Source organism: Ochotona princeps, chromosome 13 (genome assembly GCF_030435755.1).
Source record: "Ochotona princeps isolate mOchPri1 chromosome 13, mOchPri1.hap1, whole genome shotgun sequence".
NCBI lineage: Eukaryota > Metazoa > Chordata > Mammalia > Lagomorpha > Ochotonidae > Ochotona > Ochotona princeps.
Window position 1 is genome coordinate 32,066,367 of NC_080844.1, and position 108,635 is coordinate 32,175,001.

Genomic DNA, 108,635 nt, shown 5'->3' on the forward strand with positions numbered 1-108,635 from the left:
TAGGCCATGATCCACTGCTTTCCCTGACCATCAACAGGGAACTGGATCTGAAGTGGAGCAACTGGAACTCAAATTAGCACTTATATAGGATGTTGTGCCCCCCTGCAGGGGCTTAATCCACTATACTACCATTCTGGGCCCCCATATCAAATTCTTACATATTGTTATAAAGATGTAGTTTTGTTTCATTGTAGGATAAAATGATTCTAAATGACATCATAGGACTTTTTCTCATTCACATGGTAAGGAAATTAGTACCAAAAGGGAAGCCTCCCATGTACTTTTATGCATTTCTCTGTAAATGAATTAGCAAAATAGAGCTGTGGGGTTTATCAAGAGCTTCTAGCAACACAAGTTCCATACACACCCCTCCTCGATGAAATTGTAGATATGCCACGTAAATTTACATTACTGTAAAATGCCACGCTGTTACATGTAAATTTTACATGCTTTTAAAATACAAATGTCACCAAGGGGTCAGGGATTCACTTTTAGAATTATAAAAGGCTTGGGCCCAGCAGCACAGCCTAGCAGCTGAAGTCCTCACCTTGAAAGTGATGGGATCGCATATGGGCATTGGTTCTAATAACAGCAGCTCCACTTCCCATCCAGCTCCCTGCCTGTGGCCTGGGAAAGCAGTTGAAGATGGCCCAAAGCCTTGGAACCCTGCACCCGCAAGAGAGACCCAGAAGAAAAAGGTTCCTGGTTCCCGGCTTTGGATTGGCACAGCACCGGCTGCCATTGTGGTCACTTGGTGAGTGAAACATCGGATGGAAGATCTTCCTCTCTGTCTCTCCTCCTCTATACATATCAGACTTTGTAATAAAATAAATAAATCTTAAAAAAAAAAAAAAAGAATTATAAAAGGCTCTTGTGTTGGGTCCATGACTCCTGACCCCTGTGGATCCTAAGGAAAGAGTTCTGCCCTGTGGCCTGGTTCATGGTTCCCGGAGTCTGCTGTCTTCCTTTGTTATATCAGCAGCTCCCTCGCGATGAAAACATGAAAGGGGTTAAACTGCTGAGGCAATGAAAAGTCACAGCCACACACCAGACTCTGTGATGGGTTTATTTTCCATAATGCGTAGCCTAGGTGACAGCATCATTTCTCTACGACACAGACAAGAAGAGAGCAAAAGAGGTAACCATAAGCACTGGAGGTGGGTTCCAAGGACCAGAGAACAGTAGAGTCAACAAAACCTTCCCAGCCCCACAAACTGCTCCTCACTGGGGCAGACGTGGGCTGTTCACTCACTAAAGAACGGGGCTTGTCCACCTGGAGAGGATGAAAGGGAGGGTGGGGGGAGCCATCCCTCCTCAAACACAGAGTGATTTACCTCCACCACTGGCAGCGAGAAAGATAAACTCATTTCCCCAAACCCCTGTGCTTGGGTTTTTCCACCCGCAGCAGTTGGGTCACTTACACGTGACAATGGCACCATTTGCAGATGACAGGCGCCTGAGGCCTGGCCATCCGCAGCCAGTGGAGGGAACACAAACAGCAGTGGTAGAAAGGACACCACAGCCCATTCAGCAGCCTTTGCTCCTCCCATGACCACAGGGCAGGGGAGCCCTGGGCTGTCCCCAGCGCTTGCCGTGGCTCTGGAACACGCACAGTCTCTACCTTAGAGTTCAGCTGCTGCTATTTCTTCCTCCTTGAGTTTAAGGAAACCATTGAAGGCAGTGGGAAGGCGCCTTTGTGGCCAGACAGCAAGCTGGAGCCTGTGGCTGTGGCTCATGTTATTTTGGGGTTCCATGGTCTCTTGTATTCTAAACCTCAGCTTCAAATGCAGGAAAAAGAAGCCCCCACTGCCCAGGGAGGTAGCAGAAAACTGGGTCTCCAGATTCGAGTCTCAGCCTCAGCTCCTTCTAGCTCCAAAACCTTCAGTGGCTTCTTTGAGTCTTGTTTTTTCCATTTATGATTTGGAAACAACCATGCATACTTGCTGCATTACTTTATTCAATTCAGCAGGCCCTGGAGAATTTCCTATGCATCAGGCAGTATCCTAGCGCAGTGTTCATGGAGATGCATGGATAGGCATAGGTCCTGCCCTCACAGAGCTTAGGGCCCACTGTGAGGGATGGCTAACAGACTTAACACAATTAAGACCATGTTTGGGCCCGGGCGCGGCGGCATGGCCTAGCGGCTAAAGTCCTTGCCTTGAACGCACCGGGATCGCATATGGGCATTGGTTCTAATTCCAGCAGCTCCACTTCCCATCCAGCTCCCTGCTTGTGGCCTGGGAAAGCAGTCGAGGACAGCCCAAAGCCTTGGGACCCTGCACCTGCATGGGAGACCTGGAAGAGGTTCCAGGTTCCCGGCTTTGGATCAGCACAGCACCGGCCTTTGAGCTCACTTGGGGAGTGAAACATCGGATGGAAGCTCTTCCTCTCTGTCTCTCCTCCTCTTTGTGTACCTGACTTTGTAATAAAAATAAATAAATCTTTGAAAAAAAAAAAGATCATGTTTGGCTTTTACTGGGCATTTGGTCAATGACTCCCGAGTTGTTCAGAAAATGGATTATCAGGGCTGGTGCCAGGTTCAACAGGTAATCCTTCACCTTCAAATGCTGGCATCTCATATGGGTGCTGGTTCGTGTCCTGGCTGCTCCTCTTCCCATCCAGCTCCCTGCTTGTGGCCTGAAAAAGCAGTTGAAGACAACCCAAGTTCTCGGGCTCGTGCAGCTATGTGGGAAGTCCAGAAGAAGCTCCTGGCTCCTGGCTTTGGAGCTGCTCAGATCTGGCCATTGCAGCCACTTGGGGAGTGAATCAGTGAATGAAAGATCTTTCCCTCCCTGTCTTTCTTTCTGTTAATCTACCTTTCCAATAAAAGTAAATAGATCTGTTTTTTTTTTTTCAAAAAAGAATTAGATCATCAAAATTTAATAACATTTTGAGATGCATGAAAGCCTTTTCTGTTGATCCTGCTCCTCCCTCATGGCTCTTGCATATAATGCTGTGCCTGGGCTGTCTTTCACCCACCGTGAATATGGCCCCCTCTCCCACATCATATCTGAATCCACATGCTACCTCCTCAAAGAGGCAATGTCTTACCACCCATTAAGTCTTTCTCCCTTCTCTCATACTCTCTTCCTTTTGCTTACATTATTAATTTTTAAAGATTTTTTCATTTTACTTGGAAATTCAAAATAGCTGAGAGAAGGCGAGACAGAAAGGGAAAGATTTTTCATCCAGTGGTTCACTCCCTAGATGACTGTCAGAGCTGGGAGGTAGGTGCTTCTTCCATATTTCCCACACAGGTGCATGGTCCCAAGGATTTCGGCCATTCTCCACTGCTTTCCCAGGCCATATGCAGGGAGCTGGATGGGAAGTGGAACAGCAGGGACATGGGATGCCAGTGCTGACAGGTAGAGGATTAGTCTGTTACCCCAGCACACCAGCCCTTCCCCTTATCTTACTTTAAACCCAGCATCCGTTAGTGATAGCTGCCTCTTAGCCTTGGAACGGATTCCTGTGCTGAAGTCTACCACATAATCATAATCATACTTTTGAAAACATTTTACAAGAAGAGAGATAAGAGTGGCCAATAAACACATGAAAAAGATGCCCAACATTTCTAGTCACCAGGCAAATTTCAAAGATTGACATGATTACATATTGATAAGGATGTGGAACAACTGGAATTCTGACACAGCTGACGAGGCACAGCAGCGCTGGGAGATGCTGTCACAGTTTCTTACATGGTTCAAGTACACATTTATCATGCAGTCCTGCCACCTTGCTCCTAGGTGTCAGCCTCACAGCACTGAATGCACAGAGATCGTGTAAGGAAGGACTCATGCGGATGCTGACAGCAGGTGTTACTCAGTCGCTCCAAACCGGTGACCACCCAACTGTCTATCAGTTGAGAATGGGATAGACAAAATGTGACACATCCACTCCAGGGAATAGCACTCAGCAATAACCAAGAGTAAACGACAGATACAAGCTGAATGATTCTCAAGATCATCAGGCTCAAAAGGCCAAACTCTGTCTGACACTGGAAAAGCCGATGGGCGGTTTTCTGGGAGCAGGAAGTTGGTGCAGGGTTAGGGTGTTAGGGTGATGGAAACATGGTGGCAGGGGCACACAGCTGTAAGTGTGTATCGAGTTGCTAGCAGTCACCCAACAGTACATTTAAGGTAGGTAAACTTTATCCTGTGCAAATTATACCTCAGTAAAGCTATTATGAAAATTTTAAATACATAGGTCTCTATGTCTCAAAAATGACTCTATATTTGTCTTTTGGTGGGGGGAAGATCTGGGTGCTTTTCATTTTGATCATCTTTGCTTGTTGAAATTTCATAAAATTTCCACACCAATTTTGTGGCACGTTGGCCAGGAGCAGGAACCAACAATCATCGGGCTATTCAACAAGGAATCTAGTATTGATATAACATTGTGTGCTTGTCAGGAAGCCCATTTGGGTCACCTCCTGCTCATCTGTCTTTGCCCGGTGGCACCTCTGAGGGGTGAGGCGAGGGAACGGGGCAGAGCGGCACAGGCCTTCAGAGCCACGCTTTGTCCCCTCGGCCTGGGGTTTGGCTCTCTCCTCAAGAACTGCATGAATACACAGTGGATGAGTGATAGGGCGGCCTGCATCCTCCACTACCACTCCACCCTCCATTCCAATCCTAGACCACTATAGCATCCTCTAGTCAAGAGAAAATTCTCGGTACAAGGCTAGGCAGACTGTGGTTTGATGACCCAACCCCAGGCACCCGCCTCCTGCTCCTTGTGGGTCTGCTTGGAACCACATGTTCTTGGTGAAGTCAAGAGGCCATTCATCAGGGATGCCCATGGTGACAACGACTGCTCACGCCACACTTGCTGTCCCTCCAGGGTGTGAGTGTCCAGTGTCAACAGGCCTCTGGCTCTTTGCCTCATCATGCATTCATGCCCTCCCCAAACTTTCTGCCTGCGAAAGGACAGTCACCTTAGGAAACCTGACTGATCCCTAGGCGGTGGGCAGCACACCTCGACAAGTCCGCACGGCTTGCAAATGCCTTGGTGGCTCACAGGAATCCGGTGAGGATAAGAAAACTATAACTACAAAAATAGCTTCATAAGAACACCACCTTGTGTGTTCTAGAAACTCTAGAGAAGAAGTAAAGCCCAGTAGATGACCAGAGCAGTTTGGATGGACACAGTGGCACAAGGCAAATGCAGCTATTCTTGGAGTGGCTGTGTTGCCATTCAGAAATGCAAGGGTGGGAAAAGATCCCAGGGACCCTCCTGCTGGCTCTGATCCTCAGGGATTTCTCAGGCACTATTTCAGGCACTTTCAGCCCCTAACGTTTGAACACATTGTTTGCCGTAGTGACAAGGTGGGAATAACCCCAAGTGTCCGTAGTTGGGGGAGTGAATAAACATCTGTGGACCATAACACAGTGGAATAGTGTGCAACCTTAAAAAGGGAAAGGAATTCATACCCCACATGGCAATGTGGATGAACGTGAAGCCATTATATGAAGAGAAGACAACCAGTCCCCAAAGGATAAAAATGGGATGATTCCAGTGGCATGAGGCACTTGCAATTGTCAGATGCGGACAGAGAGTGGTACGTGCTTGGGACAGGGAGGATGGGGAATGTGGGCGTTCCTATCTAATCAGCACAGAGCTACAGCCTGAGAGAAGAAGACTGTGGGGATGGGCGGTGGGGATGCTTACACAGCCATGGGAAGGTATCTGATGTGGCTACACTGCACTTAGCATGGCTGGCTTTGAACAGTTTACATTGTATAAAGTTGCCACCTACACAAAGCAAAACCCAGGCCCTACGGCTTCAGGAAAACCTCAAGTTCTGCCTATTATCATTCAAATCAAGTTTCTGAGGCAGCAGGAGCACCCTCTGACTTAAAAATAAAGGAGGGAGGGGCTAAAAATGACAGCAAAATGAACCAAGGACCTAGTTTTATTTATTTATTTTTTTTGGGAAATAAAACCTATCAAAGCATGGCATTTTAAGAGGGGGAAAGAGGGGCTTTATGGAAAAGTTGGCATGGCTGATCCTCTTAGTTTCCCTTTGCCCCAATAGAGGCTCTGATTGTGTGCTTGGGGAGGCCCATGCTAAAAGAAAGACAAACCCACACAGGAGAGATCAAATGAGGTCCCTAGTGGATCCAATCCAGCCCCAGGCTGGACCTTTGGGTATGAGACAGTCCTTTCTCTGACCTGTACTTGGGGGTAAGGAGCTAAGAATTCTTCAAGGTAAACAGTCAGGAACTGTGGTTGCCTGTGTAGTGTAGCACACCGATATAGCACGAGCAAACCCCAATGAGGGGCACCTGGCACACCCTCCTGGAGACTCATCCATCACCTTCAGACACCCAGCCTGTGGCAGGACCCTGGCAGAGCTGGCAATGCACTTGGCACACATCCATCACAAATGGAGCACCTCAGGCCAGGAAGTACAGGAGTATACACAACAGACTCCATTTTCCCAGGCCAAAACTTGGGTCCCAGGAGTCAAGTCCAGCGAGTGTTCTGCTTTGCCCTCGAGCAAAAAGAACCTTCAGGAAGATTTCTAGCTCTCCTCCTGGCCATGCCCACTACCCTTGAAAGGCTGGGTGCAGTGTGAGTCCAACTATCACAAGGCCAATTCGTCCAAGTCCTGTCCCCTGTGACCTTGCAAAATGGCAACCACAGTGTCTCCATCCTCACTTATGTGAGGATAATCCAGTATCGTCTCCAGCCACGTGTCAACACATGTAACTCATTAGGAATTTCTTTCTGCCAAGACATCTAGGACTCAGCGTAAACAGGGTGATGTCATCATATGTTGTTTAAGAAAGCAAGCAGAGCCCTGATCCCTGGTGACACCTCTCTAGCAACATAGTGTTTCTTGTAGTGGGTGGGAGGAAAATGCTAGTTTCTTACCAAGGAGCCAGGCTATGCAAGGCCACCCACAGCAGTCTCATCTCCCAGGGAAAAGCCGCATTTTTCCCAGGTGATGCAGGTGTGCTGAGAGCTGGGAAAAAGCAAGAGGCTTTACAAGGGGCTCACCCCTTTGTGAAGTGTTTGAGTCATATTTTATGCTAGGAAGAGGCTTGGGATTCATCCTCAGGAGACCCTGGAGGCATCCCAGCTGCAACTTCAGTTGGTCAACTTCTCCTTCCCAGAAAGCAGGGAGCAGCCAGCTGTCTTGGGGAATCTGAGGATGGAAATTAGTCCTATACCATGTATAAGACACCTGTAAGGGGCCTTGCTAGGTGTCTGTCACATGATGGGTTCTGCCTGGGCCAGTGTGGGAGCCTTGGGAAAGCGTCCTCTTCTCCCTTTTCTGGGCTCAGACCGCCTATGCCTGAAGCAGCTCTCCAGCGCTCCTTCAGAGGTTGCCCAGTAGTGATGTTCTGGAAGACCCTGCCCGGCACACTCTCTGAAACAAATAAGATACACTAGAGCAGGCAAGGGGGCACAGGTCCTCGCAGGCTGGGGTTCAGCAGAGTGGCTTCACTAACAGGACATAAGGGACTAACAAGACTTGGATGTGAAGAGCTCAGGACAGACTGGCTTGGCTGGTGGTCCCTCTCCCTGAGGCCTCACTAGCATTTGCACATTTCACGGGGCTCCACCTTTGCGGGCCCTTTAGAAGTCAGCGGGAAATTATCAAAAATAAAATTTACACACACACACAACTCACGCACGCAAAAGTCAGCGGGGTTCAGAAATCATGCAAACACTGGCAGCAGGTGGACCAACTGGCTGGAGATGTCTCGCTGAGAAAGTGCTGCTTGCGTAGGGCTTCACAGAACACTGCCTGCTTCCCCTGCCCCTGATTTGTCACCATCTATGGGGTGAAACCCTCGCAAAGGTGGCCTCAGCAGCACCTCGCAGCCTCCTGATGTCCTATCCTAGCATCGCATCAGGCCACTCCGGGCAGGGTCTGTCCTCCCTGGCCACCTCAGATGTCCCAAGCCGGTATGGTGAGGGGCAGGTGGGAGCAGCCAGGTCCCTCCCCAGGCAAATCCTGGTGAGCCACTCGTCCATTGCGCAGCGGCAAGCGGCCAGGCCTCGGGGCCCCACTGCTGGCCCCCGACTCGGAGGGCAACCCCGAGTCGCTCGGCTGCACCTCCACGAAGACCCGCCTACGCAGGTGCCCGCAGGACCGCTCCGAGTAGGCCTCTTTATGGCCACCCCACTGCGGAGGGCAGAGGCGAGTGCGGAAGGCGGCTTGGAAGCCACGGCGGAAATTCTCGTTGAAATAGCCGTAGATGATGGGGTTGGCGCTACTGTTGAAGAAGGCCAGCCAGTGGGCGAAAGGGAAGGCGTAGACGGAGACCAGATGCAGCTGCGGCTCGGTGAGCTGCCCATAGTCGATGAGCAGCAGCAGCGCCCAGAGCGGCAGCCAGGACAGCGTGAAGAACAGCGCCACCATGACCAGCATGTGCACCACGCGCGCCTTGCGGCGTGCCGCCCGGCCACCCTCGGCCGCAGGTGCCTCCTGGCCGTCGCGCGCCGGGCCGGCTGCCTTACACAGTTTGCGGGCGATGCGCGCGTACATGACCACGATGAGCGCCAGTGGAGCCACGTAAATGTGCGAGAAGAGCACGGTGGTGTAGACCTTACGCATACCCTTCTCCGGCCAGGCCTCCCAGCACGAGTAGAGAGGGTAGGAGCGGTTGCGGGCGTCCACCATGAAGTGGTGCTCTTCGCGGGTCACGGTCAGCGTCACGGCCGACGGGCACATGATGAGCAGCGCCAGAGCCCAGATGACCCCGATGGTGACCAGCGCCTTCCGCAGGGTCAGCTTCTCGCGGAAAGGATATACGATGCAACGGAACCTGCAGCCAGCAAGAGACAAGAGAGAGGCCGGGGTCTGGGGGGGTTGAAGGGGCCCAGAAAGGAGCCCCTGGCTGTGGGGCTCCAGGGGTGCCCTGGATACTGTCAGTCGCTCCTCAGGCTGAGTTAAAGATCGGTTCAGATGTTTAGCTCAGCCCGCCTGCAAGCTAATGAGGAAGTCAGTTCCTCCTGCTGCGAAAATAGCCAAAGCAACAACAGGATTTACAGGAGCCAGGCAGTGCCTGCCTATGCGCTTTGTGGGGTGCACTATTAGCTGGCAGCCAGCAGAGCAGTCTGCCTGCACACCCAGGCAGAGAGCAGCATCAATGGATACACTTGTCAGCTGTTTACCCATTCACCAGGGAACCTTGGGAGGCCAGGCAGGGAACCCCCTGAAGACAAGTCGTTCCTGTGTCCTGGCCAGCATCCTTGCAACATTTCAGCCCAAGTCCCTGTGTCATCTTAGCCAGGACACTCATCCTGTTATGCCGTGTCTGCGCTGTTTCGATTCCTCATTAGGACATCTCCATGGTAATTATGATGACATGCTCAATTTGCAGAGTAGGAAACCTGGACTTGGATATGTTAAGCAATTGGGTCAAATTCACATATTAAGCAAGTAGCAAGGTCCACCGTCCTGTTGCGGTGTGCCATGTAAACCAGTAGCAGTACACCCTCGCAGTGTGTTAGAACCTTCTAAAGCACCCCCCCCCCTTTTCTTTCTTTTTAAGTACAATCATCTGCACCTGTTACTCCTGGCAAAAGACTCCAAACGAATGTGGGGAAAGGTTGCAGCATTAGGTTTTGTTGTACAGCTCCTGGGGTGCAGCCTATGTGCAGCGAGGGCTGACAGCTGCTACTGTGCGTGGCGGGGCTATGAACACACTTCTGTTCCGGGAGAGGCTCTAGAAAAATGGAAGCCATGCCTCTCATCCCATTTACACAAATGCGAGAATCAGTCACCAGGAAGGTAAATGACCCAAACATCTTCCTGTGCCTCCATTTCCTTGTCTATAAAACAAGACCTACACTTCAACCTACTGGCTGTGGTGAAGATTAAGTGGCAGTGTGCCCCGTGAGGCAGGAGACAGCGAGACCTCGACTGCCCACATTGTCTTCCCTCATGCACTGACACCAGGGAGTCAAACCCTGAGGACCCACCTGCTTCCTGGAGGGGTCCCTGGCCCAGAGGGAAGTCGGGACTAGCCTGTAGGATCGTCTCACTCTTCAGAGACCAAACATGGCTCCAGAGCTGGCTCCCCACCAAATGCCCCTTTTATGTATTGCTGAATTGCATCCCACCTACTCCATCTTGCCCCAGCTCAGGGATACCTTTCACATTTCCCACAGCCTGACTTAGGCCTGACTCATCCTGGGTGATTCTGACTTACTGGTTTCACAGCTTCACACATTTGAGAAATCTCCAGGGAGCAAAACAATTTTTTCAAACGTCTGGTACTGTCTGTCCATGCCACAGCAGTGAATGGTTTTTGGGAGAGAACCATGGGGTAGTCCAGGGAGGCCTTCTGGAGGAAGTGGCTCCTGAAGATGACTGCAGACACTGATGGGAGAGGCTCTGAACAGTGGTAACAGAACAAAGGCTGCTGAAGGCGGAGGCTCCCCTAGGCCCCTACCTTGTGGATGGAGGGACCCAGTTCCATCACCCCAGCTGCCTGCTTTGTTGAGCTACACAGAAATGGGTCTGATGGGGTCAGAGGTGGAGCGTGAAAAGAACCTGCATTCCAAATGAAATAGACACGAGACAGCTTAATAGTACCCTATAGCCATTTTAAGGTATATAGCAGCCGGTCCTGTATATAGACTAAAATTGAAATGTCAATGAGCTAATCATAGGATGTGGTTAAGAACTTGCATTTTTTTTTTAACATACTGGTTACTCAAAACCATGTCAATTCCATAATGTTGCAAATTGCTGTTGATGTTATATTGGGACTCTTAATTGACTGGGATGATATTCTACCAGCTTTAACTTCGGACCAGAAATAGTCCCCCCAAGAAACTGTTCAACCCATCTGGACAATAAATAGCTGGACTCTATGCTTGGTATATGTTTGCAAAGAAAGAATCTTGATTGAATTTAAACTGTAATACTGCAACAAGGTGGAGGAATCCACCGGGGGGGAAGGGTGTGGGGAGGGGTGGGGGGATTCCCAGAGCCTATGAAACTGTCACATAATGCAAAATAATTAATAAAAAACAAAACAAAACAAATAAACAAAAAAAGAACCTGCATCCCACAGAGTGGGGCTATGAAGTGCCTGCATGGGGGGAGGGCTGGGGCGAGGATATGGCTGCTGGGAATAGCTTGAAAGCTACACAGAAAGCTGACATCTGGGCTCTGTACCAGGAACTGGGCATTTGCTATACCTAAGTGGAGGCTCTCAGAAGACTGCCTAGCACCCTAGAGGGCACAGGCTGTGGTGTGGCTGTGACCCCGGCAGGTGCTCAGAGCAATACCCCGGCTGGGCAGTGATGGCATTGAGCCCTGCCCCTGACTGCTGGCCCGCCTCTCATTCTCCAGAGGGAAGCACACAACTACTGTAGATGCTGATAGGGAGGAGCATGGACGGCCCAGTACAAGAAGGAAGGTTTTAGGCTCCATCCCACCCCACAGGATTCCTGCCACTCAGGCCCCACAAACAGTTACAGGAATCACTGTAACTCTTCTCAGGCTTTGCTGAGAGAGGTAGGAGTGTCCTCAGCAGGTCTTCCTTTGCTCTAGAGGGCAGCTTGCCCAGTCGCACAGGGCTCAGGATCCCATCCCCGCTGCCACCCAGCAGCCCCAGCCTTCCTGCTGGCCCAGCACCAGCCCTAGAGGCCATTGCTCCTCCTCCCTAGTTCCTGGCTCAGCCCATCCTGGGATTCTGCAGCCAGGAAAACACTCACCTTTCCACAGCAATGGCCACCAGCGTGAACACAGAAGCTGACACGGACATGCCCTGCACCAAGCCGCTCATCTTGCACGTGGCATTGTCGAAGGGCCACCCTGCAACAACAGAGGTCCCCCACCCCCGCCACCTGGAGTCAGAGATGGGCACCTGCCAAAAACCAGACATCAGGCCATTTAGTCAAGCTGCCCTCAGGAGTTCCCATCTTTTCTTCTTAACCCCACGAGGCAGCATCTGGTAAGGAGAAATGGCCAGCCCACACCTACATGAACTACAGAAGAGATATTCTTTATATCGACTGGCAATTTCCCTCCGTACAGATCACCCTCACTTCCTGCTCCCACAGCCCTGTTGTGGGCTCCAGGTCCCAGGGTTCTCCACTCTGGCTGCTGCTGCCTGGAAAATACATTCCCAGAGAGCTCGAAAAAGCACCAAATGCCAGACCCCATGCCACACCAGTACAATCAGAAACCCAAGGTATGGACCCAGACATCACTATTTTTGAAACTGCCTTGGCAGATTTGTGAGAATTTGTGTACTAGCCCAAGCTGAAAATTGCTGGGACAAATTGCCAGTGACTCTGAGACTCGACAGTTGTAAGTCGCTCCAGCCAGGACTCAACACTGGGATCCCCATGCTTGCACTTTTTCAGGAGATGCGGGCAGCCCATGCCCTGGCCAGCTGACCCCCCAGGCATTCCTGAGGCTACTGTGTTGGTAGCCCTTCTAGGCAAGGGTCCCACCTTACTCCTGCCAGTCGTGCCACCCAAGACAGGGCTCCTGTTCCTTCCCCCAAGTTGATTTCAGCCTGAACATATATTGAGTATCAGGCACTGTCCATTTACTCTTCACCTATCATTATCAACCCTATCATTATCTCATTATCATCCCTTTTTACAGATGAGGGTGGGAGCGACTTGCGGAGACTCTTTTTCTCCCTAAATCAATACACAGGAGTGATGAAATTCAGGTCTAGATGTTGGGGGAGTTTCTTTTAGAAAAGGCCACACTGCCATGGACTGGTCCTATTTAAGGAAACTGTACAGTGTGTGCACCAACTCTGCTCCCAAAGATATTTCCTCTGTGGCTCAGCCCACAAGGATGTTCATTGTAATGGTATCTGTCATGATGGCAGCAGGAGGCAGGAATGTATGGATATATCAGCTCACAAAAGAAAACAAGCCTGGACGGCAGCCCTTGCCAATAGCTATGCTGCAAATCTCCTTATATGACAAAGTTTCAGTTGCCAGCACAGCTATCACCAGACACAGGCAGCTGGGGAGAAATGCGCACAATTGGCCTTCATAGGCTGGCATGAGCTGGCATGAGCTGGCCCTTGTGCACCGCTGGACAGAGAGCCCCTGGTGTCACTCTCTGGAAGTTGACACACAGTGGACAACACCAGTCAGCTGCTAGAAACAACAGCTAAAATGTACGCAGAGTAACATGGCTAGAAGCCTCAACAAAAAGAGAAATAAAATGTTTTTAATAAAAAAAATTCATTTACATGAACAATATAGCCGCAAAATAACCTGACATAGAAAGAGTATAAAGGATACCAACCCTACTGGATATTGGAATATGCTATCAGACCTCTATAAATGAGCACAGTATGCCGCTGGTGCAGGAAAAGACAAACAGACGAGGCAAATGAGAAGGGAAGTGCAACCATAGAAACACAGTACATCAGAAGGGCAGCACTTGGCATCGCAGGGCAATGATCCACTCCTGTGACCTTGATACTTGCTTTTATTTACTAGAAAGGCAAGGAGGGAGGGAGGGAGAGAGAGAGAGAGAGAGAGAGAGAGAGAGAGAGAGAGAGAGAGAATGAACCATTCTAACTGCTGGTTCACTCCCCGCATACCTGCAAAGCTGGGCATTGAAAGCTCAGGTTTTCCCTCTGCTTCCAAGCCTCCTTTCCAACTCCTCTGCTAAGCGGCCGGCCAGCCCCTGCCCTGCTAAGGCAGTCCTGTGGTAGGGAGCTCATTGGCTCCAGGGTAGGACTCTGACGTGCAGCAACAGCTCCACTGAGTGGTGTCTAAAGTCCTTATACAGAGGAAGCTTGCCTTCCTATTGGTTCCAGCTTCACTCACGGCAATGTGAGAGTGAACGGTAGAGCAATATAAAGAGGAGATTAGGAAGTTAGGCCTTGATACTAACAAGTGGTGTTAACCACGATAAGGCCCTTAACCACTCTGAGCATGCTTTCTCATCCATAAAATGGGATAATAACAAAACACAGCTCACTGATCGGCTATGAGGATTCATGGAGTCCACCCATCAACAGAATGTCTGGCACAAAGAAAATCACGGAGTCAGAGCATCTGTGATTGCTAGTCTAATCCTTCTGCAACAAGCCTGCTGTGAACAGTGGTGGAGTGCGTCTGCTCTCCAGGGCCCACACTCACCAGTAATGAGGTTGTCCACAAGGGTGGTGGGCATGCAGAAGATGCCCACCAACAGGTCGCTGACGGCCAAGTTGAGGATGAACATATTGGTGACAGTGCGCATGTGCCGGTTCCGAAGCACGGTGAAGCAGACCAGGGCATTACCCACCATGCACAGCAGGAAGATGAGCACATAGGCCACAATGAACATGGCTGCCACTGGTGAGGAGTGCTGGTAGTAAGAGGAGAAGGTGAGGTTTGCGGCCAGGCCAGCCTCGGCGGTGCTCCCATTTGGACTCAGGGCCGAGCTGCTGTTGGGAAGCTGGAAGTTCTTCCCTGAGACCAAAGGAACAAATGGTCAGGAACCCCAGGGGTTGAAGAGCTGACTGATTCTCTCCCCATGAGTGAGGTTTTTCCGTAAGCCAAATTCCAAGCACATCCCAGCACACCTGGTCACATGCCCAATGCCATCCACTGATCCAAAACTGTCAACCCCCACTACTCAAATCCACTCACGCCCTATCCTGTCCACGACTCATCCCTCATGCTGGTTGATTCTGACAAATTTATTTATAGGGAGGCTAGGGTTGTGTCAAAGCAAATTAAGCCACTACTTGCAATTCTAGCATCTAATACTGAAGTGCCAGTTCAAGTTCTGACTGCTCTGCTTCTCACCCAGCTCCCTGCTAATAAACCTGGAGAAGCAGCAGAAGACGATCAAAGTGCTTGGGCCCCTGTCACCCATGTGGAGACTCAGACGGAGCTGCAGGCTTTAGTTTTTACCTTGCTGTTGTAGCCCTTTGGACTGTGAGCCAATAGATACAAGACTTCTCTGTCTCTGTGCAAGTCTACCTTTCAAATACACATATTTGTTTTTACAAAGTATGTATCTATTATTTTTTTAGAGACACACAGGATTCCCATCTGCTGATTCATTCATCAGATGCCACTACATCTGGGGCTGGGCCAAGTTGAAGTCAGGAGTTGGAAATTCAATCCAAGCCTCTCACCTTGGCAAGGACCCAAGTACTCGAGCCATCACTGCTGCCTCCCAGGGTAGCAATTAATAGAATCAGGAAGAGATGTGAGACCAAAATCGAGAAAATCCAATGTGGGATACAGGGGTCCACTGGCAGTTTAACTAGTAGGTCACACTTCCAGCCCACATTGCCCAATGCTGGTCATTCTCCATTAACTCCTCTCCCATCCAGACTACCTTCATCTGGGCTTCTTGTGTGCCCAGGACTAATCTCTGGTTTTTACATCCCCCAGGTCTCCTGGCCCTGGCACATTTACCCACTAACAAACCATCCACAGCCAAGTCCCTTGCCCATCCTGGACTCAGTGGCTCCACCTGCTTGGCATTTAACAAAGTCCTTCCCTATTTATAAGCAGTTAGGACTTGGCCCTGTCTGAATTGGAGATCAGGGAGGCTCCACGTCTTGCTCCAGGTTCCACAGTGAGTGAGCAGCAGAGCTGGCCCTGCTCTGAGTGTCCCTGACTTGGGACCAGGTTTACGTGGGACTTCTCCAGCCATGTTTAAAAGGGCCTGGCTCTTCTGGGAAGTCGTTAGTGGTAGTGACTCACGGTATTGTCTCACAAACTCTGCCCCTGCCTTCCCCTGGGGAAGGTAAATGTGGCTTGTTGTGGGGATGGACTGTCTCCAGGGAGTCCTTCTCTGTCCGGTTCAGAATTCAGCCACAGCTGGCCTGTAGCCCCACTGGAGGCTCCTGATACCTGGGAGGAGGGTGGGAACAGGCCAATGAGCTGGCACAGCCTGAGTTGCGGGGACCAGCGGGTGCAGCCCAGGATGCTCAGTGAGGGCTGGGAGGGCTGCTGGTGGAAATGACAGAGTTGGAAATTTCCAGTGCACAGCGCAAGCAGAAGCTCAGAAACCTGCCCCCCCCCATGTGGTTTCTAATTGCATTTGAATTTCTTTAGTTTGGTATGGAAAATGTCAAATCTGTGCAAGAGAGAGAATATTATAGTGGAACTGAATAAAGAACATGAAGCATCAGGAACCACTACAAGGGTGAAGATAATCAAGAACTCCCAAGTTCAGATCATCTACCTCCCATACAGATCAGCTCAGGGTCAAGTGTATCATACGCCCTCAACTTTCTCCTGATTATTTTGGGGCCAACTCTAGAAGTCGCTTCTTTTCATCCATAAATATCTTCATGTGTATCTCTAAAAAAATAATTCTTTTTTTAAAAAAGATTGATTGTATTTTCAATACAAAGTCAGATATACATAGAGGAGGAGAGACAGAGAGGAAGATCTTCCGTCCGATGATTCACTCCCCAAGTGAGTGCAGCGGCCGGTGCTGCTCAATCCTAAGCCAGGTGCCAGGAACCTCCTCCAGGTATCTCACGTGGGTGCAGAGTCCCAAGGCTTTGGGTTGTCCTCGACTGCTTTCTCAGGCCACAAGCAGGGAGCTAGATGAGAAGTGGAGCTGCTGGGATTAGAACCGGCACCCATATGGGATCCTGGCGTGCTCAAGGCGAGACTTTAGCTGCTAGGCCACGCCACCGGGCCCTAAAGAAAAAATTCTTAAAACAAATGACCTCAGGCCTGGCATTATAGCCTAGTGGCTAAAGTCCTTGCCTTGTATCCGCCAGAATCTCATATGGGTGCCAGTTCATACCCCGCCTGCTCCACTTCCCATCCAGCTACCTGCTTGTGGCCTGGGAAAGCAGTAGAAAACTGCCCAAGGCCATGGACACTGCAGCCACGTGGGAGATCTGGAAGAAACTCCTGGCTCTTGACTTCAGATCAGCTCAGCTCCCGCCATTGTGGCCACTTGGGGAGTGAACCAGCATACGAAAGATGTGTCTCTCTACTTCTCCTTTTCTCTGTAAATCTGACTTCCCAATAAAAATAAAATAAATCTTTAAAAAAATTAGCCATGGATATTTTGTGCTTACTAAATGGAGTCCTGTTTAATAGAAAAAGTAACCTCAAAATTTAAAAATCATGACCATGTTATGCTAGAACCGAACAAGTGAAAAATCGCATCATATTTCAAAGATCCAGCCTCCAGCATTCAAAATTCCCTCAGCGTTTCATAATCGTTTAAACGGTTGATTTGTTTGAGTGAGGAGCCAACAGGATTTCTGTATCTACTTCCTATTATTATCTGACAAGATATCCTGAAACGCCACTGTGTGGCACTGCACGGAGCTTGGCAGTCTGTCCAGTCCCTCTGCAGGTGTCTCAGGATCTCTCATACACTTGCAGTCATTTAATTGCTCCCGTGGGGCTGGCAGGGCCAAGGAGACCCCCATCCCCTGGCTGGGGCGGTCAGGGCTGAGTACTGGCTGAGGGTTTCATTTCCCTCCACCGCCTCTCACCCTCCTGGACGCTGGCTTCAAGGACTTGTGCAGGATTTTCACACTTGCGCCCCCTTCCGGTGGTCAAAGTGAGTCACCTAGAGGGGCCTCCAAGTTCAACCCAGTGCAAAGAATCACCATCTCTCTGGATAGGAAGTCGCAGAGAGTGCAGAAGAGGCATAGTCAAGAACGCCTGTTACTCTAAATCCAGCCACCACCCCCACACCGCCTTGGCTGGGTGCAGCTCTGAAGTCTCCTTGTCCTCCCCTCGCCCCGTCCCAGCCTCCTGTCCCCGCAGAGTTTCTTGTAAAAAGACATTTGCTGATTTCTCCCTTGTGATGTCCATGTTACCCATTCAGTCTCTGTCCCCTGGACTTCCTGTAATTGGCAGCGAGATCACAAGGCCCCATCAGATTATGTCTGGCGGGCTCTTTGATCTCAGGTTTGTCAAGTTCCCTCCTTTAGTTTCAGCAATCACTAATGACCATGCCCTGCACTTCAAGAGCAGCTCACACTTGGACCACTGTCTCTGAAATGCTGCCTCCCCTCTGCGCCCCGATCTCTGTAGACATCTCTCTGGCCCAGCCTGGCGCCACTCTTGCCTGCCACACTCCGGCCACTTGACATGCTCTTGGAGCCTACACAGTCTTATATTTTCCAATGCCAGGGCCTTTGCTCTTCCCCTGAGTTAGCTTTTGACTCAGATCTTGTCCTGGAGAGGAGGGCTGCGATGACTTTAAAGCAGGGGCACCTTATGATCTCTTGCAGTGTCTTGCTGATGCTCTTCAGTCTGTCAGTATGTTCTTTGTTTGCAGGTTCATTCTCCTTCCCCTCCAGGCCTGAAAGCCTGTTCCCTGTCTTGTTAGCCATGTCCCTGCCTCCTTGGCACTGCCTGCCCACGGTAACTAGTTCAATAAACAAGGCATGGCTTTCAAAAGAATAACCGTTGCTAAGAAGCAGACAAGAAAGGGAAGGCGGGTGCTGCTTCCAGGTGATAAGATCCTGTTCAGAGCAGGCAGTGCTGTGCCTCCAGGTCTTCCACAAACCCCCTACTCCACCCTCAAGAAAGATGTTGTCCAGCATAGGGTGTCCTGAGACACTCCACATGCAGTTCACTCACCTGAGACCCCAAATCCATTCTGAATCAGCCAGGGACCCCCTGTGTGTGTGGACAAGTACATAAAATTGCTGGGGTCTTGCTAACTGCGCTTCAGCCTGGCCATTTTCCCACCTGCCCTTCCCCTGGCTTTCAAAGCCTGCCCCTTAGAAGAGTCTGGCAGTGACACTGCCCTTCTCTGACACCTCAGACGAGCCTACAAATCCAGCTGTACACTTAGCCCAATTGTCCAGCTCTGCTTGCCGAGCAAGAAAACCTCCTTTCTACCCCAGGCAAATCCTCTGGGGCAAGGGCAGGGTGTGGTGGAGGCACCCTGTCTGGGTAGCCGAGGCCTCACTGCCACCTGCACTTGTCCTTGCCGGATGTGCCAAGTGCCCTGAAGTTACAGCATGAGAACCCAGTTTTCATCTCCTGAGCCCAATTAAGCCTTTCTCTTACCAGCAGAGCTCTCTGGGGGTCTCAGGTGCAGGGATGTCTGTCTCTAGGGCACTCCGTTAATCTGCACTGACTAGTCTCCGGGCCCTGAGAGCTGGGGCTGCAGGAAGAGTGTGGCCCTGGCTGCAGCAGCAACACCACCTGGAACTCGTGAAGAGCTAAAATCCCGGGGCCCCACTGCTGGCTTGGGTGACCAGAAACCCTGAGGCCCCAAACCCAGCTATCTCTGCTTAAAAATAAATATATATTATTTTCCATTTTACTTCAAAGGAAGACAGTCTGCTGGTGCACTCCCCAAATGCACTCAATGACTGGATCAGGATGAAGCCAGAAGCCCAGGAATTCCATCCAAGTCTCCCATCTGGAGTGGAGGGAGAGGGGAAGGAACTGGTCTGCTGTTTCCCAGGAGAGTGCACACTGGCAGGAAGCCAGATCGGAAGCAGGGGTGCTCTAATACTGGATGTGGGTGTGCCAACTGGCATACTCTGCACTATGCCGAAAGCCTGCCTCTGCTTTCAAATCTAAAGCATCTGCCAGGTGATTCTGATGCCCACTCCAGTTTCCAGTTTGAGAACCATGGAAGACTTGGCCAGGGCGGCTGACAGTGGACACACACACATACACACCCTGGACACACACACACATACATAGACACACAGCCTCTCTCATGCCTCCTCACCTCTGTGTTCTCTTTAAAATAAAAAAGCCAAACCTTGCTTGCTTGTGACACTGGTGTGGGGAGTCCTATCATCTCTCTGTAAGCAAGAGTCCTCCTTGGCCTAATGGAGGCAGGCAGGTGGCACTGGGGACTCAGTGAGACAGTGGTAAGAGTATCCAGTGCCACAGAAGGTCAGCTTAGCTGCAGCAGCAATGAGAGCATGAACGTGCACAACAGACCCGAGTATAGAATTTCATGAGAGAGAGAGAGAGAGAGAGAGAGAGAGAGAAAGAGAGAGAGAGAGAGAGAGAGAGAGATGCCCTCAGGAATGAAGCTGTCTCAGAATTCAGTCTGGGAATGTCCTTTGCCTCTTTCGGAGCGCTTCCACCCATACCTTTATCGTCATCGCCACCTGCTGGCGTATCCTGGTAACATGTGGGGATTCCACCCAGTCACTCCTCCAGCAGCTCCCTGAGAACACACAGGGTGACCCCTGGCCCCGGGAATGGTCAGGCGCCAGCTCCACTGAAGGACACTGAACCAAGTGCTGCTGTTAGCACATCGCACGAAGCAGAACAAACGGCTAACAATCACCCAAGTTCTTTGGGAAAGTGCTAGTTTGTTTGAAATTTAAGAAATGTGTTTTTTTTTTTTTAAGATTTATTTATTTATTTTTATTACAAAGTCAGGTATACAGAGAGGAGGAGAGACAGAGAGGAAGGTCATCCGTCTGATGATTCACTCCTCAAGCGGTCGCCAATGGCTGGAGCTGCGCTGATCTGAAGCCAGGAGGAGCCCAGAGCCTGCTCCAGGTCTCCCACACTGGTTCAGGGTCCCAAGGCCTTTAGGCTGTCCACAATTGCCTTCTCAGGTCACAAAAAGCTGGATGGGAAGTGTGGCCACTGGGATCAGAACCAGTGCCCATATGGGATCCCGGCACGTGCAAGGTGAGGACCCTAGCCACTAGGCTACTGCGCTGAACCCAAGAAAAATTGTTTTAAAAGACCACGGAGACAACGTTTCATGAATTAGACTGCCCAAGATGGGAAGTGTTCAGGAAGGGCCAGCATGTGGGTGCACAGTCCAGGAGGAGCCAGGAGGGGTGCCCAGATGAGCTCTGCCTCCCCAGTATAGACCCTTCAGCCCTGTGCCCTGGTGAGGGACCCCTCTGGGTCAGCTGTGTCCCACTTCTGGGGGTCACCCTAAGCAACAGAAAATCTTAACAGTGGAGGGAGATGAAAGTGGCCATGGGTGGTCATGGTTATAAGTGCGCATGAGTGCATCCTAATCTATAGGCCTGTTCAAAGTAGATGTGTATTTCTGGGAACTGTAGTTGACTTTTTAAAAATTCGGTGTGTATCAACAGGGGGTACTGTTTCCTCGAGCAACTTTTAGTTTCTGTTTCTAACTTGGCATCTGGGATTCCAGATCAGAAGGAATCGGGCACATGCAATAAAATATTCAGTCCTGAATGGCCTCAAAACCACCTGGCTTTCCACCATACACACTGCCCCACCCTGTGGGTCAGGTGCAGGTATCAACATGGTTTAGAAAGCTTCCCTGGAAATCCACATGTGGATTTGAGATACAGAGTTGAGAAACCCTGTATGACAGAGTCACGGTGAGTGGGCTTAACATCTGGAAGGGCACCCAGCCCTGAGGTAGGCCTTGGACCTCACCCCACAGCTGGATTCCTAGTGCGTGCCCTCCACGTTCCAGAAGAAAGTGCTGGATCCTTTGCCACAGAGCTTCAGCCTGTGAAACACACACTTGTTGAGCAGCTGTGGGCACTGGGGGCTCTGGCTCCCTTACCCCTTCTCATAGCATGGGGATTCTTTTTAAAGATGTGTTTATTTATTTGAAAGGCAGAGTTTACAGAGAAAGATGTCAGAGGGGTGAGGGGATGGAGAGCTTTCATCTGCTGTTACATTGCCCAAAAGGCCACAACGGCTATAGGGCTGGCACAGTTTGAATCCAAGAGCCAGTAGCTTCCTTTGGGTCTCCCACGTGGGTATAGAGGCCCAGGCACTTGGGCCAACTTCTACTGCTTTCCCAGGCCATTTCCTAGGCAGGGAGCCAGAACAGAAGTGGAGCAGCTGGGACTTAAACCAGTACCCATATATAATACTGGTATTGCAGATGGCAACTTTATCCATTATGTCCCCAGTACCAACCCCTAGCATATGTATTTTCCCTGTGGGAAATCAGTCTTCCTCTTTGTATATATCTAATTTAATAATAAATTTTATTTTTGATGATGTTTATGTAGTTGAGAGGGATGCCTGCCCATATGGGTCACCAATTAGGGTCGGGAGGGTCCAGGGATAGGGGAAAGTGAATGAGACAACCGCCTCCTATCTCCTTTTTTCTTCCTGTATCTCGGGGAAGGGAGGATAGGAAGGGAGAGGGCAGCTTCCAGCATCCCAACTGCATCAGTGCCTGGAGATGGGGGATGGTTACCCTACGTCATCCCAAGGTCCCTGATGTGGAGCATGTTCTGAAGGCACTGTTAAGTGGTTTTGGTAGTTCTGAGATGCTGTTGATTTCATTCCTCTAAATTTGAGGAAATCCTTCCAAGGTCCACTGGCTGACGTAGTCCACCTTAGAGTATCCGCTTGCCCAGATACTCACTGTCAAAGCTTCGCCAGTAGAGCTGTCCGGTTTGTTCTGCTCTCTAGACGTCCTCTGCAGGCCTCAATGAACTGGTCCGTCATGTCCACCATGTACACCTGGGCATGCCACCCATCAGCCCTCCTCTTTTAAAAAAATTACTTAATTCTTTGAGAGGTAGTTGCAGAAGACAAGACAAAGAGGGATCTTCTAGCTGCTGGTACACTCCCCAAATAACTCCAATGCCTGGGCCTGGGCCAAGCCAAGGTCTCCCACATGGGCACAGGAATCCAAGCACTTGGGCCATCTTCCTGCTTTCTCAGGCATGTTATCAGAGAGCTGGGTCAGAAGCAGAGCAACTGGGATTCCAGCTGGGATGCTCTAATTATGGTATGCTGGTGTTGCAAACAGTGATGCCACAAAGCACCTTCCTCCAGCTCTCCTCCTTGAGTACAACTTTTGAGGACCTGTCCATCAGGAGTCTGAACCTACTCCTGGCCAAAGGACAGTCAATCATACCTCTTCTGCTGTGGCTGACTCTAGATCCTAGAAACCCAACCTTTCAGTAGATTCACTACTAAGTTAGCCAGGACCAGTTTCTGTTACTTGCAAGCCCAATGCCTTGGCTAACAGGAGAGGCTAAAATTAATCATCCTCTGGCCTCCTAGAGTCCAGCAGGGATAGTGAAACAGATAGGGGTGAGTAGAGATAGCAACTGTAGACCCCCCAAGCTTCCTGTCTGCCATTCCCCCTAACACACATACACATTGCTCTTAACAGACCATGTGAGCAGCCACGGAGACTGTGCTGACACAGAGGCAAACACTGACCTGGGACTTAGAAAGCATGGCCTTTGGAGTTGGCCTGATGGTGTCCACCCAGATATTCACTACACACAAGAGGCATTTTGGGAGTGGGCAACCTGATCTGAAACAGCAGCTTGGGTCAAAGACAGTTGCTTTTGTATTTTTTTTTAACAGTGAGATGCGTTTCAAATTTTAAATTTTATTTATTTAAAAAACCGAGACACAGAAATCTTTCATGTTTAAAGTAGTCAGAGCTGAGCCAGGTTGAAGCTGGGAGCTGGGAAGTCAACCTAGATCTCTCACATGGGTGGCAGGGACCCAATTAGTTGAGCCATTACTGTTGTTTACCAGAGGCACATCATCAAGAAGCTGGAATCAGACAGGGAGTTAGGACCTAACTCCAAGGAACTCTGATATGCAATGCAAGCAGCCCAAGCAGTCAAATGCCTGTCCTAAGAGGTAAATGAGTTTGTAGTGGCTCAAGGACTGAGATGGGGGACCCTATTCACTATGCTGCACTTGGTACTCATATGCTAACTGAGAGGTCTGAAAGCTACAAATTTTCCTTTAAGCATGGCTTTGGCTACATCACAGAGGTTGATCTGGGTTGTTTTCATCACTGCTGAAATACAATCTATAAAGTGTCAAACTCTCTGATAAGCAAAGGAGAATGATCTTCACGTCCCAGGAAACTCAAAGCCCAGACACAAATGGTCTTGCTTTTGGAGTATGGGACGTGGCAGGGACAGGTCTCCAGGTTTCAGAGTCTGAGTTTGGGCCTCTGCCTTGGCTGGTTCCCATCTTCTCTGGGTACCACTAGTTTCCTGAAAAGACCTCAGTGTCTCTTATCAACAACTGAGGTTCCTGCTGATGAAGCAGCTACAGTAAACAGTTGCATATCTTGCATTGACTCCTGCCCAGAAAAGCAGGGACTGAAGGCAGGGGCAGAACCAGATCCACCCTGGGAACAACCAGAAAGTAATCCAAGCTCACCCCTGACGCCCCAGGAAACCTTCCTTCAACCAGTGCTTCCCAAGAGGGCCTTACCATGGGAGTTTCCACATCCCTGCCCCAAGTGACTTAGGTCTTGTCTTTCCCCATGCTTGGCAGAATCTTCTCTGAGGGAAGATTCTGACCACCTTGTGCACGTAGATGAGGAAATGATTCATAACGGCTCAAAGCGTTGTGTGTCTTTTGGGGTATTTGCATTTCAAAGGCATTCAGATCTGACATCAGAAAATGCTAAGCTCTAAGGATGCAATTTCAGTGATCGACCAGAAAGCAGTCAAAGGCTTTTGAGAAGGCGACTTCATCTAATTCACTCCAAGTTGTACTTAAATAGGCCCTGGTAGGAATTAGCACTGTGGTGGGTTCTAGACTCTGTGTCTTGATTCGCTTAATCACAAAGCCAGGGCTGTGCAGCTGTTTATCAGTCCTCTCCTGGCTGGAAGATCCTGCGCTCTTCCCAGCAGCTCAGGTCCCCAGCAATGACTGGTGCAGGATGCATACTGCCGATGTCTCCTCACAAGATGACCTCAGGTCCCAGGAAGAGCAGACTTGGACCCATTTGGCTTCGGCCTCCTCGGCAGCATCTGAAACCTCTCTCATTGCTCACTCCCAGCAAGAGGGATGCTGTCTCCCTGCCCCTCTCCCAAGCTGGAGCGTAAGCTCCAGGCGACAAAGTGCTTTGTGGAAAAGGACAGGACACAGTGAATCTCACAGCTGCATTTCCAAGAGGCATGGACAACAACACCCACCTAGACTATCGTGTCCTGCACCAGAGGGAGCCCAGCTGGCCTGCTCCTTCCTTTCTCCAAACAGCCCACTTCTGCATGGCATCTCCCCCTCAGGTATGTTCACCCTCCGATCAGTACAGGCACGCTTCCTCCTAGCCCACAGGCCTCTCTGCCACAGAGCTCCCCGGAAAGGTAGGCAGCCCTAGAGAGACCCCCAAGAAACTAGATTTAGGATAAGGAGTGACCCTGATTTCCTGTTCTCCAGTAGGCTGGCTCTAGAGCTTAACACTGCCAGCGAGATGGAGCAGGGAAGGCAGACTGGGCTCACCCGCCCACCTGGCTCTAACACTTCGTGGGGGCTGGGCAGGTTGCAGTGACAATGGGAGTGGGGTTGGCCATGCTATTAGCCCAGCCTCCAAGAGAATGCTCTGTTCCGTCCCTCAGTCAGCACAGTTTACTCCGGCAGGATAATGTTAAGCAGAGAAGGAAGAGGACCCAGCCAGCGCTGAGTGTGGGGTTGGACTGACCGCAGGCTGGACTGTGTAGTTGCCACTTGCCCCCACAGGTCCTAGCTCAGATCCCTGCAGTTGCTCAGAATAAGACTGGAGGCTTCCATTCCAGGAGCTGTCCCTGGCCCTGCCTTCTTCCCACCTGAGCATTCCAGGGGCTCCAGCCATAGCGGCTCATGCCTATCTCATTATCAGTTTACACTGACCTCCTACTCAACCATACAAGCAGGGGCTAAGCATGGAACCCTCCTGACTGCAGTGCTGATTCAAATCCTGGCTGCTCTGCTTGAGTCTGCTTCCTCTCCTGCACATGGGAAAGTGGCAGAAGATGGCCTGAGTGCTTGGATTCCTGCCAGTCAAGTTCCTGGTTCAGGGCATCTGGGGAGTGACCCAAAGGATGGAAGATCTCTCTCTCTGCTTTTCAAGTACAGAATACACTCCTAGCAAACCACAGAGGCATCTCCTCTGTCTTAACTAGGCGCCATCGATTGGCAAGACCCTGACTCAGACCCTAACATCTCGCTTCTATTTACATTTTTATCTTCTTAGTTTCTGTCTGTCTCTTTCCCGGCCACAGAAACAACCTGGCATCACGAGGCAGCTGCCTTGCGGCGCTGTGGCGCCTACCCGCAGAGATGATAAGCTGACCGCTGGTTTTCCTTCTTAGAGACCCCCACACGCTATCTAGCCACTAATGAAACCCCCACTGGCAGTCCTCCATCCTCTTTACTCAGCGCTTCATCAGCTCGCCGGGGTTCACGAATGGGCGGTGCAGCCTTCTGCTGAACTGTTGTGATTCATTTTCCTGCCTCTCAGAAACCCAGGCTAAAGGAGGAGCACCTGTGGTCGCTGGGGCCCGATTTGTTCTTAGTGAACACCCATGTCACCTCCTAACGAGCATGACATGATTTTGTCTCTTGTTTAAAGTGTTGCTGCGTTTTGCTTTTACAAGGGGGAGGGGAAAAAATAAAAGATGTGCTTATTCTGAAAACAGTTGTGTGAGCTACAGAACAGAGTGGGCATCCATGAGGTGTGACAGCCAGAGTGGCTGCAGAGCTAACCTGCGTGGGTGCCCCTGTGTCCGTGAGCCGGGGCCCACGGCGCCTTGGCCTTCCAGTGCTCCATCAGGACTGAGCCCAAGGGACCCAGGCTCTGCTCTGTCCCGCTCCGAAGCCACAAGCACAAATGACCCCCATAGCAGGAGTAGGGGTGCAGGGCTCAGTCCCCAGTGCCCACCCGGCAATGGCGAGATTTCAGGCACTTTCTGCATGTTGTTTCAAGGGTCCCCCATACGAGAGAACCCCCAGTTGCTCACTAGCTCAACCAGCTCACTGATATACCCCTGTCTTGTACTTTCTCCCTTTCCCATGGTACGTGCCCACATCCCCTCACTTTTTGGTGTCGCCCTCCAACAGAACAGTCCACATCCAAGTGCTTGTCTTAGAGTTGCTTTCAGAAGCAGAAAAATAGGGGGCCAGAGCTGTGGCAAAGCAAGTTAAGTTGTTATCTGTGACAACAGCTTCCCATAAGGGTGCTGGCTCAAGTCCCAGTTGCTCCCACTTCCCATCTAGCTCCCTGCTGACTACCTTTGGGAAAGCAGCAGAGGATGGCCTAAGCGCTTGAGCCACCGGCACCCATGTGGGAGACCTTGAAGAATCTGTTGGCTCCTGGCTTCAGTCTGTCCAGCCCTGGCCATTGTGACTGTTAGGGGACAGAACCAGCAGATAAAGATCTCTTTTTCTATGTCTCTTCCTCTCTCTCTGTAACTTCCTTTCAAATAAACGAATTTGAAAAAAGAAGGAAGGAAAAGAAGGAAAGAAAGAAGGAAGAAAGTAAGGAAGGAGGAAATCTAAAGGGAGGTATGTTGGTGGCTCTCTTTGCACATATATATTTCCTGTGTCTATGTGTGCACACATGTGTAGTCAATAATAAGCTCATATAATTTTGAACAGAGGGGCCACTCTACACATATGTTCTCAAATCGGCCTTGTTTTTATTACTCTCACTGCTGCATAAGCGTATTTCCATGTCAATAAGCAGCCGAAGCCAGCCTTCAGTGTGTATATAGCGGGCTGTTGGCAGGTGCACCTCATCTTTAATTTAATTTACCAACACTAAGGTGGCTCCCGGCTGTGCCCAGTGATGAGGCGGCTCAGGCACACAGCCCGGCGAGTGTGCAGGGCGGCTCCCTTCGAGAGAAATCTCAGATGTGTGATTACTTTGTCTCCCAAGGGGTCGCTGTGCATTCGATAGCTCCTTCTGGAATTTTAGCAGAGGTCAATACTAATGTTAGCAGTTCAGAGCTTCTTATTCCTGTAAACCTCTTTCCTGCCTTTTTTTCTTAATGATCAGGGCATTTGCCCATCTCAGGTTTTCTGGCCCTTTTCTTTGTTCTGTGTCATTTCCTCCAGAGCAGTGATGACATCTTCAAATGTGTCCTTGTCTCTGAGACGTTCTGTGTCCCAGATGGCTGGCCGGCCTGGGTGAGCCGGCTGTAGGTGGCTCACAGTTTTCTCCTATTGCTCACCTATCTTGCCTTGTGGCTTCCTCCTCGTGCTCTTTGTGCCACCATGGGAAATAAAATTGCTTGGGCCCCTCACTGCCCGCCCTTGTGTCCTGACCACTGTGAGATGCCTCATGTGGTCCTGCCTTCCACTTTGAACGCCCATTGCTGTCTTGGCTGATTTTCCCTGCCTCTGTTCACCAGTGCCTCAGAGCTTTGCACCCTCTCCTTCCAGCTCCTGCCAATCTCCTGCATTCAGCCAAAGCGCGTGTTCCTCTCCGCATCTTTTGTGTGTGTGCTTTTCAAGCCCCAGGCGCAGAAGCACCTACCGAGCGCGGACTCCCAGGATTTTCTATAGAACTCCTTTCTTTTCTTTCTCGACACAAGTGCTTATAATTACTTATTGGAATTCCAAGGCTCTATTACCTCTTGGGCAGCCTCCCCTGACTAGCATACATTTGCACACACATCTTGTCTTATTTGAGCCCTGCAGCTGTTCTGGGAAGCAGGGAGGTAAGTGTTCGCCCACTTAACAGATGGGTACGCACCAGGTACAGAGAGGTTTGGGTAGCATCTCAATGACACCCAGCAAGATGAAGACCACCCACTGCAGCCTCTGGTTTTTCTGCCTAAATATGGTTTCCACTGCCCACATGGTCTGAGCAAGGGGTATGGACCCCCCAACATGGTGGTATGCTCTGGGGGCACTGCCACCAACTGTCCTGAGTGGATGAGGTTACAGGTCCCTCCTTTCCCCAGGGACAGACATTGCCCTGGCATGAAGGAGATCTCTGGAGAACCATTTCCTGCACTCACGCCCCTTTAAGCAGGGACTCCTCTGAGCTGATGTGCAGGCATAGGGTGCACACAGGGTTGGATATGAAGATGCTTCAGGTCCTGTTCACTCTCTCTCTTACACACACATCTTACCTCAACATCTGTGTATGTGTCTCTCCCTCATGTGCGCACACGCGCGCACACACACACACACACACGCAAATAATCCAGTGCGTCTGTCTCTGTGTCTCCTTCACTCTCCACATTAAGTCACTTCTAGGTCTCTCTCTCTCTCTCTCTCTCTCTCTCTCTCTCTCTCTCTCTCTCCTTCTCTCTTTCTCTCTCTCTCTCTCTCTCTCTCTCTCACACACACACACACACACACACACACACACACACACACAGAGGTCTGTCTTTCCCCTCTTAGCATACCTGCTGCTCACCCCCCAGTCTCACAGTGTCCAGTTCTGGGTGGCCATCAGCCATGCCTGTGTCTTTGCTCTCTTCACCTGACTCAGTGTCCCCACCCGGCGTCCACCTCAGTTACAGGATCACTCACCCTTCATGCTGCCCGATTCTGACCGCTCCAAGCCCGTGTGCAATGGACAGAGACAGCTGCCCTTGGCGTTGGCGTTAGCCCGTGCCAAGGGGCGTCTCCCCACACTCTGCTGCCCGGCGCTGCGCCCCTGTTCCTGAGCTCCGCTGCTCGGGTCCGGACTGGGTGGAGGCGGGCAGGAGGCGCGCGCTCGCTGGTCCCCAGTCTTGGGCGGGATCTCGCTGCCCTCGGGGCCAGTACTGCGGGCTGCGCACTGTACTGTCGCCCGCCGGACTCTGCCGCCCGCCAGTCGCCCTGCGCTTCCCCGGCCAGAGGGAAGGAGGGGGTTGGTGCGGAGCCGTCGCCATGGAACCCGACACACCTGTGCCCACCGAGTGAGGGCGCCCCGGGCCGCTTCCCTTGTGGCGCTCCTTCCGCTGGGGACCGAGTACCCCTCCAAAGTAGGGAAAACACCCGGTCGCCAGCGGAGTCCTAGATGCAATGGCTGCGTGCACCCTTCTCCTGGCGTCCCTGTCCCCCACTCCTCATCCTTGTCCGTGCTCAATCAGGCTTGGGGGACCCAAGCTTTACTGAGTAGGGGAGGAGAAAAAGCTGCGGATGTCCCAGGATGATCTAGGGAGTTGGGTGCAAGCCACCAGCACTGAGCTCCGAAGGCCCCCAGGCTCCAGGGTTGTGGCGCCCAGTGAATTGAGACCCCGGCAAATGTCTCCCCCACACTGTAGAGTCTCAGGTCAGCGTTTGTCAAGCACTGTTGGGCGCTTTAGGGTGACAGCTTTTCTCCCCGGCACATAGAAGATGCGGCAGTGGGGTCCTGAAGCCATGCTTTGTCCACCTGTGAGGCCTTCAGCAGACACTCCCATGCTTTTGTGTCCCTGGTCCAACTGTCCTAGGCCTTCTCTGACAGGGGCTGGGGGCTGGTGCCAGGATGCTCTTATCTTTTCGGCATCTCCTTGCTCCTGTCCCTAAACGAGCTGTCAGTTTCTGAGCTCATGGCTGAGGCTGACTTCTACCAAGGCAGGGGTCCCTGACCCTGATCCCCAGCCCAGGGCTGCCTCCTGAGAGCAGGGAGGAGGTTGGGGGCTAAGGAGGTGAGAGATGCCCTTGCAGGTCTGCCTTCCTGCAAGAGAATGACCCGGGTAGATCTGAGCTTGTGTCCTCTTGTGCCTCAGTCTCTTTATAAAGTGGGGATAATAACAGTACCACTTTCCATGGCTGCCAGGAAGAAGGGAGGAGTTCCTCCACACGACACTGCCCAGCATGCAACACTCGATCCCCAGCATCATTGCTAAAGTCCCTCTGATCACAAGTCAGACCTGGGATAGGGTGTGTGGAGTCCCCTGGACCAGAGTCGAGCTCAGGATCCTATGCTCAAAGTTCACTCAGCCCTGTCACATACGGCATGCTTGGCTTTGGGAGTTAGACCATCTTTGTGCCTCCATCTCCTTTCATCTACAACATGGGGACCACAGAGCCCAACCCATGGAATCCTGGTGAGACTCAGCAACTCTCACAGCACCCAGAACATAGTGGGTGCTCACTAAGCATGAGCTGTCATGTTTGGGGTGCTGGACTTTGCACTGTGCAGTCTTTCCCCTGTCACTGCCTCCTCCCTCCTTTATTTTTTCTCACATCCTCTCTTCTTTCTTGGACAACACAGTCACAGAGATCAAATCCTCATTTGACTAGTTCCTAATCCCAGGCTTCATTTTCTTCCTCTTCCTCCCTTCCCTTACCAACCTTGCCCCCAGCACACAGGATAGGCCTAGGCTGGCGCCCAAGTACACAGGACAGTGGACAGGACCATGCCATGGTTGGAATGGTCAGTGGGTAAATTCTGCTTCCACTGTTTAGTATCTGTGTGGCCCAGGGCCAATCATCCATGCCCCCCAGCCTCATTTTCCCCACCTGTAAAATAGACCATGTGATTGATTCTTCTCAAGGTTGCTGTGTGTATTAGAAGTGCCAGAGTACGGGCCTGATGCAATAGCCTAGTGGCTAAAGTCCTTGCCTTGAACGTGCCGGGATCCCATATGGGTACTGGTTCTAATCCCGGCAGCCCTGCTTCCCATCAAGTTGGACTCTGGTGAAGACTCTTGGCAGTGGGCATTAGGGCAGAGTACACATGATGGAGAGCAGTCACCTGACAGGCAGTGAGAAGACCAGGACTGACCAGGGATGCTCTTTTTGCAGCTGCTTGGACAGGAATCCTCGCAAGGGTGCTGGTCCACAGACCCTGCCCCCTCAAAATGTCCTCACACAGCCAGGCCCCTATGTATGCATATGGGAGAGAACTATCAGGCGTCCACCTTATCCATCCTCATTTAACCTTAACCATCTCCCGCAAGCCCTATCTACAAACACAGCCACATTGGAAGACAGCAATGAGGACTTAGCCCATTCTAGCGTTCAAGGCCATGGCCCCTTCTTCTTCACTCTAATGCATCCCACCTTCCCCGCTTTCCCATCCTTCCTGGTCACAGGCCCTGGGTAGGTGCTAATGGGACGCACAAGGTCCAGGCTGGTCCTAGGCACCTGTCCTAAGCAGGACTGGAGATCTCTTCTGATTCTAACAGGTCCAAGAGGGTCAGTGGGTCCCGGGAGAGCCCGTGAGAAGTCTGTAGGCTACCTCCCCTGGTGGGGAAACCAGCCATCTTCCATTGAAGACTGCCTGCCAGTGGAGCAAGGAAAACCACTGGTGGAGCTGCCATCTTGACAAGGTACAGTGCCTACAGGGAAAGGAAGGAGGGCCCAGCATGGCAGGTGTCTGGCTCTTGGCATCCAGGTCCTCAGCATTTGTTGGGAGCTGCAACCAAGGCAGTAGTGGGAGCCTGGGCACCACCACCCCCAACGAGCCTCAGAGGAACACTTCCTTCTAAAAGAGTTAGGAAGCTCTCCCCAGGGAGTCAAGTCAGCTATGCTGATTTGCATTAACAAATTACAAGCTGAGTTCTAAGGACTAATTCCATGGCCACACAGCAGGGGGGAGCACTGAGCTCTGCAACACCAACACCCAGCGGGAGATTCCTAAAAGAGCCAGTAGACCTGAGCACTAGCCTGGATTCTGGCACCAATTTCCTGTACACCCTTGGGCAGAATCATTCCACTTGCCCTCTGGAACATTCTGGAACTCAGCTTTCCGTCTCTAAGGTGAGAGGCAAAGAGAGCGAGAGGAAGAGAGAGAGGAAGAGATAGAGAGAGACAAAGAATCTTGGGTTTGCTGATTCGCTCCCCAGATGGCAACAGCAAGGCTGGCCTGGACTAGGCCAGCCTGAGCCAGGAGCCAGGCCTCCCACGTGGGTGACAGGGACCCAAGCACTTGGGCCAGCCTCTGCTGCTTTCTCATTGCTTTAGCTGGATCAGAAGTGGAACAATGGAGACTCTAAGTGGCACAACTGGGACTCAGTGGGGGCTCTGATACCAGATGCTGGAGTCACAAGTGGTGACTTGACATGCTGCACCACAGCACTGGCTCCTGGATCAATTTTCCTCACTCTGACTGTGCCCCTGTTGTCTGGGAAATCCAGGTATCAGGATGGGGGCAGTCTGAGTGCAGCTCTCCAGGCTGGGCCCTCAGCCAGGTAGGATGCAGCCTCAGTGCCTTCAGAGAAGTTGGTGATGCACTTGTACAGGTGCAGCTCTCTGGGATGACTGTGGGACTGCTCCTCTGCCGGTTGCGCTTTGCCTTCTTGGTCTCAGAATTCCAATTCTTCCAGATGGTGACTCTGGCTGAAAGGCTTGGGTTTGGATCCCGAGTGTCCGCTATCTAACCTTGACCTGAGGCTCCACCGTCTCCAATCCTGATCTTTCTCTATATGCTTGGAACAAAAATAGTAGCTGCTTCCTGGGTTGCTGTGGGGATAAATGAGACAATCAGTGAAGTGCGTAGCCTTGTCGCAGAACTCGTGGGCTGCTCCCCACCTCCTCCACGGCTTTCTTTGCTTCTTCTTCTTCTTCTTTTTTTTTTTTTTCTCCCTGTTTCCTCAAGTTTTGGGTGGCTCCATTCCTTGCTGGGACAGAATACGACTCAGCTGACCAATTTAGTCCCAGAAATGTTTGTGCTCATGCCCCACACTCCCAGGAATAGGTTTTAAGCATTCTTATCTCAAGCCCAGAAGAGACACAGATGCACAAAGCACTACTGTCCCGTTTAGCAGACTGGCTGGTGGCAGTACAGCAAGGTAATGCTCTTAGTTACTGTCCATTAAGGACCCAGGAACGGGACAGCCAAGTGCTAAGTGGTTCATCTGTGTCCTATTGGAAAGATAAGTCTCACGCTAATAGTTGCCTGCCTGGAAGGACGCCCACGCTCACCAGTCTCTGGTCCCAGTGCTGACTCTGAGCCTGCAAACCCTGGGAGGGAGTTAGATCGTACACGGTTAACGCAGTCCCCTGGTGGTGTGAGTGCTGGCCAGGGAGGACTGCACCTGCACATGGAGCAGCAAAAGGGTCTGGCCCAACTCCTAGTCTTATTTCCAGGAATCCCCTTGTCAGTGGAGATGAGCACACGGGGGCAGGACAAATGCTTAACCCAAAGCCATGAGCTCAGGGTGGAGAGATGGCAGGTGCAGCGATAGTCTAAAGGAGTTGGGGCAAGAGGGGCTGGCCTCTCAATTTAGGAAAATCCCCAGCCAAGACACTAACACTGATGATGGCCTAGACAGGCCAAAGCTTATCCACCATTTTGCTTCCCGCAGGGGCCCTCCTGGTGGGAAGCACGGGATTTCACAGCAGGTCTGAACTTGGGCTGGTGGGTAGCCCAAGAGTCAGCAATTCTCTCACAAGCTGAGGTCCTCACCCATAGGTCTGCCAGTCAGCAGACAGACATTGTGTACCCACTGTGTGCAGAACTAGGCTCTGGCGCTGGGCAGGCATGGCAGAGACCAGTAGAGGAAAACAAACAAAAAAAATCTGTTCTTCGGGGATGTTTTATTCCGGCCTGAGGAGACAGAAAATAAGCAGGAGATGTAACAAACAAGTGATAGAAGTAGCAGAGGATGAACACGGTGGATAAAAAGAAAGGTGGGCTGATTAAAGGAGGACAAGATGCTGTGGGTGGAACGCAACTGACGTCAGGAGGATGCTTAGGGTGGGCCTGCTTGGTCTGAGCAAAAGCCTGAAGGAAGGAGGGAGCTGGCTGTGGGGCTGGGGCATAGCAAAGAGCCAGGGCACCGAGGTGCAGGCAGAAAGCCTGAAGGTACAGAGGCAGCTGATAGCAGCCTCGACCACTACAGCAGGTCCTGTATTTTTTCGCTGGGGTGTGGGGGTGTGGTGAAGGGTATCACCACACGTGAGGTAGAGGAAGGGTGTGGCATTACACAGGTGACACGGGGTGCTGTGTGGAGGACTGCAGCGACTCTGGGTGCAGGTTTGTGGGTCCTTCTTCTAGAACATGGGTACCTGGAGCTCGGGTGGGCCTGGGAATCTGCATCATTTCCAGCCCACAGGTGATGCAGTCTTCTGTGAACAGTCTTAGGCTGCGGCATGAACTCCCTGGAGTTTGTGCCTCAGCTGGTGTGGATTTGGCTGTATGCACGCAGGGCACCATGCTCCCCAGCTGGCTCCCAGCCAAGGCTTCTTCATTCATTAGTCATGAGTTATCCTTAGAGGCCCAAAACAGAGTCGGCAGAGGCTCTGTAGTGATGAAGATGGGATGAATGGCAAGCTGTCACTCTTCCTCCCTGGAGGGGAGGGAGTGGTGCTGGGCCTCCTAGCAGTCTCCTCTGTGCTGTGGGCATGCACAGCTTGAAGCTTGGCATGGCCCAGAGAGAGATGGGGTTCTTGTCTGGCTGTGCCTATGGAAGGCAGGCACTGGGAAGCCCTCAGGCGTGTGAAACTGGCATTACCTCTGGCATCTGTCACTAGCCTTACAGCATGCAATGCCTAATGATTAGGCATGAGGTGGTGTTGGCACCCATCTGATAGATGAAGAAAGCAAAGGCTCCAGTGCCTACTCACTGCAGCATGTTGGGAGAAGGAACGCGTCAGCTGGGAAAAGCGACTGAGCACGTCTAGCTAAGCTGGCTTCCTGAAAGGTCCATGGCAAAATTCCTGGAATTGTAGCAGCAAAGCAACTCTAAACAATCCCAGCCCCACTCCTTCCTACTCCTGCAGAGCCCACCAGGCCTGCTGCTCATCAGCAGCTTGGGAGGAGTCACCAGCACCAGACACACCCCCCACTCCCTGGGGTAAGAGCTGGGATGCTGCCTGTGACATTAGCATCCTGTGAGTGCTGGTTCCCCATGCTCTGCTTCTGATGCAGCCTCCTCCAATGCTCCCAGGAGAGCAACGGAAGATGGCCCAAGTGTATGGGCCCTTGCTATTCATAATGTGCAAGACATAGATTGAGTTGCTGGTTCCAGACTTTGGCTAGGTCTTGCTGTCTAGCTACTGGGACTGTCTAGGGAGTAAACTGGTGTATGGAAGCTGTTCCTCACCCCAAATCCCATCTCCTGCCTGTCAGAGAAACATAAATAAATGATTAAGTTAGAAAGAAAAGAACATCTGATTTTGAATCCAGAACAGCGGTTCTCTAACTGGAGTGTGCTTCAGCACTACCTGGAGGGCTTGTGATTCTGTGACGTGGGCGGGCCTGGACGTCTGCATGTCTGTCTAGAGGCCAAATTCAAGAACTTGGGACCCAGAGGGCCAAACCACGAGGCCAGTGATTTCTGGCACAGATAGGGGAGCCATGTGGGGATCCAGGGTCTCTGCATCCCCTCCCAGGTGCTGGGCCTCTTTGGGCTCCTGTTTGGCTATTTTGGACAGCCTTCGCCTGCTGGGATGCTCGTCTTCATAGTGAACACTCTGGGAAGCCGCCCAACATTGCTTCCTTTTTTGAAAGTGTTTTTAAGGGTGGGTGTGGTGGCCCAGGGGTCTGGCAGCTGCTCGGGACAGCGGTGTCCCGCACCTGAGTGCCTGCTGAGTCCCTCTGCTCTGCTTCCGATCCAGCTCCTGCAATCCTGGGAGGCAGCAGGTATGGCTCCCGTGGCCGAGTTCCTGTGACCCACATGGGAGACCTGGATGGAGTTCTGGGTTCCTTGGCTTCAGCCTAGTACAGCCTGGCATTGTGGGCATTTGGGGAGTGAACTAATAGACTGAAGATTGATCCCTCTCAAATAAATACACTTCAACAAATTTTTAGTGGCACATTTTAAAATTTTTAATTAACACACGATAATGGTACAAGGTACTTTAAAAATTCATCGAAATGCAATGAAAAGATTTTGGTGTGCAAAAATTTTTGAAACCCATGCACAGGCAAGGTCTTCCAAAAGGTCATGGAAATGAGTATTATAAATAAAACCAATCTTGGATCTCAAAATGTTTTTGCACCTAAGTAAACTTGTAGTCCCATTCGCCATGAATTTTCCGAGGTGTCTGGACATACTCATGGTGCAGTGTGATATTTCAATTCATGAATGATACGTACAATGATCAGAGCAGGGTCGCTGTCACATCTACTACCTTCAACACTCAAAACTGCTTTGCCCACCCAGATGACCCTTCCCCATGCTTTCAGCCTGAGGGGCAGCCCCTCTGTACAGGGGTGGCCACAGTGTCTGTGCAGCGAGAATTAATCCAACACCAAACAGGCAGGTGAAACCAATAGTCTTTATTGCAGGGCAAAAGCTAAGGGACTCAGGATCGGAGCTCTGATTCCTGGTGGCTCTTCTGACATCATCGCAAGCACCCCTGCAGGCAAGGGCAAATCCTCCAAGCAAAATAGAAAACTCCTTTTAGAGGCAGTCCCTTCAAAGGGTCTGGGGCAAACCCCTGGGGCAGGAGGCACCCTGGCTTGGGAGGGATGGGAGGGCAGAGGGCCTAAAGGCAGGGTGTTAGAGGGTCAGGAAGGTTCAATCCTCACCTCCCTCTTAGGGAGGCTGGGGAGAACCCAGAGAACTTTCTCTTCCACTCCAGGATGTCCCCAAGGCTCTCGCTTCTCAAACTATGAAGAGCTTGTAGGAATCATTTGGGGACCTTGGTAAAATACAGATTTCCAGTCAGGAGGACTGGCCCGAGACCCTGTGTTTCTAACAAGCTCCCAGGAGCCACAGCTGTTGCAGCTGGTGCCAGACTCTGGCCATGCAAAGGCTTGGCCAACCAGAGAAGGGTGACTCCTCGCTTCTCGCAGGAACCCCAGTCCAGAACCCAGACTGCGCCCCCCCCAACATCTAGGGCAGCCCTGGTGACCCTGACCTCCTCCAGACAACCATTTTCCCAGGGTCTAGCCACCCAGGCCCTGGCATCCAAAACGAGTGAGTCAGCTGTCCCCTGGGATCCTGAGCACTCAGGGTTGGTCAGCTGATGTGAGCTCTTCCCCAAGAGGCAGGTGCCCCAGGTCAGGGCAAGGGCCTGGAGGTGTTTTCAGCTGGAGATCTGAGCACTTAGCAGGCAAACTCAGGAACAGTAAAGAAGTGTGGTCCACAGGATGCAGGCTTTGGGTGCTGGCTGGTGGGGTGTGAGGCATCCTGCTTTGCGGAAGAGAAGGTAGGAGGTAGATACCTAAGAAACCAAAGCTCTCCAAAGTAGAGTTGTTTCCAGAAAGCAAGCATGCCAAGACCCCCTTCTGGCGAGCCTGGCTGGGATATCCTGCTCAGCTGGGACTGGCCCAGTTTCAGCCCCACATCCCTGGAAGGTAAATCAGGCATGACTGCTCACTCAACTGCCCAGCCATTACCCCAGGCCTCGAAAGGACTAGATAGGTCACCAGGGCTCCTGGAGTGTGTGGCAACAAATTGGTGGCCTCCTGTGACTTCTGCCTAAAGGGAGGCCATGACAAGCCAGCCAGAGGGAGGTGGTGGGACAGATAGGAGCCACAGGCGCAAAGGGCTATGCTTTCTCTGGGCTGCCTGTCTTGCAGCTCAGGGACAGTGACAGGGTCCCCTGGCGTTGGTGTGCAACAGCTCACACTCAGGGCAGTGGTGGAACACAGAGAGCTTCCCAGTGCACAGATTCTTCTATCAGGAGGCAGACCAGAGCTGCCTGTAACTCCCAGCTTCCCGATTCCTACTCAACTGTTCTTACTTGCAGGCTCCAGAGGGTCTGAGGACCCCCCTCCCATGGGCTGAGGATGGGCCAAAATTGCTCTGGGAAGCAATAAGTAGAGGTTGTTATCCACTCTCCCAGGGCAGCCCCTGGCTCTCTGTTCAAGGCCTTGGGGCCCCAGAAGCGCTCAGTGTGCTGGCCTGTAGGTGACCGCATTCCGGGACTGCCTACATCTCCAAGCAGGCAGCAGCTCCACCCCACCAAGCTCTTCCCAGTCCACAGAGTGCAGAGAGGGCAGCAGTGGTGCTCCCTGTTGCACAGCAGCCATGAGAGATGAAAACCCTGACCAGGCTCCAGCCCTCTGGCTGCCCTCTCCTGGCGGCACTCCAGGGCCCACTACTGCTCTAAGCTAGCTCCCCTGGGCCCGCGCCACCCACCCGCCCCCAGTCCCCCGAAGCTTGGCCTCTGTGCGCCCGCGGGACTCATCCCCCAGAGCGGGGCAGGCCAGAGACCCCTGTCCCTTGCTGGGCGGGCCCAAGGCGGGCGGCCTAGGGTGGTGCAGCTCGGGCGCCTTCCGGAGACATGAGCATGTCAAACTTGATGAGAGGTGGGGCGATGACGCGCACCTCCGCGCTGAGCGGGTTGAAGCGTAGATTGATGCAGCGCAAGGCCAGCATGGCCGCCAGCTTCTCCACGGGCACATCTGCAGGGAGAAGCCCACAGGTTAGAAGGGCGAGGATGGGGGAGGCGGCACCTCGTAGGGGGCTTCCCACAACCCAGCAAAGTTCACCCTGAGGTGGGGTGGAAGGAGTTCAAACAGGTGCACACACAGTGTGGGCACAGCAGTTTGTAGGCTTAAGTGCACCATGAAGGGGGAACACGCAGTCTGTCGAAATTGTGAACCTGGAGAACGCTGTGTTGATGCCAGAAGACCAAGCAGGCTCACTGCCCAAAAGAGTCAGGTAAACAGGGAAACAAGGTGGCCTGCAGGTTACCAGGTGATGGGGTGGGCTGAAGCCAGGAGTTTCATTTGGGTCTCCTTGCTCCCCGCTAGCTCTGCCCTGGTTGTTGCAGGCATTTGGGGAATGAGCCAGCAGATGAAGGTCTCTGTTTCTCAAACAAAATAACTGTAAGCATAATGATCTTGGCTCGAGGCGAAGCAGCAAAAATCTGCTTTTACCAGGGCTCTTGATCATACATCCTTCCTGGATGGCAGCCCCATAACAGCTCTGTGGGGAGTTCCAGGTGACAGTCACTTGGATTCTCTCCTAGGGACTGAATGCCTGCTGAAATCCAAACTTGCTTATCACCTGCTGCAGCTGTGCTTTCCCCAGCCTGAAGGGTAACATCTGGAAAGCAAGTTTCATAGTGTCATCTACTCAACTTTCATCATCAGCAATGTCTCCTTGTCACAAAGTCAGGATGCTGTGAATTCAAGCGCTAGTCTTCTGTGCATTTGAGAGGATGAGGCTGTGTTGTGTGGGCCACAGACATAAGACTTAGCACATGAACAAGCTGCAGCCCCAGGCTCCCCTGGCCTGCTGGCCGATTACTCCCCTGCACATTGGCATCCCATGCTGGGAAATCCAAGTCACTCATTTTGTGTTGGTTTGGGGCTTTCTCATTGTGAGACCAGCACAGGTGCCATGTACCTTAGGAGGCACACAACATCTAATCCAGTGCTGTTCTGCCACTTAGTCAATGTGTTCCCTGATTCCTCCTCTGTGTACTCACGTGGGAAGACATTCTAAACGCATGCAAACAACCATGCTTTGCACCCACTGCCCCTAGATTTAGCGTCCACTGATGATGCCTGCCTAACCTGACCTCCATCACAGCTACTAGAAATGGCACCAAAGAATGCCTTCAGACCTGCAGTACGCTCCTGGGGACCAAGCATTCTCTCCTCTGTGTCCATCACCCATTAACAGACAGTTAAATTTCCAGTGATTTACAGTTCATGACTGATTCTCTTGGTCCTCAAGCTGGATTTGGCCAACAGGAGCCTCATTAGTCTGCTCCCATTTTGTGGCTGCCCCCAGCGTTCTGGGATGTGCTTCCTCACCTTATGGCAGGATGCATCTTCAGCCTTCCCCTGGAATTCCAGCCCTCGGAATCAGCCATTTTCCCCCAAGAGGTGCTGGCTGTTTTCAGCAGCAAGGGCAATAGGGCCCAGGGAGGACAGCTTTTCACACACACAAGGCCCGTGTACGCCCATCCCCACTCTATCTGCCTTGGATCATGGTCTTGTGCATCCTTCCAGGCACCCACCACACTAACCGTCTCCACTCTGCCAGCACATGTGTACCTGTCCTCCCATTGCCCTCCAGAACCACTGTCCCCTGAAGGGCTTTTCCAAGAGGCTGCCTGGACCTGCTTGTGTCTACCTGGGGCCCCAAGCGAGTGGAGGGGGCTGCGCTGTGCTCCTTACCACCTACAAGGAATCCACAGACACAGTCCATGAGCACTCTCCTCCCCTCCAGGCTGGGGAATTGGGACGCACAACTTGGGGCAAGGAGAAAGGGAAGCCACCAGCGCAGCACAATTCTTCATGGATATATGCACACTCAAATTTAGCCAGTACTGCCATGGTTAATCCTCCTCTAGCCCACTTTACTGATGAGGCATGGCCAGGACCCATCTCAGGACACACAGCTGGAAGCAGAGCTAGGGCCCAGGACTATTGCCTCTTGGCTCATAACACACTTCAAATTACCCAGAGGTGGAAGTAGGCAGGGAGGAGGTACCTGAAAAGCGTCAAACCTGAGCCTGCAGGTGACTCAGCATGCGGCAGGGGTGTGTGTGTGGGAGTGGAGAGGTGAGGGGTGAGGGTGGGGAGGGACAGCTCCCAGGGACTCTTTTCCTCAAGGCTGTCAGCCAGAGAGATTCATGACTGAGGGGGAGCTTGCAGGAGTTTGGGTCAATTTTGTTGATGTTGGTGCATAAGAGCCTCATAATGGCCGTCTGAGTGCTATTATTATCTCCATCTTCTAGGAGAGGAAAAATGGAGTGCAGAGAGCTGGAGGAAGTTGCGCGTGGACCCAGGGGCAGGAAGTGCTGGAGCGAGGCTACCAAGCCAGACTGCTTGAATGCCCAGTCCCAGTCCTCCAGTTTGGGATACACCTCCACACACCCACACCCCAGATGGGAGAACCTCTGAGAGGTCTCTTTATTAACAGAGACAGAAAATGATCTTCCTGGGACCTAAGGGAGCAGCTGTCTTGCCCCTATGGCACACAGTATCCCCCAGGACACCCAGAAGTAGCACCTCCAACAGCTTCACAGCCACCTGTGGGGGAGGGGACACAGGTGCTCCACGTCCTATAAGGTCCCCTTAGCAAGCACTTCCTTGTTGACCTGCTCATATAGAAAAAGCTATCTGCAAAATGGTCTCAAATTGCTTCCAGAACCTTCCATGCCTCATTGTTCTGCTCCACATCACAGCATAGGACAAAACTGTCTCTTTTTGTTCACAGCGCTTCTGAGACAGCCCAGAAAATACCGTTGTGGGGTTGAAAACAAAATGGAGTAAACATGGCTCATTGCTAACTGCAATACTTTTCACTTTTGTAACTTCTGCTTGCTTTGCTAAGAAACTCTATGAACTTCCAGGCCAAAAGGCTTATGTGACTTTTAGCACTGACAGACTCCAATTCCCATGAATCAAGGTCCAAATCTGGTTATCTCACATGTGGCTCTAAGTAATTAAGTAAGTGGCTACTTTAATTGCTGAACCGGAGAAGAGCCAGGTATAGCTGTCCAGCCGAGATAGGTAGGGAATGTATGGCATTTACCCCTTCACCTTGCAGGCTATTGTAGATTGCCCCTTTTCAAGCTATTGTGCACTGTCCTTATAAAAACCCTGTGAATGTGCTGTTCAGGGCCACACTCCAGTAAAAGGTGTTGGTTGGTTGTCTTGCCTCTCATTATAATAAAACTTTGTTGTGACTGTCACTGGTGAATGTAACATTCTGTTTTTGTGAGTAAATGCAAGGCCATCACCTTCCTTAAACAGACGCCCCCAGGCCCTCCCCTTCTGTGTGATCTGTGGGGCAGTGATCAGTGCTGGTTTTGGTTGCCTGAGTTCTGGGATCTGGAGGTGAAGGCTGGCTGTTCAGCAGCTGACTATGTTGCCTTAGGCAGGCTCTTTGAACCTGAGCCCTTGCACACAGCCCACAGCGCAAGGGTAGCATGAGGAACGAGCAGCACCTGCATCCAACAGTGTCGGTCCTTGCTCCCTGTCACTAGCCTGGAGTCTGTATCAGCCAAGCTGCACCCCAGGTCTGCCAGGACTAGTCTGGGCCCCTTAACCCCGAGTTGGCCAGGCTGTCAGGTTACATGGCAACATGGCAGTGTGGAGTCTTGCAGTTCTTCCCAAGGGGCTGTAACTCAGGGAGCTCCTCACCCCAGGCAGGGAAAATTGGAAGCCCCAGGTTTGACCTCTCCAGAAAGGTCCTTGCCATGTTCATGCTTGTGGGTTGCTGGCCATGGGTTGTCCAGGTTAAGGGTGAAAGACAGCCAGAGCTGGGAAGTCCCTGCAAATACCCCAGCACAGAGGAAGTAACTCCTCCCACCCCTGTGTCCCCACCACTAGATGGCAGTGCTGATGCTGAGCTGCACACACAGGTTGGGAGCAGTAGCTCATGCACCCCAGGGCAGCCTGGCCTCTCAGCTGCTATGGGTGGGCGGGGCTCTGTGGGACAAGGCGACTGGGCAATCATTGGCGCTGGTCACCGCCTTCTAGCTGTCGGACACTCAGGAGCCCCTGGACAGGAGTGAGGAGAGGAGGATCCAGAGGAGCAGATGGGAGAGTCCAATATCCCAGTTAAGCCCAAGGGACTCTGAAGCAGAGACAAGAAGGCTGTTTCAAGAGGGACTTGGACCAGCAAATCTCTGCCTCCTTCCATCTGCTCCTGAGAGCTCATTCAGTAATCACACAGTGCCTAACTAGTCCTTCCTGGTGGGCAGGAGGAAGGACTTTTAAGCAAGTGAATAGGGAATAAAAGGACAGGTTCCTGGGAATCTTGATCTTGCTGGGATTGGCAGCTGCAGAGCAGCACAGGCAGAAGCCAGCCCCTCTGCCAGGAAGGATGCCTGGATGCCATGGCGTTGAGCTTTTCAAAAGGAAAGTCCTATTCTGGACTGTCAACCTCCATGGTAAGAGAAAGTAAGAGTGCAGAGGTCCCAGCCCTAAGGCCTGTGCTGGCTGTTTTCTTATAAGGACCCACTGTACAGATTGGGAAACTGAGTCTCGGGTTCTAGCCAAGCCAGTAGGTGGTGAGGACAGAACAGTCGCAGATCCCAAAACCCGTGCTTCCTCCTGCATCACAGAGAGGCACAGCCACAGCCAGACCCAGTCTCCTGGTGCTGGCCAGCAGCCCCAGAAGGCAATCACGACCTATAGGTTTTGCAGAGTACCTCCGTAAGGGTCCCACCCTGGACTGAGGATGTTGTAACCGCAACTGTCATGACTTCCTCCAAATCAGAGCTGGAGCCCCAGGGCTGCTCAAACACTCCAGCCACCCACCCCCATCTGCTGCCACACCTGGTTCTGCCTCAGTTTCTCCAGAGGGGCAGGGCTGAAGAGAGGTTGGCCTTGGCCCCTGCTCACTCCAGACTCATTCCCCCCGCCTCCCTCCAGGGAGTCCCCCTTGCTGCAAGTTTGCTGTGCACAGCACGAAGACCAGCTGTGAGCAGCCAGCAGCCAGGGAGTGAACACCTCAGCTTGCTCTTTCCATGCCTGGGAGGTGCGGCATCCTCTGAGCCACCGGTGCAAGGCTGGTGACAGCCTTTGTGGGTGCGCTGAGCAGGGATTAGGTGTATCTGTTCCCCCTGACTTGCCTGTTGAAGTCACTTGGACAGCTTAGCAGCAGGAGCAATGGAGCCATCAGACCATGTCAAAGCTGGAAGAATTAATAAACTAGAGCAAGCAAGCTTGCAAAGAACAGCCCAAGAAACCAGCTGGGAGTTTCTGGATGAAGCTTCAAAAAGATCATTTATGTTGCCAGCAGCCTGCCTCGAAAGGGAGACAGCGGAGGGTGGATAGGAGGACGTGACTGATCAGCACCTTGGCACAGCTACAGCACAGTGGTTACCAAGTTGGGCCTCCAGCCTCTGGCATGCTTGGGCAGTACCATGGTCCACGCCCTCATCCCCACCCCTCAGGTCACACTTCCTGGGATCCTAGACCAAAGGCCACCTCTGTGGTCACTTCCCTGGGTCACTCTTGAAACTCTCACATCACTTGCCTCCTGCACCATGGTCTGCAGCTTGGGAACAGGGGTGTCCACTCCTGTACGTGCAGTGCCCAGCTCGGTGCTCTGAGGGGCCCCAAGATGGTTAACTACCCCAAGATGGTTAACTAGCTGGTTGGCTGGCTGAGTGGATGGACAAGTGGCCAACTAGACCATAAGTTCCTTCTGGCTGGAGACCATCCTGGGCTGGGCACACAGATACCATCCGTGCAACTTCATCAACTCTGCTACCACAGCTATACTTGGAAGCCATTCCCTAGCCTGAGTCACTTGACATGCACGTTTGCTGGTGAGAGCCAGGCCTCTGCAGACCAGCATGGTGACAGGACACCCGCCCCTTAGCACTAGTTGACCACCTGTTGCGAAAACAAAACCGCATCCCAGCACCAGAAAGTTTACACTGCTGATGTGTTGTTACATGGCCTACTCAACTTAAAAACTTTATACAGGCTTATTTTTTCTGAAAGACAGTTACAGAGACATAGAGATAAATTGTCTTTCTACTCATTCATTCCCCAAAGGTCTAAAACGGCCAGGCCAAAGCCTGGAGCCTAGAACTCCATCATGGTTTCCCATTTGGGTATAAGTGTCCAAAGAGTTAGACCATCTTCTGCTACCTTCCCAGGCATATTAGCAAGGAGCTGGATTGGAAGGGGGCAACCAGGATCTGACATTCACATGAAATGCTGGCATCATAGATGGCAGCGTAAACCACTGCATCACAACACTGGCCCTTCAAACCATTCTTTTGAGGCTGGTTTTTATTTAAGTAGAGAGACAGAGAGAGAGACATAGAGATCCACTGGCTAGTTCAATCTCTAAGTGCTTGTAATCACCAGAGGCCAAAGCTGGGAGTCAAAAACCCAATCCAGGTGTCAAGTGGGTGGCAGTAACCTAATCACTTGAGCCATCATTGCTACCTCCCAGGTGCACATTAGCAGGAAGCAGAGGAACCAGAACTCAAACCAGGCTCTCCAACGTGGGACGTGGGTATCGTAAGCAATGGCTTAACCCACGGCACCACAATGCCTGCCCCTTCATGAGCTTCTATACTTCTAAACAGTTATAATTCACTGCATGTGTTATCTGATGGTTGCCACAGTGATCAGAGGCGGGCAGAGCCTGCTTGGAGCCCAGTCTGAGGCTACAGCCCAGAAAGGACGGTGGAATTCTGGTGTATCCCTCAGACAATAGGATAACTGCTGCACCAATAACAGACACCAGCCAATATTCCCCACCAAATAAGGGCTGAAGCGACCCACACTCCCTTGCACAGTTCTCCCTGGCTTTTCTTTCCTCTGTAGCTCCCTGCATCACGCCTGTCTTTCTGCTACATGGGGAAGGGAAGCCCACGACCGTGGTTCAATAGATTAAAAGCCATCTACATTATTTTCTATATGCAGCTGATGTGTTCCTTCCCTGGTGGTCAGCAAATCTAACATCATCTTTTCAAGTGCATGTCAGGCCAGTGACATTTTCATGGCTGCTTCCTAATCCTACGGTCACTAGGCCTCCTGTGTGCTGCAACCAGTGCCTTATCATTCCAGATCACAAGAGCTGCTGGGCCTACAAGGGCTACTCCCATCTCTTCCAGCGCTTGCCTATAGAATGGCGGATATGAAGCCAGAGTAATATCCCTTCTACTCTCCATAGCCCCAGGTGCTCGGTGCGGGGTGAGGTCCTGTACCTCCACAGCGGGGCCTCGAGTCCTGGGTGGGGACTTGAGCCAAAGCCTCAGCAGCCCAGGGCGGGGAGGAAGGACCCCCGCCAGGATGAAAGAGTGTGTCCTGCCTGCTCTCCTGCCCACGTCCGCAGGAAGCTTGGAGTAATCAATAGCAGATGCGCCAGAATGGGTAGTATTTGCAGAAAATTACTTCCCCGAGGTCAGCTTGACTTCATCTCACTCATCATTAGCACTATTGACTAGTAAACTTGTTTCAGGCCTGTGGGACCAGCGCAGAGACAAACTGATAAAAACAGGGGCTCCGGGCTGCGGGTCTGCATTCCCACAGCACATGGTGTGGTAAGGGCCTGTGGGGGAACAGAGAACTGCCAACAAGAAAGAAGGCTCCCAGAACCACATGTACTGCTGGAGGTGAGGAGGGGCAGCCAGCGGCGACAGCAGCTGGGCCTGCCCAGCCCCCTCTAGCCCTAAACAGTGCACTGGTACGCTGAGAAGGGGGCTAAGAGCGCATAGAAGTAGAAAAACAGGCTTTGTCTTCAGGGACAGGGAGGCCCCTGCCTGCCTGCCTGCCTGCCCCCGGACTGCAGGCTGAGCTCCCACCAAGAGGGAAGGTGGTGACCATGGGAGCTGAATCCATGGCTGACTGACCAGAGGCCATCTGTAAGCGTGAGCCGGGTCAAACATGCCCCTGCCACCTCCAGCCAAGCAACCTCAGCAGGACCCCTTCACTAAGGGCAGAGCCTTTCTGCGCCATGGCGTCAGGGATGGGGTCATGGGGATGGTGAGGGGGTCCGTGGGGTGCCAAGCCTGAATTCAGGGATCCCAACACTTGGCCCTTCGCAGTTAAGTTGCCCACATCCCATATCGGAGGGCTTGGCTTCACTGCCTGACTCCAGCTTCCAGGCAGTGACGATGACTTACTTGGGGTTGGGTCATTGCTGCCCTCATGGGACACCTGAAGGGAGTTCTGCCATCCAGCCATGGAGGGCATCTGGTCAGCGAACTGGAGAATAGGAGCTCTGGCTATCTCTCAGCCTTGAAGATAAACAGGTACAATTTTAAAATCTTACCCCAAAAAAATCAATCCTCTGGTGAACCTAGAAACGCCCTTTGCCCTCATCAGTATTAGCTGCTGCAGGTGAAGCAAAGGGAGGCAAAGGTGTAGCTCTCTTGAGCCAATGGGCCATGCGCTACCCGGGTCTGCCAGGCACTCACAGCCTGCGCGTAGCAGCTTGCCACCACCAGGGAGAAAGCTGATGAGCAGCTCCGATGGCCGGGCCCCTTCCTGCATTCGTCTCCCTCTCCCGCAGCCGACCCTGGAAGCCCAGGGCGCGGGAGCCCTCTTAGCTGCATGGTCTGGGGAGGGCCTCAGAAGAATGAACTCTTTGCTGCCCCCATTCAAGTGCCTGCCACTGCCCGCCTCATAACAACTGGTGTGTGTGTGTGTGTGTGTGTGTGTGTGTGTGTGTGTCTAGCACGCTCCGGAGGATTTGACGGGAGCTTCTGCTTCATCTTCCATGTGAATATGCAGCATGCCTGGGCCTGAGGGCCAACAGGACCAGCAGGGTGGCCAGGCAACTGCTAGGGGGTGGGGGGCGGCTGCCCCTTCTCCATGCTTGGGAAATACAGGTTGCTGATAGTACCTGGCCAAACCTTTTAGGTTTAGTAACACTGTCAGAGAAATAAGCCCTCCTTTACAACAAGAAAAATAGGGAAAGTGCTAGGAATAATAGGAAAACAGGAATAAGCACCACTGAGTGAGATGAACTAGGTAGGACACGGCACCGAGGTCATGGTAGGGGTAGGAGTGCAGGTCCAGAAGCAGCCAGAGAGTGAGAGGAGGGTCTTGCTCATTGTATGCTAGCTGGTGGGGGTGGGACCTGCAAGGACAAAGAACAAACACTGATTTGCACATCTGCCATGATGTCAAAGATGGCAAAGGCTCGATCCAGGCTGTGAGATTCCAGTGCCCCAGTACTCATGGCAGAACCTCGCATGCAGCCCATTCAGGAAGTCTGCGGGCAGTGCCCAAGCTCAGACTGGCTCCTCTCCCCTTCTGCAAGGCTGCTAGGGCACCCACCTGTACTCCAGGACCGGCCTTCTTCTCTCTGCGTGCCCAGCGGCTTTTGGTTTATTGATGAAGTTTCTGCTGAAAATGTCAGTGAGCAGCCCGTGTTGCCAAGAAATCAGCCAAGGGGACTTTGTGGGGCTGGGGGTGGGCTAAGCACCATGCTTAGGGTCCGGCCAAGGTCAAGGATGCAGTCTCCTACTCCCCACTCCCCAGTACATACACACGGAGGAGACAGACTCTTTCAGGTCTTCAGGGGCATGTATGTTTGCCCATGTACAAGTTCTGGTGCCCTGACTGAGGCTGGGATTACGTATGCTTCCTAGGGGCCAGGACCACACTGCAACCCCATGCCTGCTTGTGGATCAGACATTCTTGTCTGGTTCAGTGGTTCTGTCTTGCCTGCAGACTTGAAAATGTCTGGAGATATTTAAAAAATCACGAAGCCTGACTCCTACCAACAGATTCTGACTTAAGTGGCATGAGACTTGTCTGGACATGGGAATATTTAAACACTCACCAGGTGATTTGAAATTGGGCTATTTGGAGCATGGCTGGTCTCCTTGGTGGTGATTAGTGAGAGAAATGTGGAGGTAAGGCTCAAAGGACTCCCATCCTGGGGGGCTGCCACTCCCACTGCTTCTCTGGCCATGGCAGGACTGTCAGGAACCAGCGGGAGTTGGCAGGGTGAGGCTTACGGGAGGAAACTGGCCTTCCAGCCGAAGGTGTGCCTCCACAGCTTTCTCTCGCTGAAACCATGAACTCAGAACCCAGGACTCTTACTGCCTGAGCTGGAACCCCAGCTCTCCCTACACGATGGGACATTGGCCCAGTGCCTCAGTGTTCTCACCAGGGGAGAACAGCGCCTACCCTCTAAGGCTGTCCCGCAGATGAAACCAGCATGTCCTTGCCAAGCTGGGTGCGAAGCAAAGATCCGCAATGCCACCGAGTGAGCTTTGTTCCCCTTCGTGCCTTCAGCTAAGGGGCTATCACCAAGTCACATGGTTAACAGACAACTGGTGAATAAGCGTCCATTTCCCAAACGCCTAAATCCCCAGGTACACACATGTCAAGCCTCAGTCTGGGAGTAAGGGCTCCCTGCAGGCTGAGCCGAAGGCCCGCAGCGGTAGGCTGTGCTCCAGCACTCTGGACAGAGGCTCTGGGCACAGGAGGTCTTGGAGACTGGCAGGGTGAATCAGGCAGAACATAAACGCAGCTTGTTCTGTTGTAAACAGGTGTCAACGCACCCTCTCCTCTTCCTGCTGCTTGCCCATGAGCTGTCAGCAGCATGGTGACAGGATCCTGCACAACTAGAGAGTCTGGGTCCTCCAGGGCTTCAGCTCACTGAGCGGTTGGCACAGAGACTGCCAGGTGGGCAGAGACACAGATCCCAGTCAGAGGACCATGGTGAGCCATAGGCTGCCAACAGGAGCTGGTGTGTTTACTCTTGGCTTCTACCTTGGTAGATGTGCGCCGCCGGCGAGCATACCCTGAGCTGTTTATCTGATGATTGCTTCCCTAAGTGCTTGCCAGCAGGATCAATGCCTGAACCCACTGCTCAATACCTATGCGGAGTTCTGCAATACCAGGCAGGGATGCACAGTGCAGAGACCAGGAATCTGCTGGAAAGTGAAGGTGGGCAGCTACCATCCTAGGGTCAAGGCATCTCTCTCTGGGTCCCAGGACACTCAGTGCCTGAGGATAATGGCAAGACTCAGAGACTGGGAAGCTGGCTGTGTTCAGGGAAGAAATTCCAACCCCATGGCTAGGGAATGGGCAATGCCAGGGCAGGAGCGAAGCACCAGGGCCTTGAGTTGGTCCTCCCAGAAGTGCTGGCCCACGGGGCATCCCAGCCAAGTCAACTCCTTGCCAGCTTGGAGGCTGGGCTTCGTGATGGCTCCCTCCTCTAAGACACAAAGTGGCCATGCCGGATCGCTTTTACTGATGTAGTGAGAAAGAAGAGGGAAAGGGCCTGTCCTCCCAGCACCTGCCGCCAGCACTGTCTGTCCCTTGCTGCCACCCTGCCACTCTACACTATCCAGTTACTGGCTCTGACCTTTGTAGGCTGCTTCAAGGTTTGTGCGGAGGTCTTGTTCAACTCTGGCAGCTGTGTAACTCTGCTCAATAGGTTCTTGTCTTGGGGCACTCTTCCACAGCAGGAAATGGAGTCACTGAGACACATGACCTTGCAGTGAGGGTCAGCCAGTGCTGCAGGGGTGGCAGGGAGGAGGTCTCCACCCCAGGAGCACAGGGTCTGGGACATCTTGAGCTCCATGGCTCCACTGTGGCCTTTGGGTCTCCAAGCTAACTGGGCCAGGCCGTTGTATCAGGTGTTTTCAGAGTAACCGTCAGTGGCTCGGTGTGCAGTACATTGCTTCAGCATTCAGGGCTCTTACTCCCCCACAAAGTCCTGTTTGCTTAAAAGGCCCCATGGTGGCTTCTATGTCCCGTACTTCCTGAGCAGGTGATCTGGGACCTGATGCACACTGCAGGGAAGGTGTGTTGTAACCAGGAGGTACCATGTGAGAAGAGGTCACCCACAACCCTCTACCCAGCCTGGACGTCAGGGGGGCCCTGTAAATGAGCACTCCCATGGGGGAGGGGAGAGTGACAATGCTCCATAGTTACCAAACACTGTGTATGCTGGAGTGTCCTTGGAAGAAGGCCAGAGAGCACGGAGAAGGACCGTGTTGTGTCACAGCAGATTAAGCTGCCACCTGCGACACCAGTACACCACATGATTGTTGGCTTGAGTCCCAGATGTTCTGCTTCCTACCCAGCTTTATAATGCTTATGGGAAAGCAGTGGAAGATGGCCCAAAAGTACTTAAGGCCCTGCCACCCATGTTGGAGACCTAGATGGAGTTCCAGGCATCTGGCTTTGGTCTGGTCCAGTCCTTGCCATTGCAGTCATTAGGGAGTGAACCAGCAGATCAAAGTTCTCTTTCTGCTTTTCAAATAAACAAAAAAGATATATTTGTGTTTAAAAGAAAGACCATTCTTCCTAGTCTTTAGATGAGGAAGCTAAGTCTCCATTGGCAAAGCTGGCACTCGAAGACAGACAGACCCTCAGACTCCCTGCTGCAGCACCATGTGACAGGTAGGAGACACTCAGCTGCCAATCACCCTCCTAACAAATCATCCAGCCTCCCATCTGTGAGCCTAGTGGTACAAGGAGAGCAGGGGCTCCCAATGAGAAAATAGCAAGCCTCGGGACATGCATGGCAGGAAGGAGCAGAGAGGAAGCCCCTGTCCTGTACAGGGGAGCTGGCCACGCGAGACCTCTGCAGGGACAAGTGCGGTAACCCTCTGCTGGCCCACCCTTGAGCAGCGGCATCCCCAGCCTCCTGTGTGCTGCCCCCAGTTAAGGCAGAAGTGACCCGCAGGCTGCAGGGCAAGCAGGGGTGGGTAGTGGAGAGGCTGTTCATAATGAGCCAACTCCAGCCCCAACCTGGCAAACAAGGTCTGCAGATGAGCAGCTGGGGTGGCCCCAGCTAATGACGCGTGTGGGGCCCCACGCCTGTGCCTTTGAGAAGCATCAGGGTCAAAGTCAAATACAGAGAATGGTCAGGGTTGACTTGGCAGGCTCCTTACCCAGCAGGGGCCCATAGCCACCAGCAACGCAGCTGGGAGAAGAGAGTGCCCTAGTTTCCGGTTTGGTTATCACCATGGGGTTGCAACATGTGTGTCTCCTCACTGTGCCCCTCAGGGAGAAGCCAGGCAGGGCTCTCCAAGAGTACAGCAGGATGCACTTTGTGCCCAGGGGCACTTCTGAGGGCAGCCGGTGTTTTGAGATTGAAGCAGCTGCCCTGGGCCATCCTCTGAGCTGCCCATCACACCATGTCCGCCTGCCAGAGGCCCTGCTCTGGAAGCCAGAACCACGAGTTGTGGCTGTGCTTCCCTACTTTCTGCTGCCTGTTCTACTGAGGGCTGTGAGTCTGCAGGGTGGGCAGAATGGCCAGTCCTCTTAATGCCCTGGGGTCTTGTGCATTTACCCTTAGTGGGAGCTCCCCTGGGTAGGGGGCTCCCTGGCAAGGCCTGACTTCTTGACCAGAACTAAGTATTGGTGAAAGCCCTGAGCAACACAAGATAAACAAAACCAAACATATAGGGACCAGCACCATGGCACAGCAAGCTAAGCATTTGCCCTCAGTGTTGGCATCCCAAAAGCATGCAGGTTCGAGTCCCAGATACTCCACATTTTTTTTTAAGATTTATTTATTTTTATTGGAAAGTCAGATATACAGAGAGGAGGAGAGACAGAGAGGAAGATCTTCTATCTGATGATTCACTCCCCAAGCAGCTGCAATGGCTGGAGCTGAGCTGATCTGAAGCCAGGAGCCAGGAGCTTCTTCTGGGTCTCCCATGCAGGTGCTGGGTCCCAGGCTTTGGCCCATCCTTGACTGCTTTCCCAGGCCACAAGCAGGGAGCTGGATGGGAAGCAGCACCCATATAGGATCCCGGGCATGCAAGGCTAGGACCTTAACCACTACGCTATCATGCCGGGCCCGATTTATTTTATTTTCATTGGAAAGGCATATATACAGAATGAAGGAGATACAGAGAGAAAGATATTACATCTGCTAGTTCACTCCTCAAGTGGCCACAATGGCCAGAGCTGAGCTGATCCAAAACCAGCAGCCAGCAACTTCTAGGTCTCTCTGGATACAGGATCCCAAGGCTTTGGGCTGTTCTCTACTGTTTCCCCAGGCCACTAACAGGAATCTTAATGGGAAATGGAGCAGCTGGGATACAAACCGGTGCCAATATGGAAATGAGGACTTTAGCTGCTAGGCTACTGCACTGGGCCCGCTGCTCCACTTCTGATCCAGCTCCCTGCTAATGGCCTGGGAAAGCAGCAGAGGACAGCCCAAATCCTTGGGCCCCTGCAGCCTTGTGGAAGACCCGGAAGAAGCTCCTGGTTCCTGCCTTTAGACTGATCTAGCTCTAGCCACTGTGACCATTTAGGGAGTGAATCAGCAGAGGGATCTCTTGTCTCCTCTCTGCCTTTCAAATAGAAATAAATAAATGTTAAAAGAAAACACAGTTGGCCAGATTTCAAGAGCTGTCAGCAATCCTTGGATCAGGAAGAGAAAAAGAGGACCATCTGAAAATGCAGTTAGATCAGCCTTGCTGGACAGCCTGGGAGGGGATGGGAAGGAGGGCAGGAGACCTGTAGCCTTGAGTGGCAGGGAGCAGCAGCGTGCTCACTTTCGACCATCACCGCTTAGGAGAATGGGCCTTTGCCATCAGTTCCCAGCTGCTGCTGGTCCTGGGACCATGGGGACCTGAGGGCCCGGCATGGCGGCCTAGTAGCTAAAGTCCTTGCCTTGAATGCACCGGGATCCCATATGGGCACCAGTTCTAATCCCAGCAGCCCCAGTTTCCATCCAGCTCCCTGCTTGTGGCCTGGGAAAGCAGTTGAACATGGCCCAAAGCCTTGGGACTCTGCACCTGCATGGGACCTAAAGGAAGTTCCTGGCTCCTGGCTTCAGATTGGTATAGCACCAGCTGTTGCAGTCACTTGGGGAGTGAATCATTGATTGAATCTCTCCTCCTCTCTGTATATCTGACTTTGCAATAAAAATAAAACAAATCTTAGAAAGAAGAAAGAAAGAAAGAAAGAGTGAATAAATAAATAAATAAATAGCAGTCTGGGCAGTGAGAAGTGAAACTATATGATGCCATTAAGTAAATGCAACTCAAAGCATCCCAAAAGCAATACTTTCTTTTCACAAAGAAATAGAGCTGCAGCTCTATTTGTTAAATTCCTAATAAGGGCCTGTTTTCCTAAGATCTCTTGCCTTCTTTGAAACAGTGTGGGTGTATCAGGGGGAAAAACCAAAGAATTGAAGGTTATACGTTACATTCTAGCTTCACTGAAATGCTCAGTCTCCTGCTGGCAAATCTCCCAAGGCATGATTTTATCTTCACCCCCGTATGTTCCCAGACCCAATTGCTATGTGGCACCTAGCACTTGGGAGCAAACAGGTGGGGCTGAACCTTGCTCCTGTGGCCATGTTCATGTCCAGAGTGTCAGTCAGCGCATGGGACTAGAGCGCGGATATCTTCATTGTGCCACACACACATCGTGCCTGTGTCATAGCTCGCACAATCCAACATCCCCACTGCCTCAGCAACCTTTCTGGGGTCCTCCTGGGGCCCCACCTCACAAGGTCTCAAGCACAAGTCACCCTCTGCCTGGGAGTCCTTTCTGTGGCATGCGAAAACACCCCGACCCAACCCCCCCAGCTCTGGCCACACCCAATTTGGTAGGCTAGCATTGGCTCATACTGACAGCTGCTAGCTACCTGGGGTCAGGACCTGCTGTTCGTGCACCTTCTGGCCCCTGTTTATTCAGACACCATATTTCCTCTAGCAGTCTATCTACACAATCAGCTCTGCAGGTTTCACATGTTTGAGTTCATGAAGCTACAATCAAAAATACTAGAAAAAAGAGTAGCATTGTGGCATATCAGGTTAAACTGCTGCTTGTGATGTCGGCAGCCACAGAGGAACGCCAGCTCACTTCCCACCCAGCTTCCTGACAATGCAGCTGGGAAGGCAGCAGCAAAAGGTCCAATTTGGCATTGTGGTGCAGCTGATTCAGCTGCCACCCGAGACGGCAGAATCCCATATGAAGGCCGGTTTGAGTCCCAGCTGCTCCACTTCCAACCCAGCTCACTGTAAATGCACCTGAGAGAGCAGTGGATGATGGCAGAAATACTTTGGCCCCTGACACTCAACTGGGAAACCTGGATGAAGTGTCTGACTCCTGGCATTGGCCTGGCCCAGCCTTGGCGCTGTGGGCATTTGGGGGTGAGCCAGTGGCCAGAAGATTGATCTTTCTCTGTTGCTCTGCCTTTAAATGAATAAATCTTTCTTAAAAACAGTAAAAAAAAAATCTGTACAGACTGTTTTCTGACCATTAATCTCTAAATAACACAGTATAACAGCTGCCCACACACCATTTACACTGCATTAATGATTGTAAGCAATCTAGAGATGTTTTAAAATGTATGAGATGATGTGCATGCAAGAGAAGCAAACGCCATGCCATTTCGCTGAGTGTTGAGGATTTTGGTAATTGGGTAGTGGGATCCTGGGAAAATTCCCCATGGATATCAAGAAATGCCTATACCGCTTTTCAGCTTGCAACATAAAGTTGCCACCCAGCCACTCCAACCTCCCCCTTCCTTCCCTCTCCCTACCTTCCATGCTGGGAATTTGCCAATGGCTATTGTCTGGACAAATCCTCCAAGCTACAAACCTTTTTCTTAGGAGAGAGTAGAATAAGTAAGCATGTTCCCCAGGACTCAGGATGCTCCTGTATCAAGAGTGACATCTGCTCCTGGGTATGTCTGCCAAGGGCACAGCTGGGGGACAAAAGAGGCCTTCTCTGACCTAGGCTTCAGCCTTGTGGCTTAAGGTATCTGACCACAGGCAGAGAGTAAGACACAAGGACGGACTTGCGGACAGAGGGCACAGACCACATGGTGTGTGTGAAATGGACTGGGGTGGGATTGAGGGGAGGGAAGAGTACAGTGTGGCTGGGGGCTTGGGCTGCAGGGACCAGGTGGCCAGGCTGACTGGGACAGACCCAGGAGCCTCTGCAAAGCAACTCACAAGAGTGGCTTTGATATTTCTTCAGCATGATCCATGGTAAGACAGTTTTCCACGACCCCACAGAGACACTGGTGCATGCACATGGTGAAATTGAAATTAAAAGATACAAAACAATAATTAACATGCTCTGTATGATGTGCTCTGACATTTCCTATTCTGTTCTACCCATTAAAAAAATTGCTAGTCTCAACACACTCATCTGACAGCACAATTCCCTAGTGAGTCACAACCTGCAACCCAGAACAATCTACTCTATGGTGTTTTAGCTATTTCAAAGGGGCTTTGAGGTTTTGAAATGCTCACTCTACAAAATGGTCCCAAACAACTGAGCTCCTGCGGACTGCCAGACGTCATGCTTGATGCCAGCGGGGGAGGTAGCAGGTGGCTTCAGATAGCAGAGGGGAGGACGTGGCTACCCTTGAAGTCCAAGAAAGCCACACAGCAGAGACCAGAGGAGCTGTCTGTGGGAGGTGACAGCAGTGAGCTCAGCCACGTGCTGTGCAGATTGGAGATCTGAGGGCCTTTAGCCACCCGTGAGCACCTAAATCTGGTACCACCACCCCTCCATGGGAGCCTTAGAAGGCAGACAAGCACTGCTGTCCTTCCAGCCCACTTCTTCACCCCCCGCCCCGGGAATGGAACCCCTATCCCCCTTCCTCCAGAATGGCCCAGAGCTTGAGAGTGGGAGAATGGGGTGGAGGAAGGTGGAGCCCTGAGTTGAAGCTGGCAGCTCCCAGGTGCAGGGAACCTCTGGGATGTGGGGAGACTTCTGGGGCATGAAGTCCCTCCAGCGCAAGTGGGGGCTCATTCCAGCGTGGCCTGTTCATACACTGAACTAGCATGGTGAGGTAACTCATGTGTCTCCAATTCATTTCCATGACAATTGGGTTTTATTTTTTCCAGCACCTCTGTGGCTTCTGAAGGGGAAAGATAAGCCACTTGGAAGGCCCCTGACGCTCCCACTACAATTATCCCAGCGAGATCCCGCAGGAGATGAAGGGAGTGAAGTGATTTCTGTAAATGAAAGGCTACAGCCTCAATTGCACTGCACTTGCAGCCCCTGCCCACCCACGGGCCAGGTGGTGCTGCCTTCCCACCCCTGGTTTGAGAAGCGAGAAGCCACCTAGGTAACCAGAACAGAGACAGGGGACAGGTGGGAAATAGGGGCGAGGAGAGATCTGCAGGGAACAAGGGCTGCCCCTGCCTCTTGTTGCCCCATCTCTCCAACTGTGGCAGAGGGATGGGGGGCAAGGAGGGATGAGCAAGACCCTGAGCAGTGGTCAGGCTCCTGTACAGATTTCCCTGATCCAGCATCTGCACGTGCCCCGGGCTCTGTCACAGGCTTAGCTGATGGGGAAACGGCCTTATGGTTGATGGCTCCTCTGTGGCCAGGTGTGTGACAGGCACCTGGTTGTGAAGACCAGGTGTACCTCTCAGAGGCTGCAGCGCCTGTATCTGTTAAATGGGGTGATGGCCCTGTAGCCATGGGACAGCTCATCAGCTGCAAGACATGTGCCCAGGGAAGGGGCTGTTACTGTCACTATGGAGTGAGGCAGAGACAGGTGCACAGAAGCGGGCCTAAGCCACTTTCCACCAGGGGGCTGTCGTAACTGACAGGGATCAGTGATTGGCTGTGAGAGGGGGTTGAGCCCCCTGGAGCCTTCTTGGTCTACAGCCAAGACCTTTGTCCACTTGACCTGCTCCTCTGTCTGATGAAACATCACCTTCTGGGGGTGGGCAAAGGGGCATGGGGGAACCTCCCCTCGGACAGAAGAGAAGGCTCAGAGAGCTGCTTCTCAGTTAGGATGAGGGGGTAGCTGGTGACCAGCAAGGGCCCTGACCTCATTGCCTGCCTGCTGGCCACATACGCAGCCCCTGCTTGGTACTGCCCCATTGGGACAAGCAGAAGGAAGCAGAAGCATTGGCAGGAAGGACCCAGGGTCTGGGAGGAGAGGGCAGTACATGAGGGAGAGTGTCTCAGTGAGAACAGTGTCCTCAGGCTGCACAGAGGACAAGTGTCCAACAAACTGAAGTAGGGCAAGTACCAAGGCACAAAGTGGAATCACAGTCAGACAAAGGGGCCCAGCACACACACAGGTGGGAATTCTGAAATCATGTGTTCTCTTCCAGACATGCTAGCTGTGCAACCTGCTACCCTTTCACAATGTCTCTGAGCCTCAGTTTACCCTTGGGTCAAGTAGAGGATCCAGAACCTCAAGAGGTCAACTGGCCCCACCTCCAACTGAGCCTCCAACCTTGCCCAGCACACCTGACAGGCCCCTCGGTTAGCCATTCCCCATTAGACAGGTTCAGCCCACTGTTAAGTTCTCACTTTAACCAGACAGCCTAATGACTGTCAAAGAATTGATGACAACAGAAGCATCACTGAAGCTGGTTATTAACACCATTGTCATTAGGGCTGCACCAAAGTTAGAGGCAGAGGGAGGCGGGGCAGGTGAAATGGGGCCACAGCAGCTCCAAGTAGGAGAGCAAGGGCACTGAGAAGGGCTGAGCACTCAGCACTGCAGAGTGATGAGACTGTGGGCTGGAGAGCACACCTCAGCGCTTGGGGTTGTTGATGAGACAGGAAGGAAGCTAATTGCAGGAGGCAGAGGAAGGGAGGACAGACTCCAGCCTCCAGGGCCGGGTGGGGAAGGTTTCCCTAGAGGAGGGGACTGGGCTGATAGGAAGATCAGCACTTGCACAGGAGGTTCTGAGAGGTTGTTCTGAAACCACCTGCCTTGTGGCCCCTGCTCCCTGAGAGAATGAAGCTCAATGGGAAAGCAGGAGTCGCGGGGAATATGTGGAGCATTGGGGCCAGCCTGGGCTGGCAGTGGGACACCCCAGACAGGTTTTTGCCCAGAATTATACTATGGAGGCTGGCTCCCTGCCAGAAAAAGCAGGCATCCCAGCCAGCACCAGGTGTAGGTCGGCATTCCCCAGGCCCAGATGGCCCAGGTCAGCAGGCACAAGCTCTGAGCATCCCAAGGCCAGTGGAGTGGGGACACTCACCCACAATCTCATTCTCCTCCAAGCTGATGGTCTCCAGCGCAGGTAAAGTGGTGAGCTGCTCGGGGAAGTCCCGGAACTGGTTGCGGGACAGGTCGATTGCCTTGAGGTGATGCAGGGTGCTGACCTCACTGGGGAGGCGATGCAGGAAGTTCCCTTCCAAGCGGAGCTCTGCCATGTAGGGGGACGGGGAGAGAGGACAATGAGGAAGGGGCACCAGGACTGTGGCCAGCAAGGCTCTGGCCACCTCTCCAGGGCCTGCCGCCTGTCATCAGCACAGGTCACCTGTGCTTGGGTGCTTTGCCCTGGGACTCCATCAAGAGGCACAATGTGCTGGTTCCTCCCTCAGAAAGGACCGGGTCAAACAAGCAGCCACCCTTCTAGAGGATGCCACTTGGACAGCTAGCTTCTTCCCTTGTCACACAACTGATCAGACATGGTGGCAGCTTCCTGCCCCAGAGCAGACCAGTCACCTGGACAGGGACCTGTGTGAGAAGGACTGGCCCGGGGTGGTGGGGGCAGGGAAGTCCTTCTGCCTTGGACCTGGACAATGGGGGCCAAAGTGTGGGAAAAAAAAACCTGGGTGTAGTTCATGGTGGCTGTGGACAAGAAGGAGGGTCATTGTGTCTGACGCAGGTCCTGCAAGAGGGAGACCTGACTCCCGTTGCCCAGCACAAACCCAAGTGGGGCCATGTACACATCGCTCCCTCTGCCCCATCACCCTGACACACCCACTCCAGGGGATTGAACCTAGAGATAACAGCTGGAGCCATGAGAGAACACAGTCTGGAACCCATGGGGCTCTTCTCCTGCCAGTTCCCCAGCTCCTATCTTCTTACCCAGTTCCTTCCAGGGAAGCCCTGTTCTATTTCTTGGAACCTCCCCACCCTGGCCCAAGAGAAAGCTGAGGCCCAGAAATGCCACATGGCTTGAAGAATGTCCCAATGAGTGCACACGAAGTTCTGTGCTCAAAGGGGGCCTGCCCTTCAGAATGCTGTCTCAAGCTCTTTAGTGATTCTATCTCCAATCAGGTGCATGTTTCCTAAGCAGAGCCGGGGTACCCGTCAGAGCTGCACCTGTTCTGACTCCCACCAGCTCCCTGTAGAGGATCCGCCTCTCCCTACCCCTCTCTGCTCAGCAAGGGAGGTCACAGTCCAGCACCTGTGCCCTCTGCCTTCTCAGGGTGGAGCAGAGTGGCTGCTCTCATCTCTCCCTCTCCCCTAATCTCTCCCCTTTCCAGTGTGTCTTGGGGGGAGCGCTGCTGGAGACGGAGTCTTGGTGAAAGATGACAGCCTCTCACTGGTCCCAACCAGCTACTGAGCAGGTCCTGCCCACAGGTTTGAAGCTCCTTGGAGGAGTTGTCTGACAGCCAGGGGTAAGGGACCTGGGTTCTTGGGAAGGAAGGCACCTGCCTCAAGTATGGTGGTCTAGCATTGGATAACAGCAGAAGCCAGGCCTGTGGGGAGTGAGTGTGCACTCATAAGTGTGCAAGGATTCCCTTCCCTGCCTCCCCCTCCCTGGAGCTGCCCCCATGGGTCCCTAGGGTCCACTCATTACACCTGGGACAGCAATTAGGAATTAAATGCTCTGATAACCGCGTTTGACATAGGCATTGTAGCACACAGAGATAGATGGACAAAGATACACATGGTTTATCCATTCTCAGACAATCTGAAATAGCAAAGAAAAAGCACAAGACCTACTGTGGGAGGAAGCAGGAGTGCGGAAAGGGCTCTCCAGAACCTCCGGGCCCTCTCCTGCCTCCCTACCACAAGGCCCAGGTATGCACTGCAGCCACACCACATGCCCCAGGCACCCACCTGGTGCCTTCCTCCTCCCTTGGACCCCTAGCTCCACAGACAGCCCTGGGGTGTGGAAAAAGAGAAGAGCCACTCCAGGGTGCCCACAGTCCCTCCAAGGGCTCCTTTCCATTCCTGCTGATGCACATTCCAAAAGGCAGTAGGGGGTGCCTCAATTACTGGGGTCCCTGCTGACCACGTGAGAGACCCAGAACGAGCTTCTGGCCCCCGCTTGCCCCAGCCCTGGCTGCTGAGGCTTGGAAAGTGAGTCCAAAGACGGGAGTTCTTTTTCAGTCAACCTCTGTCTCTGTCTCTTTCAAATAAAAAAATAAATAAATAAATAAAATAAATAAAAAGTGATGGAAGTCACACATGCTGAAACAACTTCGCCCCTGGTTTCTGTGCCCTGCCCCCATGGGATGTTGCCATGTTTGTAACTGGCCTCCCAGAGAAGGCCAGTTACCTGAGGTTGGAGCTTTGTGTCCATTGTGGTTAAGTGTCCACAGTCCCCAGGGAGCACTCCGTAAAGACCCAATGAAGAGCAGGCATTTATTTTTTTTTTAAAGATTTATTTATTTTTATTGGAAAGTCAGAAATACAGAGAGGAGGAGAGACAGAGAGGAAGATCTTCCGTCCAATGATTCACTCCCCAAGTGAGCCGCAACAGGCTGATGCGCGCCAATCCGAAGCTGGGAACCTGGAACCTCTTCCGGGTCTCCCACAAGGGTGCAGGGTCCCAGTGCATTTGGGCCGTCCTCAACTGCTTTCCCAGGCCACAAGCAGGCAGCTGGACGGGAAGTGGAGCCGCCGGGACTAGAACCGGCGCCCATATGGGATCCTGGCATGTTCAAAGCGAGGACTTTAGCCGCTAGGCCACGGCGCCGGGCCCAGAGCAGGCATTTAGATAAGCCACAACCTGGGAGACCCACATGCCATATCAGAGCGCCCAGGTTCACAATCCAGCTCCTGCACTTCTGATCTGGCTTCCTGCTAATGTATACCTTAGGAGGCAATGAGAGAAGGGTTGAACACTTGGACCCTTGCCACCCATGTGGGAGACCCAGTTGGAGCTCATGGCTCCTAGCTTTGGCCTGGTCCAGCCCTGGATGTCATGAACATTTGGGGAGTCAACCAGCAACTGGAAGATATCTGTCTCTGTTGCTCTGCCTTGCAAATAAGAAATCAATAAATAACATAAAAAAAAACCAACATTGGGCCTGGGGGCATGGCATAGCGGCTAAAGTCCTCGCCTTGAATGCGCCGGGATCCCATATGGGCACTGGTTCTAATCCCAGCAGCTCCACTTCCCATCCAGCTCCCTGCTTGTGGCCTGGGAAAGCAGTCGAGGACAGCCCAAAGCCTTGGGACTCTGCACCCGCATGGGAGACCTAAAAGAAGTTCCTAGATCCTGGCTTTGGATTGGTATAGCACCAGCCGTTGCGGCCACATAGGGAGTGAAACATCGGATGGAAGATCTTCCTCTCTGTCTCTCCTCCTATGTGTATATCTGACTTTCCAATAAAAAAAGTAAAATAAATCTTTAGAAAAAATCAACATCACTCTAAAAAGGGAATATCTAGTGAATACACCTCACAATTTGGCTGAACCTCTTTACCACATACAACATTACATTTTTTATATAATTTGTTCTTTTTTACTTACATAAAAAGGGAAATATCCCTACTGATTTCCATAACAAATAACATTATTCAGTGCTTAGTGGATACTGGTGCTGGCTGAAGCTCTGGGCCCTAGGCCAGTCTTCCTGAGTGGCACTATGGAGGGACAGCATGTCCTGGGCAGGGCAGAGCTGGTATAGGGCCAGCCAGCACCAGCCAGGGGGCGTCAGGCCGTGGAGTCTCAAAGCCACTTCCCTGCAATAAAGACTATTTCGCAGCAAGAACGTGGGCCAGTTTCCAGGCTCTGGGGTGCTTTTCTTAAGCCTTCCTTTTCTAGGAACACATTGCTCTACTCTCCATTCACAGCCCTTCCAAATCCCCCATCTGCCAGCAGGGCCTATCACAGGCCACACGGGGGCCCAGCTGGCATCCAGGAGGCAGCCGCAGGTGGCCACAGGGCATTCTGCCAGATGGGAGCTCCTTAGCACTGTAGTCAGTGGAGTGGCCAAAGTTCCCAACGGTCTTGAGGTCTGTTTTCATTTCCATCTTTGGGGCATGAAGCCTGCCTGCACCCTAAAGCTCTGTGCCAGCCCTTGTTCCTTCCACTCCGTGAAGCAGAGCATGTTTGCTGGACCACACAGCATCCAGGCCCGAGACTGAGATCCACAGATACCCCATGCAGGGGGCAGGAAGGCCCCTCAGCAGCCCTCCCCCAGTGGCTTGTAGGGAGGGGCTAGGTATCAAGAAGCAAGCACTCTGGAGCCAGACACCCCTGGTGCAAACTCCAACTTGGCCGATTCCCAGCTGTGTGGCTTCAGGCATTCTGGCCTCAGCATCTTCCTCTGTCAAATTGAGACAGTACTGGACATTCCCTATAGGAATGTGGCAGCGTTTACATCAATTCATCCCTCCAGGAGGATCTGGACAGGATGAGACCTATAGGATGCACTATTTAAGCATGTGAGATGGACAGAGGGATGGAGGAACAAGCAAACACACAGAAATGGCAAACCATGCAGGGTACCTGGGCAAACCCGGTAACATGGCTAGTACTATATTACCAACTATGCTTGTGTCATTAACTGCCCATGCTCAGACTCAGAGGGGAACAAACGCCCTTTGCTTGAAGCTCCAGTAAACACAAGCCTACCTCCAGGCTCTGCTGCTTCAGAGAACCCCATGGTGGGCCAGAAGGCATTCCTGAGCAGGTATCTAGAGCACCAGGCAGAGGTGAACTGCTTCCACTAGAAAGAAGTCCTTGATATGCAAGTGAGTCACTGTTTATCTGAAAGTTTGAATGTATAATCTTTCTTTTAAAAATACATTTGTTTTATTTATTTGTTTGAAAGCCAGAGTGACAAACAAAAAGGGAAAGGCAGAGAGATGTCTTCCAATTGCTGATTCACATCCTCAGTGGCTACAATGGAGAGGACTGAACCAGGTCACAGCTAGGACCAGAAACTTTCCTACAGGGGGTTTCCTACATGAGTGGTAGGAGCTTTATGCACGTGGGCCATCTTCCACTGCTTTCCCAGGCACATCAACAGAGAACTGGATGGGAAGTAGAGCAGCTAGGATTGGAATCATAGTCGGATACAGGAAGCCAGTGTTACAGGTGGGGGCTTAACCTGATGCACCACAACGTCAGCCCTCATGTGTGCCTTTTTTTGTCTGCTTGATTTAGGAGCCCAATTCTCGCAGACTTGTGCCCTGTCTGTCTGGCTCTGTCTTCTTGGGCCAACTTAGGATCTTCCTCATGCAGCCTTCTCCCTGCCCCTAAATGATACACATGATCAACATGTGCCTTTCAGGAGCTGGCTCTGTGTTACCTGCTCTCTGTTAACTCTGCCGACTGATCCTACATCATCAGTGCCAGCAGCCCCTCAAGTCTTTAGGCAAGATGACAGGCTCCAGAAGATGTCAAGTGGCTGAGCTGGGATCTGATCCCAGGCCTGTCTTCAAAGGCCACAAAAAAGTTCAGCTTCTATATTTCCTATCCATCATGCCCTCTGGCACTGGCCACGCTGTTACTGAAGCATCTGCTTCCACAGCAGAGACCCTGAGCCCGGGACTGACCTCATCTCTGCCCGGAGGCGGGTATGAAGTCTCTTCTCCATTCCGAGTCTCAGGCTTCCTGCCTGCACAGCCTTGACTTCCAGCATCTCTCTGATCCTGATCTCTCTCAATTTCCTGGGTAGGGTCAAGTTTCCTGGCCACAGCCAAGCCCCACCATATCACTACCACCATTACCACCAGACAGGACCCTATGCATCATGGATCAAATCTTACCCAGGGGACCTTCTGTGCTTTATCCTCAAGCTCACAGAATCACTTGCAAGAGATGTGTCCCCATTTCTCAGATGGTGAGACTGAGGCCTGGAGAGGCCATACAGGATCAGCAGAACCACTGGTGACTACTTCTCTTCTCTTGAAGCTCCCTCTGTTGTCTCCCCTTCAGAGAAACATCAAGGCAACAGCCCCCTGATTGGGCAACAAAGTGAGCCCCCACCCAAATAGCCACACATACACCCAACTTTGCTTCTCATGCTGTGGTCACAGCTTCCAGGCCCTGAGCCTAAGATCTTGTCTCCCCTAGAGGGTGGGGAGATCTGAGGCTGGCCAGTCCCAGAGGGACACAGGAGGGGCTGCAGCAGTTGTTCTCCACTCTCTCCTGCCAGGCTGCAGAGCTGAGTAACCTGGGGCTCCCAGGATGGCCAGGGTTGTGGGAAGAGATGCCCCCTTCCACCCACTGCCCAGGCACCAGGGCCCGAGAGCAGCTGCAGCCGCGGCACTTCCTTATCTGTGACCCCTCAGTGCACTACAATTTCCGGTGTCTGTTCAATGGCTCTCCCTCTGCCCCCGTTCCTCTGATGACTTCCCATGCTGGCCTTCTCTTGGACAGCTGCCAAGGCTGCCTCGGACATCTGAGATTCACACCAGCACAGAGAAGCAGCCTGCTGATTCCATTAGGGGACAGACAAGGCTGGCCTGAAGGAATTATGCGGCCAGTCCGCTGGGACCGTGCCAGCTCCAGGAATACCCACCTTCCAGGCTCCATCAGCCCCAGGCTCTGACCTCTGTTCCTGAGCAATCACTGGGCCTGACTGAAAGCACCCTCATGGGCAAAGGTAGGCTGCGAGCAGCAATCACTGTCCTTCAAACATCACACTTGGTGCTGGCACCACTTTGCCGGGGGCTGTCCAGGCTGTGCCCGCAATGACCAGGGCGGCCAGAAGAGTGGATGAGGCTTCTGAAAGCCACACCTGCTCCCAGGTGTAGATGCCGACGGGGTGGGGGCCGGGCTGGGAAGGGAGGCTAACCTCCTAACTAGGTGCAGGACAGACTAAAGGTAAGCTGTATGTTCCCAACATCATCCCTCATGAAAAGATAAACGCAGCTTTCACCTTAGCCAATGTCTTACATTGTCTCTAAGATTTCTTTCACTTATTTGAAAGTCAACATGACAGACAGAGAAATCATCCATCTGCTGGTTCACTCTCCAAACAGCCACAATGGCCAGAGCTGGGCTGGCCTGAAGTTGGGAGCCTGGAGCTTTTTTCTGGGTTTCCCATGTGGTTGCAGGGGCCCAAGCACTTGGGTTATTCTCTAATGCTTTCCAAGGGCATAACAGAAGTTGAAAATGCATTTCATCCACCTAACCTCCCACCTCCCAGCTTAGCCACACAGTGCACTGGAGGGCACTGATGGCTTGCCCTTGTGAAATCTTGTGCCCAGGGGACCACTCTCTCCCCTCCTTTCCTAGTATGCCAGAAAACAACCCTCCAAGGGGCAGGTGTGTGAAACAGCAGATAGTGGCTGCTTGGGATGCCTTTATTCCATCTTAGGGCACCTGTCTCCAGGCCTGGCTACTCCACTTCCAATCCAGGTTCCTGCTAATGCACAACCTGGGAGTAAGCAGGGGACAGCCCAAGTCTTTGGGGGTCCTGCCAAATACGTCAGAGACCCGGTTTGAGTTCTGGCTCTGGCTGTTTGTTGCAGGGATCTAGGGAACAAGGCAGTGGTTGGACATCTCCCTCCAGCTGTCTATGTTTCCCTCTCTCACTCTTTTAAATCTAACAGCAAAAATATGTCATAAAACATTAAAACAAACAAACAGGCCCTTCCCTGTCAGACATCATTCACATTGTACACAGTCCCTTCCAGGCCTTAAACTATCCCAAGCCACCTAATCATGTCTGGTCAGTGGCAGGGTGGGGAACACAAGGCCTGCCTGCGTTCACTTTTGTCTGCCTGAGAGTCCAGAGACTTCAAAGCAGCCCAGCTCAGGGCAGGCAGCAGCTCTTCCTCCCAGTGTTCATGGATGGCTGGCACCTGCCTCCAGATAGAGATCTTCCACCTGCTGGCTCACTCCCTCAGATGTCCAGAGGGAGTTGATCAGAAGCTAGCAGCCAGGAGCTTCTTCCAGATCTCTCACATGGATGCAGGGTCCTAAGCACTTGGGCTATCCTTTGCTGTCTTCCCAGGTGCATTAGCAAGGAGCTGAATCAGAAGCAGAGCTGCTGGGATATGAACCAGTACTCATACAGGATGCCAGCACTGCAGGTGGTGACTTTACCAGCTACCTGCTACCCATACACCATGCTGGCCACACATCCTGATGAGGTTGTCTGTTCATCCACCTGCTTCCCTAGAGACAGAGGGACTTCTTATGGACCATACCTTACTCCCTGTTTCCTCATCATTCCCAAGTGATACTGGTACAGTAAGGATGAAACGAGATGACACACAGCACAGGAACTGGGGTACAGCCACGAGAGCTGAGCACCCCAGCAGAAGTGAGCTCTCACATCATCCCCATGTCTCTGCCAGAACAAGCCCCATGAGAAGCTCTGATTTGAGGTGAAATCACGGCCATGAGAGACAATGGCCAGACCAAACAGAAAACTAGAACTCTACAGCCTGCCGCAACCTGCCTGGACACAAACCATAGTCCACAATGGCCTGCCCAGGTCAGAGTCAGACTGGCTCTAGGTCAGACTTGTGGGAAGTCAGCTATCTTTAGTAACAGGCCAAGAGACTGAAAAATTGCCGATATAACAATTGGCCCTAAATAGCCAGGACCCAGGTAATAATGCACAGCCTCTCTGATTTTTGTCCTCATTTCTACTCCAAAGTCAACGCGGTGCACCTCTAAATGATTACACCAGATGCCTTGCTCCTCATTATCCACCTGCAGCTGCCTTGTCTCAATAGCTGCCAATCAGAGGGTACCTCAAGTCTTCCTTACTACAAAGCTATCCCATTCCTCTGCCTGCCTTAAGACTCAGCTAAAACACAAGAGATGGTGGCTGGTACCTTTGCTGTATACAGGCTCAGAATAAATCATCTTTGCTTATTATTTATTTACTTGAGAAGCAGAAAGACAGAAAGAGAGGGGAGGGGAAAGCTCCAATCTTCCACTTCAGTCTCCAGATGCCTGCCGCAGCCTCTGGCTGGGGCTGAGGTAGGAGCCAGGAGTCAATCCAGTCCATTAGGTGGGTCGCAGACATGTGTCCACTGTATCCTCCAGGGTCAGTACTGGCAGGAGCTGAAGCTGGGAATCCAGATGCGCAATGTGTGCATCCTAGCAGCCAGGCCAAATACCCAACCCTGGCCTTTGCTTCCCTCTTGCAAGGGAACTTTGCTCACCTGCCCAGGCAGAGAAGTTCACAGGTCTTTGGCCTGGCAGGCTCAGAACACACTCAGTAAAGAAGAGCTGAGTGACTCAGAAGGAAGTAGTGGGGACGGGAGAAGAGAGGATATTGGCACGCACTCCCCACAGGGCCCTCTGCAGGCATATCCAACCCACTCGTACCCAAGACTGTCCCGGGCCTTGCTTTTTCCTCTCATCACAGGGATGAAAGGCATTAAGAGGGCACAATCGGGCCCGGCAGCGTGGCCTAGCGGCTAAAGTCCTCGCCTTGAACGCGCCAGGATCCCATATGGGCGCCGGTTCTAATCCCGGCAGCTCCACTTCCCATCCAGCTCCCTGCCTGTGGCCTGGGAGAGCAGTTGAGGACGGCCCAAATGCTTTGGGACCCTGCACCCGCGTGGGAGACGCGGAAGAGGTTCCTGGTTCCTGGCTTCGGATCGGGGCGCATCGGCCCGTTGCGGCTCACTTGGGGAGTGAATCATCAGATGGAAGATCTCCTCTCTGTCTCTCCTCCTCTCTGTGTATCCGGCTTTCCAATAATAATAAAATCTTAAAAAAAAAAAAAAAAAAAGAGGGCACAATCTTAAAATGATCAGCCCCAAGGAGACAGTGAGCCTCACAGCAGAGTTCCCAGGGCACCCATGGCACCTCTCCTCTCCTCAGCCCCATGGAGACCCAGCCTATCTGGAATGCAGAGGAAGACACGGAGGACCTCACAGACACAAAAACAAAGGTTTTTCTCATGAAAGAGAAGATACAAGCAAAGCTTGGAGCGGAAACTTCTCTCCTGGGCCCTCAGCTCCAGCCCTCCCTGTCATCACCTCTCTCCACTCACTGCAGGAAATCTAATTAGCAGGTGCACCCGCCTTCCTTCTGAGGCAGTGTGAGGAAGCTGGGGGCCCTGGCTGGCAGTAGTTCAGACAGCATAGATGAAAGCAAAGAATGCCATGAGCAGGCTGCCCAGCACTCTTGGAGGTGTTTCCAGGCACTTGTAGTCTTGCCCGCTGGACAGAGCCTCTTATTCATCCCACAAGCCACGCCTCCAAAATCAAGTCCCTGGACAGCCCCGGCTTCTCTACCCAGGCCACCTGCAGGAGGATTCCTGCACCTTCCGGGCAGCCCCTGCCACAGTGCCCGTGGCCAGGAGACCTCTGCTTTGCTGGGCTTCTATATCCTTGTGTCCAGACACCAGGAAAACAGCTGGCACTCAAGCAAGGTGTGCTGGAGGAAAGTGCAAACCAAGAAGGCATCCCTGCCCGTTCATGTCCATCCACTTTCACTGCCTGCCCTGGTCTTCCTCTGGAATACACACAGCCTCAACTGCTGGCTGCTGGCCCTGCAGGTTCCCAAGCTGTGCACGTGGCTTGGCAGCTGGACGACCAGGATCTCCATCCTCGTTACACTGCTCTGAGACCCTGGACAAATCCCTCTCTGACTTGCCTTCTCCATCCTTGACATGAATGATGGGGGCAGAGTTAGTACCTTATAGGAGATTCTCTTAACTGATAGCCAATGGGCTAACTCTAACTTGCAAATGCTTTATTGTCCTTCATTTAATATATAACCTGGGACAGTACACGTGCAAATGAGTGTTTTCAGCTTCTACTAAGTTATCACAAGAATGGGTAACACTGGTCCAGTACTCCCAGGAAGCACAATGGCTGAAGCCAAGCAGGGCATGCACTGGTCTGCCACAGTCCTCACCATTGCCTACTGTACCCAACCTGAGTCATTTGTAAGTGCTGGTATCTTATGCACTGATACTCATAACTCGTAACCTGTGGTTCTCATTCTTGGCACTTGAACAACAGTGTAGGTTTAACAAAGCCCAGGTCACAGGTCCACACCAGTCATTCCTGTTCAGCTGCCTATCACTTTAACCAAGGACCAGATGTATGGCCTCCCCGGGCCTCCTGTGCCCTCCCAGTTCTACCCATCTCATCAGGCTGTAAAACATAAGCACCCAGGCTGCTACCTCATCATGGGTGACTGAGCAGCAGGTACCTCTTGCAGAAGGATAGAGGGGCTTCTACAAGTGCACCTGCCCATCCATCCAGGGGAGCCATTTCAGGGACTTTACAGTGCCCACTCGCTGGCTGCCCACCACCTCACACCCTCATTCACTTGCTCTGTGTGTACCCACAGAGAAAATGCCAACATTCTTGGCACCTGACACTGCATCAGGGAACGATGCTGGACTAGGGGGGTGAGAAGCAGGCTGACTTGAGTGACTGGGGAGTAGTAATTACTCCCGGGCCTCAAGGGCTAGATACCCCACCAACTTGTTCAGAATAGGGGAATCACCCCATGACCCATGCCTTGGCCCTTGAACAGCTGCCTGGAGGCACAAGTGACCTAGAAGTTTCCAGGTTCCAAAGAGAACAAGCGTCTACCTCCAAAACCTGCTCCGGGGAAAGAGTTCCTGGGTCCAGCTGCCTGGGGACCGACCCTGGGGTAGGGGCAGCAATCCTTAGGGTCAGAGCCTGAAGGAGGAGAAATGGCCATGCCCTCAAGGTGTGACTGACCAGGGCCTACCTCGGAGTTGACTGAAGGTGGTCATGAACTTGCTGGTGAGGGACTTGAGCTCGTTGTTGGCCAGCGTGATCAGGTGGATCTGGTCAGAGACATTCCGCAGGACCTTGTAGATGCCAATGGGGAAGGAAACCAGCTTGCACTCTGCCAGGTCTGTGGGTCGAGGACACAGGGAGAGCAGAGTTAGGCTGCTCAGCTACCCAGCACCCTGGACACCCCAGCCCCATCTCTCACCCAGTTTCCTCACTCTCCTGCCTGCCGGCCCTGGACCAGGCTTCAGATCCTGCTGGCCCACCCTCTTTCGGCAATACTTGGCCCCTATGGCTCCCTTGCAGCTGAATCTGAGAGTTCTTCTAGCACCTTGCCCATTACTAGCAGCCAGGGCACAGAGGGCGGAATTTGCCAGTGTGAGAACAATTGGGGCTCATGGTGGTGAGGCTTTTGGCTTTTGGCCATCAGAGACCACACAGCAAGGCTACAGGTCACAGAGTACTTTCTCTATGACAGCCTGTTGCTTTGAAACCACACCATCCACACGGTTTTGTGGTGTAACTGTCCTAGGCCTAGCACACTGAAGGCAACCCTAGTGCAAGGCATGGTGAAGTCACTATGCAGACACTGTGACTTAAATGGTGCTGCACGCCACCCAGCACCCCCACCCTAGGCACCTGCCCAAAAGCCCTTGCCCCATACCCATGTCCACAGTGACTGTTCAACTCATCTCAATTACCCAAGTTCTCTGAGCCTCTGGTTCCCCATCTGGAAAATGGGACTCTCATAATCTACCAGGAGGGCAGAAAAATGAAAAATAATAAATTCACCATGACTAACAAAGCATCTGGCACTTGCACAGGAGGAATGCTACAAATAGGGCCTCTTCCCTCCCCCTGCCTCCACCCTCTCCTGTCCACTCTGCCCAGTCTTCTTGGTGCTGCCAGGCCAGCTCCCACCCCACCTCTTCCACAAGCACCTGGGTCACTCCCTACCCTAAACCCCACCAAATCTCTCTTATAAAACTCTTGACCTTTTCTCCAAACAGACTAGTGGGCTCCCAGAACCCCAAGTCTCTGCAGCTTGCTCTCAAAAAACAAGTAAAATTCAATAATATTCCCATATGCTAGCAATAAGATATAATTGCTAAAGAGCCTATTCCTATAACACCCAGGAAGTGGCAATGATCTTAACTGAAGCCCTCATCTATCTCACAGACCCAACTCCAGTGTCACCTCCCCCATGAAGCTTTCACTGATGGCCAGCCCATGAGTCTCACAGACATGAATGGGACCTCCTTACCCTGTGTCTCTGCCTCACCTTCCCCAGAATACAGTGCCGTGTTTCAGTAGGCTGGGGTACCAGAAGGCACGCTAGTGTCCTCTGTGGGACAGTGTGCAGAAACTGCAGGTGGGGAAAGAGGCAGACATCCAGATAACCAAGGGTCCTCAAGGCTCCTCTACCAGGACTCCTGCAGGAAGAGTCCTCATGCCCCCAACCATGGGCCATGGGCAGCAAGACAGGCAGCCCCAGCCTGCTGTTGCCTGATACCAAGCCACAGCTCCCTTCTTGCCCATAGAGCAGGCTAAGGCGACAGCCACGGAGCCCTGGAAGCCAGCTGTTCAAAGAGCAAGGCCACAGGCAGAGCTGTAAGCAGAGCAGCGCCGTGGATTTGTTAGTATGCAAAACCAATGGTATTCCCATATGCCACCATAACGTGCTCTTTCCAAAGATCCTAATCTGAATAGCAATGATAACAGAACATACAGAGACAAATCTCAACAGAAAAAGATCAGACCAATGTGGGAATGGAGGGAAATGTACAGAGGTTAAAAATAGGCTTGTATGTGAAGATCTACAAATGCTCGACAGGCCAAAACATTGAAATGATGTTGGTGTTTTTAAAGAAATGAGTTTATACGCTGCTTAATGTAATTCCCACTCAAATCTCGGAAAGATTTTTTTTCTAACTGGATTAAATGGCTTTAAAGTTCAATCAGGGAAATAAGCAATCGAGATCTTTTACAAAAAAAAAGTTGAGGTTATAACCAGTACTATCAAGCTATGGTAATTAAAACAGAGGGAAAAAGAAAATAGATCACAGAACACGCATAGTCCAGAAATGAAATGTCATCATTGCATAAGTGCTGAAGATAGCCTCACAAACACATTAGGGAAGGAAGAGATTAATTAACAGATGTCAGAAAGACAGCTTAATTTGGCAGAGAACAAAAGAGAGACTTCGATCAAGCTAAACATCACAATTAGAATTACACTTTAAATATTTTTTAATCAAACAGAAAAGCAGACTCGAACATTCATAGGACCTCTCACATGAGGATAACTTTCCAAAGCTAGGGGCCACAGAAGAATCACAAATGGGCAGATCACCAAGAAAACCACATACACCACATACATACATATGTACACACACACACACACACACACACACACAGCCCTTGAAAAAAATAAAAGCAGTGAATCACGAAAAGGGGATGTATAGGGATGGGGCTGTGGCACAGCAGGTCCAGCTACCTCCTGGGACTCCCACATCCTCCAGTAGAGTGCCTGGGATCCAGACCCACGGCTGCCTCTGCTGCTGATGCAGGGCACTGCTGATGCACCCGGGAAGCAGCAGGCGATGGCTTCAGTACTGAGTTCCTGCCTCCCATGGGAGACCAGAACGCAATTCCTGGCTCCTGGCTTTGGCTTGGTCAGAACTGCTGCAGGCAGCTTGGGAGCCAGCCAGTAGATGGAAGATCACTCTCTCCCTCTCCTTTCTCTTAAACAGTCTTTCAAATAAATAAAAATGAACAGACTTTTTAAAAAGACTCTGTAAGTAGGATCCAAACATTCTCTTTATTATTGCAAATGTTCAACATAACTGAATAAAGGAAAAACTACAACCACTCAAGACAGAAAGGGCAAAAGATGCTCACCAAGGGAAAAAGTTTAATTAGCAATTAAATCTGTAGCTCCTGACACGTATTACTGAACTGTTTTCCAGAACATTTACATCAGTTTACATTTATCCTATCAACAAATAACAGGATCATTTTTTAACATATTGATATAATTAAAATCAGAGGAAACAATCTTCCTGCAATAATCTGCAACACTTTCAGCACTGACACTGATTTCATGAATTGCTTTTATTTCCCCCTGGAAAATCTGCTCCCGTGACTTACTGTTTTTCTACTTGGAATTCTAGCATTTCCCCCTCCTAAAGAAGGTAGGTAAAGCTTCTTAAACAGCTTTATCAATCCATGCCTTTCAGTGGCTCTTACTTCACAGCTTACATGACAGAGTTTAGGGTTTTATAAGCAGAATATAAAAATCAGCTGTACACTTTAATTCCATCAAGGTAAAGTGTACATGCCTTGGGAAGACTACTAAGATAAAAACAACCAGAAGTTAACACCAGTTATCACAGAGGGCTTGAGCAATCTGCTGCTATTTACAGTCCTAATGTTTGTTTTATATAAAGTAAATAAAATACTACGATGCATTTACATAGAATGTAAATGGTTACTTCAAAAAACAGGAAAATAAACATATTACAAAATTTATCCCGGGCAAAAAAAACCTCGCAAATTCAAAGATAAGCTGAGGGTGGCGAGCTCCAGCTCAGAAGAGAAACAGAGAAAAGCAGACCCCTGGGAAAAAGACAGCAGCTGGCCATGGATCTGGGGCAGAAGCCATGAAACGGAACGCTTAGGACATGGGCTCCACTGAATGAGCATGGGCTTCTCGTTGCCTAAGGCTCACTGAACAGGCAGTGACACAGAGCTATTCCAGAGTTTATTTCCAAGTGGCAAAGTGACTTAAGACACAGGATGCTGGAGGACAGCACCTGCCCCTTTCACTCAACCTCCACAGACAGTGAGTGAGGCCAACCAGGCACCATATACTGATCTGCACTGCCCTCCAAGATTTTCGCAGGATTTCTTTGGTCCCTGGAGATTCCATCTGTTTTGTCCATACTGCAACCCCAAAGCTGCCGACCGAAGGCTGGGGACAGGGGTTGCACCCCAAAGCTCCTACTTGGGTCAGTCTGGCTGCCATTGATGGCAAAGATCACCAAGGATTTCTGCAAAGGGGCCCTGCTGGGATGAGATGCAAGTGACCCCTCATCCCAGCCAAGCATCCTGTAACAGATCTCATCCCATGCATGCATCTTTCTTTCTTTTTTAATATAGTTATTTATTTAGATTTTATTGAAAAGGCAGATTTATAGATGGGAACAAAAAAAGAGAGAAAGAGAAAGAGAGAGAGAGGAAGGAAGGAAGGAAGGGAGGGAGGGAGGGAGGGAGGGAGGGAGGGAGAGATTTTCCACCTGCTGGTTCATTCCTCAAATGGCCACAACAGCTAAAGCTGAGCCAATCCGAACCCAGGAGCTTCTTCCAGATCTCCCACATGGCTACAAGGGCCCGAGGGTTTAGCCATCATCCTCTGCTTTCCCAGGCCACAAGCAGGGAGGTAGATGGGAAGTGGAACAGCTGAGACACAAACTGCCATCCATATGAGATCCTGTGCTTGCAAGGGGAGAGTTAGACAATGGAGCCATCATGCAGGGTCTGTACCTTGCTATTTGTACACACGGGGCAATGCAGCAAGAACAACCTACGGAAGACACAGCTGCAGATGGGAAGGTCCAGGCTGCATTGAGAGTAGATGTCACTGGACAGCATCTCCCCCTCCACCCCAGGTCCTCTAAGCAGAAGTCAGAGCATGGTTCTTCCACAGGGGACATGAGTTGCACACCAGGATCGCCCAGGTCCCCACACAGTGGATTCCTTAAACAGACAGAGGCTGATCTGCACTCTCAACGTTTCCAGTCAGCTCAGACAAGCACAGCCAACAGCATGGAGCTCTTTCATCCGCTGGTTCACTCCCAAATAGCTGTGACAGCCAGGACTGGACCAGGTGCTAGGTGGAAGCCAGAAGATTCATCCAGGTTTCCCATGTAGGTGCAGGGCCCCAAACACTAAGGCCGTATTCAGCTGCTTTTCCAACTGCATTAGTAGGAAGCCAGACTGAAAGCAGAGCAGCCAGGACTCAAACTAGTGCTCCCATATCAGATGTTGGCAGCCCAAGTGGCAGCTTAACTCACTGCATCACAATGCTGGCCCCTGGGCATTTTTTTCTATATTAATGCATTTAATTCTGCAACCACAAGTTGTCTTCACAGCAGGAAAATGAAGCTGTGCTAACAGGTAACTTGTCCAAGGTCATTTGGCAAGATGATGGAAACCAAAGACATTGAAGGAAAGAGTCCAAAGACTCAGGTAGAGTGACTGGGCCAGCAGGTCCCTCGTGATTTTCTTAGCATCAGGACAGAGAACCCGGCATCCCGGCTTGTGTCAGTCTAGACTCAGGCCAACCTTGCTCACTGGGTCCTCGCACGGGGTTCATGTTATCCTGCTGGGTGAACCCATCCACAACACCCAAGCGAGAAAGGTAACCAAGCTGAAGGGGTGGCACCAGGTTCTGTCGGCAACATCTGGCTGGCAGCTGGGGCCAGGCTGGCCTCGCCTCAGCTGCCCCAGCCGCCCCCACTTGAGCTGCAGTAGAGAACAGAAAGATCCCTGGAGGAAGGCGCTACCACAAACACAGGCGTAATTATCCTCATCATTGCAATTATCCCAAGAAGGCCGACCTGCACGAACCCAGCCTGCTAATTAGAACAGCACTCTGTGTTAAGGAAGTCTTCTATTCCAAGCGCTTTATTAAAGGTTACCTCTTTAAGCCTAATGAATGCCTGATGAAAAGCAACTGGTGGGCAGAACCCAGACCGAACAAGTGAAATCCAAGAAGCAAACAAAGTGGTCAGCTGGCTGTCTGGCCTGCTGGGTCTGCTTCCAGTTGTGACTTAGGACTCTGACGCCCACCACTCCGCCCAGAGTCCAACCTGGGAAAGCAGACAGGGTCATGGGAGGCGAGCTAGGCACTTGGGCTCAGAGGCCTGACCACAGAGAAAGGCTCTCCAGGCCAGTGTGAGCACTGCCCACTGGGTTCACGGGTTTGCACAAAATCAAGGGCCAGGGGCAGGGTAGAAGAGACTAGGGATCCGTTAGCCCATTAGCCCAAATTCCCCAAATTTCCCAGTGAGAATCATCTAAAAAGGTTGGTCCTGGGCCCCGCCCCAGAGATCCTGCTTCAGTAAGATAGATGGTGCCAGTCATCCTTCAAAACAGGTCACCCGGGCCTGGCGCAATAGCGTAGCAGCTGAAAGTCCTCGCCTTGAACACACCAGGATCCCATATGGGCACCGGTTCTAATCCCAGCGGTCCAGCTTCCCATCCAGCTCCCTGCCTGTGGCCTGGAAAAGCAGTCAAGGACGGCCCAGACCCTGCACCCATGTGGGAGACTTGGAAGAGGCTCCTGGCTTTGGATTGGCTCAGTTCCAGCCATTGCGGCTGCTTGGGGAGTGAACCATCAGAAGGAAGATCTTCCTCTCTGTCTCTCCTCCTCTCTGTATATCTGCTTTTCCAATAAAAATAAATAAATCTTAAAAAAAAAAAAAAAAAAAAAAAAAAAAAAAAAACAGGTCACCCTCAGAAACCCGAGGGACACAGCCCCAGTGCTAGACTCGGAATTCTTGCCATGTCCCCACTAGAAAGCACAGAGTTCTCTCTCTCTCTTTTCCTTTTTGTTTTAATTTATTTATTTTTATTGGAAAGTAAGATTCCAATGGACATTGGAAGGATTTCCTCATCCATGGACTGGCGAGATCGACAGCATTTCAGAACATATCACATCAACCTCGGCAGAACGCTTGGCACATGACTACATCTGGACTCTGGGTTGATACTGGGTGGCCATTCTCCATCCCTGGGCACTGGGGCAGTTGGAAGGCTGATTATGGCTTCTCCCCTTATCTCTCCCCTCCCTCCAGAAATAGGAAGAAGAAATAGGAAATTTGAAAACAATGATCATATCCACTTTTCCCTAACCCTAGAGCCTTTCCACCCTGATAAACTATGTAAACATCATCTTGATAAAATGAATTTTTAAAAAAGACAATGAGGGTCCAGTGCGGTGTGGCCTAGCGGCTAAAGTCCTTGCCTTGCACATGCCAGGATCCCATATGGGATCTGGTTCTAATCCCGGCAGCTCCACTTCCCATCCAGCTCCCTGCTTGTGGCCTGGGAAAGCAGTCGAGGACAGCCCAAAGCCTTGGGATCCTGCACCCGCGTGGGAGACCCGGAAGAAGTTTCAGGCTCCTGGCTTCGGATTGGCTCAGCTCTGACCATTGCAGTCACTCGGAGAGTGAATCACTGGACGGAAGATCTTCCTCTCTGTCTCTCCTCTTCTCTGCATATCTGAATTTGTAATAAAAATAAGTAAACATTTTAAAAGATAATTAATATGTATTTTAAAATATTTATTTTATTGGGAAGGATGCAAGGCTGGATTTAACCACTAGACTATTGTGCCAGAGCCCCATGAACTATATTCTTAACTGCCTCTCACCAATCCTGCTGTCATCTCAGATAAAGCCACAAAGGTGTTTCATGTTCCTGAAATCCCACCTTCAAGCTCTGTCTCCTAAAAGCTCCCAGAGCCCTAATTTCACTCCATACATGATCAGAGAGGCAGGCTTGCAAGCCCTGGAATCCTTTAGTGCAAGCTACTTTGTGGTATGTGTCCATAGACACAAACAGGGGCAGCGCCAGGTAACTAGCCAAAGGGACGACTCCAGGCTCCTCCAGCAACTGCCTGGCCCACACACAAGAGTTGGGAAAAAACACTGCAACATTTATTTCCTTTTAGGTTGTGGTAAAATATATGGAACAAAAAAAATCTACCATTTCTCAGGAGTGCCAGAAGTGGGGGAGAGAGCAAGAATCAGCAGGCAGAGCATGGAGCAGTTTAGGCAGTACATCACGCTGAACGACATCATCATAATGGGCACCTGTCAAACCTGTCCAATAAATACATCCAAGAGGCGCCCTCCGGTAAACAAGGGACCTGGAGAGGCAGCACTGTGCTCATGCAGACTGAGCAATTATACCAAACAGATCACTCTGTTAGGGAGGTTAGCAATTCTAAAACAGCTCCTGGAAATCCTGAGTCTTGGGGAACATGCTGCCATACTTGCCAGAGGTGGTCAAGATACTCTCATGGTTCTACAATCAATCTCCAGAATGTTCCAGCTTCCAAAACCAAATCCCTGCACCCAGGAAACACCCAGGTCCCCTCTCTATCTCCTACCCCCTCCAAGGGCCTCCAGTCCCATGGTTCTTTCCTTTTTTTTTTTTAAGATTTATTTATTTATTTATTATTGGAAAGTGAGATATATTATATTATATTATATTATATTATATTATATTATATTATGTTATAGAGAGAGAGAGGGAGAGAGAGAGAGAGAGGAGGAGGAGAGACAGAGAGGAAGATCTTCCGTCCGATGATTCACTCCCCAAGTGACCACAATGGCCGGTGTGCTAAGCTGATCCAAAGCCAGGAGCGTGAAGCTTCTTCCGGGTCTCCCACGCAGGTACAGGATCTCAAGGCTTTGGCCGTCCTCAACTGCTTTCTCAGGCCACAAGCAGGGAGCTGGATGGGAAGTGGAGCTGCTGGGATTAGAACCAGTGCGTATGTGGGATCCTGGCACATGCAAGGCAAGGACTTTAGCCACTTAAGCTACCATGCAGGGTCCAGCTTGACACTACTCAGCCCTACCCGGGGCCCAGCCAGAACACTTGTCCCACGTTCCTGACACCAGCCGTTTGCCAGAGGCCGAGCCTCTACTCTCTCTCCACCACCTTGCAAGTTGCCTATTGAGCTTCCCCTGCTCAGATGAGGAGACAGCACAGAGGTCACACGTAGGCAAAGTGCTCCATACTTGCCAGAGAATGATCTCAGCACCGTCAGGCATAACCTACAGAGTCCTTGCAACAAACGCCCACAAGTTGGGCACTGTGAGGGCTGTTCCTGCTTTGTAGGGGAGGACGCTGAGGACCGGGGGTGGCAGAGTGAGGCATGAGAGAGCATGGCGCTAACCACTACATATTGCCTCCCTGTAACAAGCAATGGCCTGTGCTAAGGAAAAAACGAGAGATGGGCACTCCCAGAGAGCAGATAGCTTCTCCCATAATTTACAAAGGATTCCCACAAACACTGGCACATTGCAGTTACCATGGAGCTAGACAAAGGGAGACTTGGTGTGGAAAGGGCTGGTAAAAGGAGGATCAGGGTATCCAGAACCTGGATTGGTCGTGGGACCATTGGCAGGTTCCTTGGGCTCTTCTGCCCTGGGTTTGCATCTCAGTAGGAGCAAATGCCAGAGCTGTACACCCCCACTGCTGTGACCCAGCCAGCTGCTGCCACCTTGCTTTAGGTGTGTTGCTGAGCAGCCCCAGCTACACTCCAGGGTCACCCTGGGGGGCTTCCCACAGTCGCAACATGCTTGTCTCACTCTGAGAGATCCACACGTAATCCGTGGGCGCTGGACTTGGGAGTTGGGGGTTCTAACTGGTCCCCAGGTGCTGATGCACAGCCAGGGTGAACCATGCACAACACCACTACTGCTCCAATCACACAGGGGGTGCAGCAGGTCACTGAGGGCACTGCTGCTACGCAGGCGCTGATGTCACCACATAGGCCCACACACAGGAGCAGGGGTGAGTCCAGAGCCCAGCGCTCCAGCTCTCTAAATGGATCCAGAGCACCAGCTTCACCCCAGAACTTGCAGAAAATATAAATTCTTTTTTTTTTAAGATTTTATTATTATTGGAAAGCCGGATATACAGAGAGGAGGAGAGACAAAGAGGAAAATCTTCCATCCAATGTTTCACTCCCCAAGTGAGCCACAACGGGCCGGTGCGCGCCGATCCGAAGCCGGGAACCAGGAACCTCTTCCGGGTCTCCCATGCGGGTGCAGGGTCCCAAAGCATTGGGCCGTCTTCGATTGCTTTCCCAGGCCACAAGCAGGGAGCTGAATGGGAAGTGGAGCTGCCGGGATTAGAACCGGCGCCCATATGGGATCCCGGCGCGTTCAAGGCGAGGACTTTAGCTGCTAGGCCACGCTGCCGGGCCCAGAAAATATAAATTCTGGGCCACAGTCCAGACCTACAGAACCACAGACTTCTAGATCACTCACAGGAACCCAGGAAAGTAGATAACTTCTCCATGGGCTGTGTCCCCTTTCAGCTGAAGGCTTAGGTCACATGGATGTGGGATTTCCACCTGCCTGGATGTGCTTTGGGACTATGGGATGCCACTCAGCAAGGCTGAGTGCTCCTGGGCAGTGCTCCTGTCAGAGCTGCATCGGACAGCTCTGTCTCAAATACCTATGCCTTAGAATATGCTAGAACATAAGTGAAACTAGCTGCTGCTGCCTCACACCAAAGCCCATGGTGCTTTCGGAGCATCTCATCAGCCTGCACCACCAGTGTTTTGCTTTGTATTGTTTTAAGATGTATATATTTCAGGGCTGCCTTGGTGGCACATCAGGCTAATCCTCCACTTCATTTTAAAGAAGTAACATCACACAGAACAAGTGTTGTGGCATAGAAGGTAAGGCTGCTGCCTGTGGCACTGACATCTCACATGAACACAGATTCATGTTCTGCCTGCTCCACTTCCAATGAAGCTCCCTGCTAACGGCCTGGGAAAGCAGTCTGCACCCATGTGGGAGACCTGGGGAAAAGCTTCTGGTTCCTGACTTCAGTCTGGCACAGTCTCAGCAATTGCAAACAGCTAGGGAGTGAACTACTAGATGCTGGAACAGGGATAAGGGATCAGGGCCTAAATCCTGGCAGGGCATATCTTGGAGGCACCTGGCAGGGGGCAACCAGCAACCAGGGACCCTGCTGACCTGCCCTCCTGGCAAATGCTGTGCACACAGGATGCTCTGTCTCAGCAGCGCTCTCTCACGATCTTTGCTGTAGGCACAGCCTCATCAGGAAGACCATGGCCGCTGAGTGCCCCAGAGGTCCCAGCAGCCAGAATTGGACCAGGCCAAAGCCAAGCACTGGGCATTCAATCCAGCTCTTCTACGTGCATGGCGAGGGCTCACCTCCCTGAGACACCCAGGGTACACATGAGCAGGAAGCCAAACCAGGAGCAGAGCCAGGACTCAAACCCAAGCACTCCGACATGGAATGCAGCCCTCCGAAGCAGCATCTTCATCCATGTGCTAAATGCCCACTCCAAAGTGTATACTTTAAGGAATGAGTCTCATAGTGTGTGAATATGCATTTAGAGAAAGAAAGAAAGAAAGAAAGAAAGAAAGAAAGAAAGAAAGAAAGAAAGAAAGAAAGAAAGAAAGAAAGGAGAAAGAGAAAGAAAAAAAGAGGGTGAGATGATTCAACTTGCAAGGGTGCTGAGAGTATGTAATAAAACCTCTGCAGGGCGCTGCACTAAGCGCTGGTGGGTAGGCTGGCACTCGGGAGAGAGCAGCGGCTCTGAGATCATCCTGCAGCAGGCAGCTCTGGCTCTCCGGAAGGAGGAGCGGGCCCCTGGCCGGGCACTGATCCTTTCTACTACTGCTGAAGGATAGGTGATGCTTCCACATAATCCCTGCTCCTTCCTGGCCAAGCAGTCAACCAGAAAACAGAAGCGTATCTTTAATCAACATCAGAGCTAGAGCCCACACACCGTACCATGTAATGACACAGTTGCTGATCGGAGATACTAACTCATTTTCATTGCATGGATGACTCAATGGCCAACACATAAGGACAAAAGGGAATCGGAATGGCAGCCACAATAATGCCATCAGTGCAATCATCCTCAGCCCCCAGGGGACTGCAGCTGGTCAGAGCAGGAGGCACATGGCCAGGCCAGCAACAGCCAACCCTTGTCCAATCCCCAGGACAGCCTCTGAACGAGGGACTGTCACCCACTCCTTTGCAGGTAAAGGCCAAGAGAGGTCAAAGGGTGAGTCAGGCCAGCATCAGCTTGACCTGCTTTTGAAAACACTGTACCCCCAGAGCTGGCCTGGAGAATGACTGGGGTTCTGGTCTGCTGCCACCATTCACTAATGCAGGGACCTGGAGCACAGCCTGTAAAATGGCCAAGGAGGAAGCCAGCCTGGGTCCCTCCAAGTGTGGAACACATCGAACTACTCCCAAGGGATAAGCACCCTAGGATAGCTCCAGTTGCATAGAGGGCAAAACAGATGCCAGCTAGCGGCTGGGGTGTGCACCTGCCCAGGCGGGTGACATCCTGAGCACAACACAGCCACAATACCCACCTGACTGGTTGGTCAGGTGGTAAGAACCTGCAGACTCCTCTCCCAGAGCCAGTAGAAGGGGGACTCCAGGGGAACATGTGAACTAGCCCGTCAGCAACTCCTCACCCAGCACAGCACTGGGACAGAGGCTTCTGAATGTGATCATGCCCCTTGCCCTTGGGAGCCAGCCCCCTTTGCAAAATGGGAGGTGCAAATGCCTTTTCAGAGACTGTGGAAAAGCTAGCTAATACTTGCTAGCTTGGAGGTGGCAGCGAGAACCATGCTGTATCAGAGACATGACTATTCTAACCATAAAGAGGCTAGCTTTATAACCCGGAAGTGGCTCCCCCTTCACCGAGGAATCCCCTCTGGCCTCCAACCTCCCCATGTCCCTCCCCCTCCCCGTCCAGAGTCCCTGGACACCTCTTCCCAGCACATCATGCCCCCAGTGGAGTAGGGGAGGGGGAGCATTTGGTGCAGTGGCAAAGGTTTCCTCATCTTACATCAGAGTGCCTGGACTTGGAACACAGCTCCACTCCCAACTCCAGCTTCCTGCAAACGCTGGGAGGAAGCAGGTGATGGCCCAAGCACCTGGTTTCCTGCTACCCACATCTACATGGGAGACCCAGATGGAGTTCCTGGCTCCTGGTGTCACACTGATCCAAACCCAGCTACTGCAGGATTTAGGGAGTGAAGCAGTGGGTGGAAGATCTGTCTTTCTGTATATCTTTCTCGACTTTATAGCTACACACATACACTCTCACTCACTCATTCCAGGGGCTCCCCTTGCCAGGTGAGCAGCAGCTGCTCCCACCTCCTGCAGCTCAGCAAAGCTCCCCTTCTCCCTTCCTGGCCCATCCTCATCAAAGCACCCACCTCTGGCTGAGCCAGGCTGCTCAGGCCCCCTGCAGATCCCAGTTGTCCCTCTGGTGTTGCCCCCACAAGATGAAGGTCCTCCCTGCCTCCCCAGTGCTCCTCCCACCTTCTACAAGGTCAACTCTACAGCTTCCATTCCACCAAGCCATCTCTCAGAATGGTTTCTGCCTGTGAACCCCTCAGCTCCTTTCTGTCACTCAGCCAGCCTCTCCCTGCTGTGAGGATGACTGGTATGTCTGTCCCACAGTGCTGTGAGCTCCTGGTGGAGGGGTAGAGACCCTGAGAAGGATGACATCTTAAAGAGAGTTCAGGAGGCTGACTCAAGTTCAGAGCCATCCTGCCCTGAGCTGGCTGCCCATGAGGATCTGGACAAAATGCAGCAGCTGTGGTGCCTCGGTTTCCTTTGGTGCCAGTGCCACCAAGACCCCAGCCCTTCACAGCCCACACACAGACATTCACCTGACACTGTCCTGAGCATCCATGGCAGGCCAGCCCTGGCTCTAGATAGGGCAGTGAGTAGGGCAGAAACCCTGCCCCAAGGGGCTTCCGGTCCATGGTGAGGCAACAGAGGCACACACACAGACCATCCCCAAGACAGTGATCAACAGAAAAGCCTGACCGCAAGGCAACCAAGTGGGGTGGACAATTAAGATGCCAGCACCCACTGTTGTGAGAACCTCCGTTCCACAGCTGGCTCTGGCTCTGGCTCCTGACTCCAGCTGCCTGCTACTGCAGACCCTGGGAGGCAGCTGTGACGGCTCAGGTGCTTGGGATCCTGTCACACCAGAGACCTGCATGCAGTTCCTGGTTTCAGCCTGGTCCAGTCCTGACCACTAGGGGACCACAGTGGGAGTAAAGCATTTGATAAGAGTTTCTCTCTCAGGCCTGGCACAGTAACCTAGTGGCTAAAGTGCTCATCTTGAACCCATATACATGCTGGTTTGTACCCCAGTGGCCCCTCTTCCCATTCAGCTCCCTGCTTGTGGCCTGGGAAAGCAGTCGAGGACAGTCCAAAGCCTAGGGACCCTGCACCCACGTGGGAGACCTGGAGAAGGCTCCGGCTCCTGGCTTCAGATCAGCTCAGCTCCAGCCATTGCAGCTGCTTGGGGAGTGAATCAGTGTATGGCAGATCTTCCTCTCTGTCTCTTCTCCTCTCTGTGTATCTGCTTTCCAACAAAAAAAATAAATAAATCTTTTTTTTAAAAAGAGCTTCTCTCTCTCTTGTCCCTCCTCCCTTCCCACCTCCCCACCTCGCCCAGAGCAATACACAGACAGACATCACACAACCTAGATTACTGTGGGCTGCAGCAACGCTGACAAAATCAGGAATCTAGGGGACAAACTAGAGCAAGACCAAGAAAACACATCTTAGCAAAACTGTCACTCCCGCTGAGCAGGCGCCAATTAAAAGAATTTAAAAATACAGCTACATTGTCGTTGAGTCTAACAGCCTTTCACGGTGCCTGCCTCTCAGAACAGACCACAGCGGCTCACCCCTGCAGGAGCTGGGCGCTACACACCAGGTCGATGCAGGCTTGCCTGCGGCCCGGCTCTGGTAGAGCCTCAGGTCCAAAGTGAGCGACTCAGTCAGCTATCCGCCCACCCTCTGCCTTATCGGCCAGGGCCGTGTTTACATGTCCACAAGTATTTGATTTTAATAAACTCCCCGGCCTCGTGAAACTGTCTCCCCGAGGCTGCCAGCTTCGCGCTTCAGCAAGTGAAGCCTTTGATGTCGCAAAATTATCTACTTGGCTCTCTCTGAGGCGGGCTCTTCCACTTTGCCTGCCAACCGACACTCGGCAAAGCCACATAATTGTGCATGTGATTTCAAAGAGCGCTTTCTCCCTCTTTCCCACACGCAGTTGCAACGGCCAGCGACACCTGGGGCAGACAGGCAACTGGGGGCCAGCAGCACTTGGGTAAAAACTTCCATTTCCAGGCCCGGCGACATGGCCTAGTGGCTAAGGTCCTCGCCTTAAACTCCCAGGGATCCCATATGGGCGCCGGTTCTAATCCCGGCAGCTCCACTTCCCATCCAGCTCCCTGCCTGTGGCCTGGGAAAGCAGTCGAGGACGGCCCAAATGCATTAGGACACTGCACCCGCGTGGGAGACCTGGAGGGGGTTCCTGGTTCCCGGCATCGGATCGGCGCGCACCAGACCATTGCGGCTGCTTGGGGAGTGAATCATCGGACGGAAGATCTTCCTCTCTGTCTCTCCTCCTCTCTGTATATCTGACTTTGTAATAAAAATAAATCTTTAAAAAAAAAAAAACTTCCATTTCCAGTCAGCTGTGCCATCTGTCCAGGTCTCAGCTACAGGGGTGCTGCAGCTCATTGGCACCCAGCCTTTCCTTTGTTAAGGCCTAACCGGGCTTCAACCTGCACTCCCAGCCACAGACTGAGTGGCTCCCACCCCATCCCAAGACCCTGTGTCCCCACGGGCCATCCATCCTGCGCCCAGTGTACCCCTTCTGTTCTGAATTCAAACACCATCAGGGGTCTGAGGGACTGGAAGACATGGTTCTCCCCACAACGCAGGGGCATCTCCAACAAGGCAGCAGCAACACCACCTGGTTCTCAGTCACAAGAGCACCCATCTGTCTCCATAGCCAGTGCATGGACTCTGCAACCACAGGGCTTGGGAGCGAAACTACCTCCCTGCTCCCACTTGAGCAGGTGTGGCCCGGTGGGAGGCTGCCTCGTCAATTTCAGGGTTGTGAGGCTGGACCCACGATGCTGGTTCCTGGAGCTGTCCAGAAGCAGCAGAGCTGCGCAGGCACCCTTAAGGGCTGACTCCGAGCACCTGCCTGGGGGGCCCCAGGACCTGGCCTGTGTTTCTGCCACACCGACTACATACTGGGACACTGCTTCTGTGGAGTCATCTGGCTGCCTGGAGGCTCTCTTAATGCCCTGCCGAGCTGGATATTCGCCTTTGAGCAACACCCTCCCACCCAGGTCACAACTACACCTGCCAGGTGAACAACGTCCTGATCCCACACCGGTATGCACAGGCACTGTGCCCACTTCCGGAGCCCCAAGCAGGTTCTCTCCCCAGAACCCAATGGCCACACGCTGCCCACATCTGGAGATGCCCTGAAGAGTAGCAGGGTCCCTAGCATCCCTATTTGGCAGAGGAGAAGACTGAGCCAGAGACATGTGAAGTGACTGCCCAGGTCACCCGGGCAGACAAAGAACAAACCATGGCCACACACAGCCCCTTAGAAGAACCTCGCAATCATAAGGCTGAACAGTAAGTCACAGCAAACACTGACATAGTACACTCATCTACAGAGGCCCGTGCTGTGGAGCAGCAAGTTACACCACGGCTCAGGAAGCTGGCAGCCCATGTGCAGTGCCACGTAGGGTCCCAGCTCCCTGCTGAAGTGCCCGGGAAGCAACAGAAGACAGTGTTAAGTACCTGAGCTCTTGACACCCACGTGGAAGACCCAGCGGGAGCTCCTGGCTCCTGGTTTTACCCTGGCCCAGCCCTGACTGCTTGGGCCATTTGCAGAGTGAAGCAGCTGATGGAACATTTCTCTTTCTCTCTCTTTTTCTTTTTTCTTTTCAAGATTTATTTATTTTATTGAAAAAGGCAGATGTACAGAGAGGAGGAGAGACAGAGAGGAAGATCATCCGTCCGATGATTCACTCCCCAAGAGGCCGCAACGGTCGGTGCTGCGCTGATCTGAAGCCTGGAGCCAGGAACTTCTTTCTCAGTCCTCCTCACTGGTACAGGGTCCCTAGGCTCTGGGCCATCCTCGACTGCTTTCCCAGGCCACAAACAGGGAGCTGGATGGGAAGTGGAGCTGCCAGTAGAACCAGTGCCCATATGGGATCCCGGGGCGTTCAAGGCGAGGACCTTAACCTTTACACTATCATGCCAGGCCCTCTCTTTTTTAATGTGTGTGTGTGTGTCTGTATCACTCTGCCTGTCAAATATTTTTTCAAGATTTCTTTACTTTTGGTCCCCCCCCCCAAAAAAGTTTCTTCTAGGTCTCCCACGCGGGTGCAGGGTCCCAAGGCTCTGGGCCGTCCTTGACTGATTTCCCAGGCCATAGACCTGGGAGCTGGATGGGAAGTGGGGCAGCCAGGATTAGAACTGGCGCCCATATGGGATCCCGGAGTATGCAAGGTGAGGACTTTAGCCACTAGGCCATCATGCCGGGCCCAGCCTTTTTTTTTTTTAATGATTGGATGAAGGTCCTGACTCCTGGCTTCGGATCAGCGCAGCACTCGTTGCAGTCACTTGGAGAGTGAATCATCAGATGGAAGATCTTCCTCTCTGTCTTTCCTCCTCTCTGTATATCTGACTTTGCAATAAAAATAAATCTTAAAAAAAAGGAAGAAGAAGAAGACTGGTCCTGTAAAATCATGTCCCTACTGGACTCAAGCAGAAATACAAGCACTGACAGTGAGTTGGCCTAGTCAGGACCTAGAATCAGAAACAAGCCGTGGCCCTGGGCTGGCCCTGTCAACTGCTTAGCCAGTGGCAGGGAGCGCCATCTGGTGGTGAGGAGAGTTGAAGCCAAGCCCTTGGCCCAAGTGCAGGTGAGCCAGGGAGAGGAGCGAAGGGGAGGAGTCTGTCTCCCTAGTTGATGATTCCATAGCTGCCAGCCTAACTGCTCTGGCTCCTCGTGCCCAGCCCACCCTCACCTCAAGCCACCAGGAGAATGCTGCAAACTACAGAGAGCAAGCCAGGGCCTGTCAGACACAAGGCAGGGAGGAAGCATATGATACAAGGTCCATGTTAAAATGCAGATCACAGGGCCCAGCACAGCAGCCTAGCGGCTGAAGTCCTTGCCTTGAATGCACTGGGATTCCATATGGGTACTGGTTCTAGTCCTGACTGCTCCACCTCCCATCCAGCTCCCTGCTTGTGGCCTGGGAAAGCAGTCGAGGACGGCCCAAAGCCTTGGGATCCTGCACCCTTGTGGGAGACCTACAGGAGGTTCCTGGCTCCTGGCTTCAGATCAGCTCAGCACCGGCCATTGTGGACACTTGAGGAGTGAACCATTTGACATAAGATCTTCCTCTCTGTCTCTCCTCCTCTCTGTATATCTGACTTTGCAATAAAAATAAATCTTTTTTAAAAAATATGCAGATCACAGTCCTTCCCCTAAAATTTTACTTCCTTTCTTTCTTTTTTTAAGGATTTATTCATTTTTATTAGAAAGGCAGATACACACATAAAAAGATAGACAAAGAGAAAGAGCTTCAAATGGCCACAATGCCCAGAGCTAAGCAGATCCGAAGCCAGGAGCCAGGAACCAAGAACCTCTTTTGGGTCTCCCATTAGGATACTGGGCCCCGATGGCTTTGGACCATCTTCTACTGCTTTCCCAGGCCACAAGCAGGGAACTGGATGGGAAGTGGAGCAGCCACTTCCCATATGGAAACCTGGCGCATGAAAGGCAAGGACTTTAGCTACTAGGCTATTATTCCGGGCTCTGAAATTCTATTTAAAAATACCCATTTGATTGTTTGAAAGGCAGAGTTACGGCCACTCATTACTATGTCAATTAATTCCATAATGATGTAAATTTTTACTGATGGTATGTTGGAGCTTTTAATTGATCAGGATGATACTCTGCTGGCTCTGTCTTCAGACCAGAGAGGGTATACCTAAGAAGCCATTGAACTTGACTGGACAATAAGATGCTGGACTCTATGTTTGGTATATGCTTGCAATGAGGGAATCTCAACTGAACTTGAACTGTGGTTATGCAACAAGGTGGAGGAATCCACCATGGTGGGAGGGTTTGAGGAGCGGTGGGAAGAATCCCAGTACCTATGAAACTGTGTCACATAATACAATGTAATTAATGAATAAAAAAAAAGAGAAAAAAATTTAAAAAAAGAAATTTACATGAAATAAAATTATCCTGGAAAAAAAAAAAGGCAGAGTTACACAGAAAGAGAGGCGAGAAAGAGAGAGCGAGATCTTCCATCAGCTGTTTCACTGCCCAAATGGCAGCAATAGTGGGGCTAAGCCAGGTCAAGATCAAGAGTCCGGAACTCAATGCCATCTCCTGCTGCTTTCCCAGGAACACTTCCAGGGAGCTGGAACAGCCGGGAATCCTATCGGCACTCATGGGAATGGGATGCCAGTGCCACAGGCAGTGGTTTAACCTACTGTGCCTTAGCGCCAGCCCCTGGGGTCCCACTTAGAAGGTTTCACAGTAGAACTGCGAATCTGTATGTTTAACCAACACCCAGGAGATTCCGGCAGGAAGAAGCCATTGTGAGTACAGGTCAGGCAAAGTACCATCTAGGAAAGAAAAAAGCAATAAATGACTTCATCAAGAGGAAAAGTGGCTGCTCCTCCAAAGACACAGCCGAGAGGATAAACAGGATGCAGGTTGGAGAGCCGGTTGGCAAGACACAGAGCCAGGAGCCTGCATCCAGAAGCAGGAAGAATGTGCCAAGCTTAATAGGAAAACCCCAATTTATTTTTAACTAGGCAAACAATGTGAATAAATATTTTATCAAAGGCAGATGGCTATCCAACAAGCAGGTGATGCTTGATATCACCGGTGAGAAAACTGCAAGACCAGAGCCAGGGGCAGGCCAGAGGGAGGGGCAGGCCAGAGGGAGGGGCAGGCCAGAGGGAGGGGCAGGCCAGAGCCAGGGGCAGGCCAGAGGGAGGGGCAGGCCAGAGCCAGGGGCAGGCCAGAGGGAGGGGCAGGCCAGAGCCAGGGGCAGGCCAGAGCCAGGGGCAGGCCAGAGGGAGGGGCAGGCCAGAGCCAGGGGCAGGCCAGAGGGAGGGGCAGGCCAGAGCCAGGGGCAGGCCAGAGCCAGGGGCAGGCCAGAGGGAGGGGCAGGCCAGAGCCAGGGGCAGGCCAGAGGGAGGGGCAGGCCAGAGCCAGGGGCAGGCCAGAGCCAGGGGCAGGCCAGAGCCAGGGGCAGGCCAGAGGGAGGGGCAGGCCAGAGGGAGGGGCAGGCCAGAGCCAGGGGCAGGCCAGAGCCAGGGGCAGGCCAGAGCGAGGGGCAGGCCAGAGCCAGGGGCAGGCCAGAGGGAGGGGCAGGCCAGAGCCAGGGGCAGGCCAGAGGGAGGGGCAGGCCAGAGCCAGGGGCAGGCCAGAGCCAGGGGCAGGCCAGAGCCAGGGGCAGGCCAGAGTGAGGGGCAGACCAGAGTGAGGGGCAGGCGTTGGCCACAATGGCAGTCACCACTTGGGATCCGCACCCCATGTCAGAGTGCCTGGGGTCACGCTCTAGCTCCTCTCCCCACTCCAGCTTCCTGCCCACGAGCACGCTGGGACGCAGCAAGTGATGGCTCAAGTAGTCAAGTTCGTGTTCCCCAGCCGAGAGGCCTAAATGGAGTGCCTGCCTCCTGGCTTTGTCCTGGTCCAGCTCAGCTGTTGGCAGGTATACTAGAAATGAACCAGTACATGGAGATCTCTGTCTTTCTCCATCTCTCTGCCTTTCAGATAAGTAATTCTTCAAAAAACCAGCATGAGGGCCCGGCGCGATAGCGTAGTGGTTAAAGTCCTCGCCTTGCACGCGCCAGGATCCCATATGGGCATTGGTTCTAATCCTGGTGGCCCTGATTCCCATCCAGTTCCCTGCTTGTGGCCTGGGAAAGCAGTCAAAGACGACCCAGAGCCTTGGGACCCTGCACCTGCATGGGAGACCCGGAAGAGCTCCTGGCTCCTGGCTTCGGGTCGGCTCAGCTCCAGCTGTTGAGGCCACCTGGGGAGTGAACCATTGGATGGAAGATCTTCCTCTCTGTCTCTCCTCCTCTCTGTATATGCACCTTTCCAATAAAAATAAATAAATAAATCTTCAAAAAAAAAACCAGCATGAGAGATACCACTATATATTTGTGAGATTATAGAGAGAATCCAGAGCTGTGGCAGAGCAAGCTCAGTCACGGCCTGCAGCCTTGGTTGTCCCACGCCCCATCCAGCTCTGTGCTAATGCACTGGGAGAGCAGCAGAACTCGGGCCCCTGCACCCACGTGGATAAAGCTCCTGGCCTGGTCCAGTCCTGTCCACTGAGACCATTTGGGGAGTTAGCCAATAGATGAAAGATCTCTCTGTCACTTCCTCTCTGTGCGTATCTCTAGCTTTCAAATAAATCAGTGTTTATATATATATAATTAAAAAAACCTCACTGAGTCCTGACACAGATGTAAAGAAACTGGCACTCGGAGCCACTTGGGAAGCGCCTATGGTAATTTTATGCCTAAACCGGCACCCAGTACTGACAGCACAGTGATGCCACTCAAATGCATCTACCTAAGCAAAACGAACCCTCTGCTTTACACAAAGAACTGTGAGCATGTGCTGAGAGGATCTATGTAGGGTGTTAAAGAAAACCTGCAAACACCCAAATATCTTTCAAGAGAGGAGTGGATGAAGAGCTCACAGCCTAGCCACACAGTGCAACCCGACTCAGCAATGAAAGGAGCGAACCCGAGACACACAAACTCAGGACAGGGAGCTGCAGTGCAGAGGCAGCATGCTGCAGGATTCCATGCGCACGAGCCTCTAGATCTGGACACCTTTAAGGCTGGACACAGGTGAGAGGCTCCTGCTTGCCAGCCAGGTCTGGCTGCCAAGGAGCATGGCAAGGCTTCTAGAGGCGACGGAGATGCTGATGCGGTCACAATGGTGAGACGTGACTATGTGTGTCTATCAAAACTGACAAAATGACGCACTTGCAGGAGCTGCTCTCAGGCATCCAAATGATACCTTGATAAGAGTCGTCCCTAGTCTCCTGGGGTGGGGAAGGATCCAGGACAGATCCCCACTAGAGGTCCTTGGGATCAAATAGCATGCTATTTGCATATAAGCCACGTATATTCTTCAGGACCCTGTAAATCATATCTAGATGGCTTGCAATGCCAAAAAAAAAAAAAGCCTGCATGTGTTCAGTTACAGATGCAACCCGACCCATAGGAGGCTGACTCTGTGGTTGGTTGAAGCCATGGTTACAAAGGGCCGCCTGGAAACAAGCCCAAGGCATGGATGAATGATGTGCAGGGCTTGCTGAGCTATGGACCACCCCCACCCCACCCTCAGAGAGTGTAAGCTCTGGCGTAGCGCCCTGACTATGCCAGGGTCACATGGTTCTGGCACTACCCCTGCAGAAGGGCGGGACCACCTGGTCCAGGCAAATCTGCCACTTGGGAGTGACCCGTGTGGAGAGTGGCCCCACCCCACAGCCACCTGCCGTGCGGAGAGTGGCCCCACCCCACAGCCACCTGAGACACCCTCACAATGATGTTGTGCTCAGGGTAGGCATTAGCCTCTGATGATTTCCCTGCTTTATAGTGGGCAGGCCAGGCGAACTCCACTTCCAAGGGAGAACAAGTGAGGCCAGCAAGCATTGAGTGCTCGGGTCACTTAGTCATCCTCTTCCTTCCCCACACCCTCTCCATGCCAGCTCTGCACCTGTGATGCAACACAATGCCCTCTGCCCCAAACAGGTGCATCACCCGCAAGCCACTGGCACACTATCTCTGGCATAAGTACGCTAGACAAATGCTAAATGGTTACCTTAAAAGTGACAATGGGGGGCCCGGCGCCATTGCCTAGCAGCTAAAGTCCTCGCCTTGAACGCCCCGGGATCCCATATGAGTGCCGGTTCTAATCCTGGCAGCTCCACTTCCCATCCAGCTCCTTGCTTGTGGCCTGGGAAAGCAGTCGAGGACGGCCCACAGCTTTGGGACTCTGCACCCACGTGGGAGACCTGGAAGAGGTTCTTGGTTCCCGGCTTCGGATCGGCGTGCACTGGCCCGTTGCAGCTCACTTGGGGAGTGAATCATCGGACGGAAAATCTTCCTCTCTGTCTCTCTTCCTCTCTGTATATCTGACTTTGTAAAAATAAATAAATAAATCTTTTTTTAAAAAAAAGTGACAATGGATGGAAGCGACAGTGGGGTTGGGGGCAGGCAGCAGGCAGCTGGAATAAAACCCTGGGTCAGACCAGAGACAAAGCCACTTTGCAGGGGCCTAGCATGGTAGCTTAGTGTCTAAAGTCCTTGCCTTGCATGCGCTGTGATCCCATATGGGTGCTGGTTCATATGCCAGCTGTTCCACTTCCCATCCAGCTCCCTGCTTGTGGCCTAGGAAAGCAGTAGAGGATGACCCAAAGCCTTAGGACCATGCACCTGAGTGGGAGGCATGAAGATGCTTCTGGCTCCTGGCTTCAGATTGGCTCAGCTCTGTGTGTTGTGGCCACTTAGGGAGTGAACTAGCAGATGGAAAATCTTTTCTCTGTCTCTCCTTCTCTTTGTAAAACTGCCTTTCCAATAAAAACAAATTTTTAAAAATTAATTAATTTTTAAATTTTTTAAATTAATTAATTTTTAAAAAGAAGCCACTTGCATCTCGGTTTTGTCATCAGGCAAAATGAGGATGTCAACATCACCACATCACAGGGCTGTCTGTCATGAGGATTAAATGTGTCACAACCAGCCAAGTGTTTACCAGATGCTTGCCTGGTATGCAACACCAAGAGCCCCAGAGGTCACAGGCAGGACAGGACAGACAGTAGCACAGGGACCTCCTGATACTCCCTCAGCCTGGCCTGGACTGCGGGCCCCAGGGGTTTGAAGGCCCAGCCTGTGATGGCCTCTGTTTCTTCCCAGCCTACCAATGCCTCCACCCCAGCTCTCCTGCCCTCCCTTGCCACACGCACCCCACGCGTGTGCAGAATGCTCATTCCTTGCCTTCATCTACCAAATGGGAGCCTCTGCTGGGGCTGGGGGAGGCAAGTGGGCCATGGAGCAGCCGGGTCTGCCAGTGCCCTGGCTGAGGGAGGATGAGGAACGGGGACCCAGGGATGCCCAGACAGGCGAGAGGCCTTACACACAATGTGCTGACCTGGGGAAGAGAGGAGTGGCAGGGAGGCTGAAGAGCTGCAAAGCCAGTGCAGGAGAAGGGATAAGGGCTGCAATGGAAGCCACTGCAACGGCAGCTGGGGACCTTTGGGGGGAAGGGGCTGCAGAGCGAAAGGAGCCCATTTCCAGGGGGTAGGGAGATGGAAGGTAGAACACAGTGGGAGCAGGTGACGCAGGCTTGGTTACAGCAGCAGCCTGCTCGGCGTGGCTCCAGCCCAGGCTACCTCCTGAGGAAGGAGGGCCAGCCCGCCTCTATAGGGGCATCTCCCACCTTGTATCAATAGAGCTGTAGCCGGGGAGCAGCCACCGCACTGGGCTATGCACACAGGGGCAGCTCAGCAGGCGGGTAGAGGCAAGCCAGGGACACCAGCCCTGCCTCCAGGGCCTTAGGGAATGGTCTGCCTGCACCAACAGCTGGTGCTAGGACTGGGTTTTTCTACCTTCTGTGGTGGCAGGGGGCTCTTTTTAAATTTTTAATTGATTTATTTTAAAGTCAGAGTCACAAAGAGAAAGGGAGAAGTATATCTTTTATTCCTTGGTTCCCTCCACCCTCTACCTTCAGAAGGCTGCAATGGCCAGAGAGCTTCAGTTGGATCGCTCACGTGCATGTAGGGGCTCAAGGACTTGGGCCATCCCATGCCACTTTACCCAGGCCATTCGCAGAGAACTGGAGCAGCTGGGGCTAGAACCAGCGCCCATGTGGGATGCTGGCACTATGGGTGGTGGTTTTATCCACTATACCAAGTGCTGCCCCCATGGATGATTCTTACCCTAAACTCTTTTTTCTCCCAATTGAAAAACAGCGGATTCACCACGGAACATTTAGACACTACAGAATGCTGTGCCCTAACTCCCATTTGCATCTTGTTTGATTGGCTTCTGCTTCCCTTCTTTGTATTCGCACGTGCTTAGCATAACTACTGTCAGCACACACAGTTTGGGACCCTTGGTTTTTTCCAATTGGTGTCGTACATGAGAATGTGCCAGTCTCTACTGAAGCATGTGATGGGAACTGCTGTATGTGACTGCTAACAGCTACATAAATACCACTGCAGGTAGCTGTAACAAACTGATTCAAGGGACCAAAGTTGTTATCCATTGCCTATGACGCCAGCACCCCACAAGGGTGCCAGTTCAAGACCCAGCTACTTTACTTCGAATCCTGCTCCCTGCTAATGTTCCTAGGAAAGCAGTTGAAAATGGCGCAAGTACTTGAGCCCCTGCACCCACATGGGATACCCAGAAGAAGCTCCTGGATTTGGCCTGGCCCAGCCCTGTCCATTGTAGCCATTTCCCATCTCTTCCAGAAAGCCTTCCTGGATTACTTCAACTCTCAGCAACATTCCTTACCTCCAAAATACAACCAGTGATCCACCCCACACGCTCTGCCTAGAGCCTGGGTGTCGCTCACCACTCTGCAGTTGTCTGACAGGTGGTGGGCTGATCTCAGACCCAGGACTCCTCCACTACACACACCCTTGGGAACCTGTCAGCACCTTGCACACAGCAGGTGCTCAACACGTGCTGACTGCTTGGACCCCAGACTCTTTCCTTGGCCCTGAGGAGCTTGGTCAGGAGCACACACACCCGCAAGGGCCTGGTCTGACTTGCTGCTTCTTTTCCGGCCACTGTCAAGGATAGACCCCTCCACCATGTACCCTCCACTCCCACCCAGGACAAATCTCTGACCTGGAAAACCCAGTCTCCTTCATGGGAACATCTCAGGCCTCAGCCTTTGAGGACAGCAAAGCTTTAAAACAAGAGTTGCCAAGCACCTTACAGACCCCACAATCCTTCCTCACCACCCTGATGAGGAAGACACAATTGCCATCCCCGGCTTAGAGATGAAGCAGCCAAGGCTCTGAAAGCTGGAACAACCTGCTCAGGTCCTGGCTGGTGGGTATCGGGGGGCAGGGTGGGTCCATGCCCAGACCTGTGGGACCCATAGCTTGGCCCTCCCCACAGCAGCAGCCGTACAGAGTCCTAAACACAGGGGGGCCCTGATGAGGAATGCCTGAGCTTCCTGGCTCACAGCCTGCGGCCAGCAGCGCAAACGCTCCTCCCAGACCAACCAGAACCCCCACGTTGGTCTGCATATACAGGAGGGCCCCTCTCACCCTTGCTTAGGTCAGAAAATGCCACTGTGAGGTTAGGATGCTCCTGACACAGTGCCAGGCTTGGGCATCACGCCTCCCCCTGCTTGTAGACTGAGAACTGACAGTTCATGCCAGGGAGGCAGTGAGGCTCCAACGAGGGGCACCCAGAACAGGACTCTCAGCCGGTGCCAGCTGGTGCATGGTCACCATCACTGGTAATGTGAGGGCAGGGGGTGTCTCTCAGACCTCCCTGGCTACAGCCCTCAGTACGACACAGGTCTCGCACTTTGGCGTTCTAGTCACAAACCACACGCAATCTCGGTGCAGGTTCACACAGTGTTCATCCCCAGGATGCGAGGTGGCACACCTAACACTGTGTCCTTCCTTTCTCCCCGAGTTACCTCTCCACCATTTTGAAAGCCCTCACTCACCCAGGGTGTCGGAGCCGCTCTCCACCGTCTCGTTGACCTTCCTCGCAACCCGGGCCACGGCCTCACCCATCTTCCTCAGCATGCAGACTCGAATGTCCTGCTGCCAGCCTCCAGGCCGGTCTGCTGCTCACCAAGGGGCCTGCACCTAGGGAAGAGGCAGGGCCATGACACATCTGCCGGCAGCCTAGGGTCCCACCCCAGCTTCCTCCTTCCCTGGAGACCCAGGCTGCCACTCACCTCCTCTCATGGAACCAACAGCCTCGGCTACATCCAGCCTGGCCTGCACAGGGGTTGAGCTGCCTGTCAGAGGGTGGAGGCAGCTGGGCACTACCAGCATTCTGGAAGGCTCAGCACAGGTGACCTCACCAGCCCCAGGGTCTTGGGCCAGAACTAATAGCCCAGCAAGCAAGAGGACTCAAGAGTGTGCTGGCCTGTGACTCATTGTACCGGGAGGGCACAGTCATTTGCCTGCAGGGGAAGGACCCCTGTGGTCCCATCCCACAGTCTCCATCTGAGCCAGCTTCCTGCCCACAGCAGGAAAAGGACAAGGCCTGCCCACAGCAGAACAAGGCCTTAGTTCCCCTGGATAATCCACCTACGTGGGCCAGACGCCCCCTGCAGGCAGCAAGGAAGGACACCAAGGCAAATTGGAGCCCAGAGTCTCCAGGAGCTCATAGGATGGTAGGGGTGGTCTATCAGACCCATCTCCCCTCGCGACCACGTGCAGCAGCAGTCTGTTAACCTGACCACAGACCTGATCATCAGTCTGTTAACCTGACCACAGACCTGATCATCAGCCAGACACAGAGCTCCTACGCAGGCAAAGTGGCAGGGCTGAGAGAGGAAAAAGTGGATGACCATGGGAAAGACACTTAGAGAAAGGCCAGGAAGGCCCCATGAGAGGTGCTAAAGCCAGAGCACAAAGGGATGCCCCCAGCTCCCAGTTATTACAGAGGAAGAAGTGAAGGCATCAAAAGAGGCTACATGACCTGGCCAAGGTCAAAGTCTATAGCCGCCATCAAGTCAGCCCAAGTGCACATCCAGTTGTCACTACTTCTTCTTTCAACCAGAAAAGCAGAGAGAAGGATTGAGACAAGAGGTCTTCTATCCACTGGTTCATTCCCCAAAATGTCTGCTAAGCCAGGCCAGAGTCAGGAAATGGAAACTCAACCCAGGTCACCTGCTGCCTCCCAGGGTGTGCCTTAGCAAGAAGAGGCAACCCAGAGCAAAGAGGGGATTCACACCCAGACACACTGATACGGCATGCAGGCATCCCAGGCTGCACGTGATCCACTGTACCCAATGCCCAACCTCAGTGCTCATTTCTTTATAAGGATCACCCCTATCACCTACAACAGCATCCCACAGACAGGCACAAACTAGAGGCCAAGGTCAGAGCCCAGCATTTCCCCCTGGGCCCTAAGCCCAGCTTCTTTGATATCTCAGGATTTGTAGCAAGGGCTAAAGAAGGGGAAAAGCAGAAGTGAAGTACAGTGTGGAGTGGGAGCTCGCTGCTGCTCCAGACCCCAAAAAGTCCCAGAAACTCACACAAGCAGGGCAAAGCCAAGGCCACCACCTGCTTGGGAGACCGGATGTGAGTATCCACCTGAGAGTGCACTTTGCCAAACAAGCTGACCCTAAAAGCTGGAAACACACAGTATCGTGGGAAAAGGCTATTGGAGACAGGCCAGGTGCTCAACCCCTGTTAGTAAGCTGAGATGCACTGAAGTTTCTGAGCACCTCTAAGCCTAGTTTCCTCACCTGAATAGAAGAGCTAGTCATATCCACTTCACTGAATTCACATGCTAACAAAATACGTGCACCTGTATATCTAGAAGCATGGAATCCAGGCCACATGAGTAAATGCTGGTGAAGAAGACAAACAGCTCCCGGCATCTGGTCTCAGCTTCGCAAACGACTCTGAGCAAACGACTCAGCAGAAACCATCTTTCAGGAATAAGTTTTCATTTCTCCACCTCCAGGAAGCCTTCCCTGGTCATCCCAACCCTTAGGGTTCCCTCCTCCCTCTAGGTTTCAGCAGCCCTCAGTGACTCAGCCCAAGTCACCTGGGTGGTTCCAAAGGCTTTAAAAACACATTTGGCCTCGTGTTGAGGACACTGGTTGAGAGTGCCTGGGTGGGTTACTCAGCTCTGGCTCCTGACTCCACCTTCCTACTACCACGACCCTAGGAGGCAGCAGCAAGGTCTCAGATATGTAGGAGACCTGGATGGAGTTTCTGGCTCTCCTGGCTCACCCCTGGCTGTGGCAGGCATTTAGGGGAGCAAACAAGCAGACAGCAGATCTCTGTCTCCATCCTGTGCCTTTAAAATAAATAAGATTATACTTATACAATCTTATGCATACACCTGTCTTCCCACTGGCCTGTGAGCAACTTGGGGTAGAGAGCAGGTCTGGGCTACGTTTCTGCCCTGAACTATGCAGCCCACACTGAGTTAGTAACTGAATTAGCAGCTCCTGATGGTGCTGACCGACAGTCACCATGGGAGTTTCAAATCTGAATATAGGTCAGCACACACCACCTACATCTATATGCCAAAGGTTCCAGGTGGGCACCTCCCTAGGTAAGGTGGGCCAGAGCAGGCCAATAGCGAATGGGAAGGACTGTGGCAAACTGGACCCAACACCTTGACCATGCTGCTTTCAAAGCTGCCCCAAATCGCAGCACTGCTGCGGGGACCTTGATAACCAACTTTGACCTCTTTGTGAACGGGAACTCCGAGGCCCCAGAAGTTTCCTTATTAGATGGACAAGCAATGGGGTCTTCTGATTCCCAGACCAGACCTCCTCCCCATACTATGCTTCTCCTTTTCCCATCTCTGACAGTCATCACCAAAGTCAAAAGCATTCACTGAGCACTTAGTACATCACCAGAATGAAGAGGGAGAGGAAAAATACAGGAAATAGCTTTGCAATTTTATTCTGATGAAGCACTCATGCTCTTACAGCAGAACAGAAAGGGTCCAGTTTGCCTTAGTCCTTCCCCGCACCCATCTGTCTTACATATGGTCATGCTGCCCTAACCCCACCAGGTCCTATACCTGCAATTCCACTGGCTGCCTGCAGGGAGAGGTGGTGCCTTCGTCCAGGGATGAAAATCAGCATAAAAACAAAAACAAGTAACACTCCCGGGAAGGTCTTGGGGCACAGAGAATTAAAGTTGCCAACTACTATGCAGGCATCCTGTATGGATACCCTTTATTCCCCGCTTTATTCCCTGGCTGCTCCATTTTCCATCCAGCATCACAGGAAGATGGCCTGAGGACTTAGGCCATTGCACCCACACAGGAGAGACCAGGATGAGTTCCTGGCTCCTTGCAGCCATTTGGAGAGTGGGCCATTGATGGCTGATTTGCATCCTCTCCATTCTCTTTCTCTCTGTAACTGCCTTTCAAATAAATATATAAATCTTGGGTCGGGGGTCACAAGTACAGGAAGAGGAACAAATCCAGAAGTCTGGGTTCACACCCATACACCTGGAAGAAATTCGTTTATATTCCACAGGATACTTTGGGTACACCACAGAGGTAGACCCCAATGTTCCCAGTAGCTGAAATCATCCCTTCAGGGACTGAAGAGGATTCCCCCTCCTCTCCCTTTACCTAAAACCACCTGTTCCTCACAAGAGAAGAAAGGCTGCCATCCTCCTGTGAGCTGTCTGTCCTCTGTTTCTCTACAGGAAACTAAGGGACTGGAAGGTTATCCATGTGATGTTCTGGGCAGCCCCATCAATAAAATGGACAGACCACCTTCCTCCCTGGGTGGCCGTGAAAAGTAATACACAGGGAACTTGTGAGAAAGGCCTTTGCGCACCAGGTCCCTGACCACCAAGTAGGTGATTAAACAGGGGCATTCAGAGCTGGTCATGAACTGAAAGCTAGGGAAGTAACTGGGAAGGGGTTATCCATACCCCTGACCATTAGCTAATTTAATCTGGACACAACACAGGGCAGGGGTGATTTTTTTTTCTTAAACCCTGGTCACAGCCCCCCAATTCCCACCCTTAGCGGTGAGGCTAGCTTATCTGTAGTCCTGAGATCTCTGCAAAGAAGCAGCTGCGACACCCCGTGCGCACCAGCTGCTCCTATATTTAGTTACTGGTGTGGTCAGTTGGGAACTTTAGAGCCTGGCAGCCGCTCCGCCCGGCAACTCGAGCCCTCTGAGTCCTGCGTGCACAGTCTCCAGCGCGCTGGCTGCCGACTATGCCAAGCTGGGGAACTTGCAGGGAGGCAAACCGAGGGGGACTTTCGGGTGGCCCCAAAGGGTCCAGAAGCCCACTAAGCCCCAGGACACATCTGGCCTCCTTTCTCACACCGAGGCAAGTAGTCCGCCCGCACGTTAATGGAACGCGCTGGCGCCTCGGCTTTGCACTAGGGATTGGGGGGGATGCTCTCCGTCCGTGTCTGGGCGTTCTCAGCGCACTCACCCCACGCAATGGCAGGGCCAGGAGCCGGTGCGCGAAACCAATGGGCAGCGTAGATCAGGGGGTCGCACTTGGCGGGGACTTCCCGCGCCGCCCATAGGCCAAAAGGCACGCTCCAGGACAGGCATCCGCAGCTTCCCAAAGCGGAAGCAAACCCCAAGTGTCGCTCCGGGGTCAAAATACCCGCAAGGCCGCCTCCCGCGGAAATGGAAACCCTCCCAGGAGGACCTCTCCGCACACCCTTCTCCCCTCAAGCACTGTCCCCACTCGCCCTAGCCGTCAGGGTTCCGCTGAGGATGCAAGCAGGGGGAGGCGCGCGCTGGGCCCCCGGGGCGCTGCCGGAGCCAGTGCGCGCTGTCCTGTCACCGGGCGACCTGGGGGAGGGGAGGGGACACTGGAAAACCAGGACCTTTTTCACCCTCTCTCCCCCAGCCCCTACACCACTTGGCCTCAGACTACGTTTACTTTGCGGGGCATGAGGTGCGCGGCCCCGCTCCGGGCCGCTTTCGGCTCCACTTACGGCGACAATGCCTCCTAGCGCCCTGCGCAGCGCAGTCACGCTCCCTCGGTCGCCGCCAGCGCCCCACGCGAGTTCCCAGCCGGCGGGGCGGAGCGCGCGGGGCCGCGGGCTCTGCGCTCACGGCCGCCCGGCCAATCACGGTGACAGGACAGGCACCGGGGTGGGTGCCAGAGTAGCTCCCGGGCCGCGCGCAACCAATCAGAGCGCGGGTGCTCGCGCCGCGCCCGGGAGCGACGCGCCAAAGGGCGGCCCTGCGCGCTCCCGTCAGCGGGAAGGAGCTGCTTTGTGTACGGCTGCTGGGAGCGGAGCAGGTGGGGCGCGAATGTGCAACAGGTCCCAATATCTGTTGGTTTGCTGGACGCAATGGACTTGATTTAAGCAGGTCAGGGAGTGCTTTGAAAGCCGTGCAGCTGGATGATCGGAAACTTTTTCAGAGCAATCAGGCCTGTACCCAGCCTGTTACCTTAGCCTTCCCAAGTCCAGGGTGCCCTGGATCGGTCCTGCCTCCCAGGGTTCCCTGTGCGGATGAGGGCTGGGAGTATTTTGTGTCTCCTAGGCCCAGCAGGAATAGGGAGTGGCTCCCAGGACCTGCATTTTTTTGCAGGTCGTCCGGGCACACAAACAGCATTTACTGAGAGATATGGGGTCCCTCCCACCAGTGATCCAAAGATAGAGGCTTCACAAGCTCTAGAGAACAGACTAGGAAGTTACGGGAGTCCTAAAGAGAAAATATTATATTCTACCTCTATAGCTACCAGACCAATGGGCACACCCCCTCAGTCTTGGGTGGAATTGATGGGAGCAGAGCCTGCCCTGGTATATGTGTGTGTGTCTACAGGCATTGCCCAGCCAAGGGTTGTCAGCAAAGAGCATGACCCAGGAGCAGACCCAACTGCTCTCTTTCAGAGTAACCCAAAGAGTTCAGTTTTGTGGACACCTCGGTTCTGAACTTGCAAATATGCTCTTGATGTTTTAAACCACTCAGGCTGTGGCTATTTGCTAGAGTAACCCCCAAAAAGCAAATATCACAAGCAAAAGGGATGATGGGGAAGGAGACCAAGTGAGTCTGAGAACCGAATAGTGGGGCAGGTGTCTGACCTAGCAGTTAAGACGCACCCATTTCACATCATAGTACCTGGGTTCAATTCCCCTCCAGCTCCTATCTCCAGCTTCCTAGGAAGGCAAACCCTGGGGTCCTGCCAGCTCCACAAGAGAGTTGGGCTGTGCTCCTGACTGCAAGCTTCAGTTTGGTTGTAAGTCTTTGGGGACTGAACTAGTAGATGGACTTTCTCTCCCTCCCTCTCAGATAGTGCAGAGACAGAGAGAGAAAGCCTAAATGGAACTGAATGGCGAGGATGTACGAGGTGCTGTGTCTCAGAGTACATTGAGATGAAGCAGACCCAGACCTCCAGGGGTTACCTGTCAAGAGAACATTTGAGCGGCCAATGCTGTGGCATAGCAGGTGGAGTTGGCAGCTGCAGTGCTGACATCCCATTTGAGCACCAGTTTGAGTCCCAGCTGCTCTACTTCCAGTCTGACTCCCTAATAATGTGCCTGGAAAGCAGCAGAGGATAGTCCACATGCCTGGGCACCTACACCCATGTGGGAGGCCCGGAGGATGCTCCTGGCTCATGGCTTTGGACTGACCCTGTTCTGGACATTGCAGCCACATAGAGAGTGAGCCAGATAAGGGAAGATCTCTTTCATCTCTTTCATACTCTTTCAGTAACTCTGCCTTTCACATAAATAAATAAATCTTAAAAAAGATTGGTGGGGGATCTGACATGGTAACCTAATGGGTAAAGTTCTCACCTTGCAAGCGCCTGAATCCCTTATGGGTACTAGTTATAATCCTGGCAGCTCCACTTACCATTAGTCTCCCTGCTTGTGGCCTGGGGAAGCAGTTGAGGACAATTCAAAGCCTTGGGACTCTGCACCCACATGGGAGACCTGGAAGAAGCTCCTGGCTCTTGGCTTCAGATCAGCTTGGCTCTGGCTGTTGCCACTACTTGGGGAGTGAACCAGCAGATGAAAGATCTTTCTTGAGCATGGCGTGGTGGCCTAATGGCTAAGGTCCTTGCCTTGCACATGCCAGGATCCCATATGGGCGCTGGTTCTAATCCCGGCAGCTCCACCTCCCATCCAGCTCCCTGCTTGTGGCCTGGGAAAGCAGTCAAGGATGGGCCAAAGCCTTGTGACCCTGCATCTGCATGGGAGACCTGGAGGAGGTTCTTGGCTTCTGGCTTTGGATCAGAGCAGCACCAGCCGTTGCGGTCACTTGGGGAGCGAATCATCGGACAGAAGATCTTCCTCTCTGTCTCTCCTCCTCTCTGTGTATCTGACTTTGTAATAAAAATAAATAAATTTTTTTCATTTTTCTTTATTTTTGACAATCTTTACATAGTTAATTATGGCACAAAGATTCCAGGGCAACAGGAAAGTGGGTAAGATTATTATTTCCACATTGTTTTTTTCCTGTATCTGGGGTAAAGGGGGAGATAAAGGGAGAAGCCCCACCTAGTCTCGCACCCATCCCAGGTCTCTGATGTGGGGCATGCTCCGAGGGTCTTGCTCAAGTGGTTTTGATAGTTCAGCAGTTATGAATTGCTGCCAGTCTCGCCACTCCAAGTATGATGAGGTCGCTGCAGAATCCGCTGATTGACATAGTCCATCTTAGAGTCTCCTTTTGCCCAGTTTTTCACTGCCAATATATGGCTGGGGTAGTTGATTGATTTGTTCTGACCTCTGTTGTGATGCCAGGTATCCTATGTAGGTTCCAACAGACTGCCATATCCTCCATGTGCAGCTGGTTATGCTCTCCACTGCTTGTTCTGAGCCTCTGAGGAGGCTCAGCTCTGGCAGTTGCATTCCGTGGCAGACCATGGGTTCTGAGTCCAGCAGTTTGATTGGGGAGATCCCAAAAGAAACTTTGTCTGAGGTGATCCCAGACCAGATTCTTGTGTGTACTTACAAGTACAGAGTCTGGTACAGTACATCGCCCAAATAGGATCATGGTTGCAATTGCTGGGTCAGTCCTGTTTCCAGCCCTGTCTTCCACTGGAATTAATGGGTGTTGCAGTCCAGCCTGATTCTGCCCAGCACACACTCAGCTCTCACATAAACCAGTGGGAGCTGCAGCCTCATTGGAGAGACCCACAATAACCCCCACCAGATCCGTCCCCTAGCCTGGTTCCCATGCTTGCCAGTATGTGCCGCAGACTAGTCCAGTCTGTCCCACATCCCATTCAGCTCTCATACATGTCAATGGGCATTGAAGCCTAGTTCAACTTAACCAGCTACCCTATCCAGCCCACACATATGATGTTGGTTGCCTTTCTGTCTAGCCAGCCCTGCCCCTGTCCTGGTTTTCCTGCTCTCCAGTGGGAGTGGTAACTCAAGAGGGAGGAGCCCACTATTTTCCCTTCTAGGCCACTCCCACTCCTGGATTATGCACTTTCCAGGTGGTTCTGGAATTTAACTTGACCTATTTAGCCTCCAGTACCAGCTGGTGCTGTGGCAAAGCCCAACCAACACTCACCCACTCTAATTTTTGCTTGCTGTCTCTCTTTAGATCTGACTTTCCAAGACAGGGAGCTGAAAGGAAAACAGAGCTTTTTTCCCCATTTCTTTGTTTTTTTCTTTCTCTCTCTCTCTCTTTTTCTCTTTCTTTCTTTCTGTCTCTCTCTTTCCTTCTATTGGAAAGTCAGATTTACAGGGAGCTGGAAGGGAAGTAGAGTGCCTGGGACAGGATCTCAATGCATGTAAGGCAAGGACTTAGCCACTAGGCTATTATGCTAGGTCTAGAAAATTGGAATGTTTTTTAAATGAGAAAGTACCAGTTTGTGGTACTTCATAACAGGAAACACAAATTGATGCTTGCAAATTGACGAAAGACCTTACCTTTATCCTTCACTGTGCTGATGTCCTTTTTAGCTCCTGCCTCACACCTCTTATGGGAAATGTACATTTTGGGGGAAATGACATGAAAGTCTAATCCATATATATGAGTCTCTCCCTCTCTCTCGCTCTCTCTCTCTCTCACACACACACACACGTACATCATTTCATTCCTGCCAGGGCCCTCCATCTGGGGGTGCACCTTCAAGAGCTAAGTGACTGACAAGCCAAGACCTAAGGCATCTCAAAGTACTGCAGCTCACACAGCCCTTCTTCCAGAAGGTTGCACCTGGTGTGAGGGGCTCACCATGAGCTCCAACAAGTACCTCAGGGTTTGTAAACATGAACAAGACTTAGCTGTCAGCATGCTACTCTCAGCCCCAGGAAATTCGACTCACGTCCTGCTGTTTTTGGCATCAGAGCCCCACCTAGCGGTGAGCACTGACACAGGCTCCAGCACACCCTTCTCCCAGCTGCCCTCCAGCACACTAACTTGAACGGTGTGGCCTAGTGGCTGAGGTCCTCGCCTTGAATGCGCTGGGACCCCATGTGGCTGCCGGTTCTAATCCCGGCAGCTCCACTTCCTCTCTATCTCTCCTCCTCTCTGTATATCTGACTTTGTAGTAAAAATAAAATAAATCTTTAAAAAAAAAAAAAAAGAAAAAAGAAAAGGAGTGAGGAAGGAGGGATCGCTGGAGGAGGACTTGGCTGAGCAAAGCTCAGACCCAGTGCACTCCTGAGTACACTGAGTGTCCACATTTGGCTGCAGCGTGGGGCTAAGGAGGTGATGGTAAGCCTGTGAAAATGTGTGGAGCTTGATTTTGCCAGTTTAGCAGGAGACGCGCTTGGCTTACTACTGTCGCAATTAGCATTTGCTGTACAATAAATAATCTCCGGGTATAGCAACATGACTACAAGGGCGTGCTGCTCCCACCTCTGTTAAGTTGGCTAGGCAATCAGTCCTGTTATGCACTGATCTCTTTAGTCAGCAGGCCCCAGGACTGGGGCTGGATGGTCAGGACAGTGTCCCTAGACTGTGGGTCTGGAGAGCAGCCCAGCAGAAAGGTGAATCCCAAATCAAAAAGACTTTCCAAGCCTCTGTGGTACCAGTTTTCTGACACCTTTCAGTCCAAACATGGCCAAGCCTAGCATCAGTGCACAAATCCCTGGGCACCCAGATGTGGAGACAAGAGAAGTGTAAGTACATCAGGAGCCATGGCTGAAGCAATTGCCCTCAGCAGGTGGTTGGGGTTTTGGGAAGCCTTTGAGCCAAGGAGGGGTGTGATCGGAGGAGAACTTTGGGATGAAGAAACAGTGTCCAACTTTGAACAGCAACAACAGAAATAATAACATTTATGCCCAAAATAGAACCTCTGCTTTTAATTTTTTTCCTTTTCCTTTTGTTATGTCATGTTCTTATAAAAATAAAAAATATTTGAAAGACAGAGTTAGAGAGGAGGGAGAGAGAGAAAGAGTGAGGGGGTGAGAATTTTCCACCCATCGACTCACTCTCCAGATGGTTGCAACAGTTGATGCTGGGCTGATCCAAAGCCAAGAGCCAGGAGCTTCTGCTTCTGGATTCTCCACATGGGTGGAGGAGCTCAAGCATGTGGGCCATCCTCCACTGCGTTGCCAGGTATATTAGCAGGGAGCTGGATCAGAGGTGGAGCAGCCAAGATTCAAATTGGCACCAATATGGGATGCTGGCGCCCCGGGTGCAGGATTAGCCTGCTTGTTGTTGCTTTTTAATTCATTTGGGAGACAGAGAAAGAGAGAAAGGAAGAGAATGGAAGGAAGGAAGGAAGGAAGGGAAGAAGGAAGGAAAGAAGGAAGGAAGGAAGGAAAGAAGGAAGGAGGGAAAATAAAAACAAAAAAAAAAAGAAGGAAGGAAAGAAAGAAGGAACTGAATACATTATCTTGTCCAATTCCCATTCCAGGAATCTATGTATTTAATATGTTTTCAGCCCATTCTGAGTTAAGTTGTCTGGTGCCTTGGAAAACAAATAGCCCAAGAAACTCAAATGTGTTACAGAGCCTGTGATGAAAATGTCTACAAATTTTGTAAAGAAACAGTTTGACTATGGCCACAGTCTTTGAATGCAGAATATTTGATTCCTGGTTGCCTACACACTTAGAGACGGACTTTTGCTAAGGAGGTGGGGCTGTGGGGACCTTCCCCACCAGCGGAGATGAGCCTTGAGTATCTGAGAAAAGCTGAGCATCAGGCATGGAGACTTTACTTCCACCCAATCAGCCAATCCACACCTTCTCTTCCTGGTGCACTGGCTGGGCCAGAGGACTATCCCTTTCCCAGCTTGTAGACCAGCGGCACCCTGGAATGTCTCAGGACTGCTGGGGGCATTCTCTGCTATTCGAATACACCTCCTTCACTCTGCTTGCTCGTCCTGGTCTGTGCTCATCATTCAGTTGTGAACAGGAGACAAAGAACCAGGCCAGAAAAAGCAACGGTGCTTTGAAAAAGCTGTGACATTTCAAAAATTCAGCAGGAATAGAAATGTGCAGTGTTTCTTGGAAAGACACAAAGCCGAGTGAGCAGATACTATGACCATCAACAGAAACTGAGAGCATTTCACACTTGCTGCAAAACAAGGTTTGTTTTGAGCTTGAAAGAAAAATCAGTTTCACGTTATGAAAAGGAGTCATGGACCAAATTATAAAATGTGAATGCATGAAATTACCAAACAAATAACATGTTTGTGTTAAAAAAAATTTTATTTGTATGATCAGTGACTAGTTTGTCCCAATCTCAAAGTACATATAATTTGACATTATATATATGCTTTTTAAAAAAGATTTGTTTGTTGTTTTTATTGGAAAGTCAGATATACAGAGAGGAGGAGAGACAGATAGGAAGATCTTCCGTCCAATGATTCACTCCCTAAGTGACCGCAACAGCTGGTACTGCACTGATCCAAAGCCAGGAGCCAGGAACTTCCTCCAGGTCTCCCATGCAGGTGCAGAGTCCCAAGGCTTTGGGCTGTCCTCAACTACC

General features: G+C 52.0%; 2 protein-coding genes across 2 annotated transcripts; both read right to left on the bottom strand.

The window, feature by feature from the left end:
• Positions 1-7,863: 7,863 nt before the first annotated feature.
• Positions 7,864-14,413, bottom strand: NPFFR1 (neuropeptide FF receptor 1; the record flags this gene model as incomplete). The annotated part of the gene is made up of 3 exons (XM_004583590.3): positions 7,864-8,780; positions 11,686-11,785; positions 14,095-14,413. Coding segments are annotated over 3 exons (1,299 nt in total), but the record flags the coding sequence as incomplete, so codon positions are not given.
• A 21,839-nt stretch (positions 14,414-36,252) lies between these two features.
• LRRC20 (leucine rich repeat containing 20) lies at positions 36,253-101,856 on the bottom strand. Its single transcript, XM_004583451.2, has 5 exons — positions 101,726-101,856; positions 96,765-96,909; positions 70,344-70,493; positions 58,741-58,908; positions 36,253-38,800 (listed from the first exon to the last, which is right to left on the bottom strand). The coding sequence occupies exons 2-5, from the start codon at positions 96,844-96,846 to the stop codon at positions 38,646-38,648; spliced, it is 555 nt and encodes a 184-aa protein (XP_004583508.2). The 5' UTR covers positions 96,847-96,909; positions 101,726-101,856; the 3' UTR covers positions 36,253-38,645.
• Positions 101,857-108,635: the final 6,779 nt, after the last annotated feature.

Bases quoted from the DNA above. Each gene is read 5' to 3' on its own strand.
- LRRC20 (XM_004583451.2), bottom strand. From the start codon at position 96,846: ATGCTGAGGAAGATGGGTGAGGCCGTGGCCCGGGTTGCGAGGAAGGTC. The intron at 70,494-96,764 runs GTGAGTGAGGGC...CTCGACCCACAG, and splicing joins GAGCGGCTCCGACACCCTGG to ACCTGGCAGAGTGCAAGCTG. The intron at 38,801-58,740 runs GTGAGTGTCCCC...TTCTCCCTGCAG, and splicing joins GGAGGAGAATGAGATTGTGG to ATGTGCCCGTGGAGAAGCTG.